Raw genomic sequence first — 108,702 nt, 5'->3', positions numbered from 1 at the left:
GTAATGGGAAAAATCGTTTCAGATTTCGTACAAATCACTTCTCGATCGGCCTTCTGCAACGGATTGTGGTCGGGAACCGAGGTACCACTGTACCTATTTTGTACCTATATGGTCAAGTGATGCAGAAAACCGAGTGCGTATAGGTGTTAAATTGTCATTTTTCTCATGTACTTTTGACATTGTTGTAAAGTAGGGGTGACCGAGGGCTGCTGTGGGTGCAGGTTTTGGTTCCAACCAATCGACAGGACACTTCTTCACCAATCAGGTGTCTTAGGAGTGTTACCAGTTGAATTTCTGTCTGATGTTGCTTGTTTCAGCTTTTCTGGAACTTTTCTTTTGTAAGTCACCCTGCAGATCTCAGTGTTACTGGGCTGCCCATGACACTTGACACAGCCTGGCTCTTCGTTCGTGTGGATTTGATCTGTATTTTGAGACTGACAGTACTGCGGAACTGCAACTCACTTCGCAGGCTGGTGTTAATCCACGTGCGGTTCTGGAGTGCACTTGATGTGCCACAGCTTTTACCACACGTTTCCTTGGTATACTGCTTCTCCCGGTGTGGCTGATGCTTCAGAGCACTTAGATAACTGCAGGCAGTTTTTACGATTATTTAAACAGCGAGGAGGAGGCCTTTGTCAGTGCTGCCTCACCAAACTTCATGAGTGATACCGCCCCTCCCAAAGTCTCAGGTGCTACCTGTCTGCCCTCAGAGACCTGGGAGCAGTGGGACCGCTTCAGCACACACCTGAGATCTGTAGTGCGATGGAGCCAACTCCATCCCCCAGAGTGACACCTGCTGAGCACGTTGCTGCAGAGCTGAGATCAGTGCACCACAATGAGAGAAAATTTAAGACTATGCCACCGCTTCGTAAGGCAAATCTCACAAAATATTATCATGCACCAAGTAAGGCTCTGGCTGCACCACACTGCTCACATGGTGCAAAATTAGGGGCATTTTTTTGGCCGATACAGATTGCCATTTGTTTTGGACGTCCCAACAGGCCGATACTGATTTTTGCTGAATTTTTTTTCTCTTTATTTCCCCCAACTAAATTACATGTTCTCCTTTCAATGAAGAATGAACAGATCAAATCCACATTGTGAACTTCACACATCATTTGTTAAATACTGGAATGTCACCTTAAAACCTGACGATCCGCTCCTCTTTTCATCGACAACATGACCAGGGAATGAGCTTCTGGGATACAGGTTGACCATTAGCTGCAGATAGCGCACCTCCGGTCTTCAACAGCAGAATTCGGCTGCTCATCCAGAACAATACACCCTGTCAGTACAAGATCCAGGAAAGCTACAGTATCGGCTCTGCAAATGCGCGGGAGTAACGCAGGACTGACAACGTCACTGCATTACTCCACCGTTACTCCACCGTTACTACAGCGAGGCGGACCAGATCAGGCAGTGACACAGTCGGACCTTATCACCTGTAGTGGTCGATAATTACAGTAGTTATCGGTGGTTTTAAACACTGCGTCGAAGTCCCTGGGGGCACACGTTGCATACTGCAATTCTGTTGTCATTTTTATTGACAGAGAAGTATTGCCAAACGACCGCCATCTTGTGTGGGCGGCTCTGATGTCAGCAGCTGCAGGTCGACTCTGCAGGCGGAGCTTCACAAGTGGTGTGGTTTTCTGGAGAAATGCCGGCTTTCTTTTGTTATTTTTACAATGTGAGGGCCACATGGTGTCCAAGTGGTTATCACTGTCTCTGTGCAGCAAGAAGGTTGCGACCTTGCTCCGTCTGTGCCTGTAAGGGTTTTCTCCGGGTACTCCGGTTTCCTCCCACAGTCCAAAGACATGCTCACTAGGTCAATTGGACAAAATCCCCCAAGGTCTGTGCCCTGCAATGGACTGGTGACCTGTCCAGGGTGTATTAAGGCTACACTTAGCTTCCCCAAACCTGTACGCATACAAACGTTTTGGCATTCAGAGACCTATGACCCAGCAGCGTGCCGCTTTAAGCTAGAATCACTACACACAGCTGTTAGGTCACAATTTCCTCCTCAAAGTTTCTATTGCTATCTCTGTGCACATCGAAATAGGAATAAATATTCAACAAGTCAATGCCATCTTGTCAAAAAGCACATGACATGGACCCTCCCTCCTTCAACAACTCACTCTCCTCCCTCACTCTTCTCTCGAGGCTGATTGAGCTCACGGCATTGACAATCTCAGACAGGGTTCGGTCAAATGTTTCAGATCTTTGACAAACGATGACAGTACTGGGAGGTGTGACAAGGCACAGAGAGCTGCAGTTGTTGGTTCTTCTGGTAGGTCTCTGGCAGGTCTCCGGTCTCCCCCCATCATCTGCTGAGGAAGGACAGGTCCCTGTGTCTGAGCAGAAGGTGCTCTCGCTGGGTCTGTCTTACCTGCTTCATGGGCTGGAGGAGATCAGCAGACGCCTGGAGCAGCAGGAAGCACTCATGGGGGCACAGGTGCAGAAGGGAAACGGGACTCTGGGAAGACAGCCGAAGAAGAATCTGAATGGAGGACGGGTTTACCGGATGGTGAGAACTTTAACGTTGACATTTGATGCAGAGTGCAAACACTGCTGACTCTCTTTGCTCTCCTGAGCAACTCACTCAGATCAACATGGCTACAGACTTTCCTGGTGCTACTGTACTAGCATGCATTTAATGTTTGTTGATGCCTGTTATAGTGTTTTGCGTAACAAGATTTGTAATTGACGTGTTTGACTGTAAAACATTTATACATTAAAAACACAACATTTCTATATTTAATGTGTGTCACCTTATAAATGTTCAAAACCCCAGATGACAGAACCAGAACTCTTGAAGGTGGTGCCAAAACACACAACATGACAAGAGAAAACACGTGACTGTGACAGTATGGGTTTGCTGTCAATCAACAGATTTAAGTACAGTATTTCACCCCAGACCATGAGGGTGAGAAATGAATGATCCACAGCAAAAGGTCCAGTATGGTTCAGGTATGAACCATATGGTTGAGTTGTGGCAAATGTTCTAAACTCTTGTTGCAAGGGACGACTGGTGCACAGATCATTGACAAATATGATTTTGACTACAGGTGAAGAAGGACCTGCAAATATTGAGTGCCAAGAAGGACAAATTCTTGATGGAAGTCCAAGAACTGCAGAAGCTCTTATCCATCCAAGACCAAGAGCAAGAAGTCTTGGAGCAGCAGCTGACCCGAGTCCTCCAGCGACTGAACAGTCTCGCGGAGTTGACACCAGACGGCCAACTAGATCTCAGCTCCATGAAGGTAGCGATACGGAAGCGAGTGCTGCTAACTAAACTCCAACTTTACCACATGACAGTCGCTTTTTTAAATCACCAGCATCTGATCTGTGGTTGCCTCACAGGTGAAAATTGGCAAACAAGCTCGTCGCCTCACTCATCTGTCGTTCAAGGTTTCATCCCAGCAGAGAGTTGTTGACAGAAACGGGCTGCAAATTCAACACCGGGAGAGCAAGGTGTTCTTGTGTTTCTATGTGTCCAATTGCAGGATGTTTCTGTGATGAGGTCATCTGGCGCCGACTGTTTTGATTTGAAAATTAAAACTGCACTTAAGCGGAAACTAGATGACAGTACATTCTAAGTTTATGTGTTTAATGTCTTCAAAGGTGCAACAAGTGTCCAACTGAGAAAGTGGTCCATGAACTCAGCTGCAACAACAAACCTCCATCAACCTCCCCCCCACAAAGCTGAGAACACAAACTTCCTGAGTTATTCCAAGTGAGAATGGTGATCTGGAAAATGTGACCCATTTACCACATTCCTAAATAAAGGTTGTACAAAAAAAGAAGGTCATGATTCCCTCGTGGCTGAAATCTGAGGTCTCTCCAAATGAGCTGGTCATCTTTTCCACCCGAAAGTATTATCCAAATTAAACATTTTACTTGAAAATGTGATATATTTATTTTATATTATTATGTTTTTTTAGTATATTTGTATCTTAAACACATGTAAATACAAATAACAGCTGACATTTTATTAATGTATTTTATTTCTTTTTTAAAATGCATTAATTTTATTACTTTCATGGAATACACATCCATTATCCGTTTAATTCATGGAGCACCGTGGGCAAACAACAACAGCATCCTCTAGCGGTTAAAAAAAACCACTGCGTAAAATGTGAAAATCATCTCAGTAAACCGTCGGTCATTGTTTGGACAGGACCGCTGTTGTATAAACTGCTTTCATAGGTGCTAACATTTTTGTTATCGAGGGGATCTTCTCCCGTCGATACTTTTAGACCTATGATATTTTAGCTTGCCATCGAGAGGACACTTCTTGAACAAGAATGACAGAGGTCAGAGTTCACCTCCAACCAGCTGACTGTGTGTCGGAGCTGAAAATAAGCTTCCCTTCTATCTAACACCGCTGTTGAACACTGTAATTCACACATATCTATGCATAATACGGAGATTATCAACACTGAACAAATACGCATACATGTATAACTCCCCATTTTCTTAAACATTAAAGACAGTCTGATTATTTTTTTAAATAAATATGTTTGCATATCAGTTCAAATAGATAAACAGCAATGGATGGGGACAGCTTGGTCTCTGCTACTGCTGTTTTTACACTCATATCAAAAGGACCAGAGCAAACACCACAATCTCATTCATCATTTGCATCAGAGCTCATCGGGGAAGTCACTATTTCTCTATCACTATACAGACATTTCAAAAGGCCAACCGTCTCTCTCTGTGAGCAGAGTCGAACCAGGATGAAGAACATCTGCACAATTTCATTGACTGCATGGTAAGTATTGGTGGAACTAACAACCAGTAAAAGAGTGTCTGTTGATAACATCCTGGCACCAATGAGATGCCAACAGGAAGTTACCGATGGAGGCAACAGGAAGTTCTTTTAACATCAAAACGTTATTTTTCTTTGTCTTTTTGACAAAATTTGTCATGAGTTATGAGTCGGTCAAACCAGCTTAGGATCGTTTTGAACCTTCTCAATACATAATTCAAATAGTTAAATGAACCTTCAAAGTGTGGCTGAGTGAAATCATACACCTTTTGCAGGGCGGATGGAATATGGAGAACTTTATGAGAAGTTAGCACAACACAGGAAGTAGTGCAGGTAGGCGGAGAGAGAGATGCAGACATATAAACACATGTGATGAGGAAGTCTGCAATCGGTGTGTCACTTTGCTCTTCACAGCAGTGTTTCACTCCGTTCACTCTGCGCTGTGGTTTGCTGGTCAAAATGCTGTCATGAGCGAGCACCTGTTCAGGTAAGCAGCTGATCATATTGACTTAGTTCATGTGTGCTTATGGGAATGAGTGGTTTATCTGCCCCGATGGGTTTTAAAAACGATACTATGTTACCCTTCACTCCCACCACTCATTCAAAGGGTGATGATGGAGGAGGAAGAGAAGGAGGAAATCATCTTCACTTCCCTCTGTGAGAGGAGTCTCACCTCGCAATGACTGCGCTATGTTTCCATGTTTGCTAAAGAGAGAGTTGCACGCCATAACAGACAGTTCCCTGCTGATCACATGACTGGAACATTGACTCTGTCTTCATCGTCCTTTTGTCAAGGCCCTTTGAACGCAATAGACAAATATTTTTCAGGAGGAATGTTTGTCATAATCCACACAAATTATGCAAGAGCTGCTTGACAAAGATGGAAGAAGAAGACAGGAATACTTCACGTTGTATAATATTGGGTTACACCTAAAACTGGGAAACATATATCAGCATCAATAAATGTCTTTTTATATTTATTGGCAGCATATTAACCAGGTATTCATTATTTTAAAGTAGTGACTAGCATGTTGTTAAGCTTGACTAGATTTTACCCTGAAGTGGGCAGCAAAGGTTTGCTCTAAACAACACCATAATTTCTGATTATTAACTATAAATATGCAAGTATTGGTTCACGTAATCCCCAATCTAAATTCTTTCCATATTGGGTACAAGATGTTCCTACAGGAGACAAAGCCTTCAATGAGACTTGACTTTAAGTTTTCATTATCTGAAAATATTGTTTATTAAAAGTTGAAATAAGTACCATATTTCACAAGTTACAGTTACAATGAAATAGAGAGAAATAAGGATTAAAAATAGAAATGAAGTGAGGAAGCAATGACGGTAAATTGGTTGTAAAAAAAAAATGACAGTCAAGTAATGCATGACAACTTAATACATAAATAAATATTAATTATAATATAAATATATTATGATAATAAATACATATTAATACAATAAAGTAATTTACAGTTGAATGGTTTAAATGATGAAACTGGAACTTGAAATAACACACAACATTTCTACTCAACTTTTCTTTGTCCCTCAATTTGAGGGCCGAACAAAGACACGTCACACGTGGGCCCCCAGGTCTGCTATATCAGCATGAACTCTCCTTGAAAAGTAGGTTGTGAGGATAACTTGGTGGAACATCTGAGTGCAGCAAAGCAACACGACCACAGAGACTATACGTGTTATTACTGTGGACTTGCTCGCCATCGCCTGCACAGTCCCATAGACGTCAGGTTTGAACCAGAGCGTTTTGTGCCGACTCACTGCCCGGGAAGCTTTTAATCTCTGTGGTTATTCAGGAGTTACCAGAACTAAATGTTTCCTTTCATGGTTGCTTTAAAGCGCTTTGGCATATCTTGGAGTGTTCTGCTCTCCAGCTAATGCAGCGACGAATGTTAAACCCTCTGAGAAAACTTCACTGTTACGTCAGACAACGTGAGAGCCGCCTCACCTCCAACGTGCACAGCGTACTGTATGTACATCAGCTCGCCATAGCTTCCTCCTCACTTGCTTATCACACAGATGAATCATGTAACAGGCAGCAGAGGATTGAGAAACTCGCTCATTAGTCTGGTGAAACAAACTTGTCTCTCTCGACCACAACCCCACATCCTGGAGGACGTCCTCAAATCAACTTTATATAGTCTCTCTGCTTGGGTGAAACTCTCGCTTCGTGAAACGTCAGCGTTGGATGTGAATTTCCCCCAGTGAGTGCCTTGACTCACACATCTCTTTCTTTTAACACAAGCTGATCATCTTTTCCTGAGACTGAAAAACAGGTTAGTGAGCTCTTCAGAGTCAATATTTAGTCTACTGTGTGCTGAGACTCCACAATGAGAGGAGCTAAGCATGGAAAAACACCTGCCATAAGATCAAGCTAAAGCGCTTCCCACGTCGCTGACAGTTCACCATAGACGGGGAATATCAAGTGCTCAGTTCTGCCGATGCACTAATGTCACCCCACATGAGAGCCTTTGTATCTGGCCCTCAGGGGTTCAGTGAACAGGAAGGATGTTTTATGTTCGAGCTCAGAGGCCATATTTAAATAATACTTCTGTTTATGACTTCAATTTTGCTTCTTAACCCTTTAGGCGCCAAATATTCAACTTTGATATTTCAAAAGGCTGTAGCTTGAACATGGTTAGAGATGAAGGTATAGTGAAAATAAGAAAAATGTTCAGCGTGACCCAAAGTTGGGGGTGGGACTTTGAAATTCAATCATAATACCAGTCCTGAATTCACTCATCTTATTTGCATATTATTGCATTACCAGGCGGTGGCCATACTAAAGTACATTATGCTTACTGAGGTTTTTTCTCATCCACTGGTGATACTCTTCCTCATCTCTGAAGCCACAACGACGATGGCAGGGCACCAGGGCACCTACTTTAGTACCAGGCTCCAGTATGGGGCCTTAAGCCGAAGCAAAGCATCAGTGCTTGTGGACAAGGGCTGAACGATATGGACAAAATTTCACATCTCAATATCGCATGTCATATGTCTCGATATAGGACAGCCACGATCAGTTGACATGCCGTGACGTCATCGACAAACAAAAGCGTTGACTACAGATTTATTCTCTTTTAAGTTAAGCTTTTCCCCATCCGCTGTCTCGACTGCCTTGAACCACATACAGGCAGTAATCAAGGTCTGATTCTGGAGGCTCTAACCTGTCGGTGAAGTAGCAGCCATACGAGTAACTCTCGTTGATATACTCAGCGTCTCCACGCAAATGCGTTCTTCAGTGATTTTGGAAGGGGAAAGGGGGTGGTTGGCTGGTTGTAATTGCACATTTGCGGCTGCCTCAGCTCGGCTGTGCATTGTAGGGCAAACAGAGGAAGATTTTATATTGTTGTTTTTGTGATGTCGATATCGTGAATGTTTTTGAATTTACACATTGCAATATAGATACGCAAACAATATATTGTTCAATCCTATTGCGGACTGTCACAACCAATGGACTCAGTGTCACATGTATATATATATATATATACACACACAAACACAAACACACACACAAATGCTGCTCTCACCATATTTGCAACTTGGCTTGTTTAAATGCAGCGATGCTGCCTATCGCAATTTTGCAATTTTGGCGTCTAATATTCATAAAGTTTCATAACAGACAATTTTTCCAAATGCTAAATTACCTTCACATTCTATTTTACCTTATTTCTTGAATATTTTTAAATGAATTTATTTTACTGTCATTTGATTTTCTTCCTTTTCATTTTATTTTCAAATAGTGCTGAAGAAGTTTTTTTTTCTTTACATTTTGTCATCGTTTTTTGTGATTATTTTTAGAATTTGTCTTTTTTTTTTAATTTATGTTTATATCACATGTAACGTTAAGAACGCTTTAGCAATATGTCATCATTTTTTGCAGTCCCAGATATTAACTAGAATATTTTTTACATTTTGAATTATGTCATAGATGATTTATTTATTAAATACAATCATCCCTGGAATAACGGTGATCATTATGCTATTGTTTTGTGGTACTGTCAGGAAAAAAAGGAAAAACTTACTTGCAGTGAAGCAGAGAAATATAACAGAATGAAATATGTTGAACATAAAATCCCCCCTGTCTGACAGCTGTCTGTCTGTGGGTGTAGAATAGGAAAATAGAGTTCAGATACTCCAGGTGGAAGGAGAACCAAAAGAGCTGATTTGGTTCCATGAGTCGATCAGATAGATGTTGTTAACTTCACCAGGGTATTGTGTTATTCTAGATGTGAAGTTATAAAACCGGCTAGTTTGGTATGTAATCCTTCTTAGCTGGGATCAGGTGCAGGACTGTAATGGTGAACTCCCCTCAACACTGGGGGTCGGTCTTTCAGCATGAGAATGTGCTTGGGACCCACAGACGTGCTCTTTTCCAGTCACAAGCGTTTGGGGACTCGGAGAACAGAGGAGCCAGCAACGCTGACACAGCTTGAGTGATGTGACATTTTGGTGTGTGTGTGTGTGTGTGTATCATCTTCAGTGTTACACTGCGATGCGTTTGAGCGCAAACCCAATGCTCTGTGACGACGTTCAACGCTAAGGTGAACCTCTGAGTCGCTGAGGAGGAGAAGGAACTTAAATTGCCTGAATCCAGCTTCCCACTGACCACACTATGTCATCTGCTGGTGGAAAAGGAACCTCCAAGCCATCGAAGGCTCATAAAAAGGTAAGACTTTTTTTTTTCCACCATTCACTACAATAGTGTATTTACATTTTCACAGTCTAGACCAGAGTAAATACCATGAATGAGTTGCTTTCTGGAGATAGATAAATGTAAACAAACTTTGACATGCCTTGTTGCTTCAGTGACCCGAGCGTGTATATATATATATATATATATATATATATATATATATATATATATATATATATATATATATATATATATTTATTTATTTATTTTATTTTTTTTTTTTTAAGTTTCCAAAATCACAAATGTTATTCGTAGGAAATGTACATGCTAACTTGAACGCTCAGGTCACATTTGCTTGTTTTTGAATGGCTCCACTTGTTCAGGCAGATAATATTTATTTTTCTTGTGCTTCCTCAGCCGACAGCAGCAGCTCTGAAAGGAGCCATCCAGTTGAGCATCGGTTATGCTGTGGGAAACCTCAGCTCCAAGCCTGACAGAGATGTACTCATGCAAGACTTCTCCGTGGTGGAGAGTGTCTTCCTACCCAGGTGACTGCTCACACGGCAAGAATGAAACTGCTGTATCACCACTGTAATACCTCTGCATTCGGTGTTGCTAACTTTGGTTGGCAATTCATTTATGCCTTTTATTTATGATACCTATACAGTATGCAGTTTATTTTGATTCTTCTTGCCATTTTATTTATTTTCATTATTGCGGACAAGTTTTTAAAGACATTATTAATGTTGTTATTATTGTTATGTGAAAAAATAAATAACGTAAAATAATGTTTTGACTATTGGCAAGAACCTCATGATACAATACACATCACAATATTATATGACTTAAGAAAAAGGAAAATAAATTCACAATATCCAAAATTCAATTCATTCAGGACAATGTATTTGACACAATAAAACTTTTCAATTTATGTATTTATTTTTAATACTGAAAGTTAAATGTAGTGTTACATGGGTGCACTAATGTTGCAATGAAATTATTATTCTTACATTTCCTATAGAAACATACTGAGAGCATGTGCAGAATTCCAAACAGAATTACTGACAGCACCAAAGAAGTAGTATTTTACTTCCAAATCAGCTAAAATATGTATTTTAAAAATAACAGCAATAGTAGTGTAAAAACAGGCATAAATTGATTGAAAAATAATTTTTATGTTGGCGGTCAAAGAATGTGATAAATGGCCTTTATTTTTTACACCTCAAATTTTGACACAGTTCAGAAATAGACCTGACAGAGAAGGTGTCAGCTTCACTCTCTAACCCCTACATTTTGAATAGGTATGTCTCGTGTCATTATTTTACTCATCACTTTTACAACAATTTTTGACATTGGAAAAAATGAAACCATAGTGATTGATAGATTTTATCTTGATATCTAACACCTTTTAACACTTGTCCAGCGAGGGCAGCAACTTGACCCCGGCGCATCACTTCCCTGATTTTCGTCTGAAAACATACGCACCTCTGGCCTTCCGCTACTTCAGAGAGCTGTTTGGCATCAAGCCCGACGACTATCTGGTTGGTCTACACAAGTCATGGAGAATGACAGGCTGCAATGGGACAACCAAATGTAACCCTTTATCAATTGCCTTTCAGTACTCCATCTGTAATGAGCCTCTGATCGAGCTGTCCAACCCTGGGGCCAGCAGTTCCTGGTTCTATCTCACCAGTGACGACGAGTTTATCATCAAGACTGTGCAGCATAAAGAGGCCGAGTTCCTGCAGAAGCTGCTTCCTGGTTACTACATGGTACACAGCTCGCTTTAACATACACTTGTGTGGACTGAGGGTGTGTACTGTGTGTTTTCCAATGCTTGTGTTTCTGTACAAACACTCGAATAGCGCAAAATATGTCACCCTCAGCTGAGACATGTGGGTACACACAGATCATTTTCCAGTTTCCAGTGTTGGCTGCAGTAAGATATTAGGAAACTAGAAAAAAAGTCATCATTTTATAACAAAATAAACAGCAAATAAAAACATACTAGCGTCAACATAATTTGCAATATTAAACATGCTAACTTGTGTCAAAAAATAAGTCAATAAATGAGGAAACAAAGAAAATACTGCTAACATTAACTCTTAGTCAATCGATGAAAATTCACTTAAATGAAAATAAAACTAACCTACAGCTGGATGCGCTTGCAACGTCAAAGAACACAAAACAATTGTGCTCACTTTCATTGTGACCTCACTTTGAAGAACAGAGGCACAGGGCCTCATGTGGCCTCCGTGCTGCACTGCTCTGGTCCAACTCCATACTCCCTGGAGACCCAAACAAATACGATTTGCATTTTCAACTTCAACCAAAGCCGATTAAAACAACCACAAAGAAGCTTGTTATTGTTGTTAGTGTTGTAATGTCTGGTTGACCCATACTGAATTGTGTCCCGATAGAACCTAAACCAGAATCCAAGGACGCTTCTGCCCAAGTTCTATGGCCTCTACTGCATCCAGTGTGGTGGTGTCACCATCCGCGTGGTGGTGATGAACAACGTTCTTCCCCGCTGCATGAAGATGCACTACAAATACGACCTCAAAGGCTCCTCATACAAACGCAGAGCCTCACGCAAAGAACGCACCAAGCCCTCACCGACATTCAAAGACCTGGACTTCCAGGAGATGCATGAAGGCCTGCACTTTGACCCCGACACCTACAATGCGCTGATGAAGACACTGCAGAGAGACTGCCGGGTCAGTGAGCGACATGTGGTGCTGCATTTTCACAGATTTAAGCGTGAATATACTACAACTGCTGTAAATTCGGTGAAGCACAATTTGGTTTAAATGTATTAGCAGTATTTAATTTATTTAAAAAATAATAATTCAGTACAGATGACGGTGCTCTGCTTTGTCACGTCATGGTTTGGTCAGATTCCTTTGGATGGATTAAGTCTTATTTTTAATCCAGGTTTAAACAGGACTTTGAGTTGTGTCAGCGCCACACAAGTATGCACTTGTTTCTGAATGATGTAATGGTCTTTTTAGGTGCTGGAGAGTTTCAAGATCATGGACTACAGTCTGCTACTTGGCATTCATGTTCTGGATCAAAAGCCTCTGGTACGAGGCAGTCGAGGTGACAGCAGGAAAGGACAGAAGGTCCTCTACTCCACTGCACTCGAGTCCATTCAGGGGAACGTGAAGGATCCAGGACCAGTGGCAGACGATGACACGTAAGTACTGCACTCACTGCCCGCTGTCATCATCGTGGTGGTGGTGACCTTGACTAACTCCAAGTAAATTCAGGTTTAATCCATCTCAGTTTGTAAGAGAAGACAAGGCCATTTCCATCAGTTCCTCTTCAGTAAAAAAAAAAAAAAGCTTCATCTTGCTCATACATAATAACATAACAACACAAGCATGGTGCGTTGCCTGAATTTGAACCAACAAACTCTATGTGACAGTTGCGTCCAATGTAGGGACTGAATCACTTCTGTCAAAGAAACTTGAACATGTTGAAAGAGGAACAAGGATTGTTCAACAATTGTCTTTTCATTCACTGCTGCTTGCCCAAGCGAGTTCTGGGGCAATACCGCCACCTGCTGTTGAAAAAATGAAAACATTTTAGATTTCGCTTTTTTGTTTTTGTTTTTTTAAATAATGGCAGACCAAACTCCATAAGCATATTAGTATAGCCTTTTTTTGCACTTTATAATATTATTAATTTTTTAATTTACTGTGATATGTTGTGTACAGAGCATGTTACCAACACAATTTCCCTTCTGATTCTGATTTTTCTGATCTGAAGCACCTCCCAAAGAATGCTCCCAGACATACCATCAAATGCATTTCCAAGCTACACATAGATTATTTTTCTATATTATTTTATCGTATAAAAAATAGATTAATGTGATATTGAAGCAAAGCTGTAGTTAGAACAAAATTTAGCATTTTGAATAAGATCACATAAGTGTCTCAAAGGTGCCTCCCTTTGTGATGGGTCAAAAAAATAGGTTATCTTGTAGTTGACAAGAGCTGATGGAAAGAATTTGATTCTGGTAACCTGAGTACTAGTTGTTGCCGGTTCTAGATCATCTGTAGAACTATGGCAAGATGGAGAGACAAAGTCCCCACCCAGGTTTCGGAAAGTGTGATGGCATGTTGAATACTCACCCTTTTGTCTGTCTATCTTCCAGACTGGGAGGAATTCCAGCCAAGCACCGAGATGAGAATCTTCTCATATTCTTGGGAATCATTGACATCCTTCAGTCTTATAGGTACACAAAAGCAAGATCGCAAAACTCTCTCAATGAACATCAATAGATTCACATTAAATATTATATATTCATTGGTGTAATACATAATACATACTTAACAACAACAACAATACTACTACTGATAATAATAATTTAACCTGAATCATTTTCAGGTTTATTAAGAAAGTGGAACATTCCTGGAAGTCCATTGTGCATGACGGCGTAAGTACAGTGTATAAACGTTTGCTGGTGCAGGTTTGTGTCACCGTACTGACAGTCAGTTCTATACCACACAGGACACTGTGTCAGTTCACAGACCAAATTTCTATGCAGACAGATTTCTAAAATTCATGGGGTCAACTGTCTTCAAGAAAATCCACCGTGAGTACTTGGAAAAGTAGTAGGTACTGCAGACAAGCTGATGCTCTTTTGCACTGCAGCTCTGAGAGGAGCATCGTCCAGGAGGAAGAGGAGTTCCCTGCATCCTCACAAGTCAGCATCCCAGGAGTATTTGTCTCCTCACAAGGAGGAGAGGAAGGAGAAGAAAGCTCTGAGCATGGACAACCTGGATGGAGACTGTGAGTTGTTGCCTCGATGTTTACGTGCCTAAATTGACTCTTAAGAGTTTAACAGTGGAATGCACTGTCACGCTAACTGAACTGGTTGTGATCTGATTTTCGTGTGTCACAGTCAACAGCTCCACTAAACAGACCGATCGCCTCAATACTGCAAGTGTGTCCTTCCAGTGTGTCGGCGAAGATAAGGATGACATTGAAAACAGGTGCAGTTTAAGACAAAGTGTGTTACGCTCCTCCTGCTAACATGTCGACCTTTGTTCCAGAGAAGCCAGACGATCCTCCAGCTCCACCATCGCTCTTGACGACCGACTGTCCCCTGTCAGCAGAAGCCTCTCAGACTCCGAGCTGGATGTTTACTTGGTATGCATCATTTTCAAATAAATCTCACACACTAATATAGTGGCTTCACATTTAAATAACATTTTATATTTAAGCTATAACAACTGAGATGCTGGATGTGGAGCGCTGCCACTGTTTATGTGTGGAGATGTTCTCTTCCTCCCTCACTTCATATGCCTGTCCTCATTCTTGTCATGGGCAACGTGAATTTATTGGTGTTTTAGTTGGTGGCAGAATCACAGTATTCACTTCAGAGACAGCAGCTCAGGTGAAGAGTTGCACAGATTTGGATCCAGGACGGGTCTTTGAAAAAGGTCCTCCATTGTGCACTAGTCACTAGTGGCTCCTAATGTTCGCAGATAAAGGCCTCAGATGCCGCTTCTGAGAAGGAGACGTCCTGCTTATCAAACCTCAGACTGTTCAAACTCACCCTTCATCTTTCAAGACAATAGGTAGCAGAGGTTGAAAGGTTGCTCTGTGAAGCCTGTAAGTGGCTTTGTTTACAGCACGTGTTGCATCATCCATCCCATCATCCTCTGTGGGTCACATGAACGCACTTCTAGTGGCAATACATCATGGGCCAAGATCACGTAGGTGGAAACGCGTTTTTTTTTTTTCTTGAGCGTTCTCCCGAGTCACACCTTTCCTCTTCATTCCACATTCAACTTGGACATCATTGTTTGTCTCCCTCGATTTTTATGTAACACCGTCTCTCCTCTTGACGTGTGTGAACTGAGAGGGTTATCATCGACCTACGTCCCTTCACATGAAGGTGGACACTGTCTTGAGACTCAGAGGAGCATTGTTCATCCTTCTTCTAATGTGTCTAATTTCACTGTTTTGACAAAAAGCACTGAGATATTGACCGTGTTGTAAGTGTTTTTTTCATAAATGGTAATCCATGTTTAGTCCTAAATCTGTACTATAATGTCAAGCTCAAGACAGAACTAAAACACCCACCTGACCTGATCCCCGAACAGTGTTTTTCCCCCTCCAAGACTTCCATTACATAATCACAAATCCTCATTGAGGCTTACATGCTGTCAGGGCACATTAAAGCACTTCCACTCAGACACCGGGTAGGCTGCACAAGCTAATCTCAAATCCTGCTCAGACGAAATATTTATATTCATTGAGTCTGAGAAGCAGATCATAAAATCATAAAGTCGGATGAAGAAAATAGGATAGAAGCGAACTTTATCGAACCCTGTTGCTCAGACTGACGTTCAGTTGTGAGTGGTAACACGATGGTAACAACATGTGACTTATCACAGTAGCAGTTAAGGGTTGCCGTTATGAAATTATTAATGTCCAAATGGAGCATTACAGGTTTGTTCCTTTGTTACATAAACAAAGCTTCATGTTCGCAGAACTGAACTTGTTCATTGATGCCTGTTCATGTTTGCATGGTAAAGCTTTTGAAATACTGAGCTCTCAGATGAAATTGGTTTGTGGAGTTGAAAATATTTTCTGGAAAAACAATCTGAGTGATTGCTCCACTTCCTAGAACTAGAGGCATTTCATCCTGTTCGCAATTTGTGCATTTGACAGTGGTGGGTTTTGGGATGACAGTGATGCCTATCCACGGTCACTTTATCATTTTAATTCTTTCCATGTATCTGATTTTCTCTTTACGCAAGTAAGGTGGCAGCACGTCCAGCACCTGCACGTCTGGAGGAGACCGAAATATGACCTTCCAGTCCCATCATAAGAACACAGACAGGAAAACTGCGTGCGCTCTCTTCACCCTTCGTACTGGATGTTTAAACACTAAGTCCTCTCACTGCTGCTGCTAATTGAAATATTGAAAGATATTGTTCTATTTTCTTATATTTCGGATGTGAAACCCCTCAGTGGCTGGCTCTCTGAGGATGAATTTTCAGATAAATGTATACAAAATCACTAATAAGCAGAGTCATCTCTGTGAACTCTATTAACATTCAGTGGATGATTTTATATGTGATCAAAGTTAAACAAGTGTTTCGACTATACATAAATCTTCCCTTCATTTATGTAAATATTAGAATAAGTAGCAGTGGAATTTGGAATTAGAAGTGGGATTTTATTTTATTTGTAATTATATAAAGCACTTGTCTTTTCGAGCACGCTCTTTCCGTATGTTTTTTAATGCATATTAAATGGTATACATTATAATTATATATATTAAATATTCATTTTGATGTGATGCTTTATGTGCTTTATGTATTTTAACTAACTTTGTTTATGAGTAAGGAAATCTGTAGTAACTTTCATTGTTTTCATTTAATCTTTCTCTTAAACATTTCCAGTCTAGAAATTCATTGTGATTTTAATATAACATTGTAGAGTGTTAATTGTTTGAAGATGCTGAACATTTAAAGAACTGTTTCCTTTTTGGACAAAGCAAGAAAATGAAAGCACACTATGAAACAAATTAAAATAATGTGTTAATAAAATGGAAAATGAGCATTTTAATTTGTTTAAATGTTTTTTTGTTGTCCACATGCCCAAGAAATCTTGAAACAAAACCAGGACACACCTTGAAAGCTGTGTATAAAAAAAAAAAAACTGCCAAGAACTTTAGTGCAACCACAACACAATCTCCCAATGAGAAAGTATCATTGGGTTACTGGTCCCATTTCACATTCTTCCTGAATATTTCATACAAATCCCTTCATAACTTCAGAAAGTTATTTTGAACACAGACAAACAAAACAGATAGACAGACAAACAACCTTCACACAAGCACAACCTTCTGGGCAAAGTAAAAAAAAGCATAAAAAAGGGATAATAATGCAAGAAATAAATATAATTGATGAGAAAATGTCACCACTTGTCAAATGTGTTCCTGTTTTTATTATTATTATTATTATTATTATTATTATTATTATTATTATTATTATTATTATTATTATCTGAAATAAAACTAACCAATAAACAATGTTTTGTATATGCATTTATTATTATTATTTTATGATTCCGGATGTAATTTATTTTTTCATAAATATTGTTTTCAGCAAAATTCTTATGGTATTTATCTGTTTTAAGGAATGAATGCTATAATATTTGCTCATGTCAATGCAGGAAAAAAAGTTGGAAAAAGATGGTAAAATAAATATATAAAATAAAATAAATCTATTCATTGAAAAAGTTATTTTTTTAAAAAGTACGAACATTAAACAGCTGGAGATGACATATAAATGATGTCGAAAAAAAAAAAAACCAACTACAGCAGTAGAGCAAAACATTACTAAGCGGATACCAAGTACGATTTGTCGGTTTCGACCTGGTTTGGTTTCTATTGCCTGAGTCATCCTGTCACGACAGGATACCGGATGCGTCAGCGCTGAACACACCTGCAGCCACTAGCTCCGCCTTCACCTGCTAGAACAAGGAAATCACTCCCAGCCAAGTGATCGCGATCTATACACCAACTTTGGACACCTTTGGCTTGTTTATTTCCCCTGATCGGAGTCGAAGATCCTCCATACAGTGCGCGTGAACGGAGAGAGCGAGGAGGAACGCAGCCGGTATGTACCTGCTCCTCTGATGTCGACATGTTTTCACTGTGGGAGCCATGTTAGGACGCTGTCCTGCCGCCAGAACCACTGGCGACCCTCAACCTGCCTCTGTTTGTGCTCCATAACCGGCATGGATCGTCGGTTTAACCGTCGTTTGTGTCGCCACCTGAGTCGTGTTCAGCGGCCAAGTGTCAGATCAGTAACGGCCGAACCGTTGCGAAGTGAAGGCGAAGTCAACGAGAGTCGTTTGGGAAGCTAACGTTTTCAAAAGTCACGCATATTTAATAATTTGTTAAATAATTCAAGTCGTGAATGTGTGTTTCGCAACGTCTTTGAACGTCTTTGGATGGTTTAACTATAGACATCAATCACCATTGATATTACCATTGAAAAATGTTAGGACTCTGCAAAACAAATCTAGACGTTGCAACGGTAGCCATGGCCACATCCAGTCCCCATTTGTATGGTACAGTTAGGTGTACAAGACTTTCAAGCAGTAGCACTGTGTCACTATGTGTCAGACATGAGTCTGATACAGTGGACCGGCCTGCTACACAGAGTGTGGCTTGTGTGTGTATGTGTGTGTCTCCACTGAACTCTTGATAATGCCTGGGTTAAGAAGTCAGTCCCCTAATGTTACTGTGTATTTGCTGGGCTGCCTGTCCTCATTACCCTCGACTTTTGAATGATCCACAACTTTGTTGCCGACTATTTTTAGTCTTTGTGTGGCCGCACGCTCTGCCTGCCTGCCCCTTCATGTGGCTCAGTGAACCAAGTCCTACCTGTCCGCATGGCATCCACTTTATTTGTCTGCCAAATTTCTCTCTCTCTCCCTCTCCCTTGAGATGGCAGATTCGTGAGTGGCGTGTGTCCATCCATCTGGTCTGCGCACGGATTGCATAATGGCTTTTGCTTCTTAATAACGCAGTGCTGAGGCGCTACTACGGCACGTGTAGAAGTGACAAGGGCCACAGATTATGTAAAAGTATTAAGATGACCAAAGCTGGTTTTGCCCTCCGGAAGAAATGCATGAGACTGTAGTCTAAATTCTGCTTCTGATTAAAGTTGGAGATTACGCAATTAAGTGTTTTAAAATGCTTATAGACATCAACATAGAGCAGTGCTGAAGTCTTCAAAGCATACTGGTGGGGAAATATTTGTAATGTGAGACACTTTTATTTATATATGTCACACAAAATTGACATGCGTTCAATTTCGAATGCTGGGATTTTAATATTCACCTCAGAGACATAGTTGTAAGTTTGATACTTTTGCTCCTAAATCACTTTAATACAGTTTCTAAAGTATTTTGGTTAGGTAAAAACACTCAGTCCTAAAATTTCTGAGAATTGCCTCAGTTTCTAAAACGTTACATTTTTATTTTATTCATTTTAAATAAGGCTTGAGTGTCTGTTGAAGCAGACGTGAAGGTGGTTTGGTTCTACTCTTTGGAATCTTGCAAATTAATCTCAGAAAGAGCTATAAAATCGCAATTTCATTATTATATCTGAGTTGTTTTTGCTAAATACAGTATTTTTACTGAAAGTGATTTGATGAAATTGATGAAAGTCTTTTTTTTCAAGAGGGGAAGGCAAGTTATAACCCCCAAATCACAACAACAAAATCAACATGTACAATGTTCTTTATCAAATGTGTATTTACACAAATGAAAACCAACAAACAAAGCTGTCGGGTGTATTGTAGTAGTTGCTCTTGTTCGCTTGTTTCATTTTTGGTTCTGTCTCCACCTGACTCATGGTAGAAGAGCAGATCCTATTCATTTCTCTGCACTTTGACATGTGTTTTACACTGTTCTCTTTTAAACCAATGGTTGGCGAGCTCAATTCTGAAGAGGAATCACATTATGTGTCAAGTTATGTGACTCATATCTTTAGAAGAAATTTGAGCTGAATTTGTTAAATGTAGCTCCTGTGTCGTGTGTTTGTCATCGGATGCTCTTCCCAATAGGTTTTGTCTGATGTGAGGTAACTGCGGTTTTAAAGCTACATTTTAAAAATGTAAAAATTGTAAACCTGTGGTGATAAAGGTTCATGACCGTTGTTGAATGGCAACTGTCCATGCCACTGTGGCACCTGTTCCTGTGGTGTTTTACATCACAAAACTAATAACAACTCAAGATTCAGTGTAGCTTTTTGTGCTCTACGGGAGGAACTAATGCTGATCATGATATAATTCATGATCTCAGATTCTGCACCTTTTCCTTTGATGGCTGAGTTGTGCAAAGCTGAAAGGGAAGTGCATCACTGCCTACCGGGTGCTCGCCTTGATCATCTGTACGTAACATCACAACAATAAGCATGAATGAATTGGTCGGTGACCCCTCCTCATCCTGTGCTAAATAAAAGGGCCTGAGGCCTACGGACAAAATAATCTATTTGATGTATCTCAAAGAGACCAACCTCAGACAGAGAAAAAGTGACCGTTTTTGTAGTGAATTTCAATAATGTAACACATTGTGCAGCTGAAATGAGTCATCCAGCTGCACTAAACCATCCTGGGTGGAGTGGAGTCAGAGTGTGAGTGAGTGTGCAGGAGTTCCAGAGCCACGCTTTTGTACTCACCGTGTTGTGTCTTAATGTGTGCAAACATGAAATACCCTGGCTGCGCTCGGAGTTAAATTCATCTGTCCTCAGGTGTTTCCAGCGTCCCGGCGCGCTTTATTATTTTCAGCTGTGACTGTTTTTTTCTCTGCAGGATTATAGAAAGGTGTCATGATCCGCCCACATGTCCTTGTCAGGCTACAGGCCGTTAGTTTATGGAGTCAACCCAGACGTGACTCACTGTGAACTATCTTAATCGGGAGTGACGTTGTTCCTCAATGTTTAAAACAAATCATGGGCTTTGGTTGTTTTTTCTGGGTGGGATTTCTGTGAAATCTGCTGCAGCTCTCGTGGCATGGCCATCCACTGCCGTAATCCACACATCACAACTGTTGGAGTATAAATCCGGTCAGAGCTTTGCACTGGCTGGCAGCTCATGAAGAGGCTTCAGAGATTATTTATTTATTTGAAACCTCACAGGACAGGCTGCCCAATGTCAGCTGGCAACTCCAGGACGAGTTGTAATGCGCATGTGGAAAAGTCTGAAGCTGCCAAAACATGCATTGTGATCTGCCCTCAATAATCTTCATCTTCATCACTGGTGTGGGTTTTACGTCCACTATGTTTGCAGATATGAAGAACAAGAACAAAAAAAACAACATATTTTATTGTTTTAGCCACTTTAATCATTAATATCCGATTTCATCTTGGTGTAGACGGTCTGTTAAGTGATGTCACCTCTATATTTGTTAACTCTACCAGTGACTTGGTACCGCTCCACAGCGATATGGTGCGGTAAGAGGTTATATACCCTGTAAAAAAATATATCTACTGACATTCTTTGATGAATGCAAGTACAGGATGATCCAAGATGGTAAAGTTCAAAGGTCATCCCTACTTCTCTACATGTTGTCATGCTTTTTTTTTAAACAATATGGTGTGTTTTTGTGTAACATTAAAGTGCATGTGTATTAAATTGTAGTGACGATGGAGATAGTTTACATTTTGTTCAACTATTGTTACTTCTGGTTGAACTGGAAGAACAAAAAGATGGCTCTTGAGTCAAGTGAAAGTTGTGCCCTGTTCATTTGCGGCTGTGGACGTCAGCGAAGCCCAACTCGCTCAGGTTAAGTTGCAGATGTGAAATTCCTTTGAGCATGTATCATAGTGTGATGTGTGATGTCTTCATCAGTGGTGACAGACCTAACTGGCTGAGTCAATCTCCTGCCTACAGCGGGTTAGTGGTCGGACTAGGCTTGCAGAATGAGTCTGGCTTGTGTCTCATGATGAGGTTGCGCTATGCTGTTTCTGCTCTGGAATTTTTCAGTATTCAAAGGCACTTCAGATTTACATTTTAAATACTACTTCTGCGAAAGCATGAAACATTTTATCCACAAAAAGATGAACCCTGTGCATGAATACGATCTGGAAAATATTCCCGTTCTGCAGATTGTTCTTGGTCCATGATGGATCAATGCATGTTCCTGCCTGCGCTGAACAGATTGCTGCCACAACTGGAACAGTTGTCGGTTGTTTAGTCAAGTTGTCCGGTCCCCATGGACACAGAAGAAAAAGTGAGTTTCATCCCCCGGGATACAGCATGTAGGCATCAGTTTACTCACAGTACTGTGTGCTTGCTGTTAAATGACTTGCTAAACGGGGTTTGAAGTGTACCATTGTTGAGATATTTCTATTTCCTTCCCTACTTACAGAACATAACAGCCATAGGCTGTTGGTGCCTGATCAGGCATATCCATCTTTTTTGACCTACGCATATGTTTAGTATACTGAACTGCTGTTCTATGTTCTGGTGACATACAGTGAGATTGGTCTGTACTTTTTTTTTCACCTTTTATTCCATTCTGTAATTCTGTGAAGGCTTCTTTACAATGCTGTCATGCTCAGACGGTTACACATGGTTCCAACCTGGACCCTCTAATGTTTGCAATGATCATAATTGGAGTGCATTATTCTTGATGCTTTCACCTGGAAAAGCCCTGGAAGTCCTGCATTCAAGCTTGAAAGGGCTTTTTAAATCCTTTCAAAGGAAATGATGATGTATAATTCACTCTCCTGAATAATGCTTGGCGCACGTGGCTTTGAATTGTCTCAGGATTTGATGCAGCTGGTTTGTTAGAAGGAAAAAAAAAACGCTATTTGGGCTTGTGTCTAGAAACTTTAAAGAGTAGCACTTGTGGCAGTGGGGATGTCGAGGTGTACTAAGTGGGTCTGACTTGATATAAAGACTTATCGTGGTTGGGGGATTACAGTGGAAGGGGGCGGGGAGCATCCATGATCTGCCAAGGCTTAGTCCTGCAATTATTCCAGCGGGTGCAGCTGCAGCAGTGACAGCGGCAGTGGTGGTGGTGGTGGTGTTGTTGGTGGGAGCTGTGTTTTCATTACTGTAATGTCCAAAGAAGCTCCAGAATTATGTAAGCGTGACGTACCGTCATCCCCTCTGAGCACGCCGGCTGCCTTGCAGAAACGTGCCTGTTTGTTTTCCTTTTATCCTCCCTCACCCGCGCGGAAAAACCAAAAGGACATCTGACAGTCTCAGCTTTCGGGGGTGAAAGGACTTGTAGTACTCACGCCATGTGGACCTTTCTGTGCTTCGTGCCGCGCCTGACCCGCGATGATGCCGATGCCTAGCAGTGGTCCCGTTCTTGACGATGGAGAAGCAAGCGGGGATGTTGTGACTGAGCCTGGATGTGAGTGACACAGTGTGTAGCAGCGGGAATATTGGTGTGTCCGAGGAGCGGTAGAAGATGAAGTTCAAGAAGTTCATCACCATCATGCAGGCTGCCATGGGGATTGTACCTCTCAACAAGCGAGAACTTCTCCCTCCTGGCAGGAAACTGTGGAGACCCCCGGGGTGAGTTCCACTTTTATGTAAGCCTTCAGCTCGCATGGAGGGCTGGAACATGCCTCATGAGTGCAGCACTTTAAACGTGTTGTGACTTAGGGTGAGGTGTTTATTTCACCTCCTCATTACAAAGCCACAGACATGGCAATGACCAGAGCCTATCTAACCCTAACTGCCCACACATTGTCAATTCTAACCCTATACCTGTACCACACTCATTTTCATTCTAAATTCTGATTATTTTTTACTTAATTTTTCTTTATAGTTCTATCAGCTCGCACTCACACAATTGGCTGCACACACTCTCACACTTCATTTCCATGCATCACCTAAAAGGTTCTGAACACAGGCACCAGAAATAGAACAAAATATCACAAGTTTTACACACTGGACAGAATAATCCGCACCAACCCATCAAATCACTCACTGCCTCATGCACACACGCACACAGAGCATCAAACCCAAACTCATTTTGGGAGTGATTTTTTTTTTTTTAATTATTGAAAATGTTTGTTCTCATGATGAATCGCTACAGGCAGTGATCACAAGACCTGAGGGGTCATCTGTGCTTGTCTGGTCAAAGCAAACCTGATGAATGTGAAGGAAGGAGATTTAGGTGGTAAATGATTTTGTAATAATTTGGGACAATAACATCCACCCAGGTTAGGGACATGTTATCTGGGTCATATGAGATCCCTCTGGTCATGATCTACCTGACTGTCCAGTTTGTTTTGAGAGAAAACATGCAAACCATTGGATTGAATTGCATTTGAAGAAGTTTCTCAACTGGTTAACTGTTTCAGCCTAATAAAAACATGACAACGTGTTTTCTCCGTTGCTCACTTTCACTCTTCTTAATATCCCCTGGACTTCACCTTGTATGGATTATTAAAAAAAGTTTTTTTTGTATCTCTCAGTTGTTTTCGGGACGTGAGTACCTATTATTGCTATAGTTGACTAGTCACCGACTAACCCAGCCAGTAGTCGACTAGCTGGCTGTATATGCGTTGACAAACTCAGAAACATGATTGTAGTGTTAAATTAATAAAAACTAAATCTAAATAAATTTATATATATATATATATATAGTATATGTTTTTAAAATGTTAAGTGTCCAAAACACTTTCTAGTATTAAATGTTGTTTTGAAACTTTACATTGAATTTTAACTGCTCAAAATGTGGTGTGAATCCTTGCTTTTGGTTAGACCCTCATGGTTGTTAGTCACAAACCACTTTGGATAAAAGCAACTGCTAAACAATGATGTGATGTAGCAATATACTTCTAAAATCATTTGCTTGGTCAAGTATCCTTTTTAACACAGGTGATTGTATTAATAAGCATCCTCATCAAACCAGTTAATGCACTGCAACTTAATACCTTGCCTCACCAATCCACGCCTAGTCTACTCTCTTTGTGTGCTCCCTGAAACTCTCCGCTAAGTTTCCAATTCTCACACAAGTTGCAAGTAGATGTGTCGCTCTTCTTTATCAAACAGTCTATTGTTTTACAGTGTTTAGGTAGAACCTGGAACACAGAATGTAATGGCTCATCCATTAAACCATGAAATCCAAGTCTATTTGTATTTGGCCAACAGTCAAAATTCAAAAGAAGCAGGTAAGACGTGTCACTTAAATGTCTAAAACCTCTGTACCCCCCACAACCAATTTTCCGTCCACAGTATGTCACACATCCAAAATAATTTGCAGTGAGTTTATTAACAATGAGCAAAAATGAACGCTCATAAAACTCACTTTGATTCTATACAGTGTTGAATTTCAAATCCAAAGTCTACAAGTGCAGCGTTGGATGTGTCTTCTATGACCCACGACATAATGCCTTACATTCTTCTGTTTCAGTGTATGAACTCTGAAAATTCAGTTTCATTGTTGGCTGTCAGTCATTGTGGATATTTAATGAAGGGACTGTATGAAACCATTGTTTTTCTATAGCTAGATTCCTGACTCAGGTGGAAGCCTGGCTGCAGGTTCAGTCTTGCCACTTCTCTTTACCAGGCGCACTTCTGATGTAGCCTGTTGAAATGTCTGCCTTTTTTATAACCTCCGTGTTTTGCAATCAAGCTGAGCAGCAGATGAGAGCTAGTCGGAACCTGTCCAGCTCATCTTTCATGAGCGTCCTTTTCAACGTAACTGAACCGTTCTCCTACCTTTACCTTTGTACTTGGTCGTTCCAAATGAAACCTAGATGGTGGGAATAATTGTGCAGTAGAGCTATAGAGTGGCAGTAATTCATTTTTTAACCATCGTTTATGGGCACTGTTTGACTGCAGGGACCAGCCGGGCCTAGACCAGACCAGCACTGACCTGATCAAGTGTGGCCGCAGATTCTGCTGGTCCAGAGAAGCCCAGTACCTGTACCTCCGTCGCCTTTCTTCACGAAGCTTCTCGGCTATTATGATGGTACGTCATAAGCGTCTCCACTTATTCCAGAGGCTTTTGGAAGCGTCTGCTTTGTGTGCGTCGTCCTTGTCCATCCGTTTCCTTGTTTGCTGACGAGGAAGGCGTGTTTGTGTAGCGCGGCTGTGGACTCAAGGCCAACTGAAATGTGGGACCTATTAAGGATATTGATTCTGAATTCATTTAAATCAGAAGTTTTTTAGCTGTTGTAGCTATGCATTTGATTATAACAATATTTTAACTTCAGTGCATTTCAGAAAAGTGCCTCTTGTTTATGCTCTGTATTCATTCAGTTATTTCATTTGACACATACATGATGATATACTATGCTTTGCACATATTTACCATTTAGTTCTCAATTCATTATTGCGGTGTCACATTGCAGTGGCCTTTAATATGAATTACTTCCATGTCATTGAACAAAAACTACAAAATACAGGGGTAGGACAAAATAATGGAAACACTTTAAAGCTTTTTTTTCTTTGTGTTTCCATTATTTTGTCCAACCCCTGTATATGCTGTTTAAATGACATTTGTATATTTTTTTCATTTGAAACAATGATATACATCCCCTCTACTGCATCATTGTTGTTACTGCAGTAAAGCTGATATTAGATAACCTGTATTACTACCACATTGGGGGTATGATTGTCTCTCATACTATACCACGACATTAACCGTTGAATCTGTCCGCTAAACCTGCTTGGATCTACGCTCCATCAATGACCTGTTACTTTATCGCGGAGCTAAACTGTGTTTCAGTGGTAGCTTCATTTAATGTGTATTGTTGGCAAGTTGCTGATTCACAGGATCAGTGGGGTTTAAACCAGAAAGTATAAAGCATGCAGGTATGTGTTAGGACAACTTCTAAAAATAAAGAGGTCGATTGTCTCAGAAAAGTCAGTTATGGTCCTATATTGTCTCACTTATTTTAATGGCTCAATACTTCATATTAATGTCCCACGGATAAGACTCCACATATCGCCATCCCGCTACCCAGTTCACTACTATTTTAGTGTTAACTGTGTTCTCTCTGCCTTTAACCAGTCTGTCACAAATGTCATCAGCTAGTCTGCTCTTTCCATCTGGACCAAGAGATTGTCATGTTTCGGCATTCCCTAGATGAATTTTGATCTTTTGGACCCCATCTGTAATCCTATCACTTTATATGCTGAAAAATGCTTGCAATTTGTTTTGTGTTTTATCTAAAAATAGCCAGTAATCTGCAAACAAGGCCTTTCTTTCTCTTCCCAGACCTCTTTTCTGTTTTCTGTGCCTCATTAAAATGTGGCTTTGTTGTCACACGGCCCATTTTCATCGGGGACGCTTGCCAATTAAAGAACACGTCACAGCTCCCATCATTTATTCCTTTAATAGCAAATGTTTGAGATCCGTGCGCCTTGTTTTCTTTGAAACTGTGTGCACATTGATGCAGCGATTTCACGTAACTAACCAGAAAGATGTGACTTGCTTGTTGGTGTGGATGTCAGTGGCATGTCTTTCCATGGTTTATGGGTCAGAACTAATAAGCTGTTTGGGGAGTTTCATAATAAGACCTCACTGGAAGGGCTGGCACAATGGAGTAGTTCTACATGTATACATCCTGAAACAAAGAAACAATAGCGTATTGTTTGTGGCAGCTGGACATGGTCCTCATGTTCCTCCTAAGCTGTGCTCCTGCTGTAATGTGCATTGGCATTTTTCGCATACTTCAATCCTCACAACATTCCTCCTGTGTACCGGTACTTTGGTCCAGATTGTATCATCTGAGCTTATTTTTGCTGTGAGGCAGATGCACTGCAACATTTAATACAGTAGCTTTTCTGCAGACTGCGACTTAAATTACATGTACAAAGGCGGTGTTGGTTCTATGCACGCATTATACTGTACATTCAGTTTATTTTATTTTATTTTTTTCAAACATCGCAGATGCTTGTTCCACTTACTAAATAACTGAAGTAATCACACAATTTATGTGGTTGTTTTTTTTTTCATTATTCTTGTGCATGTTCAACTTCTCAGTCAAATTATTATATATTATTATATAAATGTATATCCAAGTATAAGTAAATGAAGTGTAAACGAGTAAAAACGCCAAGTGTTTTCCCCTGAAGCGAGTCCCCCCTCCACTAAGTAGCGTGTGTCCAGTAAAGTGCTTTGACACTTCATTAAATCCGTTGTTGTGTTGTGGTCCACAGCAGGAGCCCCATCAGCTACCCAACTTTGGAAGAACCCATTCAGTGTTTGCAGAAACACTTCCGCGCCTTTCCAAACACTATTCTCCAGCGCTTCCTCTAACCACGATTCCAGTCAATTCATATTGTTTTTGTGTGAATTGCAAACTTTAACGCATTTGAGTTTGCGGGTTTTATTAGTTCCTTGAATCTCGACCACCCCTCCCGATGCCGGAGCATGGTATCTTCCGCACCGAGCTAGAAGAACTCGGCGCTATTGTTGAAAATAAGTGAACTCTTTTTGTGCGAAGATAATTACTGTCTGTAGTTTATGTGTCGTTACCGATTTAAGCCGACGGATGTCGACCTCAACCTTCTGAAACATCGAACTTAATGAGAGTTTTTTTTTTTTTGACGGGACAGTTCAAAGTGCGTGATGCCAGTGAAGGGAGGGGGAGTTCTCTCCCTCAGCTCATATGCTACTCGCTATTTCTCTGTAAGTACAAACGTCTTTTGTCGCCAAATTCCTGCGTTTCATACAAGTCCAAAGTAGCACTGCAATAAGCGTATAGTTTCAGACCCAAGCCGGCAGCTTCATCCAGAGTTTAGGTCGCGGTGCACCTGCTATTTCAGAAGTTACTGTTGACTCCAGCTCAACAGTGTGTGGAAGACCACATCTTCCTGAAGTTTCTAAAAGTCTCTTTTTTTCTGGTCTTTCATAGTTGAACACAACAGCTCTGGTGTAACGTAGGAACGTTAACTAGTTATACATTGTGTTCAAGGTCTTGCATCTCGGGTGTAATGATGTGGTTCTGCTGCTAGGGGGCAGGCTTGGATCGTGTTATCTCTTGAATTAAATCTCAGAAGCATGTAGTACACTCCTAATCCTTTATTTTTCCAAACTCAAAAATGCTTTTTAGAATGACTAAATACTTCTTGGTCGCATCCTGCTTTCCCCTTGGGCTGGTTCTGCTAAAACAGGGATAAAAAAAAAGTTTTGAAACTGCCAGACGCTTTCAACACTGAGATCCCATCAAGAAGAGGAGAGGAAATGAGACAATGGGACATCAGTCAAGCATTGTTAACAAGTCAACCAATTTATTGTTGCGCTCTCACACGGAAATCCTGCCACCCGAAATTGTGAACCTCCCTGTTCATGACTAGCGTTTGTATTTAGTTATATAACTGCCAAAGCTGCAGACACCAGGCCAAGTACAAATGCTAGCATTTGGCATGTGTTGCCCGTTTATTAACACTTTTGTTCAGTTTGCTCTCTCAAAGTTCAACTAAGTTCACATCGCAGTTGGAAAACCTTCTGTCGAAGGGGTACTCTCTTGTACATTCCAGGGGATTTTAAACTGTGGCATGGACTCCAGTGAAGGTCTGTTGTTTCGTTTAATAGAATACTCAGGTGATTTCATACTATTTCTGGAGAATATGGGCAGGGCTTTAAAGTCTCGTCATCGACAAGTACAAGTACAATGACATTTGTCACACATGCGTGCTGGTAAACACCAAAATGACCTGGCTGTCACTTACAAAGTGCATACAAGCCAGGCGTATTACTATTGTGAGTTATTGTAGTCGCCCAATTTGCTGTTATTTCTTCATCAATATCTTAAGTGATGACTTCTTTGTCAATGTTTCTTCCCTGCAATTTCAGCAATGTCCTATTGTTAAGATCAGTTGATTCGAAAATGAGGGTTACAGGTGGCATTCTTCCACCGTTACATGGTTGTTACTGTGGCTCATTTCAAAGATTTCTCTTTATTCAGTTGCTGCATAGTTGATGAGTATATTGAGAATATGAGAATATTAGTGAACGTAATGAAATTGTAATTTGTTGGTGTGTAGGGTGAACAATATCCTGGTGTGCAATTGGAGAAGCAACATTATAAATTCATGAAAAAATAAGCATTTTGTTTTACATTTATTTACTAGTAATGCATGATTGTTTTTGTTTGTTGACTTCAAAAAGCCTGATATTTATTTCTGATGATGGCCCCCAGCTTTCCGATTTAAATGCAGTTTAGAATGTGACCTTTAACAGGGAGAAGTGAGTGCAGTGGACCAATCATTTATCACTAGTGTTGAAAAATATGCCCAACTATGGCCGAACACTTCTTCTAACCAGTAACCTTTTGTCTAATATAGTGGCCTTCTGATCCATTTAGTAGTGATCCGTGTAATTTCTGTAACTTAAGGTTGAAGTTCTGGTAATCTGTCTTAGATGTACAATAGTGTGTCGACGCTTGCAGTGGTTGGGATTTGTGGCGAATGTAGGCCAGCAGAATCCCTCTTACGTCAACGGCAGGCGGGCAGATGCAGGCATAGAGCTGCTGGTGGTTTTGCAGCTGTGTCCATGGAGGGGCACATCCGCCCGCCAAAGCACCGCTGTCGCTGAGCTGGGAGACGCGCCGAAAAGACCGAGAGGGCGAGCAATGAAGACCGTTCTCAGCCTGCATAGAAAATGGGCTCACGCAGTCAAGACCATTCGCATCCTGCAGGGACTCGTGAGTGATTCTGCTTCCATAGCTCAGGTTTGGTCCGATCTGTGCTCGTGAAAGTAACTCAGCCGGGCAGACTGACCTGTGTTTTGTTTAAGTTTTGCTGTTATGTTTTTGGGATGATGATGACTTAAGGAAAGAAATCAGTGCAAGTACATGTGTACTTAGTTGTATCCATGCAGGGCTGCATTAAAGAACTTATGAGAGTATTTTGTTTATTTATTTTTACTTATTGTTTGGTGATGATGTTGCTGCGAGTAACTATTCTCAAGATTAGATTGTGTGCTTGAGCTGCTAGTTCAGTAGAATTCAGTTGCAGACTAGTTGGTGAGCACCTAATATTCTGAAATCTCACGTGCTTAATGTGATGCTCCATTCAGTGTTGAGGAGTACCATTGTTTCTGGAAGTGCCTTGTGAAATGACAGACCAAATAATGTGGCTTGCTTGTTACATCACATCATACATTATTAATCTGTACCGTGAAATTAAACCAACCGTGGTAAACTTCTCTTTCTCCTTCGACAGAATCCAGTCATGGAGGAGACGGTGTGGGAGCAGTACACAGTGACCCTGCAGAGGGTGAGCCCATCTCCAAGTTTCAATACGATCGTCACACACACACACACACACACACACACACACACACACACACACACACACACACACACACACACACACACACACACACACACACACACACACACACACACACACACACACATACACATATATATAGAGAGAGAGAGGCTGGTGAAGGCAGTTGCAGTGACTCATCACATAAACATGAGTCCAGTTGAAGGCTTGAGTCACTGACCTTTTGGGTGTTTGAATGGCCAAAAAATGACAGCTTTTTGCCTATAATATTTCACCTTTTATGTCTGTTATTCTCCACCTTGACATATTTTCCTCTGTAATGGATATCTCTCTGTTCCTTGGAATACCTGGCACATTTTACATCAGTCACGTATCACTTCCATGTGTGGTTTTACAGATAAGATATCATGTCTGAGGTGCATAAGCATTCTGTCAATTTCCTCTAAAACAATCTGTGAATTCATGCTATTAATATGTCATGTTTCAGTGGACATATAGTCATTTGGTTGCGCTGTGTGTGTCGTTGCTTTGAAACCAGGAAACACCTGACCGTTATCAGCTGCATTTTTTTCTCCTCCCCTGTCCTTCCATAGACTGCTGCAGCATCCCTGTGTTCAAGTATCTTCTTTACAAAGTTCATTTTTGACATTTTTTTGAAGTCTCATGCAACACTAAGGTCGGCTGAATTATGCAGAATTAGAATTTGTGGTGCTCTTTTTCTCTTGGTGATACAGCCGCATTACACGCATCAAACCAACATCACACATTTAAGGAGAGAGATGTTGCCTCCATTAGTGCAGGCTCAGTGCCTCGCTCACAGGCAGGACTTAACCCACACATTTCCTCACAAAACAGAAAGTGTCAGGTGTTCTTGGGGTGAATGTGAGCAAAGAATGAAGGCTGAGCCCAGGAAATGATTTCTCAAATATTATTCTGCTCGTAGTAACTGAATCTTGTTTTGACCTTCTGGTTTGGCTGGTATAACCCAAGTAGGCATTTTCCTCACTGCAGCCTCTCTCTGGCCTGCAAAGAATCTCGATGCTGTGACCCTCAAAGAACTTCCAGCAGACGGTTTTCTTGTTAATGGAGATCTGACGTGTGATAAACGCCCACAGTTATCTTTCAATAACAGTTGTTGCAGATGGAAGGGAATTGTGTATGTTTCTGCTTCAAGGAGTAAAACTCTATTGTCCCATGTGTAAGAAGTGAAATGAACAATAACAAGTGCTGTTAGAGACAGGAAAACTATTCATTGAACTCTGACTAGCACACACAATGTGCTGTCTTTGAAGAGCTATTTTCCATCGTGATATCAATATTTAATAAATATTGGAAACAAAAACTTTTAGTTTGAACCCAGACTTTCATGGCAGTCAATGTAGAAACCTTGCTTTTTAGTGCATTTGAACAAGGCAATATAGTGACTGAGGAAAAAATGTTGATGGATCTTTTGGGCTTTCTACACACTCATCAAAGGTCAAGGTGACTTAGCGATTGAGATTGTGTTCTGAACCCTGAGCCTAGAGCTGACCGCATACCTTTGCCAAAGTTTGGACTTGTTTTGGAAAAGAGCTATTCATATGTCCTATAAATATACAGTTCATTTAACTTCAGATGAAGAAATAAAGTTACCACTATTGCCATGCACTGCTAGATAAAATCTTTTTCTTTTTCTTTCTTTTGTATCTTGATAAATGTTTTCGTCAAACGGAAACTCACTTTATAAAGAAATACAAAGTGACTCAACTTTCCTGATAGACAGTTTTCTATCATAGCTTTTTTTTCTTTTTCTGAAAGGCAGTAAATTATTTAAATACATTTCATGTGCACCTTGCAATAATTATTTTCCTTATCGTTATTGACTTTAATCTCAATGGCAATTGACTTTATTTTATAAAAGGGTTTTGTCCCCCTTTTTTTCAATTATCTCTGGTTTGCGTTTAAATAAGTGTTTTCCACTTAAACATATGCGTATGTCCTCAAGTTTCAATATTATTTTCATTTTTAAAACAGTATAAATCTGGATTTCAGTGAGGAATAGAGTGTCTTCTTCATTAGTGCTGCTCTCCACTGCCTTTCCCTCCCTCTGCCTCTCATGGCCATCTGTTCTAGACAGGGAAAGTGGGGAATTGTGTGGTTTTGATGTGCAGATGGAAGGGAGGGGATAAACACCGAGGGTCATTCAATCTCCCGCCTAATCTCATCTGGGCAAACTGGAGCAGTGCAAGCAGGTAGATGCGCTCCCTGCGTTTTTACTTATATGCAGGCGGCAATATAAGCTGCGATGCTTCCATCACACCTGCACGCTGACTTGTTAACAACGTCGATGAATGGATTTGCATAAGTGTAACAACTCCCACAAGCACACTGACAAAAATAGATTTTGTTTTTTTCCCTTTGGCTCTCAGGATCCTAAGATGGGCTTTGGTATCGCCGTGTCAGGAGGGCGGGACAATCCCAACGAGGACAGTGGTGAGACATCTATCATGGTGTCCGATGTCCTGCAGGGCGGACCAGCTGACGGATTGTTGTTGTACGTATTATTCGTCTGTTGTTTCGATCATAAAAATGTCCACAACATCCATTTCTTAAAGACTAAAATAATGTAGGAGAAAACAAATCTGTGTCAAAATTCCTGTCATAATAATATCTATATACAGTAGTAATCTCAGTTTTTGGTAAGATATTCATAGTAGTCTTCACAACATTGTTCATCTAATAATCATGTTATAGAAATTGACATAATACATTGAAAATAAGAGCTATGTTTAGATGTAAGGAAATTGTTTCTATATTTCTAATGATCTGCCTCCTCTTCTTTTTCAAGTGAAAATGACAGAGTGGTGCAGGTGAATGCGATCCCCATGGAAGGAGTTATTCATTCGTTTGCCGTTCAGACCCTCAGGAAATGTGGAAAAGTTGCAAAGATTGTAAGTTGTTTTAAGTATTTGATGCTTCTAGCAATGCATTTCCACGTTTGGAATGACTGGTGTTTAGAAATGTTGTTTTCCAGAGAAAAGACCAGGGTTTAACATGAAAGTTTGTATTAAGTGTGTCTCTCAAGTAGAAGTTTTGAATATGCTCAAAGGCACGTAATCTGCTAATATATTAAATACATGAGGAAACGTATATAAAAGCTTAATATGATTCGGCACCATAATGTAAGGGACGAGTCAACCTCTTAGTTCTCCTATCCACACATGTCAAGGTGGAAAGAAGACACAAGACACTACAAAGCTAAGACACAACATACAAGACTGCAACTACAGAATGAAAATGGAGCAGGATAGAAAATTCTCTTCAAATTTTGAGAAGGAATCCAGTGTACATTTCAGTAATATCTCCAGCTTCATATGACGTGGTGAGATATATATATATATATATATATATATATATATATATTTTTATATATATATATATATATATATATATATATATATATATAATGAACTTGGACCCTCTGTTTACAGACAGTCAAGAGGCCCAGAAAAGTCCCAGTGAATCTTCTGAACAGACCCGCATCTCCTGATGACCGGGTCTTCAACAATGACTACAATGATGACTACAACTATGACCAAGACAGGCGCAGCGTGTACAGTGGTGGACGGGAGCACAGCCTGGAGAGGGAGCGTGGAGGGGGCGGCTACATGGATTCTGGCTACCAAACAAGGGAACGCGATTATGACAGAGATTATGACCAGCGGGAAAGAGGAAGGAGCAGGGAGAGGGACTTGAGCCCAGACCGAGACTACAGGAGGGACGGCAGCAGGGGCCGAACTTTGGACCGGGAGCACAGCCCAGAGCATCACAGGAGCAATAATGCCTTGGACCGCGACTACAGCCCAGATCGCCGGTATCGCCGCGATCACGTGCCGGACCGCAGTCCAGATAGGCGTTACAGAAGTGAGCGTACCCTGAACCGAGAGTACAGCCCTGACAGGCGATACCGAAGCGAGCGAGCCTTGGACCGAGCCAACAGCCCAGACCTGAGATACAGACGTGACAGCCACAGTCCAGGACGCAGTCACGGCAGAGACCACAGCTTTGAAAGAGGACGAGAACATGAAGCAAGGAAGTATGATGAACCCATCAAACGCAGCGGCAGCAGGGATCGCCTGGACTACTCGCCTACTCCTGCTGACATGCCCATTCCACTGCCACGACCGGCCCGTGATCTGGAGCCGCTCGAAAAACCTTTAAATGTACTGCTTCTTAAAAACAGGCCTAATGAAGGTCAGTATATATAGAATATTCTATGGACAGTTTTGGGTTTTATCCATTTTTTTCCTCCCTCTGAATCATTAAGAAAAGTTTCACAACCGTTGTAGTAGACCAGGCCAAGTCTGCATTAGACCTTAATGTTTCCATCAAGCAGTGCATATTTGGTAAAGAAACTTGTAGCCTCTGAAGAGGCAAGCTTCATTCAGATGATGGGTGACTTCACATTTGGGAACAAGCTTTTTGGATTGTGCAGATCTTCTAGTGTTTAAAATGTCTGATATTTTTAGCATTATTGAACAATTTATTGATATTTTTGCAGAGTATGGCCTTCGTCTGGGGAGCCAGCTCTTCATTAAGGAGATGACCAGCACCGGACTGGCCAGCAGAGACGGAAACCTGCAGGAGGGTGACATTATACTCAAGGTCAGAATTCATTAGTTTTCTATTTCTTTAGTTCAGTATGATAGTACTGTAGCTCCCTATCTGTGGTGTTATCAACTTCTTTTAATGTTGTCTTATTATAGCATGAAACCAGAATGTGAACTGGAGACCAGTTCAAGACAAATCAAGATCCATCACATATTGTTTTGTTTACCCAGGACACCTGCGGCTTTGCAATCACATAGAAAAGTGCAGATATGAACAATTTATTTTCTCACAATCGTGAGGAGAACAGTTCACATAAAATGCTGTATGAGAAGTTTTAATGAAATAGCTTTTATAAGCAAATAAAAAGAATATTCAGTCACTTGAAAACTAACCTATTGGATACAAACCTCTTGTATATTAAAGGGACATGTAGGATTTGATAAATTAACATTTATTGAAAGGAGAAGGAGAGCTATGTCAGGAAACACGGTCGGGGACTGATTGGGTCAGGTGAGAGCGCAGAAGGGGTGGAGATGGGCAGCAGCTATAGTGAAAGAGAAGCATTGCAGGACAATGAGTCCTGCTTTGATGTTTAGTTTAGAGATAGGAGCTCTGACACATAGACATGAGGCAGGGTTAGAAATGGAGTTGAAGATGCTGAGGCTTTCATTTGCGATCACCAGGAAGGGAATGAAGGGAATCAGAGGGACAATCCTGTTAAGAGAGGCCAGGCCCTTGGTTAGGTGATAGTGGACATGTTGGATGAAGAGTGTGGTACTCGGTAAAAGGACATAACCAATGACCTTCATGGCTGTGATAAATGATGTGTGTCAATAGAGAGGATGATCAAAGTACGGTTGCTGAAGTTGGAGGAGGCTAGTGTACTGTGTTTTTTTTTCCAAATATATTGTTATTTCAACATTCCTCAGTATGTTTCTCTTGTACGTGGGTGACGGTCACAAGTTTTCACAAGTTTCACTGCAGTACAGTCAAAAACTTTGTGCTTCCATAAAATGTTATTGGTTTGGTGGCATCAGTGGCCATTCTTACAGGTACAAGTTTTCAAGCAGGTAAAATTGAAACCCATACAGTTTTACATAAATTTGGGACCAACTTCAAACAAAACCCTGTTCAATTCCATCTCCCTGTTTTCTTTACCGTATCTCACTTTGGGTGGCATTCTAAGTCACTGTAAATGTTACCTTAAAAACTGTAATAATAATCAAAAAGCTCAGTCACATAGTCTTTTTTCTTCTCTCCTGGACAGATAAACGGAACAGTGACTGAGAACTTGTCCCTCAGTGATGCTGGGAAACTGATTGAAAAGTCCCGAGGAAAACTGCAGTTGGTGGTGCAGAGAGACAGGCGGCAGGTTCTCATACGAGTCCCTCCGATGGTGGACAGTGACTCGGAGCTTGATGGTGAGAGACGCGGGAAGCTGAAAAGCAAACCCCTGTATGCCGTTTAAATATAAAGCAAAGTAAATTATCCACGTGTACACGGCCTTGCTTGTTGTGTTTGTTCTCCAAATAAAAGCTTTTCCTCGCCCAAGTTTTTAGTTTTACTAAATCATTAACCTGGCGTACCGCGAGAGCCAACAACTCTCTGAAACAACTGGTATCATCCTCATTTCCCTCCACCTTCATAAATCTCTTTTATAGCAAATTTTAATGTCACATGACCAGAAGGTGAGTTATGATTGGGCAGGACAGATTTAGATAAGCAGTGTGAGTGGATTGTTAGCTCACCAAATGTCTGCAGGAAGAGAGGACCAGCCTGAAGACTCGTGACCCACTTTGTGTGTGTGTGTTTTTGTGAGTGTGTGAAAACACTCATTCGCCTTTGGCAGGGTGATCTAATCCAGCACTATAATCCTGCCATTGGAAATGACAGAATTTCATTATGCTATGCCGCAGCCGCCTGGTCACCGCCATCCACCATCCATCCCTGAGATGACAATAGTGACCGTGTGTTTGTGTGCATGTCTAACTAATAGACTGAGACAGGATTTTCTGCTCTGTAAGGTCCAAATCACCCAAAGTGCATCTGCTAAAATGTGTTGTCTGGTGTCATTTGTTGGCTCCGCCAGGCAAACCTCTCATTATTCAGTATCAGACTCTTCTCTCTGAATTGTTTTGTTTTCATGTATAATCCACATTTGGTGGTTTTAAATCCATTGTTTATTGCACTGACCTTTGTGCGTATTTGACCCTAACTTTAAGTGACCCATGGTCTTTGAGTAAATTGTTTTTATAAATCTTTTTTGAGTAACTGTAGAGTTTAAGAATGGAAGCAAACTCAAATATCAAAATGCTTGTTTTCAGACATCTCGGAGATTGAGTCTTACCGCTCCTACTCGCCCCAGGATGACCGGAGAGGGCATCACTCCGACCTCTCCTCCCACTCCTCCAATGAGAGGCTCAGAGAGAAACCCAGGTATACTTACTTTCTAAAGCTATTGTAGCACGTTCAACATAGAAATCATGTACGTGAAGATGTTTGACTGTTGTGAGGGGCTGTCCGGGCAAAAGTCAACTTCACTCCGAAAAGAAAGAGGGGGAAATACTTACATGAAATTGAAGTGAAATTGGTAGTGGTATTTTGAATATTGCTGTTTTTGGTTTTTATTCATTTATTTTATTATTATGTATTTAAACATGAGAAAAATGTGTCTACCAGCTACCGGTATTTAAATGGTGAATTAGAACCTCAGAAAATAAAATATTTTACATTTTTTTAATAAATAAATTTAGAGCACAATAAACACTTGTAGAGTTTCCCTCTGTCCTCCTGAGGGCCAGCATGAGGAGTGAAGATCATCAGACCCTAGATCGTGTGTGTGTAGATGAGAGGGAGGAACAGTGAGTAGTTAGAGAACAGAGTAACTAATCATGGGAGGTGAAGAGTAGAGTGCAGGCAGGGTGGAACAGGCAGCAAGGATGAATGACAAGCACGGTGTGAAGACTAAGTAGAGGTAGAATGAGTTGACGATGCATTTTTAAAAGTTAAGGAAAAAAAGATGAAGGAAAAACAAAACTCTGGATGAGACAATGACAGAAAGTGAGTGTTTGTATGTACTGTGGAACACAATTTAGGATAATGTAGGATTATGTTGACTCATGCATAAGCCAGTCTATCCCTTAATATCAGGAAGTGATAATACTGTTGTGGAATGTGTCTCTAAAGTGCTGAAATCCGTCCATGTTTTCACTGCGACCCCACAGCCAGTCTGAGGCTCTAACATGTGACGAGGCTTTATGTATGTAGCGTTTGTGTGGACGTGACTCAGCTTGTGCTGTACAGTAGGTGGTGTTGTAGACTGCAGCAGTGCACCAACCGCTGGGCTGTTAAAAGATAGACAACCTGAATCATATATTTATTCTCATCGTGTCTTTGTCTAAACCCTGGTTTGTCTTTTAAGCACTTTGTGAACATTGTTCTCAATGGTGTCATGTAGATAAAGCTTTATTATTATTGTTGTTATTATTATTATATTATTAGTAGTAGTAGTATTAATATATATATGAATGCTGTGTCTTCCTCTTCATTGTCAGAAGAGAGGATGCACCTAACAGGTTGGCTAAGATGGGGGCCCTTCCAACTCCCTTCAGAGGCGCAGACAGAGCAGAAGAGACGCGACCACCACAGCCGGAGAGAGAAGAGCCACGACCAGAAACACCCCCCGGTACGTGTTCAAATCACCATCAGTGGGTGTCATTCTGAAATCCTGACATGACTCTTTGTTGTTTTCAGCCGTTGCTGTGGCTCCAAAGGTCCACGCCCCTCCCAAAGTTCCTCTGAAGCCCAGTCTGGAGGACCAGGAAGTGTATGGGTAAGTATGCACTTCCTGTGTGACGTGTGATGCAATTTTTTTTTCTCTTATAATAACATAGCGCCATCTTCCAGGCCAAACACAGTGATGGTTCGATTCCAGAAAGGCGACAGTGTGGGCATGAGGCTGGCTGGAGGAAATGATGTCGGCATCTTCATTGCTGGCGTTCAGGAAGACAGCGCCGCTGAGCAGGAGGGTCTCCGCACCGGAGATCAAATCATGAAAGTGAACAACATGGATTTCAGAGGGATGGTCCGAGAAGATGCCGTGCTCTACCTGCTGGAGATTCCCAAAGGAGAAGACGTGACCATCCTGGCTCAGAGCAAACCTGAAGGTAGTCACAAAGACTTTTTTTTTTCTTTTCCATATATCACAAAAGAAGACTATTAATTGAGGGTGGGACTCAATAAAAAAAAATCACATTAATTTGTTCATTATTTTTTGTTCATATGATTTATTAAATCACGATGAATCCCATTTGAATATTTGACACCAGAATGATCACAGGCGCTTCTGTGATGTGTGAACTCTTTGCTGGAGAAAGTGCTCAGACCAACATCTTTTAGTCCTGAAGTTTTAGAAACGTCTCTTCCATCATGGAGGTTCAGGTGTTGACAGCACAAAAACAAAAACAAAGTTCATGCCTGATGATAAATCAATTTGCTTTGGTGATGAGCAAGTGAATCCGCCTTTTGTTTTTCAGTCTATCAAGACATTTTGGAGTCCGGCAGAGGCGACAACTTCTTCATCAGGACCCATTTCGAGTACGAGAAGGAAGCCCCGCAGAGCCTTCCCTTCACCAGAGGAGAGATCTTCAAGGTCACTGACACCCTCTACGATGGGAAGCTCGGCAACTGGTTAGCAATCCGAACTGACAGAAGCAACCAGTTGTTGGAAAAAGGAATCATCCCAAACAAGAGCAGGTATTTCATTCTGCACTGGAGCTTTTTTTTTTAAGGTGGATGAAACGTCGGGTCTGATATGTTTCCCTTCGCACATGACAGAGCAGAACAAATGGCCAACGTCCAGAACGCTGCTCGGGCGGCTTCAGGTAACGACAGAGGAGACTTCTGGAGGCTGCGAGGTCAAAGGGCAGCCAAGAAGAAAGATCTCCGCAAGAGTCGCGAGGACCTGAGCGCCGCTCCAGTCACCACCAGATTCCCAGCGTACGAGCGAGTGGTTCTACGTGAAGGTAAACGGCACGCCAGGAAGAAGCAAGTCATTGTTGCGATTTCATGTCTGACTGACCCCGTCCCGTCCAAGCCGGTTTCAAGAGACCTGTCGTCATTTTTGGGCCAATTTCTGATGCGGTGAATGAAAAGCTGGCCAGCGATCTGCCTGGCGAGTTTGTGATCGCCAGTAAGTGTTTATTTTTTATTTCCCCTCACATATCCTGCAGAGAAAATTCACTTGACTTGACTCCAACTTCCTTTAGAAACGGAACCCAAGGACGCAGGAAGTGAGAAGTCGTCTGGAGTGGTAAGACTGAACACCATACGGCAGATCATCGAACAGGTACGGTTGCCGGGAGCGCTGGCTGCTGAAGAGCCTTGCCTGCTTGCTGTGAACCTGGTGCCTGGTTCCCCAGGACACCCACGCTCTGCTGGACGTCACCCCCAAAGCTGTGGACACCCTCAATTACACCCAGTGGTATCCCATCGTCATCTTCCTCAACCCGGACTCCAAACAGGGAGTGAAGACCATGAGGAACCGCCTGATCCCAGGTTCCAACCGCAGCGCCCGCAAACTCTACGAGCAGGCCGTCAAACTGCGGAAGACCTGCTCGCACCTTTTCACCGGTGAGAGACCGTTTGAGTCCACCCACTTGAAGTTTCATGGCCGAGTCGTGCCTCGCTCAACTGGTCGACTGGTATTTTTGTCTGGTGTAGCTACTATCGACCTGAACTCGGCCAATGACGGTTGGTACGGCAGCGTGAAGGACTCGATTCGGGAGCAGCAGGAGCGAGCGGTGTGGGTGTGCGAGGGCAAGGTGAGTCAGGCACAGGCTGCCTCTGCCCGGTGAGTCTCTAAAATCCAGTCTCTCTGCAGCTGGACGGCTCCGAGGAGGACTTGGATCTGCACGACGACCGCATGTCCTACCTGTCTGCCATGAGCGCTGACTACCTGAGCATGGACAGCCGCCTGACCAGCGACTACGATGACACAGCCGACGAGGGCGGGGCTTACACGGACAACGAGCTGGACGAGACTCTGGACGAGATGCAGCCGGTGTCAGCCATCAGTCGCTCATCAGAACCAGTGCTGCCCGACGAGGTGCCGACCACACACAGATTTGTCTGCGTCCACGAACCCGCGTCCTGAAACCCCCTGTGTCTCTGTGGTGTGTTTGTGTGTAGCGGCACCACCCTCTCCCCCGGACCCGTATGAGGAGGTCAGGCAGCCGAGAGCAGCTGAACCGAGAGCCTAGTCCCCCCCCCACGTTTGTCCCCGAACCCCCCAAGGTCAGATCCCTGCTGTTTCTTCCACCCTGCTCTCTTCTGTGACGAGCTTCACAATGGTTGACCTGGCTGCCCCTGCTGCAGGTGCGGACTCAAGCGCGGACCGACTCCTCGCGCAGCTACGACTCCCACTCCAGCAGCACCATCAGCAGCATAGATGCAGTGGCGGGGAGCAAGCCGCTGCCCCCGCCAGTGGCCATGAAGCCCAACATGAGGACTCTGAGCCAGCCCTCAGAGGAGCACAGCACCAACGAGGAGGACGACCCTGCCAACAAGTCCTTCCTGGGCAAGGTCACCATCACTCACCCAACTCACTTTTGACCACGCTTCCTCTGGAGTAACATTCACAACTTCTTCTTCACTATCTTCTGTCACTGCTATGGCTTCTAATGTGAACACTCAGAGCGAGCAGGTAACTCACCATGTGTTTCCTCTCACCTGTGGTGACTCATCATCATCATCTTCATCATCCTCATCTGCGCGTCATGGTGGACACACACCTCGTGTGGACTGAACTGAGCCTTCACTTCTGTTTCTGCCCCGAAGCTACATTTGGCTTCAGTGATGGATAAAAAAAATAAATAAAATAAACGTATGAGACGTTCATGCAACCAAACACGGGTTTAATACATCAGAGCATAGAAATGTGTTTTCAAATGGACGCCCGATTCTCGACCGCCAGATTACGCTGGTGCCTGGTGGTATAGAATTGGGCGTCCATTTTTCATTTTTTGCAGACGCCCAGACGCCCTCCTAGCTAAAAGCCTGGTGGTCTGCTCTTGGCTTGTAGCAGAGCTTGTTTAGGTCCGAGTGGCAGGCTGTAGCTCAGTCAGGATATAAGGAGGGACAACATGAACTCAACACTTTGGACTGTTAAAAGTGCGACAGTATCGGCTGTGTCTCCTGAGTTGACCCATGACCCCTCATGAATCACAGGCCATGTTGGGGTCAGTATTTCCTCTAATGCATCTGTGTCTATCTGGCTTTGACAGATTAAAGCCTTTGAGAAGATGGACCACTTGGCCCGGGCCCAGCGTCTCCTGGAGCTGCAGGAAGCTGAAAATGCCAGGGTAAGTGTGTGCCGCACCTCAGAGTGGAGTTAAGTGGTTAAGGTCTTCATCACTGGGGCTTCTCTTTCCTTCCACACAGTTGGAAATCGCCCAAAAGCATCCAGACATCTATGCCGTCCCGGTCAAAATGCAAAAACCCAACCTGAACCGTCCTCAGCCAATCGGGTGAGGGCACTGTGTCAGACCTACTTCCGAGACCCGAGCCAATCGCTCCTAACCTGTGCCTTATGTATCAGTTCCAGCGCCAATCCAGAACCGCAGGCCCCGTCCCGACAGCAGTACTCAGATGCCCGAGGACACGAAGACGAGGAGGCAGAGTACCGTCGGCAGCTACAGGACCAGAACAAACGGGGCTACTACAACCCTCAGAAGTACAAGGACACGGAGTTGTAGCCAGTTGAGACAAGTGATGTCATCACGACAGGAGGACCGCATGGGTTGCCATGGTAGCGCCATCTGTAGCTTCACCTTTCTGGATCTTCTCACTTTGTGATGAACTAGACTCGTGAGTGCAGGGTTTTCTGTTATGTTACAGCGAACACAGGTTATGCTTGACCTGGTCAGTCTCACCGCTACCCGAGTGCAGCAGAAATCAAAATCCACTTTTGTTAAAGAAAAATGTGATTTTTTTTTTTTTTTTGTTTCTTGTTTTGCTTTTCAGTAAAAATTTTAAATATTGTCCTGATTTTTGTTACTATTATTCGAGATTTGTTGCAAAAGCACGTCCTTTGCAACAATGACATTTTTTATAAACTGCACTGTGAGGAATATTCAAAATGTGATGACTTTTATATCCAGTCTTCAAATGTCTCCAACCACTTTGTGACAATCAGTCTGTTTTTATATGAAACGCTCACTTGGATCTCAGCCGGCAATCGGAGTGATTTTTGAAACTGTTTGTGATTCTCCTCTTTTTTTTTTTTTTATCTCCTGAGAACCCTCTCTGGAATTCCAATAAATCCGTTTTGCAAGGTTTTCTCTTTTAAATGTGGTCCCTGACGAATTACATGAGAAACCGGTCTTCTGAGAAAGTTAAAAGTGGCTTTGTGCTGATCAGTGAAACTTTCCTTTAAATCATAAAAGGTTGTGTCGTGTTTAATCTGAGACAAATTCAGCGCTTTTCTTTTGAAGACTATTTCTGTCATGCTAAAAAAAACTAAGTCACCAGGGTAAAAGGATGCGTCAGCTGAAGTGTGAGTCCTTGTTAGTAAGTCGGCATTTGCTTTGGTAAATTTGGTTGTGCTTTCTGGTGAAAGCGACATCAATTCTGAAGTCATGTTCCGAAGTGCTCCGTACAAAATGGCGACAGCAATGAGTGTCTCTCTAATGAGACTTCTTGTTTTCACTCCCCACACACAGGAAATGAACAAACACCTTTATCTTTGAACCTGTGTAGAGCCTCTTCTTCAGTCCTGCCACGTCTCAAACGCATCCACTGCTGCCGAATCATCTCGAAACAAAGAGCTGGATGACTGCAGGAAATGAAATCTCCTAATCTCTCCCTTAAAGCTGATACTCTGATCCTCAAACATCTCACTGGAATGCAAGTTTATTTTTCACTTCTTTTTAACCAACAGCCTGAAAAAAAAGGGGAAAAAAAAACTCCGAAACTTAACCTTCAATTTATTCAGGATCATTCATGCAGCTTATTCTTTTGTGTGTTGCCTTGGCAACTTCTAGGTCCAAATGTTGAATGTTACATTCAGATGTTTCAGCTATTTATCTATAACAGTGTGTCACCCAGTGGTGCCAGACAAACCCTCAGCTGGTCTTTGGTCCGAAAGAACACCAGCTCTGCTGCACGTAGAGAAGTGGACTTTAAAGTTTAAGGCCACAGAGGGCAGCAGCAGGAGTAGCTGGAACAATGGGTCTCAGATGTAGACGGGCTGCTCTTGTGCCGTCAGCAGACGATACATGGCGGCTGGCATCGTCTTCATGTGGATCTGAAACATGCAGAAATGGTGTTTTATAAAGCAAGAATTCTAGATCCTCCATAACTTCATGCTTGGCGTTGTTTTTATCTTCAACTCCGCATCATTTTTAAAAAAAATTTATGCACCATCTGAAGTGGAATTCTTCAGGATTTTGCAGTTACAGCTCTTAGCCAGAAGATGGTGCTGCACGCATTTTCAAGAATTCCGTTTAAAAGCGTCGCAGATGGACTACAAAACTATAGTTATTCACTCATTACATGGCACATTTTGGGTCACTGTATAGTAGGTGAGCACCCAACAGTTTATCCAGCTGGTCAATGCAGGTCGAAGCTCGAGACACAGACGGTCACTGCGGTGCAGCGTCTTGCCACTCTACCTCTCCCATGGCGTTGGACAGGATCTGGACGATCTTCTCGTGCGCCGTCGCCACCACGCTCTGCCCGTTGATTTCAATGATGCGATGGCCGACTCGGACGCCGCCGCGCTCAGCAATGCCGCCCCTCATTAGACTGCAGATCTACACTCGGACACAGAGGCCTCATTAGGGTGGAAGCGGCAGGACCCACTTCCGCAGGATAGACACGCACAATGCCGTTCTGTACGCTGAAGCCCAACTGGTATCGCAGATCCGGCCTGCGGATCAGCACCATGGTGACCGGCGGGCACCGGACAATATTCATCTTGATCCTGGACTGAGATTTGAGACCCTATGGGGAAGACAGGGAGGGGTCAGAGGACGAGAGCATGAGAGCAGAGGCGAGCGGCTGACTCACCTTGATGATGCTCTGGCAGGTGGTGAGCGGTAAGCCCACCAGGCTGGTGCCGTTGATTGTCATGATCTGGTCTCCGATGTTGAGCCGCCCGGACTTCTCAGCCGGACCGGCGTGCAGCAGGCTGGCGATGATGACGGTGGGCAGGATGGAGCCCCAGCCCGACTCCACGATGACCACTCCCAGGATTTCACCTTTCTGCTTCTCGATGTAAACCTGCGGCAGAGGAACACCGCGGTGACCTCTGGGACTCAAACCAGCCACAAGCAAACCACTGTTGCCTGATCTCTGGTCTGGACTGGATTCCAAACAATGGTGATAAGCCAGTTTTCGACTCACATCCCTGCAGTTCTCCGACTTGGAGAAGTGGATGAGGTCATCGTTGTACATGTCCTGAGTGTTGAGCAGGTCGCTGTACTCTCGCTGGCTCAGGTCCTGGGGGTCGATGCCGTTGGCGCGGAGGAACTCCTGGTAGGCCACGCTGAAGGACTGACCGATGGACTGAGCGATGAGCTGAGCCTGAAGGCGGCGATAGACTCGTTTAGAAGGCCAAACATGAGAGATGAACGGCAGGAGCAGGACTCACGTCCTCGGACTCGAAGACGTGACAGATCATCCTGTAGAGGCGTCTGTCGTCCTGGCTGCCGTCCTCGGCCGTCTCATCCAGGTTCTCCTGGCCACTGCGGGAACGCACCATCTTGCCCCGGGCCATCAGAACCACCATGTTACCGATGTCAGCTATGTAGGAGATGGTCCGCAGGGGAAGGTCCATTAAAGACTCCTGGAGGGGTGTTCAGCGAGAGGTCAGATCATCAAGAAAGCCACAGCAACAGACGGCCAAAGACTCTTGTTTTGTTGGTCCTCCTCTTCCCTCTCCTGACAAACACTCCAGCGTCGCCTCAGCTGCCACTATTTCAGACCCAAACAAGCATGTCGACCACCTGGGAGAGTTACCTGAGTGTCGGCATTCAGCACCTTGATTCTTTGCGTGGACATGAAGAGATCCACCTCAGCTGTGGACGCCCCCTCGCCCTCGCCTCTCTGTCAAAATCAAAGGAGCGAGTCAAAGATCACAAAGAAGCGCTTTTTCAAAGGCTTCTCCTCACCTTTTTCTTGTTTTTCGCCTGCTTCTGAGCAGCCTGTCGAGACACACGCAAGACGTTAGCGCCACAGTCGCGTCAGCGGGGAACAGCAAGAGCTCAAAGGTGTGAGTGTGAGGGAGGGCAGTGACGCGTCTGTCAAGCTCAAGCTGACACCAACGCCATGCCGCAGGTCTTGTGCGCTCACGTCACCTCAAGTTCCCTTCATCAGTGTGACACCACCAGGCCGACAGGGTGGACATCATGGGCAAGTGGAAGGATGAAGGGAGGCGCCATGATAATAATAGCAAGCTGAAATCGCCATTACATTATGACCACTGATTCATGTGCTGTTATGGATGTGTTTAGGGATCGCTTACATTCATTTACACTTCAAGCAGCACTAGTCTCAGGACCCTCACAGATAGTTCAGAAGGGCCTTTCTATCAGTGCCAGTGAAGATTTTACTTTAACAGACATTGCTGATATCTGCTGGGTGTAAAGTGAGAAGTCACAACACTATGTCACGTGACAAATCACAGTTGGATAGCAGAGGGAAAAAACAAAATAGTTCTAGGTTGTGTTGTGTAACGTTTAGTCAAAGTATTTTTCTCCCCAGAGAGGAACCCAGATTCACACTGAACACGCGAGCTCTCGCCAAACTCAGCCCGGATTCAACTTGTTTTTCCCTCTCCGACCTCGACAGAGTCTTTGCCCTGGAACTGTCACTCAGCTCTTTTTAAAGTCTATAACTTGAGCGTTTGTCCTAGTCCAACCTCCGGACTTACTCATGCAGCTCTGAGAAATTCTTATGCTCGGCTTGTTTAAGAGCGTCTGACAGGCTGACTCAAACCTTGGGTCGCACTCGCAGGTCCGTCAGGGTCTCCCACATCAGCTGGTTTGAACTGAAATGTTGCCCATTTTTAACGGAGAGAACTGTCCTCTTGTGTGGCTGGTGTTGCAGCGGACTTAAATAGTTGATGAATGCTGGAGATCTATCCATTCAATTGCCGTCTATGGAAGGTCTGCCGAGCGGAAACTTCACCAGACTTTGATGGATATTATTTCAACTAATGATCCAGAATAATTGACCTGTGAGATGAGGAGCCTTCCAGCTCTTGTTATATGACCACAAAGCCAGCGAGAGCACGAGCAAGGCAGGATATTCTTGTTTCCACAGGCAAAGCTCTCACACAGTATCAGAATGATTTCATTGTAGCAGGCTTACTGATGGTGCTGGTGTCATTTCTCTCATTGTATTTTGATTCGAACGGCTTGCTTTGAGTGTGCAGTGCGTTTGTGTGTGAGGTAATTGATCCACTAGTCCCCGTGGTCAATCCCATGACACACAACAGCTGCTGGTATAACACGCCTTGTTCTTAGCAAGTTTGTCTTGTCATAAAAACATTTTAAGGAAAGACAAATGAACGAGTTGCAATGGTTTCAACGGTGCGCAATGTTCTTTTCTTCTGGGGAGGAGGCCATTGAAGAGACATCAGATAAGCATCACAACTATGTCTCATGTTGAGTGAAATGACTCCAGCTGCAGATCTACTCCCCGTATCTGAAGGGTAGATGAACTTTGCAGAAAGAGAAACAGAGAAAAGTGTCACTGAACATGAGGAACTATGTTACCAAGGTCAAATGTCGGGGATCACAATCTTAAGTCACCATCAGAATATATTTTTTTATTAAACCCGAACATGAGCAGCTCTATTTCAAGCAAGCTTATATGACTGGGTGTCAACTAACATTGTTCCTGACCTTCCCTGTGCATGTGTCTAGGCCAGGAGTGGGCACTCACATTTACCACAGGGCCACATAGGGGGTACTGTACCTTATAGCAAAAATAAAGAGGGACAGAAAATACTGTAAGAAGCCTTACAGTGATAGGAAAACTTGATACACAAACAAACAAACAAAAAAAACACTTTTGCAAAAGGGACAAAATAGAAAAAGAAAGCTTGTGAAATTACTCCATGATATTAAAAAAAAACATTTTATATAAGGATTAAATAATCAATATTATTATTGTTATCATTAGTATTATTATGAGAAATTATGCGCTTACTTGTCACTAAAATAGTGAATAAAGATCATCCAAAACATACAAATATTTTAGAAATATATACATCCTTTTTTACTCATTTACTTTAATTACGCATAAAGGCAAAACGTGAATAATAAACTCAAATAATATAGCTTAACTTAAAATGAAATAGGCATGTTGTCAGTCATGACGAATGATGACTGCCAAATAGATATTTAAAAAAATGGGAAAATTAATACCTAATATAAATATCACTTATAACAGATATATAAGTTTTTTATAAGTGCAGATTACGAATACTGGGTTGGATAAACATGCGAACATAATCTTGAAAAATCATGATCACTTTTACAGTTTGACTCCGCCCCCTTGAGGACCACATTGTGCCCATGTTTGCTCTAAACAGAACAAAAGCCCAATAAACCCCTCACTTCAGTAATGTACTCACACCTCCATAAATCCTCATGTATCCTGGCAAATACATACTCAATATGAATTCAGTATTTACTACATAACTAACAGGACAAGGTGAAAAACTGGATTCATAATTTAGGAACATAACTAACTGACCCAGCGGCACGCTTGTCCAGAAAGAATTGTCCTCTGAAAAGCATGAACAACAGGTTTAGACGTCTCCCTGACACCCGGGGAATAAATGCCACAGCACTTACTCTGACTCTGCTCATGGCTTCCTGGGCCTGCTGCATGCGCGCACTCTTGGTCGGCGTCCTCTCTGACAGCAGGTGAGTGCAGCCCAAATACGAGGCTGCGAAGATGATGCCGTCGATCAAGTCGTCAGGGTCACATGGTCCTGGGACTGCAGAGACACTCACACATTACACACACAGAAAGATCGACGCATGATTTTGTACCGTGTAATTACATTCACTGTACTAAACATGTCCACGTTCAAATAATGAGTGAATATTTTTTCCAAATAAATAATATTGGGGATGAAGAAAAGCCACTTGCCGTCGACAAACGTGGGAAACGGTGGGAGAGACCTGCGCAGCTGTTCGAGGACACAAACAGATGAGGTCATCTTTTGACATTAACAAATATAAAAACTATGTTATTACAATACTTCACATTGTTTTCTGACCCATGCGTGTCTTCTGTCTTCATAGTCGCAGATGATGATAATGTGTAATCTGATCAAGATATCTCATGAGCTACTTTTCTAACATTGTTTTAAAGTGGTAAAAAGAGTGTATGGCCACACAACCCAAGAATACTTTATCAACCTCAGGTCCATCAACCCCAACACTGACAGGAACAAATGCTTTAAGACACAACACATATTTGCAGTGTACTATAGAAGACCAAACATTCCAAATCTAACCACCATTTACTCATTGGTGGTTCCATAACTACACACCACTTCAGTCCAGATTACTTGCTGCTCCCTCACCTCCTGGACAGTCATCTGCTGAGCCGGCGACTGCGGCTGAAGCTGCTGCTGAGGCGCCGGCTGCTTGCTGTTCTGTCTTTGTGGGTTGTTTGTTTGGGTTGGAAGCTGCCTGGCTGAGTCTCTCTGCTGTGATGAGTGTCCATGCTGCTGATGGTGGCTCTGCTTGTGGTGGGTTCGAGGGGCTCTGGAGGGCTCTGCTTTTGAAGAGGGCTGCCTCGGTGATGCGGCACAGCGGGACATTAACTCGGGCCTTAACAGGGATGTAGCCTGCAGACAGGATAGAGGAAAATGCAAAATCCATCCTGAAAGCATTGCTCAAATGAGTCACACTTACATTATCCTCACTGGGCTGTGAGGGGTCTTCTTCATCTGTGGGACTGTCCTCCTGCCGCATCACCCATATTGGTTCCACTGCATGGTCAGGCGTGTAAGGGGAGCGCACTGCCTTCGTCTTGACTTCCTCTATGGCCTCGCGGATGTCTCTGATCACCAGACTTATTGAGTCACCTGAAGCCTTTGTCTCCCCTTCACCTGCACGATCCGTCTCATCCCGTTCATGATTGACTGGACTCTTGTAGTGCACACCTGAGGTTTTACTTTGTGCACGGGTTTTATGAATGGGGCTTTGATCATTGCTCTCCCCATCAGACTGAGCATCGTAGTGGTGCAGCCGACAGCCCACAGTGCGGCTCATGGGGGAGTGAAGCGAACGAGGAGCGAAATGGGAGCTCTTGACAGGGGGCGCCAGCGGTACACTCTCCTGTCTCACACACGGCTCTTCCTCCTCCGGTTCAGGCTTCTGAGCGGATTGCGTGCAAAGTTCCCTCTGGGCCTCTGGGTAAGCAGTTCTTAGAGGCTCGGGAAAACAATTAGGATGCACTTTTGGAGCAGGATGGGCCCCCAGGTAAGACTTCTGGTGAGACTCGGTGTAGAACTCTGCATAGGTTTTAGGGTAATACTCAGAGGGCAGAGACGGTGGTGGCAGCGACTCACAGGACTCCTCTTCGTCATCCAGCGGCAGGTCACTGTCAGGGAGGGGGCTCATACTTGTCTCCTCGCTGAAATGGTCATACTGAGGGAACTGCTGCGAGTCTGGGGAGGATGGGGGAGTGGGCGATTGGAGAGGAGGCGGACTGTGAAGAGGTCCATCCATACTCAGAGAGCCGGCACTTTCCGTATCCGAGCAAAGGTCAGTGATTTCACTTTCCTGAGAAGCCACATCCTGCGCCTCTTCTCTCTCACCAACTGACAACGTTTCCACCGTTACAGTTGCTTTTTCTGGTACCGTCTTACTGTCAGGCTGCTCCCCGTCACCCACGTCATCTTCCGTCTCTTTAGCTTCTTCTGGCTCATCTTCACACTTCACATCACACTCCTCCTCCTCCTCCGGCGGAGTGTATGTCGACAGGTGGGTAGGGGAGACAACAGCGACAGGGGTCTGATGTGAGGGAGCTACTTCTTCTAAATGCTCTTCAAGGGAGTCATCGCTGGCTTTTGGCGACATCTCGGGACTCTCTCGCTTGTCGACATCGGGTGATGATTCATGTTTCTCCTTGATGGCCGAATTCTGACGGTGACTTCTGGGCCTGTTATTCAGATCTCCATGACGTCGGTAACGTGAGACAGCAGGACGTGGATGTTGGACAGGCACGGCCTCTCTGGCGGCTCTTTCATTCGTAGAAGACGCCTCCTGAGTCTGAATGTGATCCCGCCTGTGTCCCGGATGTGGCCGGCGTCTATGCCTGGAAGGAGCGCTGCCTGAAGCCCGATGATGGTTCGGATGGTGATGATGATGTGGGTTTGGTTCTCCATCCTGATTATGTAGCTGACACGGCCTCCACGACCGACGCGCAGGAGGCTCGCCTGGGCTCGTGCCATTTTGCTGCCGACTCCTCTGAGGCCCAGGGACAGCCTTGTGCTTCTCGTCCCCAGAAGTCTCTCCCTGATTCTTCAGGCTCATTGCTGAAGTTGGGGCTGACACAGCTGCTTCTCTCTGAACAGTGGGAGACAAGAAAAGCAATGAAAGTGGCATTAGTCTACCGTTATCACTCCATAGTTTATGAGTGATGTATTTAATCCCTGGAACACAGCCCCACTAAAATCTCTCTAGCTTTGATGCACCACCACAAAAACACTCCCAAGGGAAATGCCTCGCCAAATCCATCAATCTATAACATCAAAGTCTGTGTTTGTTTATTTGCAGGGATTTTGTAAAGTCTTCATTCATCCTCAACAATCCTGCTTTTACACCACATTGGAAGACTACAAGTCATAAGCAGCATCACCCGCTTCATTTCACTTGGACTCCATTAAATAATCTGGGATGGTAATTGGAATAACAAGCACTCTGGAGATGCCATGGTGAGGCCGGAGTTGCCCAGTCAACTCAAATTAATCCCCACAATTGATGCAGCCGGGCAGAGTGCTAACATCTGTAGCCGATCACAGCTGGATGGTGGTGGGAGATGAGGTGCAGAAAGGTTAAAGAGAAGCGACGGGGACATTTGATTGGTGGAGCAGATGTCAGATAGAGACAGATCGAGCAGTGATCTGAATAATAAATGCCTTGCGTGAGTTGGAAGGTCAGCTCTGAAAGTTATCTCATGTGACGCGGCTATCAGGGCAGCTATCAGTCATCTCTTGATCCAGGCTGGATGGCGGAAGAAACCCTGAGAGCAGTGGAAACTTACAAGGAGCAAGTCAACACTCTGCTTTGAGCTTCAGTTCCAGCTGATTCACATGTAATGACCATACTGTATTCCAACCACAGTGTCACTCACTGAGGTTTACAACACAGCTGCAGGCAGCATTTTCTAAAACAATGTAGAGCGTTTAAATACTGCAGACAACTAACATCAACAAGAATATTTGAGTGTAGCATTACAGAATTGCAATATTCAGGTTAAGTTTTTCTTCACTGATGACAAATTGTGCCTTCTGAGTTTAAGCTTGCTGTATCTGAACTGGATGTGAGCTAACAGAAGTTTTTGTGACACAGCAAAGACTAGCAAGGGCACAGCGGAGGACATTTATGATCCACCTGAAAGCTCAAACAGAATCACCTTGACATCTCCATCTTTCAGCAGGCCAGCTATCTCCATAGTCTAATTGAGTCGTGAACTCTGTGAGGTTCAAATATTTGCCCTCTTTTAACATCTGAGACAAGTGACAGACACTATCTTCTCACCCTTTACCAGCCAACCTATTGTCTATTTGTCCTTCTACGTACCCTCCATTGTGTTATTCATTGCCACCTTTTTTCCTCTCCTCATATTCAACGTCATCTGGCGCCTTCCAATAGCTTAATACCTTGCGCAGACAGTAAATATAGTCCTGCAATATGAGCATGCGCACAGTCCGCAGCACAAACACATAGCTATGAACCAGTATCTGAGCAAAGAAGGGCTCATCGACAGGTTTGCTCCTGCCTAAAACTGCTACCCAGTCGAAAATTATAATGGTTGTTGTTGTATCGTTCATTTGACTTACCAATGTTCTTAAGATTTACCCATTCATTTCTATTACTTCCAGTCACATGACCGGCTGCAGTAAGGAAAGCCAGCAAATTTGAAATCATTAGACATAACAACATGCAATTGAATCATTTAAATACATTCAATTTTCATATATCGATGGTGACAAACAGCATAGTCAACATAGCTTATGCCATCAAAGAAATTGTAATTTAGTGGCTAAAGGTTGTTGATTCACATCTGGCAAGAAGCATTTAACCATCTGCCTGCACAGTTCTTTCTAATGCAGTTGCTTAACTCAAGTAATTGTAAGCTGTGTTTTTCTACCGATGAGGTTGTTATCAGTTGTGTAGTATGTGGCTAATTCAGCACTAAAGAACAGCAGAGTTGCACCAACACCTGGTGAATGACTGGTTCAAGATAAAAGGGTACTATCTCTCTTACATACAGCACCACCTGCGGTCGATCTGTGAACATGCCTGCTGACCATGATGGTGTTGAACAGACAAGGTATCTAGTGTTCCTGCCAAACAGCAGTGGTTAAATGGGCCGAAATGATTCTCTGCCACCCATTCTGTTCCATCCATATGTCGTTGACAGTGGACCTGTTGAACAGATCCAAACACGGTGTGGGCCACTGAAAGGTAACTAGAAGGCTTGCAGGGCTACAGCTTGTAGAAGATCGACTGAGGTAGAAGTGGTAGTCAACGTGTTATCATTCACATCCATTCTATTCCCATTGAAACTCTGTCCTTTTCAGAAACTAGATTTTGTTTGACTCTCCTCAGCGTTCATGTATATTTTGGTACATTTTATTAGACTCCATGTTGCTCCTCCCTGCAGTCTGACCAGTGAGTCCAGCTGCCAATTTGCTACCTTTGCTTTTCATACTTGATGTTTAGGGGTGGAAGGCAAAGGTCCCAGGAGGAAGCTGGATTGTGTCACAGATGGCCCGGCGGCGCAGCAGTGTGTCTGAGGCACTGTGAGCTGAGCACTGCATTTCCATCTGTCAGGGTGCAGTGAAAGCTGCAGGCAGGGGATTTACTAAACCATTAACTCCCTAATCTTGAACTGACAAATACACGCTGACAACAAGACACATGCCACTTGTATGTAAACATACTGACAAAACTGTATTGTTCCTACTGACTTACAAAGTGATCTAATAAACAAGCATCTTAAAACAGTGATGTACAAATAAATGGCATGTTGTTGTTAGTTTCTTCTTCCAAGTGCTCTCATGGTTCACAGTCAAGTAAGATCACTCCCAACACAGTAGCTAAGGTTACATATAAGATAGTGGATGCAAGTTGTGCAAAAAATATCACATCATCTGTTAAATCCATCGCTTACAGCGGAAACAAACCTCTTGACTTTGTGCTGCAAAACAATCGTTTTGTGATGATGGATTTATGGGTGGAGCGTTGATCATGTGCAAATACTTCCAGGCAGCTTATTTCAAAGTAAAATTACGGAGCTAATAAAATCGAATGGTATTTTTTCTTTTTCATATTTTTTTCCTGCTAATCCACGATGCAACTGGTTGAGTCCTTATTAAAAAGTCATTAGCGAATATTGCCTGAAGCCAGCTTGCCTCTGCTGTCTAACCATTAAGTACGTCGTAAACAACACATTTACTGTCGCGGCAAGACTGCAGCAATTAATAAAACCTCGACAAGAACTCTGCGGATATCTACATGAACACACGGCACATGGCATTGACTGGAGAATTTATTGTGGAGTGGGTCATTTTTGAGAAGGGTCATTTCATGAAATATATTCAGAACACTTTCAAGTGTCTTTTATGACAATCATAATAAAAACAATTGACATTCTGTACCTAAAACATATTGGGTGTGCACCCTCTAAATAAACCTGTTATTGTATTTTTGTTGACAAATCCTCTCACCAACAACACCTGACATACTCCCCTCCTACTCTTCATTTGTCATTCAGTATTTCTTCCTGAGTGTGAAGTGATTTACAACAGTGTTTATGTAAAGTTAGGATGGAGTGGGCAGCACACTGAGGCCCATGTATGTGTGAATCTGTAAAAAGATCTCTATATTTAGTAAACAACATTTACACAGACGTAAAATTTCACAGTGATGCTGCGTTTTTGAAGTCCCTATTTCATGCAACCATGTTGGAGGCAGACAGGCAGATGGGCTCATATCATACCCATCAACACTATTAATCCCTTGTCTCTATTTCATACTTAATCCAATAGTGCTTAGGCTGGCGGAGGAAATTTGAAAACACCATCTTATGAGCCTATAGAGCCAATGATGCTGCTCTAGCTCTCCCAGATTTTCTTATTAACTTGACAAACACTGCCAATTCAACTCCTACACAAACATGCTACAATGCGAGGTATTTAAATGTGAATAGCAGCTGTTCTGGGCTCTTATTTTGAAAGGCGGCTTCCCTTGAAAATATTCCAAACACTTAATACTCCCAAATAGCTGAGCACACGTTTGATACTGAATTGAGATTCGGTGGGATTGTTTGCGACATACGTGTTGTTTTCAGCAAAACAACATTGCAGCAGCTAAGTCGGACAGAATGTCAAACGTGAGCAACAACACCCTGAAGGTGACAACACTACACAGCACTGAATAGACACTTGTTTTTCCATGGGTTTCAAAAATAAAAGGGCGACGTGTCACCTGTTATCGTGTCTCGCTTCCCCCTACCGACAGGTTCGGTCCACCTTCAACAGGACACCGTGGACTCGTACCGAGCACCGACATGTTGGAAGACGGCATCTCCGCACAGACACCTGCACGTCCACATCGTCGGCGTCACGGCTCCGGGCATCCTGGCTTGGCTCGGCTGGTCTCGGCTCGCTCGCTCCTGTTCAGAGAACATGGATCTATCGGGGATCTGCGCCCCTCCAGGACCGTGACATCAGAGCGGATTAGCGGTGCACAAAGCGCCTTTACTCACTCACTGCTGATGGAGGGGAGCTGCGCCGACACTCCTCCTACTGCCTTGGGTGGGCGCGCGTGCGCGCGCGCGCCTCGCGTTGCATCGACTATCTATAATTTATTGTAAACCGCCGCGCCCGTCCCGTCAGTGTTGCGGTGGTGATCGGAGCCAACGTTAAGTGGCTTTTTAATGCGGATTCTTCCCTTAAATGTTTCTTAAATTTAGTATCATAAAAATATTGTTTGCATTATAAATTATTATTTGGCTAGTGACTAAGTCTCTTATTGTAAAGAATTGCAAGTTTTCCCCTGCTTGGTTAAGTTGAGGTTATTTCCATGATGTTGACCATATCAAATGAAAAGTCTTAGGCCGGACTTGAACCCTCACCTGACTAACCACTAGGCTACTGACAAGTGGCATGCAGTGGAGCTCTGCACATGGAGAACATAGTTTTGTCTAAACACATTACAGTTATTACATCGCTGACAACAATAACTACATGTTTTGTGACGTGTGCCCTTGGCTTGGGCACCAGCCCCCCAAAATGTGGATTGCGGGTGGCCGAGGAGTGTTTCTAGCAGGGTGTGTTTGTGTTATTGGGCCTCGTGTGTTGATGTGTTGACTCCATTGATGTCACAGTTGGTCTAATGTGGTCAGTGGCATTGGAGTTACAAAAGACAACCACTTATGTCAGTGCTTCATCCCCAAGAAGAAGTAAACATTTAGCTCCCTCCAACTCTTCGGCACCTCTGTAAATAGTATAATTTATATAAAAATAAAAATGATCATAAGTACACCTCTGCATAACATTGTATTGTTGTTAACAGTAAAGAAAAGACAAAAAGAATTATTAATATAGATCAACTTACAATAAAGAAGGTTAGTCAAGTGTGCCTGTCCCTTATGTCATGATGGGCCGCAGTTATGACCGTTTTGACACAATAAAGAATGCCTTAGGTCACGTTCGCACTTTAATTCTCGACAAGCGCTGTTGTTTACACATTAGAGACCCATTCTCACCTTGCTCGCCCTGCATCCATCTGTCTGAGCAGCCGTTACTGTGACAACAGCATGTGATGAGAAGACTGATAAGGTTGGGAAACAAAGACATGTGTTGGAATAGTGCTGTCCAGACGAGAGCTTGTGGTCGTGCGTGCCACATGCATCAATGAAGGGTAGAAAGAATGAGGTCATCCAAATGCATTTGCGGTCACTGGATCATTCCGCTGCTACTAGCAATTCATGTCACACAGCCTATATTTTCTGCACTGCTCTCCTTTTGTTTTCGGGTAGCCATGAATATTTTATATAATATTCTATGACTACATGGGTGAAGATATGCTCCTCTTGATCAGTTAATGGTTGAATTCTTTCTATGCTTCTCAGCAGTGGGTGATTTTAGTGCTCATTATTATCACAAGAATATTGAAATTTGCCAGACACTCTAGGTACAGGACTAGGCACCAGGAGCGTGTTTATGTTGAGAGGTACCACTGGACTGCAAGCAAAATTCTCGGAACATCTACAGCTATGTTGCGTGAGTGATATCAGGAACTCTGCCCATGAATATGCATTCAAAACTAACACGTATTGGTGTTTGGGGGGCAACAATCAATTTCATGTAGTAGTTTATTTAGTATATTTGAAGCTTTCGAGCTAAAAACTGTTTTTCTTCGTCTTCTTCTTCTAAACTAAAAGGTAAGAATGGGAGTTAGGCAGCAGATGTCTCCTGTTGTTGAGTCGGACTGAGCAACACATTTTCCTCATCACCGGAATACAGTACTGTCTGTGCAACACAGCTGCTCCAGACAACATATTTTGGTTCATTCAAACTATAAATCAACATGCAATTTTTGAACTCTAAGACCTGTAGCAATCTCTTGAAAGATATCTTTTTCATGTGGCCTGCGAAGGTTTGTGGATCTGAATCACATTCCTGAATGCATGCTGTCAGTGTGCTGCATATAAAGCAGAACCTTTACACCGCTCCCCCATGATCCTGGCAGCTACACTACTTCATGTTTTTCAAAGACTTCCGGGAAATCAAACGTCGACTGAAGCTAGATTTATGCAGCTAAACATGGGAACCGATTCAGTACTTCTTCTTTCCCAACTGTGCTGAAGACAGTCATGCTGTTTATATTATGAAATTATTCTCTTATGAGCTACAAACTCTCACGAATAGACTTGAGTTTAGTCAGATGGTCAGGATTCACACAGAGAATCCGATGGGAATTTGTTTTGCCTGCATAGAAAGAAAGTAGAGCAGTCATCTTAGATCCAACACTGGTTATCTCAGAAATATACATTGGGCATTCGGGAATATTTGGGAAGAAAACACCAATTCAATTGAGCTCAGTTGATGTGTGCATGAAACACATCTCCTAATGTTAAGTCGCCGTGAAGTGTGGTGCACAAGTTGTGTCAATTTAATTTCTTCATCTGTTCTAATATCCTCTGCCCTCGGCAAGAGGACTCATTCTGAAGGCTGCCAGTAGGGATTTGCTTCCAATCAGCTCCAAGCTGCATTAGTTAGTCTGGACCCTGATGGCGGCTGATTATGCCTCACTCCCAGTGGGTGTTCCTGTTTATACCCAGCGTTTCTGGGTGTTTTCCAGAGGTCATTTGACTCATAGGCGAAAGAGGGGACACAAAACATTCTTATGGTTTGACATTTAAACTATAGGGATTGTTTTATGTCTCAAAAACACAAGGGGAAAATGCAACTGTTTTATTTAAATTATATTGTTAACAAGGATGTGAGTGGATGACTTCACTAGTGCTCTCTCATATCAGCATGTACAGGCTTCAAACAGACTTTCTAGTTACAGGTACTAATGAATTTGATACAGTAGCCATCAATTCGATAATATTGGAATAGTAATATTTATAACAGTAATGCCCCCTTTAGCCACCAGAGGTCGCCTATCTAGAAGATACACGCACCATTTGGTTTGTGTGGGAATATTCATGTGTGTGTTCTTACATTTGAAGTGTAGGTGAAATGTTTCTATGACTGGAAGCTACTGACTGGAGGCATGTACATGCTGTTCAGAAGACTGAGCAGGAGTGTGCCAGGGACATCGAACCAGGAGCCTTTCTTTGTTGAGATGCAGCTGTGAGCGGATGACAAACTCCTGAACTGAAATGAGGCGAACCCACTTCATTTGAATCTGTCTTCTCCACTCACCAGCAAAAATTTCATTTGAATATATTCCCATGATCAGTCTCTTCCTTTTCCTCTCTCAAATTTCCCCCATCTCACCGTGTTCCCCCTCTCTCCCTTGCCCACCACCATGAACCACCCCTCTCTCCTCCCTTCCACCCTGCCTCTCCCCTCCTGCGCTCTGTTGTCCAGACTCAACTGTCTCCGTCTGCAGTGTGCTGCCAGGGAGCTGCAGAGACACTCAGACAGGACACACCAGAGTTTCCTTGAGAAGAAAACTTTGGATCCACCATTTGAAGAAAACAGCCCACGGCTGTGCTTCCTCCACAGACATGCTTTTCTACTTGATTCTGTCTTTGGCTGGTGAGTTCCAATTGAGTTCCATCAATGCAGGCGCCTGGGAACACGTTTCTCTTCATGCCAGCTCCTGTGATTCATACTTTCTCTTCTGCTCATTCTCTCCGTTTGCTCCAAGCTTCCATCCAAGCCCTCAAGCCACTCCTGCCAGGCTCCTGCGACTTTGAGTCCAACACCTGCGACTATACCTCGGATGCAGACTTTGCAAGCTGGACCCTCCACAAAGATGGTAGCTATCGGCAGTTTAGTTTACCTTCAATAAGATTTTCCAGGGTTCAGGGATGCTGTGGTCGTGACTTCAATGGTGAGAAGCACATCTGCTCCTCGATTCCTGCTCCTTGCCACATCTGGAGCCAGTGAAATCCACACTTGCATTCTTGTCGGGCCGAACTTTCAGCTGATACCAGTGCGTGTCGTGCACGCAGAAATCTATGTCCACTCACTGTCAGCATTGACCGAATGATCAAAGCTGGTTTGAAGGTGGTTTGTAAAGGTCTAAAGTGTCTAAATTGAATGACGAGTTTTGCTTTACGGTAGCATTCCATTATAAGTCTTCATGTCTTTGTAGTCTCATCCTAAACCCTGATGTGCCTCTCCACCATGCTCTTCAGCTCTTTTCATTCTCAAACGTTACTCTTCTCATGACCTGTACTTTGTTTTGCTGCTTTCTAACGTTCACTAATGCATTTCCAAGCTCCCTCCATTCTATAATACCCACTTGGGGTTCGCCACCAACGCCATGAAAATAGCACTTGAATAGGATGTGGACTTGTATTTAATATTAAACTGCATAATAGGAGCATTTGGATCGAGTCTCAGTCCTGGTCGCCAGGCCAGTGTGCACCAGTCAGACTCCATTTTTCCAGGCTCCATCATCAGCCATTTTCCATGTTTGAAAGAGCAGAAGCAAAATTATTTATAGACTTCCTGTCACTGATTGTGCATAAGAAATCCAATATCCACTTTCTTAGCCTCCTTTTTCTCCACCTGAAGGGTTGAAATCTTTCAATGTCTTGCAATGGTTTCTGTCAACAACCAATCAATTCAAAGGGTTTAGTCGTCCTATTGTGTGACTGTTTGCACGTCAATCACCCTGGAGACTCAGAAAATAGACTTTGTAACTGCACCTTTTGTTCTTCTCCAACTGCTCAACCATGGCCATCATCTAAACAAGAGCAATGTGTGTTCCAAAGTGGGAATGTATTTATTTTAACAGCCTGTTCCGTGTCAGTAAAATGGTAGTTGAGAGAAAAGTTCCACAACAAACGTGACCCAAACAAGAACATCTTAAGTAGATGTCAAAGAGGGGCGTGCTCTCGTGTTAGCAGTGATATAGGGGCCGTGGACGGCAGAGCATTCCGTGGCCCGCTGTAATAAATGACAGATCTTTTCGGAGGGAATTATATAAGGAGCAAAAGGCCTTCTCTAATGGTAGGAGCGCAGTCAGATGTTCCCCCTCAAAGTTTGTGCAAATGTGCTGTAGAGGCTTCGGTGATCCTCTAAACTGTGACTCTCTTTCTATTTGTGCTTCATTCATCATCGCTCCCAAGCATAACTTTTACCATCTGCAAACATGGCTGCAGCTTTGAAGAGAGAACCAGTCGGCTCGCTGACACCAACTGCAAGTAAATGTCACTGGGATTCATTAACATCAAATAATTACAGGGATCTGCGTTGAGTTGAAGCACAGCAACCCGTGAGTTCTTCTCTTCCGTGGCCCAGCATTAGTCACTTTTCTGGTAAAATGTGTGTGTGTGAAGCTGCATGTCACTGGAAGGAAGGCCAAACTCTTTGATCAATTACCTTTGTATTTGTTGTGTTCTTCTTTTTTTAAGGAAATGACTCATTGTTTTCATAGTCCTCCATCACACACAAGAGTTTCCCACAGAAACATGTGATAATCATTTTAGACGGGACTCCATGGGCATGCTTGAGCGGAGCTCTTCTTCTGTCACTCCACAGCTCAGTTATTGTCCTGCATGGACGAGGGAACGACAGCCAGTGTTGTTCCTTCATTTGGAATCATCTGGACCTCATGAAAAAGGTCATGTGAATTTCTGCAAGAGCTAGGAAACTTGTAGTTTTAATATCCAATCCCTGCACATGTCAACAAAAGCCTTTGTTGTCTTGTAATGTAAGCTGTAAATGGATGTATCGATTGTTAAGCAGATGTTTGGGTTGAGTTCAGTGGTTTGTTCATCGACTAGATTACATCTGGCTCACAGAATTATGGTCATGAGATCCAATCGAGGCGGTTCTGAATATGAAAACAACAATCTGTTTGTTGTCTGTCCAGGCCGCTTCGTCACCTTGGAGACGGATTCAACTGATAATGAGAGTGGGACAGCGACTGACGGCGGAGCTTCGCGAGGGACGACTGGCATCCTGTTGGGTCCAGTTCTGCAGCAGGAGGAGTGGAGCTGTCTGCGACTGGTCTACCAAATCAGCGTCTCCGGAAGCCTGGCGGTCTTGCAGCGCACTGAAGGAGAGAGCCTGGACCGGCCGCTGTGGAGCAGCCAGTCACCGTCTGACAGCTGGGTCATCTCCAGCATGGACCTGCAGAACATCACTGCAGCCTATAGGGTAAGCAGAGGGGCAAAGGGGGCTTGGGTTTGTCTGAAGAAAGAGCCAATCCGACGTGGGAGTTCTTTTTTGTGAATATGAAGTGGAGCAATCATATTGATGATCAGGGTTTTCTTTGGTGGACATCAGTGAGGAAGCCTCCAGTTTGCAGGAGACCTAACATCAGGTGAGGAGATGACCCTTTGGTTTGCGACTAGGAGGAATTTGTTGTAGTTTCTTTACACCGCTTCCAGCAGAAGCAAGGGTCACACTGGCACAGCGTTGTCGCAGGAAGCTCCTCCAGCTCATTTGTGTCTGTATGGAGACAGATATAGGTCGACATCCAAATGACTCTCATTTGAAGTGGAGAGAAAACACACACCTTCCCTCCTGCGCTGATTATGAAAACACTGAGTGGAAACAGTCCGGCATATGTTTAGATTACCCGAGGAGCCAGAGCCGGCTCTGACAGGGTCGCGACCTACATAATGGTGGACGGGGCCTCAGCTAGACGAGCATGTGAGTCTTTCAGCTCACTAACTTTTCACTGCCAAGGTCTGAAACATGTCTCAGAAATATTTACTCCCAAACCTTACTGCGAACAGTGGCCTCATCAGTTATCTGCTTCACCCTCACATCTCATATCTGAAGACTTCATCTCATCCGTACTGCAGATCGTGGCACCATCGACCAGCAGAGTTCTGTCTTCTCAGTCCTTTAAACATGTAGTTTTATCCTTTAAACACGCCCCATTGTTCTCATCATTGGAATTCTAGAACATTGATGATGGTCGTGTCCTTGTGCGAAATGTGAGACTGGCCCTTATGCTTTTGTGCAAAAGAGCTAGCCATCTTTCAGTTTGTAAGCATCGCAGGTAGCTCTTCCAGTTTCCTATCATTTCTCCTTTATGGTGACTAGTTGCATAATGTGTCAAGGCGCTTGGGATTTAGGAGTTATGGGTGACTGGAATCCACCTTTTAAGATAGAGGATGTTCTCTGACAGCACTTGAACTGGAACATGACCATTTTGAGGAAGGAAGAGAGAGAATGGCCTATCAAAAGTTTCTTTCCCAGTGCTTTTGAAGAACAAAGTTCAAATCGAAAACATATTTGCTTTGGTGCTGCTTTAAATAGTGGACATGAGAAAAGTGGCCTGTATAAAACCATACTTTTTTTCTTCTTTCTCATAGTGGATTAAATGTGATATTAGGATGACTGGATTGTTGGAGAAGTTTATCGCACTCCCACATCAAACAAGTTTTTCTTCTCAACTTGATCGGAGCTGCAGTCTGTTGAACCCATTCAGCAGACTATGTCGAGTTGACACCAAGGTTAGCTAAAATGTTTAGATGCAAACCGCCACAAGACAAAGTTCACGTCGTATTTTGCAAACAAGGCCTTCTCTTTTGAAAAGAAAATCCAAGACCTGTGGATTGTTAGACTTTCATGGCGTCACACCAGCTACGTGACCAGTGTGAAATTTCCTGTATTAAACTCATGAGCTTCAAGTATCAACGGCTCCACTTCTCTTGTGTGACTCTGTGATGCTCCACATGTGTTCCCGATTAGATCGTCATTGAGGGTAAACCTGGAGGAGAGCCGGGCAGCAGCGTAGCCGTGTTCGAGATCCACATCAGGCCTGGATACTGCCTGGGTCAGTGACCTGGGGCCTCCGTCATGCCATCATTGATTCAGTCCTCCTGCATGAGACTGGAACGCACTTCACCTGACCTGCTCTTTCCTGCAGAGTGTGATTTCGAGGAGTCTCACCTGTGCGGATACAGTAACCAGTGGAACGCTAACGTTAACTGGTATGTTGGGGGTGGAGGAGGGCAGCTGCTGCACAACAACATGCCCGATGACAACACATACAAGAACAAAACAGGTGAGTGTGATCACACTGCATTTTACTCAGAAAACTGTAAGGTTTCCAAATGGGTGGGATATTTGAAGCTAAAAGCCACTTAACACTGTTACGCTGCTTATGAACCTTGCATTTAAAAGCCGAATATCAGACTCAATTGAAACTTTTTTATGATTCATTCATGGTCCCATTCATCCCCACTCGGCGTGTTGGCAGCTGGAGGGACACTCTGCGTTCTTAGTCCCAAATCAAACCCCCACCTTCCTCGTCATAACGTGTTTACCTTGTACTATTGTGGGCGTTCACACATGCTGTTTAATCTGTGAAATACATTGGGTGTCCAATCCTCTGGTAGAGTGCAGCTTGACAAACATCGGAAACACAAAACCTGGACTGGAGTGTGACAACATCTGCAGTGAATTTGTTGTGAACGTCTAAGGCTGCCTCCGGAAGAGTGGAATTATTGACTATAGTCAAATCCTTTCAGTCAGACGTGCCAGAGTGCCCAGTGCTGACTTCACCATCCATGCCTGATGCTTATGTCGGTGACGACAGTGGAGAGCATGGAAAAATTGGACGGTCTACAATATATTTCATTATTTTTATTGTCACACCATGATGTCTTTTTTGCATTTCATAGTTATATTCATTTTTCAATTTTCCTTCTAAGTATTAAGAGCCAGAATCAGCTTTATTGCCAAGGTCCCACCAACTAGGAAAGTTTTAATGAACAAAACATAATAATAATAATAATCATCATAAAAACGTAACATAACATAAAAAACAATTACTAAAAATAAAGAATAATTATATAAGTAACTAAAAAATAATTTCTTTCCTCTTTCTTTCCTTCGATTTTACACTACAGTGAACATCACATACTTCAGAAATTTACATGAATAAATAAGCTATATCCAGTATTGGATATAGTAGTAATTACAGTATTAGTACTCACAAAACAGCAATAGCTAAATACACTGACAGAAGTCAGCTAATCTCTCCTGTGCTGTGCTCAAATCTTCCCTCTCTCCAACTCCCCAAGGTCACTACATGTACGTGGACTCCGTTTATGCCAAAACATTCAAAGAAGTCGCCAAGTTGGTGTCTCCGATGGCGGCTGTACCGATGTCCGGCTGCCTGAGTTTTCAGTACCAGCGAAGCGAAGAAAGAGGAAACCTGTTTTCTGTTTACACCCGCGACCCACTGAGGCAGTACCAGGAACTGTGGAGAGCAGGTCCAGAGAGCTCCAGTGACTGGCCTGCAGACGTGGGAGAGTGGATACCTGTGCAGGTGGACCTCAAGGCACCGTACTCCGTCCAGGTCAGTGGACAGGTTGGACTGAAAGAGCTAAAAAATATCCACACGTTCTGTTCTCCCGAGTTACATAGATCATCTGGCTTCCCGCAGTCATCATGGTGGTTCACAGACTGTTCCCATGTGTCTCACCGTCCAGGTGGTCTTTGAAGTGGCCTTTAACAGTCCAAGAGGCGGACGTGTTGCTGTTGATGACATTTCCTTCTCTCCGGAGTTCTGCAGCACAGACACTGGTGAACTATAGAGAGAACATTGTTTCCTTGTTTCCTTGACAGCGGCATTAACAGCAACTTGATTTGACCTATGTCACACAGAGCCAACCTTTGACCCCTCCATTGCCGACTGCGACTTTGAGTCGGGTTTATGCCAGTACAGGCTCAGCTCAGAGGCAGCTTCTTCCTGGAAGAGAGTGTCAGTCAAGCCCAACATCTTCAGAAACGGAGACCACACCACCGGCACAGGTGAAGTCAAGCATTTTGTTCCCATATCAACAATGAACTGATAAAGCAAAATTCAGGGGACACACTCCAATTCCAGTGACAAATTCAAACAGAAAAGAAGATCATAGGTGAGCAAAGCTTGGCAGAAACAGATCCGGAACCATCACGTGTCACTGCACAGAAGTCTTGCAAGTTGAAACACAAGGAGGAAATTCAGTCAGTTACCGATAACTTATAAGGTAACCGATGTGGATGAGATGCACGTGTAGGTGACTGTTCAACAGTGTTTGATCATGTGTTAAAGAAGACTGGGTCAGAAGCATGAATATAGTATGAGGATTACAAAACACTTGCTGACAGTGGATCAGTCATATTTGGACTTATAGCAACTGAAATCATTCAGTGACAGACACTGAATGATTTCAGCTGCTAAAAGTTCAGTGATGAAAGTCCGTTCTAAGTTAAAAACAAGTTTATAATTAATAGATAATATTACTTTGACATTAAACTGTACTTATACGTTGCCAATAATAGCAAAAATAGCCATGAAATGGCTTTCAATATTTCTCAAAGGTGACGTGAAAGGATCACATATACAGTATTTTTCATCTATTCTTTTAAGATCTGTGTGGCCATTAGTGTAAATCCGTTAAATGTTCTCATTAAAATGGTGGTTAGAGACTTCAATTTGTGACAAAAGTAACTGATGTCATGCTGCAGTCAGGATACATTGGAAATGTCACTGAAGACCAACTCATCAGCTTTGAGCATCCACCAGCAGAAGGAGCCCCAGCCGACGACTGGTCTAGATGAAAAATGAGTTCAGCCGTCAAATGAAGTCTTTTTTTTTTCGTCCGGTCAGGCTCCTACCTCATGACTCAGTCCCGACTGAACTCACGTTCCAGCTACATTAGTCGCTTAGAAGGCCCAACTCTGCCCGGCAACATGAAGTACTGTCTGAGGTTCTTCTTCTCTCTCAGAGGTGGGTCACACCCTAACTTTAGAGCCACCAGGTGGCTGTGCCCCAAGGGACTCATCTATTGAAATGTGCTGCAGGTTTCAACCACTCGGAGCAGACCCTCAGCGTCTATCTGCAGCACGGCACCAGCCATGAGACCATCTGGACTCTTGGGGAGAAGTCCAGAGGAATCTGGATCGCAAGTGACGTGACCTTCCAAACAGCACAACCCTCCAAGGTCAGTGGAAAATAAGACGTTTACAACTGTGCCACATGACAGCGTTTACTGTGTAAACTTGACGTATATTCCACATGTTTCTGACGTTCCTCTCACTGTCACACGTATGGCTCACTGATCAACCCCCTGTGTTCAGGTTGTGTTTGTCAGCGCCTGCAGGAGCCTGTGGGACTGTGGATCTGTCGCCCTGGACGACATCAGCGTTGGCCTCGGGGACTGCGACCTCACCACAGGTGCTCAGAACATTCACAGCCTCCCATTTGAAATTCTCTTTCTGATGTCTAGGAATTGCACACATCAAATCACTCTGAGGATTTTAACCCTATAAATGGCACTTGAAGTTATTCATGCAACAAAACTGAAAATGCCAACCACAAAACTATATTTTGTTTTGTTCTGTTTGCAACTCTTCCATCTGGATCTGCTTCAATGGTCTTGACCGCAGCGTCTCTGTCAAGACTGCCGGGTCACTGTGACTTTGAAGCCGATCTATGCGACTACACTCAGGACAAGCAGAGCGACGACGGAGACTGGGAGCGGAGGAGAGGACCCACCCCCACCTCCTACACTGGACCCAGAGGGGACCACACCTCAGGGCTGGGTGAGGCTCCACCGTAGAAATAGACAGCGCTGAGTAACCATGGCAACCGAACTAAAATGGTCATCCATGTTTATACGCAGCTTCCCTTGTTAAAGAGCTCATAAAACACGCTGACCTCTGACCTACAGGGAACTACCTGCACATGGAGGCTTCGCCTCTGCTGCCGGGCCAGACCATCCGTCTGCGCTCCCGCCTCTTACGGGGCTCCTGGGGACCTCAGTGCCTGCACTTCTTCTACCACATGTATGGCTCCGGCACGGGGCAGCTGAGCGTTCGCCTGGACAAGGATGGAGGAGGTGTGTTGCTGTGGCAACAGAGCGGAGAGCAGAGCGCAGCCTGGCTGAGAGCCATGGTGGAGTACCAGAGCAACAGCCAACACGAGGCAAGACGACTTTTTAATAATGCACTCCTATTCAGTCAAGTGTGTTTGTCGTGCACGGCATAAACAAATGAACAAAGTAATGCTTAACATATCAAAATAAGTGGAATGGAAGGAGGCTTCCTTAACTAAATAGGAGGCCTCTAACATATTGGCAGAGGGCATGGTTTGACCACTACACTACTCTTGCTCTCCTCTACTCTCAGATTGTGTTTGAAGCCACGCGGGGCTCGTCGGTGAGGAGTGACATCGCTATTGATGACATCATCCTTGAAGCTGGACCTTGCCCAGGTGACTGCTTTTTTTTGGGACGTATGAGTCACAGGCTCCTCAAGTTTAAACTGGCATGAGGGAGTGGAAGTGTGGGAGGGGCCAAGGATTGTAACTCTGCATCCTGAAGAGCCCCATGCAGCCAAAACACCTGGAGAATCTACAACCTCCACACACTAAAGAGAATTGAGGTTTGGTTTGTGTGAGAGCAACAGTTGCAGGCCACTGACTCCACCTCTGATGGGTTAATAGACAAGTATTGATAAATGACTGTAGTACCGCAACTGTCTAACAGAGCCTGAAAACTATTTCACCTCCATCCAATAGCAGTTGAACGGTGATTCAGTTTGACTGCAGCTTTTGTTGTCTCCTGCAGCCACAGAGGTGCAGACCAGCCAGGAGAACTCCAACGACATCGAGTAGATGATGGAAAAAGTTGTGCACCAGCTTCATTTTATGAACATTTGATACGACTGGAGTCTGAATGATTCCCCAATTCCGCACGTCCAGGCCACGGAGGCTCGTGGACCATAGGAACCGCTCACTCTGTAGGTCCGTTTCCCCGGAGCAAACACATACCAGCAGCATCGTAGTCTGCAACTCTCTCTGCACTGTAGCCATGGAGGGTCTCTACACTTTCTATGCATTAGATTAATGCTCAAATAAAACCGAATGGTGAAGGAGGCGAGCTTGACTCTAGTTTGTGGTCATTGTAAGAGTGGGTGGTCAGTGGAAAGAGGCTGACGCATGCAGCACATGGATGATGTAATCCTCCACATCAACAGCAGGAGGAAGTTGAATAGCTGCATTGTAAGCTCTGGATTTTAAATCAGTTTTTCAATCGTTTTACATCAGTCCAGAATGAAATAAAAAAGAGGCAAGAAGTTAAAATAATATATTCACATTTATTTTTTAAAGGTCTATACAAACTTTTGGTCCCAGGTGGATGTGAAGGTCACATGATACATGTCCCATCCTTCAGGTATTTCATGGATTCCATCTGCTGCGTCATTGCCAGAACATCCTGAAAGCCTGTGCTGAGTCCAGACATGTGTTGGAAGTATGCTTCCTTCTCCACCTGCACTGACAGATTGTTGACTCCCGCGTCTTTCAAAACAGCCGTCACCTGCAGTTGGGAAGATGATGAGCTTCTTGAGTGACACTGCCACTGAGGTAGCAGTTGAGCAATTTAAGGGCATTAACTCCATTTGTGACCAAAATGAGCAGAGCACAGGCTCAGTTAAAAGGATAAAGAGCTTAGAGCTCCACCTACTGGACGAAGACAACAAGACTACCTAAAGGTACTGTAAGGGGGGGCAATGTGCTTTTCTTGTAGAGGACGTTTTGTTTTTTGATTTACAAACATATTTGTTCCAGTTACTTTAAACGCTTCAGTGATTGAAAGGCACAGCAGCCAAGTTCTTGTCACACTTAAAAAGTACAATTTGGAGCGTGGCGGCCACTTGGTAACACTTCACTAGCTATAAGGTTTAAAATTCAATTCTGATGCAAACCAATTCAATGACTAGAAAAACTGAAAAGAAATCACTGCTGCAGCACCTTATGGGACTTGTATTGTAGTTTGAATGGTGCAGTTCTTGTCCACTATGAACTGACCTGCTGGACGATTCTCTGCTCCACCACGTCCGACATCACCTGCAGGTGTATGGTCCCTGCGAGTATGTTAGCTGAATGCCTCCAGAAGTGGGGGTCTCTGTAGGACAACACTCCCTCAATCTTCTCCACCTGAGACAGAAGAGTTTTGTTATCCCATATTAATGTCATCCACATACTTTCATGAGGCTATAAAAGCACACAGTTACCTTCTCCAGTGCCTTGTTGAGTTCCTTCTCGTTCTCTGGAGGAGTCCTCAGGAGCAGGACCTCGCAAGCATCTTTCAGAAGTGGAATGACGCTGAGGAAAATGAGTGTGGCGATAAAGAGGGAGCAGATGGGGTCAGCTATGAGCCAGCCAAACTGCCTGATGAGGATCGTGGAGATGATGACACCGACACTGCCCAGGGTGTCGGCCAGCACGTGAAGAAACACACCTGCGTGGGGAAGAAAATCTCATCCTCTGTTGGTTTCAGTGCCAGACCCTGGACTCAAACCTCTCATGTTGGCGTTCATGCCTCCGCCCCCTGAGCTGTGAGAGTGGCCGTGACCACCGTGGCTGTGTCCATGTCCATGTCCCCCATGAGAGTGGCCATGACCACCGTGACCATGCTCGCCGTGGGAATGGCCGTGGTGGGAGTGACCGTGGTCGTGTGTTGAGCAGGCTTTTCCTCCATGAGAGTGAGCGTGACTGAACGCACAGATGCCCACCAAATTCACCAACAAACCTCCGACTGACACTGGCTGTTGAGGACAGACACAAGCACATCTTTACTGGTCACCATTAATACCTTGGAGGAGATTAAATCTAATTCTAAATTCAACAGAACAAGAAGAAGGGGCGTCCTTCTTTGGTAAAGCAGTTTGCTGTTTCGGTGTTTGTGTTTGTATTAAACGTAAAGAAGTCAGCCGAGAAGAACAAAAGAGCTTCCATAGATCTCTATAGAATAAACAGCAGGGCACTTGAACTCACCGTCAGCATGTCTGTGTTTATATTCGGAGGATCCACCAGCCGAGTGATGGACTCCACAAACACAAAGAAGGCGATGACCATTAGGAACAGACCGTTGATGAATCCAGAGAGGATCTCAACTCGACCATATCTGTGAAAGTACATTGAGTATAAAATTACTTTTATGTTCAAGCTCGATATAGAATTTAATTGTACCCGTATGAGAAGATCCTGGTGGCTTTCCAGCGGGTCATGAGGGCAGCAAACAGGCCCAAGACTAAGGCTGAGCAGTCGAACAGCATGTGGAAGCCATCAGAGATAAGACCCAGACTGTTGGTCCAGACGCCATAAAACAGCTCCACAAAGGTGAAAGCCTAAAACACGTGAACCACATGTTACACCTCCAACACTTGACTTGACTGAATTTGGCTATATGAATATATTATGACCACGTTTTAGCCCAATTTTAACCACATATCTCAACAGCTATTTCAGACATGTTATCGACGGAATGTGTTCGCACCAGGTTGAGGCAGAGGAAGTAGAAGATCTGTCTGGAGTCGTACTCTTCCAGAATCTGCTTCAGTGAGTCTTTGATGAATCTGGGGAGGGACTGTGAGGTGTGCTGCAGGGCGTCGCCCATGAAGTTGTAAAGTGGGGTGCCTTCAGGGGAGTAGCCCACCAGTGTGCCCTTCTGACCTTTCCTTGAGGGTGACGACAGGACACCGGATGCTGAATAGAAACATGTAGTGAGTGCTTTAGTTTCCCTCGATCAGATTCAGACAGCTTTACCCAGGATGAAGAAGATGGCGCTGACGAGCACGCCACCGGAGAGCACGTGCTCTGTGCTTATCTGCTGCGGGGGTTTGCTCATGGAGCGCAGCTGATCTGTGAACGGGTGGGTCCAGAAGTTTGCCAGGAGCAGGCCGCTGAAGAGGAGAGCAGCGGTGCCATAGCGCGCACATCTGGGCGCCTCCATCTTTGCACTGCAGACGGCCTCCACGTAGAACTCCAGGATCATCACTGAGAAGATGATCATGGCGAAAGGCAGGAGGAGGGAAGACCAGGACTCCACTTTACTCTGAGGATATGGACATGTTGAGTAATGCAGCACAGGAAATTGAACATTTCCTCCTGCACTCACGTCTGTGGTGGCGGAGAGCACGACCACCCAAGGCAGCAGCACGATCGCAGAAACCAGGTTATCCAGCGCGTAGAGTCGTTTAGCCCCGCCAATTTCCACGGCCAACTTCCTGGAGACCGTATGGAAGCCCACCTTCAAGCACAGGGAGACCACCAGCAGCACGACGCCACCCTGACCGGATCAGAGATGCATTATAGAGCGAAGACGACACCACAGATTTTGAAAACATTTGTTGACAACACAATGGCTCACTTTATGGTCGGCGACTCCCAGAAAGGCAATGACAGTGTAGAGAAAATGTGTGAGCGTGCTGTCATGATGCCCCTCAGCTAAAATGGGGAGAAGTTAAGGAGAAAAACCACCAATACAAGTAAGTGATGGTTACGAAATGTTTAAGGATACGGTGCTCTGCCATTTTTGCCATGAGGTCATCGTTGTCAAACAGAAGAAGGCAGATGACAGCGATGATGAAGAGTGCAGCGCCTCGAGTCTGCTGGGAAGTCAATGAGGTTATATGGGGTTTCAGGATCATGAACAAGTAACAATGATTGCTCCCACCTTAGAAGGTCCTCCGCCAGAGCTTGTAAACAGAACACCCAGAAGAGCGATGACCACCACGTCGCTGTGCTCGAAGAGCAGCAGTGTCCTTCACAACACAAGAGAATGCATTCATGCATAAATGTGTTTTATATTCATTGTGTTTAACAAAAGGCAGCTTAATAAAACAATACACAATGGTGTTGCTCGGTGGCGTTACCTCAAAGGTCCACACAGGGTCAGCCCAAAGAAGCCCAGAAGGGATATGATGCAGCTGAAGACAGCATGCTTTAGTAACTTTATCCACTGTGGAGACATAAACAACCAGTTATTTGGAAACCTTTATGCGGCAACTATATTTGTAAGGAAACAAACCTGTCTTTTAGAGATGGCTTTACCGGACGAGAATGGCTTTTGGACTAAAAGAAGAATAACTGCACTCCTAAAACAAAACAGATGACACCGCTAAGTATCAGAGTCACTCAAAGTAAACCTCAGCAACTATTAGATGGCACTCACCCCAACTTGAGAATAAATATAAACTGCACAATGTGGACTACTTTTAGAATGTCATAGGATTCAAAAATCCCCAGCGCCTTCAGGACTTTGGTGACAACCAGGAGGACGATGTACCTTGTTAGCCTGCAGAGATAAAGATTTGAGCGTGTGTAGGAAATTGGTTAAACACATTGAAAGTAAAGTTGTGACATAAATGGAGGAGGTAGTGGGAGGCCACCGAGGTGCCTGAGGGAAACCCACACAAGGACACACACAAGGATGAGCAGAGCACAAACAGGTTTTGTCCAGGAGTTTCCTCGATCGTATCTTAAACTTCAATGTTGACAATCATTACAACAAAACCAATGTGAGCGTTAATCCGCTCAAACATTCATGGAAATGTTTTGCTTTCTTGCGTCACAACAACCCGACTCGACGTCTCACACTATAAACACTTTACTCCAAATGCTACTGACGAGACCTACCTGGAGTTGGGCACCTCCACCATGCCCAGCTTTCCTCCTGACAGGACGTTGCTGCTGTATTTCTCCTCCATTTTCCTCCGCTTTAAATCCTCTCACACCGTTTCAGACACAGGAACATCACTGTTACCTGACTGTGGTATTTAGCTTTGAGCCCATTTATCGTCGCAGACTCGGACAAGCGGGTTTAACTCAATCACAATGACCCAGTCACCAGCAGTAAACACCAGCGGTCCTGTTGGCTACAAGCTAACTACACTCGGCTTCATCTAATTCCAACTTGACGACCAAAAAAATCCTTCACTTTCAACAAGAACGCAGAAAACTATAGTCACATAAATTAAGGAATTTGCGTCTCCAAAAAGTTACGTTATCACTGTTTTTTCTTCTTTTTTTCATCAAGAAAAACCGGAGCTGTGAAGCGAAAGGCTACTTCCGGACACGGTTTACAATCCACGTCATGCCCAGACACCATTGGTGTGCAGTTCATGTTCCAAGGAAAATGTGGGAAATCCGGCATCCCATGTTGATCGCAGCAGTAGGTAAATAGTTATTATTAAAAATATATCTATAATTGAATGACACGCAAAACCCCTTTTACCTATTTTCTTTTTAGACGTGCTTTATATGGCCGTGAGCACGGATGAGAATGTCCACTCTCTGGTAGATGATCAAGAAATAGATGACGTTGACGTGTGTCTTACCGCCACTGATCTCGTGTCATGGCAAAGTAACATACATTCTACTGTGAGCTAAGTACGTGAATTTAGTTTGGCTAGTTTTTTCACACACAGTAATACACACAAAAAACCACTATGTCTAACCATGGCTTCGTAACTGTTGTCATTCATTGTCTGCAAGCCAGAATATTGCCGACGGTGAAGTCTCTGCGCTTTTGACACTCTGGTCAAGTGTCTCAAAATAATAATCAAATGTGGCTAAATACTAGTACATTTATGATTGTATCTCGAGATATAAAAAAAATATATATCAAGATGACTGTTGTCTCGGGATAAAAAAAAAAGTCATGCATGTCACTTCCAGGGCTGGGTAGTACGACACATAAAAAACATTTTTCAAGATTTTTCATCACAATATTTGAGATTGTGTCAAATGTTAAGGTTGTCCGAACACTTATTTCCTGCCCCCCTATCTGCAGGATAATGTGAAAACCAGGAGGAGCTGATCCTCATCCCTGCCTTTTCAAGCATTTTGATTCGGTGAGTGCTCAGACACAGAGATTCATGAGGACAGATTGTTGGCCATTATTTACTTGACCCTTGACCTTATACACAGATGTGAAAACAAAATCAAATGCCATTGATTTATTCAAACACTTTGTTAATTTAACAGAAACATTTTTCATCTGGAACAGCAGTTTCTCTGCTCATGCTTCCATGTATAAAGATACACTGCTTGTGCTATCTGATGCAATTCTGTTTCTGCTTGTTGTCGCATGAGGAAGCCTCAGTGGGGCCCGCACAGTCCAAGTAACACAGCCTGATAGTGTCCCTCTGTGTCGTGCTGTTGAGACGCAGTGAGTCAGTGCAGCACGTAGAACATCATCACCCGGTTCATCAGATTACCTCAATTTGCTCCTGCAGGGAGATGTCGTACATGGCCCGGTATTCCTCCACGATCTTCTTCAGGTCCACCTCCGAGCGGCTCACCAGCACACGGATGAGAGTCTCCTCACATGTGCCATGGCGCTGTGGGAGCAGCGGGAACAGTCGGGAGGTGAGACAGCTTTCCTCAGTCCGTGTATTTTCTCTTCTCTACATGATCTTGTTTTTTTGTGAGTGGAAACAGTTTGCTTGATAAAGATCGGTTTTGTCATGGGTTTGCATAAATATCAGAACATTTAGATTTAGAAATCATTTCATGATTTAGCTGTACTCTTTATAGATATAACTCATCTGGTGCTACGGATGAAATAGTAGCGTTTCAGTACAATTTCATCTCTTATTTAATCTAATAAATAAGAGTGTGTAATTAAGCTCAACTAATGGCATTTTAATATTTGGCTCCAGGATGATCATACATATATAAATATATAAGTCCTAGCCCTTGGTGAAATACAAGTCCACTGATGCACTGCAGAAGTTGAAATCACAGAACAATGGTTTAAGTAAATGAACAGTATATATATTTTTTTCCACTGCTCTCAGTTCAGAGGTTGAACATGACATGCACACCTCCATAGCCTTGTGAAGCTTCTCAGCGAAGAACGCTGGTGTGTTCCAGGCACATTTCACTGTGGACGGAGACAAATATTACCCAAGATTTGAATTGACTTCAGCCTTGTACTGACAAACAAACAGTGCGTCACAACGCTCACCAATATCGATCATGCAGTCTTCGATGTCCCCCCGCAGCTCCATGTCCAGGGCTTTGGGCAGCGTGACGTCGCTGATGCAGGCATAGCTCTGGAAAGCTCAACGAACAACAACAACAACTTAAAATCAGCTCTGTGTTTATGTAAAGCTCAAAGAAATACTCCAGGGTTGAAGTCAGAACATTGTTTTAAGTAACTTGTTATTTATGTTCCATTCATGATTGAGAAAGAATAAAAGAAATGCTAATCTAACTTGGGAAATTGTAGTTTTGGGGAGTCTTCTCACTGATTTGAACCTGCGCCCGCTGCCTATGTGCTCCTTTGCTCTGAATGAAAACTGAAGGTGAGAATGTCCTCTGCTTCTTTCTACTGTTTTTAACACCTCTGAAAAAGTGGACTCTTAAACTACTAAACTACTTTAATAAGAATCTGTAGTTATATAATTCGAGTTGCGGCTGCTTGAAAAATGATTTATTTCAACAGTGGTTTTGACCCGCTTTGGTCATGTCCTCGTGCTTCTGGGTGTGTCGCTGCTCTGGTTCCACTGGTTTGATCAGGTGTGAATCGTGAAATTGCTCTGACCGCACTTCTTTGTTTTGACTGGATGATTTGATGCACATTTATTCATTTGCTAACTTTCCTTGGACACGGAGAGTTTGTATGAAACTGTGTCTCTGTCTGAAAGGATTTGGTCTCTATGGTCAGATGTGAGCACATTCACTATTATGTTTCCAGCCTTTATCCTCAATGTTACAGCAGCTCTAGTGTTGGATGTTTGAGTACGGACACCAAAGTACAGCAGCGAGTCTTGAAAGCCTTATTTCGTAGTCGTACTTTTAGAGAGCTGTGGTCCACTGCGCCTGGTCAGGATGTCGATGAACACGTTGACGTCGATTCCGTCTGAATCCTCGCCGGCTTCAAAAAGAGTCTGCAGCGTTCAAAACCTTTTGTTAATTCATCAAGTAAATTGTACAAATATAAATATAATAGAAATTTGTTTAATTTAATTTGATTCGCCTCTAAAATTTAATCTTTTAGTCAGACTTTATACAGTGCATTTTAGCAATGTGACGTTACAATGTAACTGTCACGTAAGCCTTCTGCCAAGATTGATATTGGTTTCATAGTTTTTCATTGTCTGTTATTTTTGCAGATACAGCATGAGATTTTAATCAAATATATCTGTAAATGTCGGTGAGCTCACATGTGCATCCTTCCGAGCCTGTTCCAAGTCCACGTCGTGGCACTCGTCCTTGTTGGCCTTCAGCATTGCCAGCAGTGCTGTGGCGAAGTCTCCGCTGGTTTCATCGCGGATCACCTCCTCCAGCGTCACACCATACACTGTAAAGTAACATTTTATCAAATAACAAGACAATGATCGACCCCCTCGTGAAAAGAGCTTCTTCATCACCATCATTTGCAAGTGAACTGACCTTGTTCATACACTTGCTTCAACTCTTCGATCTGCTGGTTTGACCGTGTTGCCAGAACCTCCACAAGGACATCTTCATCAGTGCCCCAGCGCTGACAACAACAATCGTAAAGTAGCATTTTAGCGTTTGGTTGAACCACTTCATCTTTACCGGTGACTGAAAATGTACTTCCTTAAGAAAGGAACTAAATGCTCTTGAAAGGAAAGTGGGAAAGTGCATTGACCGTGTGAGCATGAAAGTGTGAGTATCGGTGGATCACCTTGGTGGCCTCTCTGATCAGGAAGGCATCATAGTGTGCCGGTGGCATCAGCAAAGCCAGGGTGACATCTTCCAAATCAAATCTAAAAGCAGACTTTAGAGCCTGAGTCAGGTCCTGCAGCACAAATATACGCAATCATAGTGTTACTGTGGGTTTCTTTAAGCTTTCCTTCCTAGTAAGGACACATGCGAAAAACACCTCCTTGTGGGGCCATTCTGCCCATCTTGGGGCCCTTTTGCCAGACCTCACAAGGTTAAGCCTCAATTTGAGGATTAAAACTTCAAAATAACTGGTACAGTATAATTGAATTCAAGCTTGGTTCAGAGCACTGGTTAAGGTTAGCCAGTAGTTTTGGTGGGTTAGGTTTAGGGTGAGAGGCTGGAGAAAGCATGAGCCAATGAAATGTCCCCACAAAACATAAAAAATGACGTGTGTGAGCTACAGGTCTCATTTATTAACATTTGCATTTTCGATGTTTGCCACTCAACCATCAACACAAGTCCATTCACCTGCATTCTTTCTTTATCATTAACACAGTAATGTCTGGGCCCCTCACCTCACCAGTTGCCGCCTCATAAACTGCTTTGATCTTCTGTCTCTGCTCATTGTTTCTCTTTACCAGGACTGAAATGATCACGTCTTCATCCACTCCTGCCAAACAGAACTGCATCTTTAGCTCGCTGCACAAACCAACACTTGGGAGGTGGTCAAATAAAACAGCATTTGAAGACGGAAAAAAGAACATGCTATTCAGGTGTTTTTAAGAGGAAAACGGTTGTAAATGTGACGGCAGCTCGCACACCTTTACTTTCAATGGCACTCTGCAGGACAGAAGCGTCACTGCTGGCGTGAAAGTTTGGGTACGCTGCCACAGTCCCATAGAACTTGGGTTTGGGCTTCCCCTTCACCTGAAAGACAGACCCAGTACTTTGTACACTCACTTCACAATAGTGACTGTATTGTCACACAAAATGACTTGTTGAACCAACATTAAAACAATGTATACATTTTGAGATTTTTTGTTTTCATCCCAAGTTTGATATTAGGGTTGGAGCCCTCAAGTTTTCTGACCCATAACAAAGTCATTTAACAGAAAGGTACTAAGTTATTGATATAATAGGATCACAAATGTTAGCTACTGCTCACGTCAGTTTGACATGTGATCTCTACATTCAAATCTGAGAGTCAACAAGAGAAACAAGTTGCGAATGATACTCACAGTGACAGTGTCCTCCTCAGGGTCTCTGTCACGAATGATACTGTTGAAGAATTTCTTGAACATGGACATATCTGCTGATCAAGGTAGCAGTAGACTGAGGACCAAAGAGTATAAATGATGGCGTGTTGCACCCGCGCCTTGGCTCACCTGTGGTCACACCCTGCGCAGTAGATTTGGTTGCGGCTTTTAACGCAGCCGTGGCTCCACCCTTCAGGGCTGAGGATTGTCTGGCATTTCACCCGCAGAGGCTCAACCAATCGTCTGACACTTACCTGCCAGGTGAGATGTGACAGGTTTGGTGACTCTGTCCTGTAGTGCGTTTCACCCCTTCATCAAACAGAATGACTCAGAGAGCTATGTAGGGACAGTCACTACTAAACACTAGACAACAGACTGGAGTTATGAAACCGTGGGGGGAACCAGAACATCTACATTTTCTCATAAGACAGGTAAAAGAGTTGAAACACAAACTAGAGCATTTGCAAATTTCAATGATCACTGCAGCAACACAGCAACATGAATGGGATGGAACTCAAAACGGCTCAAGGATAAGTCATAGAACGGCTCCACAAACTTTATTTCAGAGGAATAAATCCATTGTTGCTGAGGGCAGCAGCTGGTGGTTGCAAACATGTCGCACTTCCAACACATTTACGCTGAGAGCATCTGATGTTGTGCCAGCTGGCGAACACTCAACTGTAGCTACAGAAGGCAGATAACAACAGAAAGACCTTCTGACAGAGTGTACAAATAGAGGATGAATGATAAGCATCTCAAATAAACTCTTGAAGCTTGTTTATTTCACCGCATGCACCAGTATGTGTGTTCTATACATCTGCTGTGAAATCCTCTGTGTAAACTTTAGTGTCAGATAGTTTCAGTCCAGAGTCATGTTTCTTTTCCCTTTTAACTTTGAATGTTGTTTGCATCAATAGGCCCACACCAGTGATGCAGCATTTGTTCCAAAACTAGAGCATCACATCTCAATAGTCAGAGCAAAACAGAGGTTTGCATTAAGTATCAGGTTCTGAAGGGGCAGATTATGGCCTGTGTCAGGTATGAAGGCTTGTTTTCATGTTTGTTTGTGTCTACAGGCGTGACAGCTTCTTGTAAGAATGTCGGTCTTGCGTTAACTTGGGGGCGGCCCTCTTCCACGGCCGGGCCTGGCTCCCCTTGGCCCTGGTCCTCGACTTGCAGGCCCTTGAGTGTTGGGATTGGATGAAGCCAGGGTCACGTCTTTCTGCAGGTTGACGCCTTTTCCAGCCGAACCTGGCTTGGTCTTGGTTGGTTTAGCTTCTGGTTCTGGTTTGTTTTCTGAATGAGAGAACAATTTTGAGTTGGATTGACAACAAAATAAACTATGAACAAAGTGAATTGATTCGCATGTTGGTTCAATGTGTGCTGCCATAGAAAAAGTTCACCATTATCTTTTATTTTGTACACGTTGTACACATTACCTTTTAGCTCTGAACCATTCCTCTGTTTGATCAATCACCCGAAACAGCCGTCTCAAAGTGATCCACATAAGCCTGGTGTAGCTTGTTTCAGCTGGCGCCTGATTGGTTAACATATGTGTGCTTGTTTGCACCCACTGCGGCCTTATGAGGACCGATTTGTGACCTGACCTGAGACTACTCACCTGGCTCAGGCGGAGGAGCCGGTGGTGCGAGGGAGGGGTTTGGAAGCAGGTCTTCCAGGTCCTTCATCACCTGGTTGGTGCTGTCCGTGTTGTTCCGCCGGTTCTTCTCCTCATCCCGAGCCTTTCCATGATCAGAAGATAATTTTAATAGTGACACACACACACACACACACACACACACACACACACACACACACGTACACACACACATGTGTATATATATATATATATCAATGACACATTTTGAAACATAGTTAGTGGTTAAATTATAAATCAAAGTTCAGCAACTGGCACTACATCTTGGGATGGGCAAGCGTAGTTACCATCTGCATCTTCTTCTTCAGTTCCATGTTGGAGTTTTTGTACGCCTCAGACACCGAGTTCAGATAATAAATGGCAAGTCTGCAATAAACAATTGTCATCATTCATTCAGTCATTCATTTAAATACATAAATAATGTAATACAAGCACAACATGTTAATACGTATGTGTGTGTGTGTGTGTGTGTGTGTGTGTGTGTGTGTGTGTGTGTGTGTGTGTGTATACACCCACTTCTGAGGACATTTTGCTTTGTGGGGACATTTTTGCCATGTGTCATTTTGAGGATGAAGACTTCAAAACAACAAGGTCATTATCATTAGGTTTCACTTTGGTTCAGAGTCCTGGTTATGGTGAGCCATGTGTTTTGGATGGTTAGGTTCAGGGTGAGGGGCTGGGGAAAGCAAGAAACATCACAATGTCCCCACAAGGATAGAAACACAAGCGTGTGTGTGCATGTGTTCTTTTTATTCCTATCTTTCTGAGAACCTGTGAATTATTAATTAACAGAGTGAAGACATTTTTGCTGGTCCTCACTTTGTCAAGACTCAATTGAGGGTTAAAACGACAAAATAGCTGGGTTATTATCATATCATTCATGATATTGTTATTCACGCCGGCCATCTTTTATAATTGGTTTTTAGTTTGGTTAAGAGTAAAAGTTTTGCCATTCGTTTTAGATGGTCAGGTTTATGGTGAGTGGCTGGGGAAAGGGTTATGTCAATGTATTTCAATGACGGTCCTCACTAAGATAGGTACGTGTGTGTGTGTGTGGCTGCACTCACACCATGAGCAGAACAGCTGGAATAATGAGTCCAGGATTGGCTGCATAGCTGAACAACGTCCCCATGAAGGCTGGTAGGTCCAGATCAATGGTCTCCATGATCACGTCAAACATCTTTGCCTTCCCACTGCGAACATTCAGTCTGAGACAAACACATACTAAACGCTGCGTTCTCGTGTCCACGCTCTCTCACCTGAATGGGCCGCAGTCGAAGGAGGGGGGCAGCGTCATGATGGTGTAGACCACAGGCAGGAGGCTGAGGAAGAGGATGAGCAGCAGCAGGCCCATGTAGAAGTTGTTGGATTTGGAAGCCTTGAAGACCCTCTCGTGTGGGACGTTAGTAGCCATGACAGCCCAGCACTGATAGTACATGGAGCTGAGCAGGCGGAGGACGTTGATTCCCACCAGACCAGGTGCGTAAAACGCCCCCATCCTGAAAAGCGTCACAAATGGGTCATGGCTGGACAGAGTTCACTCTTACCGCAACTGTTTCCTACAACTGCTTTTCTCTGGTTCAGACATTGATTCCATTCAGTTGAGGCTGAAGGTCTCACCAGATCATGCCTTGGTTGAAGACCAGTCCCAGCACATTCCCGCTGATGTCGAACTCTCCATATGACGGCTGTAAGATTAGACCATTCATTTTCAGTGATCCTTTTTGAGCGTTCAGACGTGTCAGGTGCGGCTCAGAATCATGTGACACTCACAAATCCTGCCTCCAGGTCCCAGCACCAGCAGTAGTTGAGGAAGCGGACGATCACAGCTCGGGCAAAATCGCCGATCAGGATGGTCAGGTACGTGACCTGGATGTCCGACACTGTCAGCTTGACAAACTCCTACAAGTGAAACATCATTTCAGATTGCTCCTTCATCGTGGATTAAAAATGCAAGTGAAACTTGTTCCGTTACAATGCCGACGGCCGTCTCCCAACAGGGGCCCCTGATGACATCTGAGGGGTCCATAGGTGGCGGAGTGGCCTCGGTGTCATTGACCAGGCGTGAGTAGTTGGCATAGTACTCCTTCATTGTCCACAAGGATGTGTTCTTAATGGCCTGCTCTTCTAACAGCTGGGAAGCATGACAAAGGTGACTTCACTCTGAGTTCTGACTGGCACTGCGTTGCCTTACCTTAGAGTTGACTTCATCAAACAGGGCAAACAGAAATGTGTAAAGGTTTCCCAAGAAGAGGGCGAAGATGCGGCCCAGCTGCCACTTGAGGGCGATTCGAGGATGATAGTCCTCCAGCTCAGCGATGGTCTCGAATAGTGGGGGACAAACCAGACCCAAGAGAGACATGATGATCTCCAACTGTGCCACAGAATCAAACCAGCAAATCTATGGGTCTTTGTTTTGGAAACAGCTTTGGAATTGTTTTGCTAATTCTTGAATAATGCAAAGGGAGAATTAGAAAAAGTTCAGCTTAATATAAACTATAAAATATTTCTAAGGTCTAGGATACAGTTAAAACTAAACATTTTAAAGACGATATATAATTACAAAATTGGTGTTAGTAAATATTACAAAGGCTGCTTTAAATGTAATACTACAAAGCATCGTTTTCAAAAAATATCTTATTATAAGGCAAGAAAATGGCGGCAGATAATGATGCAAACATGGATACCTCGTTCTTCTCGTACCAGCTGAGATCATCTCGCGAGGCAAACTCTTGAGATCTCTTCACCACAAAGTAGATCAGGTAGCCGCTGCCTCCGAGGCTGCAGGTGATCAAGAAGTTGGCCAGGACTCTGAGGAATCTCCTGAGATGGATGTTCTCGTCCTTCTGGTTCTCTTGCTCATCCACAATAGACTCCTGGTGTTGGGCCAGACGGTAAAAACACACCGTCCACGCAGTTCAAGTTTACTCGCACTTTTGAAAGAGTGATTGTTTATCTTTAAATAGAGGACATATAAAGTGTCAGGTTCAATAGTTTTAAGCCAGATAAGGCGGCTATCAGTGGAGTTCTCTTCACTCAATATCAATAACTCTGATTTGATTCTAGAAGCTTGTCAAGTTGAAGAACCTTGTCAAGTGCCTAACTGAGTTGTTTCAGAAACCTGATGCGCCACTAACGTGACCATACACCGTCACAACACAATGATGGAGTGTTACTTGTCGGAAGCACGACACCAAAGACAAACACAGCTAACAGAGCTAACAGCTAATGTGGCGTCTCATTTGTAACCTTTATTGACACTCGTAAACTATTAAAGTTGGCTCCTTGGTTAAAAAGTTAGCTAAAAACTAAATGCAGAACCAAACAAATGCTCCAAACTGTAAAGAGAGAAAGAATAACTGTGGTTGTGAAGCGATCTGAGGCAAAGACGGTAAAAGCTCCAAAAGTTCTTGTTTTTGTTTTTCCTACATTGACCAGCAACTTGCAAGCTAGTTTCAAAATACGTGTGAGAACAGTTATTTAAAATAAACAATTCCTGTTTTTTTATATATATATATAGCCCACCCCTCTCTGGAGACTAAGCACTTTAACATTTGGCCGAGGTTCCTTTGGTGGTTAAGAGCCTCTGGATTTTTCAAGGAAAAAGTGTGCTGTGGCTTAAAAAAGGTTGAGAAACACTGCATGAGATCCAGACCATTCTCCTCCATCAGAACGTGTCTTTTTAGGAATCCATGAAGCTGCAGTAGCTACCTTGAAGCTGGTGGTAATGGAGGCGTACTTGTTGTCAGCCGTCTCCGCGTTACCGATCAGGTAGTCCCAGCTGGTGAACATCTTCCAAGCAAAAGTGAACTCTCCTTCCTCCCCGTCACCACCGCCCACATCAGCATTCTTGGCCATTCTGTGGATCAAATGGAAGGGTGTATCACCCTGCCACCCTCAAATCTGAACTCATGTTAACCATATTTTAAGACTCACGTGCGGATAACCACCATCAGGCTGTAGCCGAACGTCCCGATCCCGACCATAAGGTAGGACAGAGGCAGTCGAAACTTCAACAGGCCAATCGTCCTCTGGTTGTTGTAATAGCCGTAGAAAAGGACAGAGTATTTGCAGTAGCCCTAAATAACAGGAGTAGAACAACGCTGTGGTTTTTGCTCAAAATAACATATTTACATATTTGCACATTGAAGTTGTCGCCTGTTTTGAGAGTAACCTGCAGTGTTAGCAATGTTAGATACTTTCTCATTCCTGTATAAACATGGCAATAGCTGGTTTCATTCTAATCTCATCCAGTTACTGCAGGCGACACACTTACGTTGAAGTCCATGAGCACAGAGTAGTCCTGAGCTGTGTCCTGTTCCGCTCTAGGTACAGTCTTCCTGGGTATGGATCCATACGGAAGACCCATCAGAACCTACAGGATACTGCAAATGTTCTGAGGTGGCTTTTGCTTCAGGATCAATGATAAATAATAGAAGTTTATCTGACCTCTGGAATCACCACGAGTCCAAATGTAAAACCGAACAGAACAAGATTCATCCCGTACATCCACCGGAGGAAGATGAAATAAGATGCTACTGAGGACCCAAAGTGACCTTACATGAAGGAGACAAGTCAAACATGTCAACATTCTTCCGCTAGAGGGCTCTGTTAAGCCAACAGAGCTGAACCTACTTTCCACCTCTTTGATCTTCCTCTCCCAGGGGATACAAGCAGTTCTGAAATTCTCAAAATCTCTTTGAAACTTGATCCATTTCTGAGAAAACACTGGCACAGGTAAGAGCCAAACACTGTTTTTGACCGGCCGGTATGAGTCGCACCTTTGTCATCATCACTTTGTAAGCGTACCACTTCCTTCCTTTGCCTTTGCCAAGAGCCCCTTCAAACTTGTCCACAAACTCTTGCGCTTCCCTGTCAGTGAGACACATATTTTCAGCAGGGTGACTTTCACAAACTGAGGAATCAAATCACAAGAGCAGCACTTGAGGTGGACAAGCCTCCTCTTCATCCTCCAGGGCTTGTTCCTGATGGTTGCTATCAGTTTCTTCTTCTCCTCCACCTCCTCCATCAGCTGGGCCATCTCTCCTTCAGACAGCGACTCCTCTTCATCGGAGCTGGAGTCGGAATCAGACGAGCTGTGGATTGGAAACAATGTTGGATACTGTGTACAGAAAACCTGGCAAAATCTATTTGTGCCCAGTGAAGCAAACATTATACATTTAAATAAACCCCAAAGCTCCTCACCTGTCACCTTTCTTCTTTTTCTTTTTCTTGTCCTTTTCATTTTCTTTGTCTTTTCCCTTGTCCTTTCCTTTGGCGTCACCCTTTTTCCCTTTTGCTTCCTGCTCTTCTTTGCCTCCTTTCTTTCCTCCACCTTTTCGTCCTTTCTTTCCTCTCTCCTCCTCGCTCTCTTCATCACTATCTGGGGCCTTTCCTCCTCTCTTCCTATTAGCAGCACCTCCTTTCTTCTTCTTGGGTGCATCACCTTCACTTTCATCATCGTCATCACCAGCACCACCCCGCTTCCTCGCTGGCTTCTTGCCGTTTGCTCCCCTGCGTCTCCTTGGAGCTTCATCCTCCTCATCTTCTTCCTCTTCCTCGTCCTCACTGGCCGGCTTCTTGCCCCGCCCTTTCGCACCTCCTCTGCCCCCTCCCTGCCTCCTGTTCCCTCTTCTCTGTGTCACAGCGTCTGGGTTGAAAAACACACCATGTTATCGGATAGTTCAGAATGGATGTCGCTGTCAAATACTGTCATACTCACCTTCATCATCACTCAGCTCTGCGTCTATTTCTATCCCAACTGCGAAAATGAAGCACAAAAGTGAAGTAATTCTATACTCAATGCCCTAAATTCTCACACAACAAATAACCCCAAACCAGTATTAGCAACACACACACACGTATGTTTGTTTCACTATTTTTGTGAGGACCTCTCATTGGCATCAACCTTTCCCCAGCTTCTCACACTTAACTTAACCATCCAAAACACATGGCTAACCTTGACCTGGACTCTGAACCAAACTTATAATAAACCACTGCCGTTTTCTGGACAGGACATAATGTCCTCACAAAGCAAAATGTCCTCACAAGAACACACACACATGTTTTCTCCAGCCTCCCCCAGTGCTCTGAACCAAACTTACATTCAATTATAATGCCCCATTTATTTTGAAGTCTGAATCATAAAATGGAGGCTTAATCTTGTGGGGACCAGCAACGTGTCCCCACAAAGAGCCCCAAATAGCAAACGGACCCCACAAGGAGGTGTGTTTCCAAGCACTGGTCCCCATACGTACAGCTATACAAGCTTGCTCGCACACACAGACACACATTTTAGTGAGGACCTCTCATTGACATAATGCTTTCCCCAGCCTCTCACCCTCAACTAAACCATCCAAAACACATGGCTGACCAGAACCACAGACACACACACATATTTATGTATGTTTCCTTTATTTCTTATGTATTGTTCTATCAAAAATTGCTGGAGAATGGAGAATAAAGCTGTTTCTCATTCTTAAAACACGCAGCACATTTCCTAATACACGATTAGTTTATCCTCCACAATTCTATACGTAATCCAATCCGGAGTTAAGAACCCATAAAGGATCATGGGATACTTCGCCATAGAAATACCTGAGGAAGAGGGACATGTATTAGCCTTTCCTACAGACTCGGCTACCAAGACTCAGTGGGCTGAGTTTGTATTTCAAGCTGCCAGCTAGTCACACCGCTGAAGGCGCCCTTTGGAAGGTCTCACATGGAAACCTGGGTTTATTGACACGGCACTCATCTGTAAGCAAGATGTAGTTTCCTGGTGTTCATACTCGCAGAGATCTAAGAAGCACATAAGTCTGACAAGGAATGAGAAGATTCTGACGTTGAAGAGGACAGAAACTAAACCTTGAGCACTGTCAATTTACAGTAACTATAATATATACAACAATAACTATAATAAAGATGTTATTATTATTATTATTAGTAGTAGTAGTAGTAGTAGTATTATTAGTATTAGTATTCGTATTAGTATTATTATTATTATTATTACTAGTAGAATTAATTTCACCCAGCTGGCAACTCTGAGCTTCCGTAGTACCAGGCTCTCTCCATGCAGCAAACATTTCACTGTAGAACGTTTTGCCATCGTGACTTGCAGGTTTCATTTAAAAAACCCTAATGCAACACTTTTTAATGACTTTTAGTAAATGTAACTTGGTCAAGTCAAACGTTTAGCATTTTATTTTAATGCAAACCCAATATATGAGTGAGTGATAACAGAATAAATATATGCAGGAAATGACCCGTTTAAATAAAAATGAACTACTTCACACAACAAAATCTATATTTAACCAGTTGAAAGATCAGTGGATACTTCAACTTCAGTGAACTGACAACATTCTATATTTGATCAAGATGGCTGACAGGTTAAAACATGACTAACAATTTGCATTTCTTACAATGAGTGTCCAATTTAGTCCAGGAGCAACAGACTCCTTCACGGCTTTGAGCACAATTCAAGCATTGTGTAAGTGATGACTGGTAATTACAAGGTTATTATCAGGTCGCCCTGCCATCACACAGGCAAGACAAAAGACAAAAACCTTAACTTGAACTTTGGTAACACAACTCTTCCTTCAGCTTACCTTCCTCCATTGCAGCTACGTCCCTTTTTCGGGGCATGATTAGAAACCGTTGAGTCTGAGGAGTCTTGAGTCCGATGTCGCAAGGCAACTCTTCTCTTCTCTGAATCCCAGCCAGCACCCAACTCGGGTATCTCTCACCACGTCACCATGACAACTGCTGCACGCGCCGAGTGCCAGCAGACAAGCATCGCCTGATGGTGCGGAAAATTAGTGAGCAAACCTTTCTTCAGACGTTCTAGATCAGGACACACAGATGTTTGTGTTCTCACGACAACTACATGTTTGATACTAGTCCTTTTGCTACTTACTTTCACTGTAAATGGCTTAAAACAGATCCCCTTCTATCTTAAGTGGTGGATAAACTCTCACTTGTCTGGCTGCTGTCTACCACACAGGCTTAGATTTCCATACTCTCAGGCCACTGCAGAGACACTTGACACCACCGTAAACTGTGAACACATGAACTTTTTACTTAGTTTGTTCTTAACATTCTAGTGGTCAGGAATCAGCGGAGCTCATCTGCGCGTAGAAAAGAAAAAACACACACCTCATTGAATAATAGAGTAGAGATCAATTTTCACATCCAAAATGATTCCATTACACAGTATTCAGTTTCCACAGGTGATCACATGCTCTTAGAGGTGTACAGGTGACACATCTGGTCTGAGAACTGAGAGGATCCAGTTTCCTGGCTATCATTTATTCACAATTTTGACAGCTCCTCGTGTATGAAAGAAATACTCAAAACCTAAGATTCAGTTAGGCAAACAATGCAGGAGTCGAACCGACAAATGAGGCAACAACTTTTTAGGGGTGATGAAGGATGCAATCCAAAATGAAACCACTTTGTTAAAAAATAATTTTAGCTCACTGAAATGTAACATCACAAAACACAAGTAAATCCAGTTCACAAAATGTGTAACTTTGTACGGTGGGAGCTATCACAAGTATGAGTTCCATTGAAGTCCATGACTAGTGAGGGCAATGCCTGAAAGGAAGCCCAGGCAAGAGGTCTTCAGATAAGCGGGTATTTGTTTTGAGCACAGAGGGATGTGGATGAACGAGTCGTCTCTTCACGTGTTTCTTCTTAATCCTATTCACCCTGCTGGACAGAGGAGTTGCCGTCACGATGTGACTTACTGGAGTCATGCAGCAATAGATCCTGTTTCTTCACTCTTAAACCACACTGGCAGCTTGGTTTCACATCAACGTGAAGCTTGTGCACGCATCAATGTGCTTCTTTTTATATATTTGTTTTGAAATTAAAATTCCAATTTACTGTCAAAAACTAAGTCAACATTCAATTCTGATCCACAGAATTTAAGAATTCAAGTACAGTTTTCAAATGATACTTGTTCAAAGTGATGTTCATAAGAAGACAGCTGGGTGTGTGAAATATGCTGTTTTGGTCATTGTGTTGTTGACTGCTAAATGACGCATCTGAAGGTTTGTGAACATTTTTTTTATTTACATCATACAATTTATTCTGCATTATTGGAGGGTTTCACACAACACACGTTCGTCTTCCTATCTTAATGAGCACCATCAATGACATAATACTTGCGCCACCCTCTCCCCAGGAAATCTAACCATCTAAAACAACTGGCTAAACGTAACCTTTACTCTTTGACAAAGTAAGATCCAGTTATAACATCCCAGCTATTTTGCAGTTTTAACCCTCAAAAAGAGGCTTGACAAAGTGATGACCGGCAAAAATGTCCTCACTCTACTCTGTTGATTAAAAACCTCATAAAGGTTCTCACAAAGATACGAGTATAAGTCCCTGTGGGGACATTGTGAGGTCTCATTGCCATAATGCTTTCCCCAACCTCTCACCCTAAACCCAACCATCCAAAACAAATGACTAAACTTAACCAGGACTTTGAACCAAACGTAAACCTAATGTCATGACCCACTTGTTTTGAAATTTTCATCTTCATGTTTTGTCAAGAATTGGTCCCCGCAAAGTAGACGCACGCACACACACGTTTGTATTTCTATCCTTGTGGACACACATAGCAGATGTAGAAAAAAAGTCGTACAAACTTGCATAACTAAAGGGGGAAATAACCCAAATGTATACAGCTCAAGCAGCCCCACAAAGTAATGAAAAATGATGAATAATTGTGACTACTTCTCTCTAACATTCTTCGCATCACACCATGTGACATTGCAAGCACACTGTTAAAACTAATGGAAAATGATCAGTAAGATCAGTGGAGCTACCTGTCTTTCAAACAGAAAAAATGAAATCAGTTTAATGAAAAACAATCGACAAGTATCAATGATATGAACTTTTAATATCCAGATCCAAACAGTTATTATTGTTGCTGCACAAAACACAGGAGGGATTGATCGATTCAGAAGATCCCGCATCCACTATTGTCCTTTCAGCAGAAACGTGACTCACAGGCAGGTACAGACTGGGTTCCAGGGAAGCAGTTATCATTCACGGTAGTTAAGTGGGCTGACATCGGTCAGGCCAAACTCACCCGACAAAGGCCAAACAAGGGAAACAAGTTATCTACTTTGCTACTCAAGCCAGCAGAGAGCAAGCACAACATCAACGACGCCTGTTGGCCAACAGCAGTAACAGTCTGAAGAGTCCAAACACACGAAAATACTTCACACCTTCATCAACGTAGCCCACAACCTGCAGCAGCCTCCTCTCTAACACACACACGCGCGCACACACACACATCACATGCACACTGGAATCAACACAACTCCCAAAGGTTTCTAACTCACAGATAAGAATACAAACGTTCGTGCACTTCGAGTGTGAAGCAACAGCAGGTCCTTTCGGGGCAACAGTTGCGCTCAAGTCCACTTGTTGAGAAACCAATCAGTCCATGGATTCAGGCAGACCATCTTCTCTTCATATTCTCTGGATCTTCTCAGCCATAACAACAGGGTTTTCCTTGCGAATTTTGGCTGCAGCTTCAGCTTTGTAGTCATAGGGACAATTGTGCTTGTCTGAGTAACGGTGGATTCCACAGAAAATATTGCCGCAGCGGCAGTCGAAACCTGTGGGGAACAGTAATTATGTTAGGGAAACAGACCAAGTGGTAACAACAGAGCGACACGATATGATAAAAGATGATATGACGACGTGATTAATCCTTCCTGGGGAAATTTGACATGTCACAGCAGCAAATACTAAAAACAAATTACACACTAAACATGAACGATTTACAAAACTGACAGTACATAAAACAGCAACATACCGCACAGTTTAACATAAATCAGCACTATAAAATGGACATTAAAAAATAACTATAAATAAATAAAATAGATTTAAAAAATAGAATAACGCTAGAAAAAATGAGCATTGTGCAGCCTGGTAGCAGTGGGCAGGGCAATGCTCCTTCATGCAGCAAGAATGGACGACAGTGACAGTGCTGTATATGTGATATCTGAAGCAACTTCACTTACCTGTGAGTCCAACTTTTTTGCGGCACATATTACAGCGATTCTTTTTGGGTTTGAGGGGTTCAGGAGCAGGAGGCTGTTGACTACCAGATGTGGACGTTGTAGGCTGACTCATCACTGAAAATACAAAAAAAACAAAGGAATTTAATATTTCTGTTGCATCTCTGCTCCAACACCAAGTATAAATAGAATATCAATGTTTGGGTGAGATACATCATCAACATCCTATTTGTAATGGTGTGGTAATCATTAATGTCATAACAGGAATGAGACAGAGAGATAATGACCTATCAAGAAGAAATCCGGTTTAGAAAATCGTGCATTTTTGTTTAAAACCACAAAACAATGAACTGCTAACCAGCCACTATTTTGATAGGTGACAAGTCAATGACCACCTTAATGGTTAGTCGACAAGTCGACATACAACGTGCGCAGAAGCATGAAGACAACAATATTCCTGATGTTGTAAAAAGGAAAATAAATGGAAACAATGTTATAGTGCTAAATAATGTTCTGAAACTTTATATATGATTTTAAATTGCTCAAAATGTTGCCATGCTTTCATGGTTTTGATCACAATTGTCCCGGAGACACAGCCACTGCTCAATACACATTTATGCTTCAATCGTCAACTAACAGCATGTACTTCATGAAAACAGTATGAATAAATACCTGGGTCTGTCAACTCCACGTTGCTCCCTGATGCAGCCTTCTCCTCGCAAGACAAACTCAGCTCAGTCATCTGATGTGTGACAGACACTCCACTGTTGGAACAAATGGAAGCAAAGTTGGGAAAAACCTCGTCACGGTGAGGATAAAAGCAAGAGATGGGTGACTGCCACAACATGAAACACTGACTTTTCAAAGCTTGTCAATTCTGGGCTTTTATTAAGTAGTTTCATCAGGGTCGATAAGATTTTCATGCATTTCATCAGTTAGCTCTATAATAAACAGTTTCATGGGCCACACCTGGTCCATAACTGATGACACACAATAGAAATGCTTTATCAGTTTGAGTTACTAGTTGACAATAGTTGTCTGGTTGGCATGGGTGGCGAACTAAAACACATGCCTAAATTCACTCATCACATCGGCAATACCTGAAGCTTTCAATGGCAGCAGCTTCTACAGATGTCGCAGCGTCTGCTGCTTCCTCGGCAGCAGCCACTGCAGCAGCAGCAGCGTTGTTCAAGGAAGCCTCCAACCGCTGAATGGCAGACACTTCAACAGCAGAGCCACCGCTGCTGCCTAAAAGTGAAGAAGATCGGCAGGTAAACATCAAGACAGTGAGGGGGGGCATGATGAGTTTAACATGCAAGACAAAACAAGTCTTACCAATGGGGGCCATGGAATTAATTCCTCCATTGTTCTGTCTGGACAAGTGCTCCTTGTGGCAAACAGAGCACATGCCATTTGTTCTTGGGTTACCGTAGAAACCACAGCCAGTGGTACAAAGAACAGGAACCGGACTTTGGTTGGTCTCTTGGGCCATCGTTTTGGCTGCTGGATGCGAAAGTGACCTGGAGAGAGGGAAATAAAAAAGTACAATATACGTTTTTGGACACATGAATTTGAATATCAAGTCATTGTCGACACATTTTAATATCCACTTAACTATTTACAACTTCACCTGCACATTAAATTCTTGTAAAAATGTATTGATAAAACCAGCATTGCTGTATAGTGGAGTGTGAATCGGATGCATTTGTAATTAACGCTTGCGAATGTATATTTTGTATAACTGATATTTAACACGCAGTATTGAACGCAAATGGGGGAATAAAGATATTTTTACTACAATTTGCTACGCGTCTCCTGGGGTACTGTACTTAACATAAAGAGCTACGGACAAAGTCAAGCCTGTTTGTTTACGAGACAAAGGCCAAGCGCACACATGACCGTTGTTCTAAATGTTGTAACATTTTGGGAAGGACGTTGTACATACGTTTACGCTTGTAAACTAAATGCTAAATACATTCTCCGACATAATACACAGACTTAAAACCGCCTTGGGGCGGTTCAAAGATAAGCACTGGGCCACATTCGAGAAATTTACTGAGTCATGCTAGCAAGCTAAGGTAGCCAATAAAGGTACATTTTTTAAATAATCGTTAACATCGATGGTGAACTAACAATCTATATGGAGAAAACAACACACGTCACACACGAAGTTAGTAACAACACTTTAACTTGTCCGTATTAGAGCCAACACCAGCTACTCGTGGCTACATTGCAGCAGATGCTAACAAGTAGCTTTAAAGGGAAAACTAGCCAAGGCCGTTGTTCTATGACTGGACTCCCAAATCACTCATATTTTAAAACAACCGTTTGAGACAACCGACTTGTGTTGAAAAGAGGATTGGAAATTATTTAGGCTAAAAAAATAACGTGTTAATCCAAAGGTTTAACTGCGGTCATCGCATGTGTAAATCAATTTACGATTACTGAATAAGGCTCGACGAACAAGTTTTCCGAACAAGTATGAAGACAAACAGTGAAGACGAACTCTTAAAGTCGACGCCTTTGTGACTTTTGATTAAAATAAAAACATTCGGCTGAGAAACCTTACCTTGAGGCGGATAAAGGTTCGTAGACAGACTTGTTGGGGGGGCTGACAGTATTTTTCCCTGTTTTGAAAACGAAATTAAAAAGAACTAGGGCCGTCTAGGTTAGTCGCCGACGTCGATCTTTTATCGTTCTTCCCCAAATGTGGCTCGACTAATTTTGTTGACGTCATCTCATTTGTGATTGCATCTGTTTTGTTCAACGTGTTTGCGTTAGTCCATCCGGTGACGTCACCAGGATCCGTAAGCCACGTCTCTTCTTCGTCTTGTTGTTGCAATACTGGTTTGTTTGTATAGCGCCCCCATCTGTACATTATAGAAAAAACACCGACATACGGCGAAATGTAAAAAAAAATGTTTCAGATATAAGACCATTTGTATTTTGTTTATGGTAATTATATTTCGTAGTAGTATAATTATATAGTTAGTAGAGTGACAGCGTACTTATTTGCTACCAATTTAAACAAACGTCAAACTAGTTCACATTGAAACTAAATATATCCCTATTTAAAAACGAGCACATTTTAACAAAAGCTGTGATAATATGGATGAAAATACAGTATTTGTGCCATTTCAGTTTTTGCTTGCCAATTGTAATGGTTTACTTTATTGAAAGTTACATGTGCCAAACAAAGTGAAGGGGCAAGGTATTTGGGGAGTAAAGTTAGTGTAAAAGTTAAAAAAAAATAAAAATAAAAAGAGAGCGAGACCAAAAGTGGATGTATTAATTAAGTTGAACTAATTAGAAAACACAAAGCAGGTGTGCTTGACCTATTAGGAGCATGAGCCAATCTGCTTGCTCCAGTGTGAGGGGGGAAACATATTTAAACCAAAGCACCCAGCTACAGTCACACTGCCTTTGGTGACTTCCTTCTGCGCCTGTGTTGCTGTACAAGTATAACATCATGGCCCTGCGTATCACAAGAGTAAGTGCTTACCCTCTGTCTGATGCATTGTGACTGACAATATTGATCAAACATCATCTGTGGCTTTGAAATCTATTTCCTGTATGGAGCTAATTTTCTTTTTTTTTGTGTGTCTGCTCAGAGCCGCATGGCTATGTCTGAATTTGCTGGCAAGACTTGCTCTGTGGCTGGACCGACAATCAAGTCTCGGGCCGTCTTGGGAGAAATTGGAAATGTTGGTGTGAGCAAAGATATGCAGAGAAAGGTAGTCATGATAAAGCTTTATGGTGAAATGCTACAATACTACTTCCTGCATGAAATGTTTAATTTCAATACCAAATTTGGAGACTGGGCTAACAAATCACTGATGTTCACTTGATACATTTCTCTCCAGGATTCCAAAAGGGGAGGAGGGAAAAAGGCAAATGGCCCAAACAAAGCTGGTGGTCTGCCCAAACCTATTCGGTCTGTGCCGGTGGCTCAGGTAATATAAAGTGGCATCGAGCAGAGAACTGGCTCAATCTTCTGTCACCTCATTCCTCCTGTTAAAGCAGGTTGCTCCAATGCCATCCTCCCCAACACCAATGGAGACTTCAGAGAGTGAGCCAGTTGAGCTGTGTCAAGCTTTTTCCGATGTCCTGCTCAATACTGCCATCAGAGACGTGGATGCAGATGATTATGACAATACTATGCTCTGCAGTGAATATGTGAAGGATATCTACAAGTACATGCGCCAGCTGGAGGTCGGTGGATATGTTCATGAAAGATTTAACTTCTGGTTGCATGATAAATTTTGCTCACAGGAAGAGCAGAGCGTTCGACCAGATTATCTGAAAGGTCAGGAGGTGACTGGGACCATGCGCGCCATTCTCATTGACTGGCTGGTGCAAGTAAGCATGAAGTTCCGTCTGCTGCAGGAGACCATGTACATGGCTGTGGGACTCATTGATCGCTTCCTTCAGGTTAGCAAAAGCATACCTGGATTTTGAAATTAATAAATGTTTAGTTTCAATCATGAATGTACATTTGTCATGCTGACCAGGAACACCCAGTCTCAAAGAAGCACCTGCAGCTGGTCGGTGTGACAGCCATGTTCCTTGCGTCGAAATATGAAGAGATTTATCCCCCAGAGATCGGTGACTTTGCTCATGTGACTGATTCGGCGTACACAACCGCTCAGATCAGGGAGACTGAGATGACCTTCCTCCGGGTCTTGCGGTTCCAGCTGGGCCGTCCCCTCCCTCTTCAGTTCCTCAGAAGGGCCTCAAAGATCTGCGAGGTTTGTTTGGAGTCATTGAATTTGGAACTTTTTTGACTCATGGTTCTGCTCAGGTCACTGCCGAGCAGCACACCCTGGCCAAATACCTGCTGGAGCTCACCATGGTTGACTACGACATGGTGCACTTCCCACCTTCTATGGTGGCCAGTGCTGCACTTGCCCTGACTCTGAAGATCACGGATGCAGGGGAGTGGGTGAGCAACATAACTCTGCAGCAATGGGCTTCACATGGAGCTTGATACTAAAGACCTTTCTCCTCTAGGATGCCACTCTGACTCACTACATGGGCTACACAGCAGAGAGCTTGACTCCAGTCATGGCACACATTGCTAAGAATGTTGTGAAGGTGAACAAGGGACTAACTAAGCACATGGTTCGTAGCGAAAGATCCACAGCCTGCTCCTTTTAATTTCACTCTCTAACCTTCTCACTCTTTCCAGGCTGTCAAAGCAAAATACTCTTCTTCCAGGCAGTTGAGGATCGCCACCATCTCACAGCTGAACTCAGTAGTGGTGTTTGACATGGCAAAGCAGATCAGCCAATGAACTGTTTTAATGTCCCTTTTAGTGAACTTTTTACCACTGACGATTATGCAAGCACTTTAAACCATTTTTAAATTGTACCTTTTTTGCCCACCCTAAGGGCTAAAATAAGGCCCAGTCGAAAGTTAATGGATTTTTGCCACGAGCTAATTGTATTCCTTGTTAGATCATGTTTTAATGTTAAATCTGACGGTTTCATATTTATTGAAATGCTGACATGTGATGCATTTAGTTTTGTGTAGCATTAAATGGTTTTAACAAAACTTGCTTTTTAATTTCTTTCTGGACAATTCCATGCTGTTGCTTGGTGTTTTAAGTTGGTTGAGGTTGCTAGTCCACAATCTAATGATTGGTAAATGCTTGAGTCTGGGAGAACGAGTGTTCTGTATATTGACCTGAAATTGGCATGTTATACGGCTACCCAATCTCCAGTTGATGCATCTTATTTAAAGGGCAAATTGACATATTGCCCATTTAAATGTAATGGATTCGGACAAAAGAAATGGCTGAAGGCTTCCAAACTGGTCACTGGATTTCCTCTTTGTACCAAAGTATTGTTGTGGGGAAAGTAGTTTAATAAATTCATTATTGGATTAATTTTCCACTTTGTGGCAAGCTATTCCACAAAAGGGTGGGTGCCAAAGAAATCACACTAAACACTTGGTGTGGTGCACTGGTGCAAGTTCTTGAGCAGATCAAGCTGAAACGATCAACACCGACAACTGCTTACACTCCCAAGACACAATTGATCTGAGCAAAAACCTGCATCCATTGTGGAACTGTTTGCCAACTGCTCCCTCAAACTTTACATTTTTCTGCGTAAACCTGGGGTCTCAATCAGAACCTCAAAGGGCCGCAGTAGGTGAAGGTTTTTGGACGAACCCAGCAAGCACACTAAGGTTAACCAGTCTGGTGTCAGCTGAAACAAGCAGCACCTGACTGTCCAAACTGTTCAGTTTTAACTGTGTAAATGATTAGCTTTAAAATCTAGCCTCCATTTAATCATGTGAATCAATGGTCAAATTCTGAAGTTGTACGCTACATTAAATACAATATTCAAACGGCCATGGTCCTTTTACATTTTGTGATTTGTAGATTACGTAGAATGATAATCTGTTTTATTTCACCTGGCCTTGTAGGAAACATCCTTCATTTGAAACAAACACAATGTTCTCAAACACTGTGGCACACCACAAATATAAATGACAAAACTGTTTCAGATTTTTTTAAAAAAGCAGTAAAACTATGCATCTTAAAATCTTATTTTACCTTTTGGATTACTTTTTTTATTTTTTGCTTTGGTATTTCATATTCTTAGGGGGACTGCAGTTGAAAGAAAACCCAAAAGTAAATGATCACTTAAGTTAATATTTCACTGATTGCAGACGAAATACATTACAAACATTAAAGATGTAGGGGTATATACTGTGTGTGTGTGTGTGTGTGTGTGTGTGTGTGTGTGTGTATATATATATATATATATATATATATATATGATTCAATTTTCTGGATTATGAAAGGAATCAATAAGAGAGAAAATAATCCATGGTCAAGTTAAACTACACGATTACTTCTACTGTATTTTCAAATGACATTTTACGATCCATTAACTAACTATTCAGACTATTTTGATGCCTTATTATGGTACGCTACATTTTTATTCTTTTCTTTTCTTTTCTTTTTGACGTCAGAACAATTACATATCAATCAATAGTAATCTATTTCATTGTAAAACATGTAACATATATGTAACATATTTCCAAATTATTGATGTCGACGAAGTGCGCATCAAGTTCAAGAAGGTACATGACTGGATGAAGCGCCTTTCATGTGATTCCATGTGATAACTGTGGGCAACGAATCGCGTTGGACATCAATCCTCTGGACCAATCAAGTGCGGCTGCTAGGTCAAACGCCAACCAATCAGCGAGCAGGGAGCGTGCATTTAAATCGGAACACTGTCCGTCATGCGCCGCTGCGTCATCCTTTCCCTCGGTCTTCGTGAGTTTCTCACAACAACATTTAGACATGGCTTCTGGCGTTACAAGAGTAAGTGTGTGTTGTTCGTCTGTAAGCGTTGTCGTCAGTTATATATCACATTCAGCGCGTCTAACCGACCTTCTCTTTGGGTCGGTAGAACCGCCCGGTCTCCACCAGAACTGCGTTTGCTGGGAAGCTCTGCTCGGCCCCTGCGCCCGCTGCGAGGCCTCGGTCTGCTCTGGGAGAAATTGGTAATGTTGCTTTGAACAAAGGTGTCCAGGCGAAGGTGAGCCGACGCTTTTATTTTTTAATAACACGTTTTGAATGATGCTCAACGCGTACCGGGGTAACCGACTTCAGACCGTCAAAAAGGACTAGATGTTGGAAAAGTTGTTGCCTTTTAAGGTTTCTGCTCATTGTAATCGAATGCGAATTCAAATAGTTCTTTTCACTGGTGTTTACCATGTGTGTTTAAGCCCCTGGTACACAGAGAATGGTACAATTGTTGACTTTGCTATCTGCTATTGCTATGACACGACTGCTTTTGTACATGGTGTTGTATCAACCATCTAGTCCTCCATACAACATGAGGACAAACGAGGAAGAACAGTGGTGGCCCCAAACCCTCCGCCATCACCCCCAACACACTCTTGAGTTATTTAGTTTGTCAAAATATGTAAAGTGGTGCAGTGTTGTTTAGACTAAACAAATGATTAATCAGGGGAGCCAGGTGTTAATGGTGCTCTGCTGCAACTAAGGGTTTCTATCATAATGCTTTGAGATGATCGTGACATAGCTATTTTTTTTTTTTTTGTCCCTCAGTAGAAAAATTTGACATTTCATAACAGCAACAGTAAAGGCAATAAAGACACAAACTAACCAAAGACAGGATCAGTGTACTAAATGAATAATTAATATACGGATCCTGTCTTTATTTACTAAATTAGTACACTGAGCCTCTCTTTATTGTTTAATTTATGTCTTTATTGCCTTTACTGTTGCTGCTAGGAAATGTCCATTTTTTTTTTTCCACTGAGGGACAAAAAAGAAAAAGCATGAAAGCTCCTCATTAAATTTAGTCAGGTGACTAAGCAATTGTATTGGGTGTAAGATTTCAGTCAAGCAACATTTGTCCCCCCCTGCAGGTCTTCAAAGTTCATGACCTCAACCCGGTGCATCTACTTCTGTTTTGCTTTTCGCACATCCCCTCATGTTTTCCTCCCGAATTAAGCACACCTGCGTCAGACAAAGCAAAGTGGATTTGAATGTATTTCTTTGCAGAATGCCAAAAAAGAAGTGGTGAAGAAGCCCAAGGCCACTGTGGCTGCCCCCAAAGCTGAGAAGGTTGAACAGCCCGTAATTGTTCCCGCAGTCCCAGATGTTCCGGTGAGGACATGGATTGCAGTTTGGCCTTGAAGCCGACAGGATGTGCTGTCTCACTCCAAATGCTCACCTGCAGGATGTCCAGGAACATGCCTCGCCTACTCCGATGGAAACCTCAGGCTGTGAGCCAGCAGACCTGTGTCAGGCTTTTTCTGACGTTATGCTTGACACGGCCATCAGGGACGTGGATGCTGATGACTACGATAATCCTATGCTCTGCAGTGAATATGTGAAGGAGATTTATAAGTACATGCGGCAGCTGGAGGTCAGTAGAATTCTCTAGAAAAGCAAGGATGCCAGCCCAGTCTTCAGTGACCCTTTTCTGTTCGCAGGAAGAGCAGAGCGTTCGGCCAGACTACCTGAAAGGTCAGGAGGTGACTGGGAACATGCGCGCCATTCTCATTGACTGGCTGGTGCAAGTTGGCATGAAGTTCCGTCTGCTGCAGGAGACCATGTACATGACTGTGGGACTCATCGATCGCTTCCTCCAGGTCAGATGTTTATTACTTTTTTGAGGTGTGGTATAGGTCTGTCTAAGATCAAAGAGAAACCATTGAGCCACACCTGGTTGACTCCAGGTATGGACAGAAGTCCGTGTGCTTTCTAGCCAAGAAATTGAACCTCTGATCCGTTTGCTCTGAGGATGTTGATGAGAAGGTCACAAAGACTTGCACTCTATACATAGATGCAGAGAAAGCCAGTAACTGCATTCCTTCTGAGGCACTGTGGTGATGTGAGCATTAAGAGTACTGTATGTTAGGGTTGTGTGTGAGGGCAATTGGGTGTAATAAGGTGAGGAGTACATCAGGGTTCAGGCCTTGGCCCATTCTTGGTTACTATTGCTTTGAACAGACTGGCAGATGAGTTTTAGCAGATGCTGCTAAATGATTGCTTGTGATTGCGAATGATTCATTTAACGTTTTCTAATATTGATACAATCGATTAATTTCATTTTAAAGCAAGTTTGTTACGATGTATGCTGTTCAGCACGCCACCCTGCCAAACACGGGTCAATGTAGTTTGTAGGGATATTAATCGATCAACCTACTAGAGGAATCGCTATAGTGGGGTAAGAGGTGTTGAGCAATATTGATGCGTTTTGTTTTTTTTGGCCTAAAGATTGCTGACATTGTCCATTAATGCTAACACTTTTTTTTTCTCTCCACCTATCGTACACAAGATCTGCTCACTAGCTGTGCAACCCCTAACCCAAAATGCCAGAATGACCACTGTCAACTGTGCTGGGTGAGAGTCGAAGTTAGGGAAACCCTTTTTTCTACCAACAGGAACACCCAGTCCCCAAGAAGCAGCTGCAGCTGGTCGGTGTGACAGCCATGTTCCTCGCATCTAAATATGAAGAGGTTTATCCACCAGAGATCAGCGATTTTGCCTATGTGACTGATCGGGCATACACCACAGCTCAGATCAGAGAGGCTGAGAGGTCCCTCCTTAGAGTCCTCAAGTTCCAGCTGGGTCGTCCTCTGCCCCTTCAGTTCCTCAGACGGGCTTCAAAGATCTATGAGGTTTGTTTGGTGGCTTCATCATATTTTTGACTCGGTTTGACTTAATCATGGTCCTGCTCAGGTCACTGCAGAGCAGCACACCCTGGCCAAATACCTGCTGGAGCTCACCATGGTTGACTACGACATGGTGCACTTCCCACCTTCTATGGTGGCCAGTGCTGCCCTTGCCCTGACTCTGAAGATCACGGATGCAGGGGAGTGGGTGAGCAACATAACTCTGCAGCAATGAGTTTTACATGGAGCTTGATACTCAAGACCTTTCTCCTCTAGGATGCCACTCTGACTCACTACATGGGCTACACAGCAGAGAGCTTGACTCCAATCATGGCACACATTGCTAAGAATGTTGTGAAGGTGAACAAGGGACTAACTAAGCACATGGTTCGTAGCGAAAGATCCACAGCCTGCTCCTTTTAATTTCACTCTCTAAACTTGTTCTCACTCTTTCCAGGCTGTCAAAGCAAAATACTCTTCTTCCAAGCAGATGAGGATCGCCACCATCTCACAGCTGACCTCGGCAGTGGTGTCTGACATGGCAAAGCAGATCAGCCAATGATTAAATGGTTTTATCCTGTGCCCTTTTACAAATTCTATGATAAGCACTTTAAACAAATTTTAGCTTTTAAATCATCCTTGTTTTTTTTGTTTCGAGGATTGAAATAAGAGCCAGACTAGGGTTGTCGATTTTTCCGCAAGTTAACTGTACACCTTGTTCAGTCAAGCGCAGTCACCTTTTCCTGTTTAATTGGTTAAAACTTTTTATTTATAGAAATGCTGCGACATGGTGAACTTGGTTTGGTGTTGCATTAAATCATTTTGACTTGAAGTATGTTTTGTGTCCATTTCTGCCTTAATTCAATGGTCTGTGATGTAGAGCTTTGGAGTTGAAATTGACAAGCCTGAAATATTGATCCTTATGCTCATCATAAACTTCAGAGTTTCAGCTTCATACAAGAAGCACAGTCAACACAAATGGAATATCTCTGGTTTGAGGGCGCAAGCATTTACTGTGGTATTTAAGACTGTCACTGATTCAAATGAACAGTGTCTTCTCCATATGCTGAGACAAAGGTACCTCCATGTAAACAGGAACGTGTTGGTCAATTTCTATGGAAACATTTCCGCAAGACATCAAAAACCACGTGTCTGCATTTTAGCAATGGAAGTAGTTCTCAGTGCCATCTACATAAATGTGCAAGTGAACATTTAAGGGGAGGTCATGCCATTGTTAAATATGACTACATGGTTCCTGCCAATATCCTCCATTCTGGGTCTGAAACTTTAATTTGAGATTTAGCAAATAAGCTTTGCAATTGTTTGCAGGTAGCCCTCATGTCCCTGGACAACCATCTATATTCCGCTGTATTTTTGCGCTCACACATGCATTCATCACCGCTGTTGACAAACCAGGTCGATTGCTGTGGAAGTCCAAGTAGACACTGCAGACTGGGTAGAAGGGCAAACTCTTTCTTGTACTGCACCCCTGGCTCAGTCATGGACAACCCATCCCACCTACATGTGATAAGCACCAGGGAGACGATCGTGTCGTCATGTCTGGATGAACTATCCCAGTGTCCTGTGGTGCTCACTACAGACTTCCAAGGCAACAGAAGGATATAAAATTATGACTGAAGAGTGCTTCATCAAGATGAGGTGCCCTGTAAAACAGGTACAACTCTGACTGACACTGATCATTGACAATGTCGATGTCCTATGGAGTGATATATGGAGTGAGATTTGTTCTAATAATGAGTTTACTTTCGATGTGCCTACTTATTACGCTTTATTAATCAAAAATAACAAGCAACGAGTTCAGTGTTCAGTATTATTCTTGCTCACAAATATATTCTGTTTTAGGATTAGATATTTATTTTGCCATCATTGGGGATTATCAAAGAACAAAGCAACATTCTCCCTGGTGATATGAATATTTACTCAGGTGCTGGAAAATTTGGAGAGTGTACAAATGAATATTTGTTTACATGAATACCGAAGAGCATCTTCAGAAATCAAGATTGGGACAGACTGACTCCAATTAAAGTGATTCATAGTTACCCAGTAGGGATTCTTCCTGTTTTACAAGGAGCGCAAAGCATCAGGTGTTTAAACAACTGGTTTTGTCTCTCTATTGTTTCTAGATCGTCCTTTACATATCGAAATGCATACCTGTGAGATCCCAGTGCAAATCATTTCTCCAGTTTATTTATTTTATTAATTAGTTTGTGTCAGTATTAATATTGGTGCAATTATTTAGGAATCTACTGTTTGTTTACATTTTTGAATCATTTTGATTTACATTCGTTTATCTATCATTTATTGGTATGACAACTATGCCATGTCTTTATCAAAGCATCCTTCGTTGAAAATAAAAATAGTAACATGATGTTCCCTAAACCTTTGACAAATCATACATATTTGAGTTTTACTGTACTGTACACCGTGGTTTTCACTCAGTAGTTTTCATTGTATATACTGTATATTCTTCCCTCCCGTTTTTCCTTAGTTTTTATCAACATTTTTGCTTTGGAAGGACAGCATCATTTACATGTATTAACGTATTTCTTTTCTATGTCAGAAGTCGGAGACACTAAAATGAACGTTTTTCTGGAGCATTAGAATTTGACATCAAAACGATCGTAATGCATCGAGAACATATTTTTTTGTAAGGACGTATATTTTATTTTATTTATGCATTCATGAGTTTATATGTTCCATGCATAAGGTTCTTTGAATGTCAATAAAGTTTTAGAAAGGACATGACGTTGAGGAAATGGGGGAGAAGTCACGTGACCGAGCAAACGGATTTGAAATGACTCGACCAATCAGCGATCGCGGAGCGAGGATTTAAACCGAAACAGCTACGTTCTCATTATATCCAGCTGCGTCCTCCATCGTCCCTGTGTTTTCGCTACAGCAACGCTTCGATATGGCTTTCCGCGTCACAAGAGTAAGTGATTTTTAAATCTATGTTTGCGAGCTGTTCTTCAAACTCGTCCGCGATATTCCGCCCGTCTAACCGACTGTGTTTGTCGGACAGAACCGCCTGGCTTCCACCAGGGCTGAGCTCGCAGGGAAGGCCTGCTCCGTCGCTGCGCCCTCCGCCAAGCCTCGTGCTGCTTTGGGGGAAATCGGCAATGTTGCTTTGAACAAAGACCTCCCGAAAAAGGTGAGCCTTTCATGCACCCCGTATGCAGGTATATGCCATGTTTTGTTTGAACGCTGGGCGTCATGCTAACCGACGTCACTGAATTGAGGACTGGCGCTACTTGAGCCGTTGTTTATCAGTCTGAACGCAAAAGTGGCGTCTATTATTGACCTGTAGTGGGTTGTGTTGTTAACATGAACCTGGGTTAATTGTCTGACTTAAAGCTCGTAGTTGGCAGAAGAAAGGTCTTGCGTATAATGCTACCTTTTCCTCCCCACAGGATGCCAAAAAAGAAGTGGTGAAGAAGCCCAAGGCCACTGTGGCTGCCCCCAAAGCTGAGAAGGTTGAACAGCCCGTAATTGTTCCCGCAGTCCCAGATGTTCCGGTGAGGACATGGATTGCAGTTTGGCCTTGAAGCCGACAGGATGTGCTGTCTCACTCCGAATGCTCACCTGCAGGATGTCCAGGAACATGCCTCGCCTACTCCAATGGAAACCTCAGGCTGTGAGCCAGCAGACCTGTGTCAGGCTTTTTCTGACGTTATGCTTGACACGGCCATCAGGGACGTGGATGCCGATGACTATGACAATCCTATGCTCTGCAGTGAATATGTGAAGGAGATTTATAAGTACATGCGGCAGCTGGAGGTCAGTAGAATTCTCTAGAAAAGCAAGGATGCCAGCCCAGTCTTCAGTGACCCTTTTCTGTTCGCAGGAAGAGCAGAGCGTTCGGCCAGACTACCTGAAAGGTCAGGAGGTGACTGGGAACATGCGCGCCATTCTCATTGACTGGCTGGTGCAAGTTGGCATGAAGTTCCGCCTGCTGCAGGAGACCATGTACATGACTGTGGGACTCATCGATCGCTTCCTCCAGGTCAGATGGTTTTTGAGTGGTATACTTTGCTGTATTTGCGGGGAAACTGATATTAGGCCTGCCAACAGGAACACCCAGTCCCCAAGAAGCAGCTGCAGCTTGTCGGCGTCACAGCCATGTTCCTCGCATCTAAATACGAAGAGATGTATCCCCCAGAGATTGGTGACTTTGCCTATGTGACTGATCGGGCATACACCACAGCTCAGATCAGGGAGACTGAGATGTCCCTCCTTCGAGTCCTCAAGTTCCAGCTGGGTCGTCCTCTGCCCCTTCAGTTCCTCAGAAGGGCTTCGAAGATCTATGAGGTTTGTTTGGTGGCTTCATCAGATTTTTGACTCTGTTTGACTTAATCATGGTCCTGCTCAGGTCACTGCAGAGCAGCACACCCTGGCCAAATACCTGCTGGAGCTCACCATGGTTGACTACGACATGGTGCACTTCCCACCTTCTATGGTGGCCAGTGCTGCACTTGCCCTGACTCTGAAGGTTTTGGATGCAGGAGAGTGGGTGAGTAGGCTGAGGAGACCCTTCACTATAGAGCACTTGGGATCATTTCTTTCCCTCCCAAACTCCATTTAGGATGCAACACTGACTCATTACATGGGCTACACTGCAGAGAGTTTGATTCCTGTGATGGCGCACATTGCTAAGAATGTTGTGAAGGTGAACAATGGGCAAACTAAGCACATGGTAAGCAAGTGGTTCCGAATACCATGGGCAGTTGAAGTTGTATTCACTAAAGGCAATTGTTTTCCAGGCAATCAAAGGGAAATACTCTACCTCGAAGCAGATGAGAATCGCCACCATCTCCCAGCTGAGATCATCGGTGGTCACAGATCTTGCGTCACACATCTCCCAGTGACTGGACGCTGTACCTTGCACCACCTGATCTCTTGTACAATTGTAGAATACTTTTCGATTGCAGCTGAGGATTTTACTCGGCACAAATGGACATTTTAATGCGGTTGTTTTTTGTTTTTACCCAGCATTTTTGATAATTGTCTTTTAGGGTTTATATTAAGTAATAAATGGTCTTACTCAACTTTTGCATTGTCATTTTACTAGCGATCATGTTTTTTGTTAAAGTAAAATGACACTTAAAGTTGGGGTTTGGGACGTCCAGGCTTCAAACTGACTGGACAGTAATTTCTGCCCAATATTCCGCTATAAGGTTTGAATTGAGCCTCATAAGTGCTTTATGGCAATCATGTGCCCATTCCTGAAGTGATTCAATATTTTTCATGTTATCACAGAGGATCATTGTCAAGACTAGGGCTTCTAAGTCATTTCTGTCTTATTGTGTCCATGAATTCTAAACTGGTTGTATTGTCTTAGGGTAGGTACTTGGACGTGTTACTCCCTGTTAGCCTCTTGGTGTCGCTGTGCTATCGTTTCACCGGTGCACTACGCGGAAGTGCGAAGCCGCTCAACTCCGCTCCCACATGCCAACGATTCTCCGGTGTTGTCACGTATTGCAATTGGAAAAGCTTTCATCGTTGTAATACACCCTATATGAATCAGAGATTGGGTCAGAACACTGGACAAATGGTGCATGTATGCAGAGGGGAGGCCAGCTTGACCCCACGGTCTTGACCTCTGTTCCTCAGGTGGGGCTGCAACTATCGAATGTGACTCTAAATTTTGACATACGTTTATGAGCGCACGGACTCGTGTGGTTTTAAATGGTCATTGGAAAACCGTATAATCCATGTAAATTGGACAAACTAATCCTTTTAATGCGCTACTTTGGTCATATGCATGTATGTATTGCTTTCATTTTGTTTTTCTTTTGATTGTTTCACGTTTTTATCCAGTTACATTATTTTAACATGTGAAGTACTTTGAATCTTTGAAAGGTCTATACAAATAAAGCGTACTTGCTTGGTTTCTTGTGTAGTAAATTGCATCCATATTGACAGTTGACAGTCACAATTAGTAGTCAAGCTGTGACTCATGAGTGTTATAGTGAACAGTGCACAATAGTGTTATGTGCTGTTTTAAAACATTTGGTTCAACGCAGTTGTCACAATGTCACACAGTTTTTTTGTTTTCATGAGTGAATTTACTGTCAGTTCTTGGAAAAATACAAATCGGACCGAAGTGAGTTGTGTCGATACATTTAACTCTTGTTTCATGTTATTTGAATCGGAGAGGATATTTGAAGAGCTGCTGGGTAAATGCACTGAATGTTCATGTTGAAACGATACATGTCCTTAAAGAAGCCACACTATTGGTGCCAAAATGAAGTGGAGCATTTGACTGGACACTGAGCAAGGATAGGCACCAGTGGTGCTTCTGCCCCTGGACAGTGCTTAAATGTTTCTTCTTCATCTGATGTAACACAAAATCAAAAGAGGAAGAACATCATCTAACTGGCTTCAAATGGCCTGCGGGCTGTGAGTT

At 43.2% G+C, this 108,702-nt stretch overlaps 11 protein-coding genes and 1 long non-coding RNA gene across 28 annotated transcripts; 7 read left to right on the top strand and 5 right to left on the bottom strand.

Moving 5' to 3' along the window:
- The first annotated feature begins 9,073 nt into the window (after positions 1-9,073).
- Positions 9,074-16,999, top strand: pip5k1ba (phosphatidylinositol-4-phosphate 5-kinase, type I, beta a). The gene is made up of 13 exons (XM_053851876.1): positions 9,074-9,455; positions 9,840-9,970; positions 10,846-10,963; positions 11,042-11,194; positions 11,843-12,139; positions 12,434-12,618; positions 13,582-13,662; positions 13,815-13,863; positions 13,938-14,022; positions 14,082-14,219; positions 14,332-14,422; positions 14,483-14,579; positions 16,203-16,999. The coding sequence occupies exons 1-13, from the start codon at positions 9,402-9,404 to the stop codon at positions 16,248-16,250; spliced, it is 1,527 nt and encodes a 508-aa protein (XP_053707851.1). The 5' UTR covers positions 9,074-9,401; the 3' UTR covers positions 16,251-16,999.
- Positions 17,000-17,860: 861 nt separating this feature from the next.
- Positions 17,861-44,112, top strand: tjp2a (tight junction protein 2a (zona occludens 2)). Of its 12 annotated transcripts, none has more exons than XM_053851752.1 (24): positions 17,861-18,067; positions 25,772-25,901; positions 31,106-31,159; positions 33,583-33,707; positions 34,002-34,104; positions 34,645-35,407; positions 35,715-35,818; positions 37,032-37,185; positions 38,089-38,200; positions 39,319-39,449; positions 39,518-39,596; positions 39,671-39,930; positions 40,300-40,519; positions 40,601-40,788; positions 40,860-40,955; positions 41,032-41,111; positions 41,185-41,395; positions 41,486-41,586; positions 41,646-41,870; positions 41,954-42,058; positions 42,140-42,346; positions 43,048-43,125; positions 43,205-43,290; positions 43,362-44,111. In XM_053851752.1, the coding sequence occupies exons 2-24, from the start codon at positions 25,896-25,898 to the stop codon at positions 43,516-43,518; spliced, it is 3,645 nt and encodes a 1,214-aa protein (XP_053707727.1). In that variant the 5' UTR covers positions 17,861-18,067; positions 25,772-25,895; the 3' UTR covers positions 43,519-44,111. The 12 variants fall into 12 exon arrangements, 11 of the variants coding, with proteins under 11 accessions (XP_053707727.1, XP_053707736.1, XP_053707683.1 ...); XM_053851708.1 differs by lacking the exon at positions 17,861-18,067 and adding an exon at positions 22,977-23,491 and having other exon boundaries at positions 39,322-39,449; positions 43,362-44,112; XM_053851700.1 differs by lacking the exon at positions 17,861-18,067 and adding an exon at positions 22,978-23,491.
- Positions 43,744-57,660, bottom strand: LOC128751042 (amyloid-beta A4 precursor protein-binding family A member 1-like). 3 transcript variants are annotated; one of them, XM_053851814.1, is made up of 15 exons: positions 57,643-57,660; positions 56,512-56,698; positions 50,704-52,362; positions 50,370-50,636; positions 49,931-49,970; positions 49,630-49,775; positions 49,529-49,561; positions 46,936-46,968; positions 46,784-46,870; positions 46,416-46,610; positions 46,169-46,348; positions 45,833-46,045; positions 45,647-45,766; positions 45,436-45,576; positions 43,744-45,068 (listed from the first exon to the last, which is right to left on the bottom strand). In XM_053851814.1, exons 3-15 carry the CDS (start codon positions 52,327-52,329, stop codon positions 44,997-44,999), a joined length of 3,153 nt encoding a protein of 1,050 aa, XP_053707789.1. In that variant the 5' UTR covers positions 52,330-52,362; positions 56,512-56,698; positions 57,643-57,660; the 3' UTR covers positions 43,744-44,996. The 3 variants fall into 3 exon arrangements, with proteins under 3 accessions (XP_053707789.1, XP_053707782.1, XP_053707797.1); XM_053851807.1 differs by lacking the exon at positions 57,643-57,660 and adding an exon at positions 56,792-57,576; XM_053851822.1 differs by lacking the exons at positions 49,529-49,561; positions 57,643-57,660 and having other exon boundaries at positions 56,512-56,785.
- A 122-nt stretch (positions 57,661-57,782) lies between these two features.
- On the top strand, positions 57,783-69,610 carry LOC128751067 (MAM domain-containing protein 2-like). 3 transcript variants are annotated; one of them, XM_053851848.1, is made up of 16 exons: positions 57,783-57,866; positions 60,132-60,302; positions 60,415-60,525; positions 62,593-62,879; positions 64,428-64,512; positions 64,606-64,743; positions 65,765-66,042; positions 66,176-66,269; positions 66,351-66,497; positions 67,339-67,458; positions 67,533-67,672; positions 67,809-67,905; positions 68,118-68,273; positions 68,402-68,655; positions 68,859-68,943; positions 69,299-69,610. In XM_053851848.1, exons 2-16 carry the CDS (start codon positions 60,272-60,274, stop codon positions 69,343-69,345), a joined length of 2,070 nt encoding a protein of 689 aa, XP_053707823.1. In that variant the 5' UTR covers positions 57,783-57,866; positions 60,132-60,271; the 3' UTR covers positions 69,346-69,610. The 3 variants fall into 3 exon arrangements, with proteins under 3 accessions (XP_053707823.1, XP_053707831.1, XP_053707841.1); XM_053851856.1 differs by lacking the exons at positions 57,783-57,866; positions 60,132-60,302; positions 60,415-60,525 and adding an exon at positions 60,557-62,340; XM_053851866.1 differs by lacking the exons at positions 57,783-57,866; positions 60,132-60,302; positions 60,415-60,525; positions 62,593-62,879 and adding an exon at positions 62,911-64,189.
- Positions 69,611-69,805: 195 nt separating this feature from the next.
- On the bottom strand, positions 69,806-74,619 carry slc30a5 (solute carrier family 30 member 5). Its single transcript, XM_053851836.1, has 16 exons — positions 74,152-74,619; positions 73,688-73,810; positions 73,544-73,610; positions 73,389-73,474; positions 73,190-73,277; positions 73,034-73,121; positions 72,884-72,960; positions 72,632-72,802; positions 72,280-72,568; positions 72,011-72,219; positions 71,704-71,861; positions 71,509-71,638; positions 71,033-71,279; positions 70,746-70,972; positions 70,540-70,668; positions 69,806-70,048 (listed from the first exon to the last, which is right to left on the bottom strand). Exons 1-16 carry the CDS (start codon positions 74,220-74,222, stop codon positions 69,878-69,880), a joined length of 2,331 nt encoding a protein of 776 aa, XP_053707811.1. The 5' UTR covers positions 74,223-74,619; the 3' UTR covers positions 69,806-69,877.
- Positions 74,172-76,749, top strand: LOC128751096 (uncharacterized). 2 transcript variants are annotated; one of them, XR_008413224.1, is made up of 5 exons: positions 74,172-74,690; positions 75,308-75,368; positions 75,610-75,685; positions 75,730-75,885; positions 76,524-76,749. It is a non-coding gene; the product is annotated as an uncharacterized LOC128751096 (long non-coding RNA). The 2 variants fall into 2 exon arrangements; XR_008413223.1 differs by lacking the exon at positions 75,610-75,685 and having other exon boundaries at positions 75,753-75,885.
- LOC128751091 (annexin A1-like) lies at positions 75,403-79,541 on the bottom strand. Its single transcript, XM_053851890.1, has 11 exons — positions 79,395-79,541; positions 78,978-79,083; positions 78,732-78,826; positions 78,176-78,289; positions 77,917-78,007; positions 77,688-77,824; positions 77,318-77,411; positions 76,487-76,582; positions 76,344-76,402; positions 75,735-75,857; positions 75,403-75,672 (listed from the first exon to the last, which is right to left on the bottom strand). Exons 1-11 carry the CDS (start codon positions 79,461-79,463, stop codon positions 75,616-75,618), a joined length of 1,041 nt encoding a protein of 346 aa, XP_053707865.1. The 5' UTR covers positions 79,464-79,541; the 3' UTR covers positions 75,403-75,615.
- A 479-nt stretch (positions 79,542-80,020) lies between these two features.
- Positions 80,021-88,710, bottom strand: tmc2a (transmembrane channel-like 2a). Its single transcript, XM_053878274.1, has 20 exons — positions 88,674-88,710; positions 86,792-86,830; positions 86,275-86,719; positions 86,013-86,165; positions 85,851-85,941; positions 85,705-85,786; positions 85,519-85,625; positions 85,346-85,444; positions 85,006-85,148; positions 84,781-84,928; positions 83,757-83,945; positions 83,264-83,443; positions 83,045-83,203; positions 82,843-82,971; positions 82,690-82,757; positions 82,329-82,568; positions 82,137-82,262; positions 81,357-81,435; positions 81,034-81,154; positions 80,021-80,708 (listed from the first exon to the last, which is right to left on the bottom strand). The coding sequence occupies exons 1-20, from the start codon at positions 88,708-88,710 to the stop codon at positions 80,524-80,526; spliced, it is 2,820 nt and encodes a 939-aa protein (XP_053734249.1). The 3' UTR covers positions 80,021-80,523.
- A 1,420-nt stretch (positions 88,711-90,130) lies between these two features.
- Positions 90,131-94,913, bottom strand: LOC128762734 (AN1-type zinc finger protein 5-like). The gene is made up of 6 exons (XM_053871196.1): positions 94,675-94,913; positions 93,441-93,625; positions 93,206-93,353; positions 92,778-92,869; positions 92,109-92,222; positions 90,131-91,700 (listed from the first exon to the last, which is right to left on the bottom strand). The coding sequence occupies exons 2-6, from the start codon at positions 93,595-93,597 to the stop codon at positions 91,552-91,554; spliced, it is 660 nt and encodes a 219-aa protein (XP_053727171.1). The 5' UTR covers positions 93,598-93,625; positions 94,675-94,913; the 3' UTR covers positions 90,131-91,551.
- A 1,080-nt stretch (positions 94,914-95,993) lies between these two features.
- On the top strand, positions 95,994-97,485 carry LOC128768204 (G2/mitotic-specific cyclin-B1-like). The gene is made up of 7 exons (XM_053880914.1): positions 95,994-96,058; positions 96,126-96,317; positions 96,378-96,536; positions 96,617-96,853; positions 96,907-97,047; positions 97,116-97,226; positions 97,294-97,485. Exons 2-7 carry the CDS (start codon positions 96,138-96,140, stop codon positions 97,396-97,398), a joined length of 933 nt encoding a protein of 310 aa, XP_053736889.1. The 5' UTR covers positions 95,994-96,058; positions 96,126-96,137; the 3' UTR covers positions 97,399-97,485.
- A 1,855-nt stretch (positions 97,486-99,340) lies between these two features.
- LOC128763893 (G2/mitotic-specific cyclin-B1-like) lies at positions 99,341-103,107 on the top strand. Its single transcript, XM_053873160.1, has 9 exons — positions 99,341-99,444; positions 99,533-99,661; positions 100,657-100,761; positions 100,835-101,023; positions 101,091-101,249; positions 102,045-102,281; positions 102,343-102,483; positions 102,552-102,662; positions 102,733-103,107. Exons 1-9 carry the CDS (start codon positions 99,424-99,426, stop codon positions 102,835-102,837), a joined length of 1,197 nt encoding a protein of 398 aa, XP_053729135.1. The 5' UTR covers positions 99,341-99,423; the 3' UTR covers positions 102,838-103,107.
- A 1,991-nt stretch (positions 103,108-105,098) lies between these two features.
- On the top strand, positions 105,099-108,127 carry LOC128764965 (G2/mitotic-specific cyclin-B1-like). The gene is made up of 9 exons (XM_053875281.1): positions 105,099-105,228; positions 105,319-105,447; positions 105,707-105,811; positions 105,885-106,073; positions 106,141-106,299; positions 106,368-106,604; positions 106,666-106,806; positions 106,879-106,989; positions 107,057-108,127. Exons 1-9 carry the CDS (start codon positions 105,208-105,210, stop codon positions 107,159-107,161), a joined length of 1,197 nt encoding a protein of 398 aa, XP_053731256.1. The 5' UTR covers positions 105,099-105,207; the 3' UTR covers positions 107,162-108,127.
- The last annotated feature ends 575 nt before the right edge of the window (positions 108,128-108,702 follow it).

The sequence above is a fragment of the Synchiropus splendidus genome, chromosome 1 (assembly GCF_027744825.2).
Source record: "Synchiropus splendidus isolate RoL2022-P1 chromosome 1, RoL_Sspl_1.0, whole genome shotgun sequence".
Classification (NCBI taxonomy): domain Eukaryota; kingdom Metazoa; phylum Chordata; class Actinopteri; order Syngnathiformes; family Callionymidae; genus Synchiropus; species Synchiropus splendidus.
This window is presented reverse-complemented; position numbering and strand designations above follow the sequence as displayed.

Excerpts from the sequence above, each read along its gene's own strand:
- pip5k1ba (XM_053851876.1), top strand. The coding sequence starts at position 9,402 with ATGTCATCTGCTGGTGGAAAAGGAACCTCCAAGCCATCGAAGGCTCAT. Across the intron at positions 12,140-12,433 it reads CACTGCAGAGAGACTGCCGG|GTGCTGGAGAGTTTCAAGAT; the intron begins GTCAGTGAGCGA and ends TGGTCTTTTTAG. Across the intron at positions 14,220-14,331 it reads GGACAACCTGGATGGAGACT|TCAACAGCTCCACTAAACAG; the intron begins GTGAGTTGTTGC and ends CGTGTGTCACAG.
- tjp2a (XM_053851700.1), top strand. The coding sequence starts at position 23,385 with ATGAAGTTCAAGAAGTTCATCACCATCATGCAGGCTGCCATGGGGATT. Across the intron at positions 35,819-37,031 it reads AGGGTGACATTATACTCAAG|ATAAACGGAACAGTGACTGA; the intron begins GTCAGAATTCAT and ends TCTCCTGGACAG. Across the intron at positions 40,956-41,031 it reads TGGCGAGTTTGTGATCGCCA|AAACGGAACCCAAGGACGCA; the intron begins GTAAGTGTTTAT and ends AACTTCCTTTAG.
- LOC128751042 (XM_053851814.1), bottom strand. The coding sequence starts at position 52,329 with ATGAGCCTGAAGAATCAGGGAGAGACTTCTGGGGACGAGAAGCACAAG. Across the intron at positions 49,562-49,629 it reads AAGCCATGAGCAGAGTCAGA|AGGACAATTCTTTCTGGACA; the intron begins GTAAGTGCTGTG and ends CATGCTTTTCAG. Across the intron at positions 45,767-45,832 it reads CCTGCCAGAGCATCATCAAG|GGTCTCAAATCTCAGTCCAG; the intron begins GTGAGTCAGCCG and ends TCTTCCCCATAG.
- LOC128751067 (XM_053851848.1), top strand. The coding sequence starts at position 60,272 with ATGCTTTTCTACTTGATTCTGTCTTTGGCTG. Across the intron at positions 67,459-67,532 it reads GTTCTTCTTCTCTCTCAGAG|GTTTCAACCACTCGGAGCAG; the intron begins GTGGGTCACACC and ends AATGTGCTGCAG. Across the intron at positions 67,673-67,808 it reads AAACAGCACAACCCTCCAAG|GTTGTGTTTGTCAGCGCCTG; the intron begins GTCAGTGGAAAA and ends CCCTGTGTTCAG.
- slc30a5 (XM_053851836.1), bottom strand. The coding sequence starts at position 74,222 with ATGGAGGAGAAATACAGCAGCAACGTCCTGTCAGGAGGAAAGCTGGGC. Across the intron at positions 73,122-73,189 it reads CTGGCGGAGGACCTTCTAAG|ACTCGAGGCGCTGCACTCTT; the intron begins GTGGGAGCAATC and ends ACTTCCCAGCAG. Across the intron at positions 71,639-71,703 it reads ACCAGGATCTTCTCATACGG|ATATGGTCGAGTTGAGATCC; the intron begins GTACAATTAAAT and ends GTACTTTCACAG.
- LOC128751091 (XM_053851890.1), bottom strand. The coding sequence starts at position 79,463 with ATGTCCATGTTCAAGAAATTCTTCAACAGTATCATTCGTGACAGAGAC. Across the intron at positions 77,825-77,916 it reads GAAGCAAGTGTATGAACAAG|TGTATGGTGTGACGCTGGAG; the intron begins GTCAGTTCACTT and ends GTTACTTTACAG. Across the intron at positions 76,583-77,317 it reads TGGACCACAGCTCTCTAAAA|CTTTCCAGAGCTATGCCTGC; the intron begins GTACGACTACGA and ends TTGTTCGTTGAG.
- tmc2a (XM_053878274.1), bottom strand. The coding sequence starts at position 88,710 with ATGCCCCGAAAAAGGGACGTAGCTGCAATGGAGGAAG. Across the intron at positions 86,720-86,791 it reads AGAGCTGAGTGATGATGAAG|ACGCTGTGACACAGAGAAGA; the intron begins GTGAGTATGACA and ends TTTTCAACCCAG. Across the intron at positions 82,758-82,842 it reads GGGACCTGGAGGCAGGATTT|CCGTCATATGGAGAGTTCGA; the intron begins GTGAGTGTCACA and ends CTAATCTTACAG.
- LOC128762734 (XM_053871196.1), bottom strand. The coding sequence starts at position 93,597 with ATGGCCCAAGAGACCAACCAAAGTCCGGTTCCTGTTCTTTGTACCACT. Across the intron at positions 93,354-93,440 it reads TAATTCCATGGCCCCCATTG|GCAGCAGCGGTGGCTCTGCT; the intron begins GTAAGACTTGTT and ends CTTCACTTTTAG. Across the intron at positions 91,701-92,108 it reads CAAAAAAGTTGGACTCACAG|GTTTCGACTGCCGCTGCGGC; the intron begins GTAAGTGAAGTT and ends TGTTCCCCACAG.
- LOC128768204 (XM_053880914.1), top strand. The coding sequence starts at position 96,138 with ATGCCATCCTCCCCAACACCAATGGAGACTTCAGAGAGTGAGCCAGTT. Across the intron at positions 96,318-96,377 it reads AGTACATGCGCCAGCTGGAG|GAAGAGCAGAGCGTTCGACC; the intron begins GTCGGTGGATAT and ends TTTTGCTCACAG. Across the intron at positions 97,227-97,293 it reads AGGGACTAACTAAGCACATG|GCTGTCAAAGCAAAATACTC; the intron begins GTTCGTAGCGAA and ends CACTCTTTCCAG.
- LOC128763893 (XM_053873160.1), top strand. The coding sequence starts at position 99,424 with ATGGCTTCTGGCGTTACAAGA. Across the intron at positions 99,445-99,532 it reads TGGCTTCTGGCGTTACAAGA|AACCGCCCGGTCTCCACCAG; the intron begins GTAAGTGTGTGT and ends TTGGGTCGGTAG. Across the intron at positions 101,024-101,090 it reads AGTACATGCGGCAGCTGGAG|GAAGAGCAGAGCGTTCGGCC; the intron begins GTCAGTAGAATT and ends TTCTGTTCGCAG.
- LOC128764965 (XM_053875281.1), top strand. The coding sequence starts at position 105,208 with ATGGCTTTCCGCGTCACAAGA. Across the intron at positions 105,229-105,318 it reads TGGCTTTCCGCGTCACAAGA|AACCGCCTGGCTTCCACCAG; the intron begins GTAAGTGATTTT and ends TTTGTCGGACAG. Across the intron at positions 106,605-106,665 it reads GGGCTTCGAAGATCTATGAG|GTCACTGCAGAGCAGCACAC; the intron begins GTTTGTTTGGTG and ends GGTCCTGCTCAG.